The 144,179-nt window shown below is 45.1% G+C and overlaps 2 protein-coding genes across 2 annotated transcripts; both read right to left on the bottom strand.

Annotated features, from left to right (window-relative positions):
* Nucleotides 1–16,400: 16,400 nt before the first annotated feature.
* LOC116946043 (uncharacterized) lies at nt 16,401–86,097 on the bottom strand. Its single transcript, XM_076069910.1, has 44 exons — nt 85,903–86,097; nt 82,799–82,861; nt 82,636–82,658; nt 81,125–81,137; nt 80,936–80,969; nt 78,382–78,469; nt 75,688–75,834; nt 72,736–72,929; nt 71,500–71,588; nt 70,319–70,434; nt 66,461–66,607; nt 63,755–63,975; nt 62,363–62,567; nt 61,290–61,445; nt 60,187–60,395; nt 58,433–58,521; nt 57,605–57,714; nt 56,890–57,039; nt 50,478–50,686; nt 49,348–49,436; nt 49,091–49,215; nt 48,236–48,373; nt 46,008–46,216; nt 45,579–45,661; nt 44,227–44,351; nt 42,890–43,011; nt 42,360–42,492; nt 39,452–39,667; nt 37,979–38,146; nt 37,569–37,709; nt 36,739–36,800; nt 35,253–35,367; nt 34,227–34,303; nt 33,570–33,699; nt 32,498–32,682; nt 31,456–31,546; nt 30,032–30,188; nt 28,906–29,090; nt 24,276–24,425; nt 23,348–23,478; nt 22,932–23,074; nt 21,410–21,507; nt 20,793–20,985; nt 16,401–19,056 (listed from the first exon to the last, which is right to left on the bottom strand). Exons 2-44 carry the CDS (start codon nt 82,857–82,859, stop codon nt 18,977–18,979), a joined length of 5,607 nt encoding a protein of 1,868 aa, XP_075926025.1. The 5' UTR covers nt 82,860–82,861; nt 85,903–86,097; the 3' UTR covers nt 16,401–18,976.
* A 33,746-nt stretch (nt 86,098–119,843) lies between these two features.
* LOC116946062 (guanine nucleotide-binding protein G(I)/G(S)/G(O) subunit gamma-13-like) lies at nt 119,844–129,291 on the bottom strand. The gene is made up of 3 exons (XM_032960898.2): nt 128,615–129,291; nt 124,969–125,072; nt 119,844–124,146 (listed from the first exon to the last, which is right to left on the bottom strand). The coding sequence occupies exons 2-3, from the start codon at nt 125,064–125,066 to the stop codon at nt 124,041–124,043; spliced, it is 204 nt and encodes a 67-aa protein (XP_032816789.1). The 5' UTR covers nt 125,067–125,072; nt 128,615–129,291; the 3' UTR covers nt 119,844–124,040.
* Between the last annotated feature and the right edge of the window lie 14,888 nt (nt 129,292–144,179).

Consider the following 144,179-nt stretch of genomic DNA (forward strand, 5'->3'; position numbering starts at 1 on the left):
GCAGTGCAGGTTCGGCTGTATTTAAAAAAAAAACTCCCCACTGACGTTACCTATGGCCGGGAATTGAACTCAGATTGTCAGGTTCGTAGCACCGTGTGCTAACATCTGTGCTTATTACGGTGGGACAATCATGACGGACGGCAACTCTCATGGGTCGACTTGGCCTCGAATGCGGTAGTGCTTCTTACGTTAGCGCTGTGGGGATAAAGGAGGCAGGGCGTGGCCCTGGCCACATCGACTGCCGTGCCGTGAAGACGCAAACAGGTCCCACATTAACCGCTCGAGCACATCGATGCTTTTAGTTTCTCTCGATGCTTTAAGTTTCTCAACCAGCGCTGTTCCTTCTCTCCCTTTTTCCATTGGACAGCTACTCGCACAACGCGTTATGGGAACATCGTAAAATGACTTTGGGGAAGCGCTGATGATCACGACGATGGTGATTGTGACACACCGAGTCGTCTCTAATTTATATTCTTAGCTCTTTCGGATAAGTCATTTTATTATTTTATTGTTTCCCTTCAACGTGACTTTACCGAAAGAGCTAAGAATATGAATTACTGCAGTCACGAAAGCTTTAAATCAAAATTTCACCTCTAATTTGTCGAATGGATTTATTTTTTTATTGGGTCATCGTAACAACATGTGCACTAAAATGTTCACGAGTGAAATTTAACGCGCAACCTAACGACGATATACCATTTGTACCTGTAGAGACAATTTTGTCAATCCACTGCTGGATGAAAGACTTCCCCGAGACTGTGTCGGTCATGGGGTTTACCTTCGACCATACTGCATGTGGAATAACCGTAAAAAACGCAACGTGCCATCTGCTTCAGGGTGGCAGTTAAAGATCCAGTGATGTTATTCGCCAGAGTAAGCCATTGTGTGCCAGTGTCACGATCCAAATCTGCCCACATTTGACAAATATCACCCGAAAATTACTCGAGTTCAAATCTACACGGCAATCATTGCTCCGACTGTAAATACGTGGCGGGACCCTGCAAAAAATTAGTCAAGAGACTCCGTAAGGCTTTCCTGAATTAACAAGCGTAATACATGAATACACATGCCCATAAATAATCTCTACGTGCTTGAATTTTAAACAGCAAGTTAATTTGTTGCAATCGACACGCGTGAACAAGGCTATAGTAAATAAATCACCAAAGCTTCGATTTGCGTTTGAATGTGACTGTGAACCTGAAGCGGGGAGTGGTGGTGCAGCGGTTAGCGCGCTGCGCTGCGAACCCTGTCATCCAAGTTCGATTCCCGTTCTCGGCTACCACCAGTAACGATTATCTGAATCGGCTATGGGCCCCCCCCTAGTTCGACTCAGCCTCAAATAAGTACCTGTTGCGATGTGTAAACATCGCCACTCGGGAGAAAAAAGCGGCCGGGCGTTGTGCCGGCCATCCACCCCCTCGTGTGCAGTTCCGGGCCTTCATAAGTGCCCGCTAACAGCACTTCACTTCCCTCAACAGCCTGTTACGACTATACGGGGTGGGGGGCTTTGCCTTTGTTAGACAGAAAGAGAGACTATAACGTTCTCATATTACACTTGCACTGGTTTTGACTCGCGTGTGTTTCGTTCCAACATTGGACGTTTTTTTGTTTGTTGCTGCTGTGCTCACGCGCCACGGATCTCCCTTAACGGGATTATCCGTATACAAACATCTAAATAAACTTTACTAAACTAAACTGCAACCACTGCAACTGAATAATGTATCTGGAGGCCGCCATCCAGCAGTGGATTGACCATGGTTGCTGCTGCTGATGATGATGACGGACATGTATATTCAACCGTTTGTCAATGCATTCGACGATTAGGTCCTCTCTGAGCCATATTGGTGATGAAGAACGTTCGACCATACATCACCGCACTGGTTAGCGCGGGATGGCGCGGGTTGGTGAAGTAGGCGTGTGACCCAGGACCGGCTCAAATATCGATATGTCTGTGTGTTGAACTTCTTTCGCACCGTACGTAGCCAACCGTCATAATCAGAGGTGCTGGATATATCTCATGGCTGGTGTTAGCCGTGGCCGGGAATCGAACTCAGCTCGCCAGGCTCAATACAGGGCAGTTCGATCACCGCTAGCGGTGCTTCAAGTGAGAAGCGTCTGAATAAGTGTTTAGGCACAGCTCGTAAACAGGAAATACATGTCGGATCAAAAAGGTTCAAACCCTTCAGACATGAATCTAGATGCCGCTGGATATTTGCACTGCATGTACATCGCTCGAAGGTAAGACATAATTGTCCAATATGTTATTTAGATCTTACATGGATTTCTTATTTTAATTTAAATACAGCTATGATCGTACGCGTTTTATGTTGATGTTGGATCCAGTGAAATGCATACAGATATATGCATATAACTAAATCATCCTTAATGTGCCCGGATCTCTTCATGTCTCAGAAGCGAAGCTTGACCCAAGATAGTGCTTAAACCCATCACGTCTGGCAGAAAACGCTGGTTCCAAAAGGACTCATCGGCTGATGAACTAAAATGTTGCATTTCGAATTTGACGTGCTCAAAGAAATCCCTGTTACGTTACTTATTACACTAAGAATAATAATACAATAATATTGTACGGCTCTTTGTCATCCATTGCGGGATGAAAGGTCTCACCACTCCGTGTCGGCCATTGGTTTTTTTGTTACCATGCTTCAAAACGCTTTTCACTGATGTGAGCCGTGGATGGGTACCGGGATCACAGAGCAACGCGTGCTGACTGCCGTGCCACCACTCCACACCGAAACGCTATACAAACCCACCAAAGCAAGATACAAACAACATAAATCTCTCGCAAAGACACAACACAAATGTAATTCTTACCTGTCGGCGAGCAAGATTTGAAGGTCTGGAAATGCGCGATCCGAGAAAATTAAACACCTTTGGCGTGTATGTTCGGGCGGCGAATGAGACGATGGGTGATCTGGAAGGTACAAATAAAGGAGGGTGGGTGATGAGGTCGCCAAGCATGGGGGAGGAGCCCCGTCTGAACAAGTGTTTAGGCACAGCCCGTGGACAGGATAAACAAGTTTCATACAAAATGTTAAAAACTTTCCGACATTAATCTGGGTGGCAATGGATTTGCATACTGGATGCACATCGCTGGAGGGTCAGATCTTACATGGATTTCTTATTTTAAATAAAATGCAGCTATGATCGTACATGTTTTGGGTTTAAGTCAAGGTACATTGTATAGGACTTAATGGTACGTTTCTGTTGGACTTAGGGGCCGTCCATAAATGACGTCACGCGATTTAGGACGATTTTTGACCCCCCCCCCCCCCTCGGTCATCACACGACATCACAAAAAGTTAGACCCCCCTCAAATATTACGTCACAAAGCTCTGCCCCCCCCCCCAAAAAAAACATGCTTCAAATCGATTTAAAGCTTTCGTGACTGCAAGGATTCATCTTCGTTGGTTCTTTCTGTAAAGACACGTAGAATGAGAATAAAATAATACAATAAAATAAGACAATAAAATTATCACGACGTTTCGGCCACAACACAAGCGGCCTTCTTCAGGTGAAAGAACAGAACTGTCGGGACGACAGTGCTCCAATGAGTGTTGTCAAGATTCGTAGCGGTCTTTTTAAGCTCGGTGAGAGGCGTGAAACCTCTTGACAAAGGAGTTTAAGTATCAAAGCAGGAGAATATAGCATTGAAATAGCTGAGGGATTAGCTTGTGACATAAATAGCTATGTTAAAGTCAAAGTTTACCTATCAACAGAGGCATTTAGTATATGGACGCTAAAGGCCTCCAACTACCCAACTATCATACAGTAAACCGATGTGAAACAAACTAAGTCTATATTACATAATATAATAAATGTACTTAATATATTCTTCAATGAGCTGGGCTATTAATCACAAAGCAACTGGGTATACACTACACTATATAATGAGTGTCTTTTAAGCTCGGTGAGAGGCATGAAACGTCTTGACAAAGGAGTTAACGTATCAAAGCAGGATAATTTAGCATTAAAATAGTTGAGGGATTAGCTTGTGACAGAAATAGCTATGTTAGAGTCAAAGTTTACCTATCAACCGAGGCATTTAGTATATGGACTCTAAAGGCCTCCAACTACCCAACTATCATACAGCAAACCGATGTGAAAAAAACTGGGTCTGTATTAGATCAATATAATACATATACTTAATAAATTCTTCAATAAGCTGAGCTATTAATCACATGGCAACTGGGTAAGGTAATGCCAGCGAAACAGCTGCGGTCTGACGGTCGCCGTAAAATACAATTAATTAAGAACCGAAATGGTTTAAAACATCTTCTTAGTTTTTTTCGGTAAAGTCACGTTGAAGAGAAACAACAAAATAATAAAATATATATAAAACAATAAAAAAATTCTCACGACGTTTCAACCATAACTCAAACGGTCGTCTTCAGGTGTGTTGGTTCGCATAAATTTATTTTTAAACGGCGCATTTATTTATTGATAAAAAAACGTTAGCGCCACGCGCAACGATTTGGCAGTTTGCCCAGGACTAGTCCATCTATATTCTGAAAAGAGGAGGGGGGAGACGAAATTTTTTTAATAATATATGCTGTCTGAAAGCCACTGTAAGCGTGAACAATCAATTAAAACCTGAAATGGTTTATCAAATCTTTCCAATGATTGCTAAGATAGAATCCATCTTCTCGGTTGAAATTGTCTCTGTGCTTGTATATGTGGATAGCCTCATGAACGAATCTCTCATGGAAGCCAGATGGCTTACAAAGAACCTCTGTCTTGGAAAAGTCAATGGCATGTGAGCCTACTGAATTAGAACAATGCTCTGCCACGGCCGAGGTGTTGGTCCTACCGTGTTTAAGGTCTGCTTTGTGTTCACGAATGCGGTCCGAGACATGGCGTTTGGTTTCTCCAATGTAACTACTACCACAGAGGCAACTTAGTTTGTAGACACCAGGGTATTGTATGTCCGGAATCACATCTTTTACAGATGGAACCAGATCACGGATTTTATGTAATGTGTTGAAACGGACCTGGATCTTGTGTTTATTCAAGATTTTGGAGATCTTTTTAGTGACCCCTGCAATGTAGGGTAAAGTGATGGTTTTGAGTGGCTCCTCAAGAGGATCCTTCTTCATGACTGGAGTGATGGCTTTGCGGATTGTGTAGTCGGAGTAACCATTAGACCTGAGAGCCTGGTGTACGTGCTTGAGTTCACTGGCAATGTGTTCCTGGTCAGAAATGCATTGGGCTCTATGGTATAGAGTCTTGATGAGGGAGTTCTTCTGGAATGGATGGTGGTGGGAATCCGGTTTCAAGTAAGCATCTGTATATGTAGCTTTTCTGTAGACAGAGTGGCTCATTGAACCATCAGGTCTCCTTTTAATTAAGACATCCAAAAAGGGTAGCTTGCCATCTTTTTCGACCTCCATGGTAAATCTGATAGCTGGGTGTATGGAATTAATGTGGTCGAGAAATTGGTCTAGAGCAGGCTGGCCATGTGGCCAGATGACAAAAGTGTCATCCACGTACCTCTTCCATGAGGCGTAGAGTGGCAGTCTGGATGGCGTCAGTTTCAAATTTTTCCATGAACACGTTGGCTACAACCGGAGACAGGGGTGAGCCCATTGGGGTGCCCTCAGTCTGTTTGTAGAAAGTTCCATTCCAGGTGAAGTATGTGTTGTTCTTCTTTGGTTCTTTCGGTAAAGTCACGTAGAATGAGAATAAAATAATAAATTGATAAAATAAAATAACACAATAAAATTATCACGACATAACTCACGACATAACTTTACCGAAAGAACCAAAGAAGATAAATCCTTGCAGTCACGAAAGCTTTAAATCGAAATTTAACCGCCTCTACGGGGAAGGATTCCACACAACCTTAAGATCATTCAACAGACTCCGGGATAAGAAGGCTCAACTAATCGAGTCTCTCACCTTCCTGAAGAGATGCCGCGACTCTAAGCTTAAAGGTCGCGATCTGAGCGTGTTTTTTTCACTCCAGCGCTGTCCTCCAGACAGTCTCGTCCCTTCACCTGATGAAGGACGCTTGTGTTGTGGCCGAAACGTCGTGAGAATTTTATTGTGTTATTTTATTTTATCAATTTATTATTTTATTCTCATTCTACGTGACTTTACTGAAAGAACCAAAGAAGATGAATCCTTGCAGTCACGAAAGCTTTAAATCGAAGTATGTGTTGGTTAAGCAATGTCTCACCAGGGGGGGTACATCAGTATGTAGTTCTTGATGAACCAAGTCTTCATTGATTGCGATGGTGTCAGGTACCAGAACTTTGGTGAATAAGGAAACCACATCAAAACTGACAAGCAGGTCGTCTGGGGACAGGGAAATACCCTTGATTGTCGATACCAGGTGAGTAGAATTTAGTATCACAGAGGTGTTTTTTCCAGTGAAAGGTCGCAGTATATCAAACACAAGATCCAGGTCCGATTCAACACAGTACATAAAATCCGTGATCTGGTTCCATCTGTAAAAGATGCTGTTCCAGACATACAGTACCCGGGCGTTTACAAACTAAAGTGCCTCTGTGGTAGCAACTACATTGGAGAAACCAAACGACATATCTCGGACCGCATCCGCGAACATAAAGCAGACTTGAAACACGGTAGGACGAACGCTTCTGCCGTTGCAGATCACTGTTATAATTCAGTGGGCTCACATGACATTGACTTCTCCAAGACGGAGGTTCTTTGCAAGCCAACTGGCTACCATGAGAGATTCGTTCATGAAGCCATCCACATATACAAGCACAGAGACAATTTCAACCGAGAAGAAGGATTCTAGCTTAGTAACCATTGGAAAGATGTTTTAAACCATTTCGGTTCTTAATTAATTGTATTTTACGGCGACCGTCAGACCGCAGCTCTTTCGCTGGCATTACCTTACCCAGTTGCTATGTGATTAATAGCTCAGCTTATTGAAGACTATATTAAGTACATTTATAATATTGATGTAATACAGACCCAGTTTTTTTCACATCGGTTTACTGTATGATAGTTGGGTAGTTGGAGGCCTTTAGCGTCCATATACTAAATGCCTCGGTTGATAGGTAAACATTGACTCTAACATAGCTATTTCTGTCACAAGATAATCCCTCAACTATTTCAATGCTAAATTATCCTGCTTTGATACGTTAACTCCTTTGTCAAGACGTTTCACGCCTCTCACCGAGCTTAAAATACACTCATTATATAGTGTAGTGTATACACAAGTTGCTTTGTGATTAATAGCCCAGCTTATTGAAGAATATATTAAGTACATTTATTACATTGATGTAATATAGACTTAGTTTGTTTCACATCGGTTTACTGTATGATAGTTGGGTAGTTGGAGGCCTTTAGCGTCCATATACTAAATGCCTCGGTTGATAGGTAAACATTGACTCTAACATAGCTATTTCTGTCACAAGATAATCCCTCAACTATTTCAATGCTAAATTCTCCTGCTTTGATACTTAAACTCCTTTGTCAAGAGGTTTCACGCCTCTCATCGAGCTTAAAAAGACTGCTACGAATCTTAACAACACTCATTGGAGCACTGTCGTCCCGACAGTTCTGTTCTTTCACCTTATGAAGGCTGCTTGTGTTGTGGTCGAAACGTCATGATAATTTTATTGTCTTATTTTATTTCGATTTAAAGCTTTCGTGACTGCAAGGATTCATCTTCTTTGGTTCTTTCGGTAAAGTCACGTAGAATGAGAATAAAATAATAAATTAATAAAATAACACAATAAAATTCTCACGACGTTTCGGCCACAACACAAGTGGCCTTCTTCAGGTGAAAGGAACAGTCTGTTTCTTTCACCTGAAGTGAAGTGTGGCCGAAACGTCGTGAGAATTTTATTGTGTTATTTTATTTCATCAATTTATTAATTTATTCTCATTCAACGTGACTTTACCGAAAGACCCAAAGAAAGAAGATGCTTCAAATCGCTTTAAACTATTGTCATTGTAGTGCGTATTTAATGTGGCGCTGCACTCTGATGTTGTAGGAGAAAACATTTATCACAAAGTCTATTTTATTAAGTAGAACATGTTGCCTAAATTTATTTAAAGTTGCGCATTTTGATGTGACGTCAAATTTCTCAAACCCCCCCCACGTCACACATCGTCACAAATGTCTTACCCCCCCCCCCCCCAGGTGCGTGACGTCATTTATTGACGGCCCCTTAGTGAAGCGCATACAGATATATATATGCAAATAACTAAATCACCGTAATGTGCCCGGATTCCTTCACGTCTCGGGAACTAAATTTGATTAAACCCCTATCTTAAAGACGGGTAATTTGCCTAAAACGTCTGACAGTACACCGGTGTAGATTCTAGCAAACCTGACGCTGAGACGCTGTATGTTGAAACCGGTTCAAAGTTTGCATGGATAGTCCTGGTTAAATGCTGCAAAAATTACGCACTTTCAGAAAGCCGCGGGCCAATGAGTAATGGAAGAAATACCTTGTTATATGTAGGTACATTTTATGGGGAGGCAGATATTCGAAGGAGACATTTAAACACAAAGGCTTTCGCAACCAATATTATCCATAAGAGAGGTTTCTTTAGGGCTATATTGTGTAAATATAAATGCGTCATTAAACCCGCCACCACCCGACACAGCCAATTTGTAAGGCTTCTCACGTAAACAAAGCATGCAAATTCGTTACTGATTCAGCACACTGGTATGTTGGAGAGTAAGCCCATGTCATCTTGTGGGTTTACTCTACGGGTTTAACGACACATTTATATTTTGATTTAAAGCTTTCGTGACTGCAGGGATTCATATTATTGGTTCTTTCGGTTTTCACACCTGATGATGAATACTTGTGTTGCAGTCGAAACGTCGTGAGAATTTTATTGTTTTATATATTTTTTTTTTATTGTTTCCCTTCTACGTGACTTTACCGAAAGAACCAAGAATATGACACATTTATATTTACGCGATCTAACCCAAAAAAAAACCTCTTGTGAAGGTGACATGTTATCTGCATATCCATCTTGTTAGTTGTATTCTCCACAACTACCCAAATGATTATTTTGTGGACAGTACTTGGATTAGCGTGACAACCACAGAGTCGTAGGAAGCCACAGGCCTGCGCTACGTATGTGAATCGCAACGCAAATCCAATGTTGTATTACGCTTCGATGTTCTCCACTTTCACCAACCTGCACTGGTCACCAGTGTGGTGAAGTTTGGTCAAATAACAGCCCAATACCCGTACGGCATGGGGAGGCCCTTACCTAGCAGTGGATTGACTAAATTGTCTGTATACATCGAGTATTGTGTTAATTCCATAATAACTGTGGCGCTACCTTTATCATACCGCCTACAGCCATCATCGGTGTGCTACCACAGACAGCGTTTAAACACCATCACCACAGTAGCGGTGCAGTGGGTCACCCACTGCACTCTTAATCTGGAGACCAGAGATCGATTCATGGCCAGTGCTATCTGAACCCATCAGCGGCCAGTGATATCTCAGTCTGTCGTGGGCGGTCACTGTTCACCAACCCACACTGGTGAAGTATGGTCAAACAACCTACAAAACTTAAGGGCTTAGCTGGGCCTTTCACCCACCATTGTGCTGGGCTGTGCATCATTATTATCTTTATTGCTGCAATATTTAACAAGGTTGTGTTTTGACGACTCACACACACACAATGGACACTGCCTTATTATGTATTAATTTAAAAGTTATAAAACTCCCAGAACTATTGCCGTAAATGTTGAAAAGAACATGGCATTTATTTCAAACGTACTGAATGTGTTGTGTAACACATAAGTACACCCAGAAGTAGCTGTCTGCTATTTGAATACATTTAATAATGACATTTTCCAAAAGTGAGGACGTGATACCCCAATAATTGAGTCAACCCAGATTACGAATGTTACCGCGTCACAAGGTCGCACCTATTCCATGGTTTGCGAAACCCTTCACGCAGCCGCATGCACGCTGATTTCAAAACACACGCCACACACAATTTATGGGTGAAATAAAAAATAAAGCAGTGATACCGTATTTTTTCATTCATCCACTACACTGCTTTTAGACGGAAATACAAATGGGTATCATGTTGTATTTTAGGCATTGAACCTTCTGCTGTCTGCTATGAATGAAACGTAAACCAAACAAAAAATCGTTAAACAAATCAAAGTAAGGGCCCTACATATTCCCAGTACGTTTATATAACCTCCCAGCTCCTTCACCGACTCAGACGACACCGCAGGCTTGTGGACACAAGGCTGGTGGGGAATGGGGGCCGTGGCTTCGATATATACCGGTTGCCAACGGTAATTCACCACGCTCATGAGTGTGAGTTAGTGAAGGCAGAGCATGTTGGTTCTTCTCTCGATGAGTACTCGCACTGGTAAACTAGTACCTGACTGGCACCAGTTCTCCTACCCAATGCAGCCACTGAGGTGTAAAGGCTCACAAGCTTCTTTGCCACATCAAGGAAGTGCCCCGCGGAAGAAGATTAATGATAAAACATAATAATTAATATTTATTTTGCAATGATTCTTACCTGCCTAATTATTCTGAAATTAACACGATGGATTCAAGTTCTCTTCTGTATGCTCATAAAAGGCTCAAGGCCTCCTGTTTTGTCGGAATGCACATGCCACACATTTTAATCAGATGGGGCTCAAAATGCGTGAAGGAATGTTTGCGCATTTTATACGTATTTGTTATATTTCGAGTGTGCAAAATATATAGCACTCGTAATATATATATACTTATACGTTGCTTACCCTCCAGCAGCAAAATAAAAGTACAGCGTGATCCATTTATAGAAACTTCATTGATGTCGACTAACCTCTGACTTCTTTCTAAACACTTTTTTCCAGCTCAGACAGTTGCGTTTCACAAAGTGCGTCAGAGGAGTGTCAAAAGATCGAATGCGTACATCGAGATCGGGGGGTGACGCGTACGGCCTTTAGAAAATATGTTGCGTTTTCTATAATAAAAGCCCTATTATTTTAGTGGCGTGGTATCTATAAATAGCATTTGAAACAAAGGGGTAAGATTATTAAATCCCCCCCCCCCCCCCCGCTTGACTCTGTCCATCCAACAATGTCAATGGGCACAACCACAATTACTCAATCGCCAGGCCGCAGTTATTTCAGACTTCTGTTAACCAACCTTTGATTGAACTCACAAACTCTGGGGACCAGTTTCGCCCTCCTTTTGGCTCATCACCAGAGTCAAACGTGCTATACACATCATGCTGGTTTACTCGATATCACTGGTAAAGTGCCCTCTTTGCGCACCTTCAATAAAACGGCCGTTTCTCCAAACCGACGAACACGGCAGTAGTTAGCACACCGTGCCACAGACTTAGCAAGCCGAGTTCGATTCCCAGCCGTGGTGACCGCCAGGGGTGAGTGAAGTCTGACCCTTGTCCTGGCCACCGACTCCCTTGACCAACTCAAAACTCGAGTTAACCAGCGTGGCTGGGTATGCTCAAATTACTCCTGTGACCTGACATTACGAAGGGAGGTCCTTCATTCAGCTGTGGAATGACAAAGGGCCGTAAAGGTCAGCTGTGCCTTGTTTTTCAACATTTTTTGGGGTATGCTTCTTAGGCTACTCGGTTAGGTGTGTGGGGGAGCAACAGCTTCTCCGTTCCAGTTTTCGCACATTATTCTGTGGTGACGTGGTGTGTGAGCTTAGTTCGCAAGGGGCACAGAGGAGCGTGGCAATTTTCTTTTCTTTAAATCAGCGAGTTGAAAGCATTGTAAGCCGTCGGCCTCAGATGTACCACGCGAGGCGCAGGTCACGAACTATATCGCGGAGAAATGTGGCTCACGACAGCGTTAAAATTGGCGCATGTGGCCCTCTGATAAAACAAGAATTCAGCCTTGCACAACTCTCCGCCCGGCATAACCATTTTAACAACAAGTTGAGTGCCATACGTAGGCAGCAACCATTGCTCAAATTCTCAAGAAATATTGACATGGAGACCCCAATCCCCAACGGAGGCGGGGGGGGGGGTACAATGCAGCGAATAACCAAATCGAGAAATGTCGCCAAAACTCGGAAGCGGAGCAGGCACGACTCTGGATAGCGCTTAGACGGGACAACCACCGTGCATGGCCGGATTGTTAGAGGCAGCTGCGGGTGTGAAGCTACGTGGCAGTCGGCAGGGAGCATTGCAACAACATTTCAACGTAAAACGCTCCCCACTTCCACGAAGCCGAACTGGCTGGCGTGGTGAAGCATCATCAAATAACCGCCACGGCCCGCGAATTGTGAAAAGGGACTTCGCGTGCACACGCACAGGCGATCCAAGAAAGGATATGTCTGGGGCGTGGTGGGTTACTCAACACATTTGAAGTTCAGCACTGTGGAAACAGGCTTGGTGAATCATCCAGGAATTATTACTCGTGAAACTCTCAACCTCCGGGGGCTATGGGGGCGTGGTGGTGCATGTCACCCTGGGGAGTACCGCAAAGAGCTTCGCTTCGCCTCCGTAGAGAGCACAGTAGAACAAGGGATTTTACATCGTTATTTTACTCCCCTGCCACAACATAGCAGTGGTTACTCAGGAGCAGCAACAGCGTGCTGGGAGTTAAAACCCTTGTGCAGGTGTAGGCCGCGTTGACGTGCTCCTCACTGACGAAAGAGTGCTTTGAGAAATGCAACCGAACCTGTCTGAGCCGCACCTTTGAGGCGTAATGCGTCGTCAATGCGAACCCTCTCGAGTTTTGCCGACCTGCCCACCTCCCCTTGTGCGGTAACATATCTGGCATCTTCCAGGCAAACCGCCATTTTTTGTGTGTTATTCTTTTTTTGTCACAGGGGACACACAATGGGCGAGGCGGTCTTTGGTCCAACGTGCTTGTGGGTTTTAGCACTCTTAACGGTGGGCTTATGGTTGAAATCAGCGGGAGTGCACCTTATCTCGGAAGATGACTTTGGGAATGTGCCCGGAGATTACTGGGATGAGGTCAGCCACCACTAAAAGCTCACAGGTCAGGTGTGTAACAGGCATTGCGGGCAGCACAGGGCCCTGCAGAGAAAAAAAAATCCATTGTTGTCCTACATTCTATGTTCAGCAATGTGCGCTGGTGAAGTACGGTCATGGCGTGGGGGGGGGCACTCATCCATCAGTGGTTTGACAAAGAGGGTTCTACAGGTACATCTAGCATTGTCAGCATCCGGTTGTTATTATTAGCTGACTATTAATGAGGTAACTATTTTTTTTTTTAATGGCCGAATAACAATTCCATTCGACAAATGAGTGGCGACTGAGTGCATTATTATAATTGTCGTCATAATTATCATCGACATCCTCAATCGCTGACCGAATATATTTCAAGAGTCCGTCTAAAGCTTTGCGTGTGCGTGTCCTCTGGTAAGGTAAAAACAAGTTAAGGTGGGAAGGCCCTCATCCATGAGTGGATTAACAGCACGAAACTGTTAATGCATGAATACACTGCTGAAATGTGGTTGCTGTAACTTTATTGTAAGACAATTTACATATCTGTCAACCCCTTATCAGTGCCTATCTTATTACAGACCAATTCTGACCTTTACTGGTCGCCCCGTGCCCTTATAAATCTCAACGTTCATCCTACAAAGTCCCATCACAAGGGATAAACACAAATGGACAAACAAAAATATGTCCGTGTTGAAACGGCTGTACGCTGTATAGACCTGAAAACTCAATTTCCCTGTACAAGAATACGGATAAACTGTATGGGTTGACAGTTCTGATTTTATGTTATCAGACATTCCATCACTTTAATCCGAGCTATCATGGACATGGGAGTATAGTGGTGGCAAGGTGCCTCTATGAACACGGTCAAAGTCACAGCTGACATCAGTGGCAAGTGACGTCCAAACCAGTCCTGGGACTGTGTGGAAGAGTAACCGAGAATAATCAAGATGTAACAATATTTAGCAAATCGGCCAATATAATTATCTTGGAACGTACATCGTACAATATGTCAGAGTACCGATATCTCGTGGCAATCCGAGTCACAGCGGAATAATTCTCGTAACATCAGATATCCAAACTTGAGTTTTTTTGGCACAAAGGCAAGCTTGTGTGTGTTCTGGCGTTTGACTCACAGTTGTTGTCTTGATGTCATGTTACAACAGCGGCAATGCGTCCCTCAGCTTGGTGCATTGTGTGCCAGGTGCAGTGGGTCCACATTGTGCTGAAGGGGGACTATGAGAAGAGGAACTGTAACATATACCAGGAAACATTTTGGGCAATGGCCCTACTTTACAGCACATTTAAAGAGTTAATAATTGAAACAATGACAATTGCCCTTTTTCGTAGCACATGTATGCGGATTTCAGAAATGATTGTGCACCTTAATGGAAGTCCTAGAATACTAGCAGCATAAAGTGTGATAGTGTTGTTTCATGTGTGATAGTAAATATCCGTCTTTTCAGGTGTGAATACAGGGTTTTCACCTCTAATTGATAATGCTGATAAGTTAGCATCACGTGCATACAGTGAGGGAAAAAAAAGTATTTGATCCCCTGCTGATTTTGTACGTTTGCCCACTGACAAAGAAATGATCAGTCAATAATTTTAATGGTAGGTTTATTTGAACAGTGAGAGACAGAATAACAACAAAAATCCAGAAAAACGCATGTCAAAAATGTTATAAATAGATTTTCATTTTAATGAGGGAAATAAGTATTTGACCCCTCTGCAAAACATGACTTACTACTTGGTGGCAAAACCCTTGTTGGCAATCACAGAGGTCAAACGTTTCTTGTAGTTGGCCACCAGGTTTGCATACATCTCAGGAGGGATTTTGTCCCACTCCTCTTTGCTGATCTTCTCCAAGTCATTAAGGTTTCGTAGCAGACGTTTGGCAACTCGAACCTTCAGCTCCCTCCACAGATTTTCTATGGGATTAAGGTCTGGAGACTGGCTAGGCCACTCCTTTGTTGCCTTGGCCGTGTGTTTTGGGTCATTGTCATGCTGGAATTCCCATCCACGACCCATTTTCAATGTCCTGGCTGAGGGAAGGAGGTTCTCACCCAAGATTTGACGGTACATGGCCCCATCCATCGTCCTTTTGATGCGGTGAAGTTGTCCTGTCCCCGTAGCAGAAAACACCCCCAAAGCATAATGTTTCCACCTCCATGTTTGACGGTGGGGATGGTGTTCTTGGGAATCATTCAGATGTTCATTGGAAAACTCCAGACGGGCATGTATATGTGTTATCTTGAGCAGGGGGACCTTGCGGGCACTGCAGGATTTCAGTCCTTCAAGGCGTAGTGTGTTACCAATTGTTTTCTTGGTGACTTTGGTCCCAGCTACCTTGAGATCATTGACAAGATCCTCCCGTGTAGTTCTGAGCTGATTCCTCACCGTTCTCATGATCATTGCAACTCCACGAGGTGAGATCTTGCATGGAGCCCCAGGCCGAGGGAGATTGACAGTTCTTTTGTGTTTCTTCCATTTGCGAATAATTGCACCAAATGGTGTCACCTTCTCACCAAGCTGCTTGGCAATGGTCTTGTAGCCCATTCCAGCCTTGTATAGGTCTACAATCTTGTCCCTGACATCCCTGAAGAGCTCTTTGGTCTTGGCCATGGTGGAGTTTGGATTCTGATTGATTGCTTCTGTGGACAGGTGTCTTTTATACAGGTACTGTAACAAGCTGAGATTAGGAGCACTCCCTTTAAGAGTGTGCTCCTAATCTCAGCTCGTTACCTGTATGAAAGACACCTGGGAGCCAGAAATCTTTCAAATTAACCTACCATTAAAATTATAGACTGATCATTTATTTGTCAGTGGGCAAACGTACAAAATCAGCAGGGAATCAAATACTTATTTCCCTCACTGTGTATACATATATTAATATTAAAGGTGATTTATTGATTTTAACACGTACTTTCGACTACTTTTTACGTGTCCACAATACTGGAACCTTGCATGACATCTCCACATCATAAAAAAAGTGCTCTACTTACACAACATCACTGCGATAATAACAAACGTTTTAACATATCCTTAGCCAATGCATTCGCTCAGTCACATTCACATGTTTTTTTTCCCATAATGCGTAGTGAGCCTGCACATCATGCTAAGTTCCAACGTCATCTTTTCTAAAAGCAGCGTGCAGTTTGAGAACATCACCCGTATCTAAATCTTAACCTATTTAAAAGTACGCAATTTTCTTGGTCAACGGTTGTAAGAGCTGTGTGGTCCCTGGAGCACCGAAGTGGTCCGTGCAACCGTTCGAGACGAAGCTACGATTTCGAGATTTCATCTATACAAGTGCTAAAAAAAATGTGTGAGGATTGACAGAGGTCCGTGGGTCCAGAAAGTTGGAGAACCGGCGTTCTAGGTTAACTTGTTTAAGGTCAGTCCGCTATCTGTGTGACCCCAAATAACCCAGAGAATCAGTTGCACATAAAACAAAATAATTCATTGAATTGTGGGGGTAGCATACGAAATTTATTCATGAATTCATTGAACATAATCACCAATTCATGCAAGATATTTCAATATACACACACATCAGATTTGCTATACTTCATTATGTGCATCACGTAAAATGATCACCTATACAGACAGCATATATATAAATGTAGTTTAGAGTGTGGGTATACAATGGAGCATACGTTGGGGGGGGGTTCTTTTTTCAACATGACTAATGATCTGACAAAAGCACATTAGACTGACTCCCAATGACAATAGCTCTCTGGCACAAGAGCATCCAACTTCGAAGCGGGCAGTGTATTCAAGTGTTGGCATTAATGCGTTGCCAGGTGTTTACCGTTTTTAAAACGCGTCAAACGCACTGATCAACAACCGTTTCGTTACGGCCATTAAACATCGAAGTCACGAATGGACAGCGGGGCAAACAGCACGCGGTTGGTTGTGAAGGTCAACAGCGGTATCGCAGATGCTGAAGGGTCAAGGCGAGGTGAGGTTGCCTGCTCGAATGAAACTGGCAAAAGCGGTTGAACAATGCATATCCCCTTTCCCACTGGCACATCCGAGCCGAGGCAGTGCCAAATCCTCAAGGTACGGGTGGTTTCTGTTCCACTGGCTAATTATCGAGAAGGGGTCTGAGCGTAATTCCACGGACGAGTGACAGCTTTTAAAAGCACCAACGTTAGTGGATGATTTCATAGGTAACGACGTGGTGAGCACAAGGCAGATGAGGGCGATACGACCACGTACGTTTTCCGTTATTGCGCCGTACAGCTCTCTGATGATGTGTTTTTTTTTTTACGGTTGTACCGTGTGTCGTTTGGCAGAGATGCCTTGACGCTTCACTCCACGTGAAGTGAGGTATTTGTGAAGTTCCTGGAAGAAGCTCGCAATGCGTGCAGTGAAACACTTTAGGTATCGTGCCGAACTATACGCGGTTACCAGCCAGAAACACATCGGAGAGCTGTCGATAAGGGTTCACTTATTTATTACTTTTTACACTTTTTAACGTAACTCGATACGGTCCCATGCGTTTTACAGGAAGCTGTCAATGTAGGAGCTGTGCAAGTTTTGACCGCCGTGCTTTTGACAGCTCAGACGAGAGACCTGCTCCGAATTATATCCTTCTGGTTGGAAGCACGAGGGGATGCAGACGATGAGGTTCGTAACCATTTTAGGCACGGACACAGTGGCGGTTCGTCCACTCGGGGCGTTGGGGCGCCACCACATCAAGCAGCTGGAGATGAGAAATTATTTTTCTAATAAAAAAAATCTGCTTTTCTATCAAGTTTTGTCGTATTTAAAAAAAAGTAAAATATGATTCCTTCAACGTGAATTACCTAATGAAGATAACGTTTTAAGTTGTTCATATTAGAAACCGCTGCAACACCACAGTCCGATTTGTGCCTCGGGGAGGTCTCGGGGCAGCTGTGAAGGCGTTGCGAGTGAGAGATTTCCCTTCGTTCATTGCGATCGGCTTATGGCATTGTAGCCACGCCGTTTGAGACCCATTCAGGGCCGTTGAAACAGGCGCCCGTGGCTGTGGTGAGAGACGATGCCACAACGCGAGGAGGTTGCACTGTGCAAACAGAGCAGCTCACGGCCTACGAGCTCTAGGAGAGGCAGTGCCAAAGGGGTTGTGGAGTGTGGAACTTGAGGGGCATTGGGACAGCATTTGAGTGCTTTGTTGTTTAGTTTCGTATTGTTTATAAATGCCTACCGTTGGTAGATAAGACATTTCACTTTCACGGGAAGGTCAATAAGATGACGATATTTTGTTCATTAGAACACCATATTATCAGAGGCCACTCACAACAGTCCCAGCTGGTGCACGAGCAGACTTTTGCAATGTATGTAGAACTTATTTCGCACCGTACGTAGCCAACCATGCTATTCGGAGCTAATGAATATCCCCTATTGTAGTAGTTTACCCAAATACAGATTCATTTATAATCCCGAGTATGATTAAATAAGTATATTTTTACAACCAAAAACCTTTAAAACGTAAAAAAACGAGAGAAAATGTGTGAGGGTGGTTGAGCTTCCTGGGTATAGAACGGATGATGTTTGAATGTTTGGGGAAGCGTGGGTTATGAAATGGGAAGGTGTGATTTCCAAAAACAGGGGTTGGTGTTTCTGCAAAACCATAACGTACAGCAGGGGTCAGGTTTCATCAGCAGGTGATTATGCGCTCAATCGCGGGACGTTGTACCGATGTGTACTTACAGCCCTTGCGACAATATACTTCTGAAAGAGGCCCTTCCAATGGCGTGCTGGTCATAGGAGCTGTTTCGCCAGATGTCAGCACACTGGTCAGTGCAGGTTGGTGAAGGTGGGGGAACATAGAAGTACAGTACAGCTACGGATTTAGCTGCACTGTCATTTTGTTAGAAGACTTCAGTTATCATTGTATTTCAGAAGGGTTGTGTGTAATTTTAAAGGTTCACGGATTGAGATTGATGTGCAAAGAGTGTGTGAGTTCAGATCCAGATGATTAAGAGTGTCAGAGTTCGTGTGTGTGTGTTGCGGTGTATTTTGATTCACATGCGGGTTTTTTTTTTGCAAGGCTCTTTTATGCCAACAGCAGACACAGAGATGGCAACAGCATCGCAGCCACCAGCGTTTTTACGGCCATATGCAGACCTTGGGCAGCTGTACAAAACGGCACATAAAAAAACAGCAGGGCACGGATCAATATTAGAGCACATTCTGCAACGGCAGTGGTGCATAAGAATATTTAACCCAAAAAAACTCAAAACGTGAATAACACTGCCTTAAAAATAAGTATTTCGGGCAATGTTTTGGGCAACGCCCATTTGTTCTTCGCTACATGCTGTGCAAACGGGCCCGTTGCCTGAAACGTCGACCTATTATATACTTTTTTCCTTTGAAGCCGACAGTGTTATTAACCAATGTTTTTTTTACTCCCATACAGGGTTCTTAGTTCTTATACTGAATGAAAAGTAGCATACACCTCTCATTTACACAACCACAGTAAAACTTACTATATTCTAACCGTGAATGTCAACACTAGCAGGAACGTATAGTGCTAAATGTCGGACGAATATTTTTCAACCAAGGCCTGGAAAACCCCTAAATGTTTAGAAGGATGTTGTACAGAGTCTGTAAAGTGAGAAGGGAAAAGAATGCAGTCATATTAACTTTCGATGCTTTGTCAATTCATTGCTGGATGAAGGCCTCCCCACGCTGTGTCGATCACGGGGTTTGTTTGAACGTACTTCACCATTAGTGTAATTTGGTGAAGTAAGGGTCCCCAAGGACTACCACTGATGTTAGCCAAAGCCAGGAATTGTGGCTGGGAATCGAAGTCAGGCGGCTGGGTTCATAGACAGCACGGTGCGCTAAACACTGAGCTACCATATTCTTTGGATCTTTCGGTAAAGTCACGTAGTTAGAAATAAAATAAAATAAAACAATACCTCTTTGGTTCTATTCGGTAAAGTCACGTAGGTAAAAAATAAAACAACAAAAATCACGACGTTTCGGCCAAAACACAAGCGGCCTTCATCAGGTGAAGGGACCAAACTGTCCAGCGGACAGCGTTGGAGTGAAGAAAGCCAAGCGCTGGTCGCCTCCTTTCAAACTGTGAGGGGGTAAACAGTAAACGCCTTGACAAAGGAAATTTGCATAAAACGTACTACTGACAGAGCTTGGAATGAGCATAAGATGATAATACACCACCTTGGAAGTTTGGAGTGCCACTACTAGAATAAATATACTGTACCATTGAAAATTAGTTTAATGTTTGGTTCGATTGAGAACATCTTTCCAATGGTTGCTTAGTTTTAAACCATCTTCTCGGTTGAATAAACAAAAAACACACGCGGTCGTCATCGGGCCAAGGTGACGACCGCTTGTGTTGCGATCGAAACGTCGTGATTTGTTTTATTTTATTCTATACCCACGTGACGACTTTACCGAAAGAACCAAAGAGTATGGATTCCTGCAGTCACGAAAGCTTCAAATCAAGACTGCGCTGCCGCTCCACCAAATCTTTCCACCTCGTCTCATCCGTACATACAAACAAGATAAATCATGCAAACGCATAGTTTCTTTACCAATTTCCGACATGCATTTGTCCTTGGAAATATTTAATCAGTGCGTGACGTGCGGACCTTACCGTGTGACATCGCAACGTAATGACATCATCAGAAAGGGAGGCGAGAGCATGGCATTTTACATTTCCGTTTTGGTCAAAATAAAAGTTTACTTTAAGATTTAGTTTACATTGGATCAACTTCACGAGAGTTATGACTCCCACCCCCCCCCCCACCCCACCCCACCCCTCTACTGACAAAAAAGAGAGATGGACAGACAGAGCCAATGGATTATTAACACCTTAAACATCGACGATCGGCAGTACTGACCTGCGACCGCAGAGGGTGGCACGTTGAGGAGTCCAGGGCCGGCCGAGGGTGGGATGACGTACGTGAGGAACGTGTTCGGGAAGCGGGTGCTCAGGATGTCCTGAGAAGCCGGGTTCAGAGAGTTGTACTGCTGGGTGGTGATGGACATCAAGCTCGAGAATCCAAGTGCTCTTATTGTCTCCGGGCTGAGAGCCTGCACCAGTCAGAGGATTCGGGGAGGATCGAGACGCGCGGCAAATTATTTACCGCGTGAGGTATGAGGTGGAGTAGCCAGGTGTTAAGAGTGGTTTGAAAAGGTGGCACTTGCACACATTTTTACATGGAGTACTCTTGCCAATAACATCTGGCAATCGAGTAGCATTTGCTTGAGAGGCCTTCTGATGAAACCCAGTAACTTGTCTGAGAATTTGCTTGCTTAAACTCATGCCACTTGATAATATCAGTCTAGAAAGCCTATATAGAATTGTGGATTCGTTTTTTTATTATTTATAGGTGGAGAGAGAATGGAGTTATACTTTGATTTCATTTTATTCAGAGTTTAGGAGGGTATTCATCATTTTCGGATTATGCTCTTGCCCATATGCTGATGTAACGTTTTAAGCGGATGCATGCATTACCGAAAACACTTCTCGCGGGATGAGAGGGATGGCCGCTGGTTTAATCTCAGCTTTCTGCGCCAACGTTAAGTTGTTGATGTCGTCAGCGCTTGCTCCAGCTGTGAATAAACAGAGAAAATGTGAGTGGGTAGGTGGGGGGGGGGGAGGTTGAGGAACAACACAACCTAAAATGTGTAGCAATTTAGCAAAATGACGATTCCAATGTATTGTTATGCTCAAAATACACACGTCAAATCGAGCCTGCAACAATGGATGTTTACAATTTCTAACAACAAGCAAAGGCAATAGGTGTAACATTTGAATGTAATTTAACACATTAGACGACATTCAAAGTGTAATATTTAAATCTCAGAGTTGGTATTAGCCACATTAAGTGCAAAAACAAATGTGTTGTCACGTGTTATTTTTGTGGTGTCTTTAAAGTATTCTTCTCGAGAACGCAACTTAATCCTGGGTGGCTAACCATATTCAACCATTAGATATCAGCAGTGGCAGCTCAGCATTATGAGCTGAGCCGTCAACATAGATAACTGATTTAAACGATTCTTCAAAAAACAGTACACTATTCACATGCTTACTGGAAATTGAAGTGCTGAGTCAGATTGGTGCTACAGGTGTCATTCATCATGCAGCGTGAATGCTGAGCTAGAGCAACAGAAATCCTTTACACACTGCCTCTGGAGGGGAGCCTGGCAAATCACTGCCTCTGACAAAGATCCGAAGGAATGGCACTGTCTGACAGGATCGAAATTGATCGGGTTTTTTTAAATGTGACAATCCCTGTGCTCTATCTCAGGCCACTCTTTAGAGGCGATGAAGTTAAAAACCTGATCAGTATTGATGATGAGTTAGTATGTTATTACAATTTTAAGCTGCGGCCCTGCAATGAATTGCTCACGTCACTGCTGTTGGAAGGGCCTCCAAGAGAGGGAGCTCTATGGAGCCCTCGTGAGGAGTTTTGGCCTCCTCTTCCACCCTGATCAGACGTTTACCCCACCACACGCAACCTGCCAATCAACTAGCAGTGGCGTACCCATTTATACCACCCAACGTTTCGATTTAAAGCTTTCGTGACTGCAGGGATTCATCTTCTTGGTTCTTTCGGTAAAGTCACCACGTAGAAGGGAAATACACGACGTTTCGGCCACAACACATTCTACGTGACTTTACCGAAAGAACCAAGAAGATGACCACCTCAACGTTTCGACTGCCGCACCAGGAAATCGAATCGAACCGGCGGCCCCTGGATTGCAAGTCCCGCTTGATGGCCATCACTCCACAGCAGCATCCAGTATCCTTTGTCCGAACAGAATGCAATTTCTAAAACCTGCTGTGCGTACGAACCAGAGCGGTAATCATTTCAAAATCTTTCAAATATTGAAGACGAGGTCGTTTTCTAACCTGTGTGTGGCAATGTGAAAGTGCAAACGTGTAATATCTCGGTCACTCTCTACTGTCGGCGGAAAGGCCTCCACTAGGACTAGAGGGAGCTCTGGAGAGCCCCTCGAGAATTGAAACGCACCGACAATCGTTCCCAACTGTGAGATGGTCCCAGTTGGCCATTGTGAAGGGGTCTGTTGGAATGAGTCATTCGCTTTTTTCCAGAGTGTCCGGAGCTGAGAAAGGCTGTACTTGTCAACACTTCCCAGTGCCTCTGCTGCATCCCTACACGACGGGTATCCCACAGGATAGAAACACGTAATCATCATGATTGTTTTCAATACTGCCATAATTGTCATCAACACTTTCACCACCACCATCATCACAATTATCATCATCTTCACCACCACCACCACCACGCCAGCCATCATCATCAGGATCCTCATTCACCACTCTCACTGTAACGCCATTTTTTCTACTTGTGCTATGATTTAGAGTATATTAAAAAAAATGATACATGTAAAAGGTGTGCAGATGTTTTTAAGTGCAGGGATTCACTTGAAGGCTGCAGGATCCAAAATTGAAAGGTCGGAGAGACCGGTCACGAAAACGCCGAGAGACCTAAGGTCGGTTGACGTCAATCCAGCTATGGTTTTCCCATTCATGAAATTTTTCGTTACGGCCTGGATCTGCGAGGAGAAAAAAAAAGCAGCCAACAGATCTCTCTGCATTCAGAATGTGCATCACGATGTAATGCGCCTTATTTAAGGCAGGTTAGATTCAAGATACAAAATAGGTCTATGTTATAACGATTATATGGCATGATATGTATATATGTATACGTTATATATTTTAAAATGCAGCACAATGTTACAAATCTGACTCCCTGGGATCTGAGGTATAGGCGGATATGTGAAATGTTCAGATATGTAAACATCAATACAAAATGACAATTACACGTAAACAAATGGGTTAATGAACAAAAACAGGCCCGATCAACAATAGCAGCATCACCACCAGCAGCGCCAATGCCATCATCACAATCAACAGAAATACCACCACTAAAACCATTAGCAGCAGCACTACCAGCACTACCACCGCTAACAGCAGCAACATAAAAACAACCATCATCAACAACATTAGCAGCAACATCGTTACGATCACCACCACCAACAGCAGCAGCACCACTGCAACCACCACCAACAGTAGCAACGCAATCGTCTTGACCATAACTACAAACGGCAGCACCAACACCATCGCCATCCATGAGCAGCAACCATCCACAAGTCCAGTACAACTGCACCACCAACATCAGTGCCAATGCCATCAATGGCAGCAGCAGCAGCAGTAGCACCACCACCATAACAGCATTACCATCAATAGCAGAAGCAGCAAACAATTCACAGCTACCACCAATCGCAAGCACGACCATTAACAACATCGGCAGCTTACGCCACTACCCCTGGCAGCACCGCGATCACGGTACCTGGACAGTGCTCCAACCCTGCGTCTTGGAAAGTTTCCCCACCAAGTCGATGCTGCTGAGGTCAAGCTCCTGGATCTCGGCAGGAGTGAACGCCAATGCCAAGTTGCCGATGTTGGCCAACGTGTCCGTGGATGTCGGCCACTTGAACACCTGTTTGAAGAAAAGGCGAGAAGGTCACGGGTCTCTTCGTGCGCACGTATGATCCGTGAGGGTCGTGGGGGTCATCTGGCCGCGCTTCGAAACGCCCATCAGTGGCGAGTTGTGGAGCAATAGCACAATGGAATTTTCCATAATACGGGGTTTTTGTTGGGTTAGATCGTGTAAATATGAATGTGTCGTTAAACTCGCCACCACCCGACAAAGCCAATTAGTAAGGTTTGTCACGTAAACAAAACGTTTGTGTCAATTCGTTACGAGTACAGCACACCGGTGTATTGGAGAGCAAATCCACAACATTAACAATCTGAGTATGACATTTCTCCAGTAATTACAACCGGCATCATCAGGCGGCAGCCAATAAATCCCCCTGTTTCGTTCCTTATAGATGTGATGACGTAAATTGTGTGCCCATCTTGTGCGAAGTGGGGGGGGGGGGGTGGTGGTTAATGAATGCACATAAATTACAATGGGTAAGCATTACCGATTGGGTTATTCATATGGTAATCAACGAACATTATGCATGCAAATGTGTGCATGTGTAGTGACGTTCTACGGATCACTACGGCGCTTTGCGTTGTGTGTGTTGTGGAGATAACTGGCAGGGTACAGTACCATGCACGTGACGGGCAGGGATGAGGTATAGGGACACGTGAGGACAAGTCGGGTTAGGGGCCGTCCATAAATGACGTCACGCGATTTTGGACGATTTTTGCCCCCCCCTTCCCCCCCGGTCGTCACACGGCGTCACAAAAAGTCAGACCCCCCCCCCCCCAAATATGATGTCACAAAGCTCTGCCCTGCCCCTTTTCCCCCCCAAAACCATATTTCCATTTAAAAAATAAAACATGCTTCAAATCGCTTTAAACTATTGTCATTGTAGTGTGTATTTAATGTGGTGCTGCACTCTGATGTTGTAGGAGAAAACATGTATTAAAAAGGAGGCGTTTGAAAGCTTAAATTTAGCATACAATTCCCTTGAAAATATTCAACGTCTAACTAAAACTGCAGATGCTCAGAATATTATATTGAAATTATCTTATAATATAAAATATTAAAAGTAATTATAACTATTAAAAAAATGCTTGAAACTTTGTAGCAAAATGAAGCAAAATTGAGAGTACAATTATAACAATCACATATTCATTCCACAGAATGAAAAGCCCTGGTAGAATCATTCGAATCAAAATGTTGAATAAGAATCATTAAAAAAATGTTAAAAATGTATGCTTCTCCATTCTCCCATGGAGAAGCAAAATGCTCCTTCATGGAATAAATAAAAGGTGACCTTGGTAAATGTAAATAATCAAATAGTTAATATTGAAAATTAATCCAAATTAGTGTTGTTATAAAATTTATATTTTTATTTAAAGTTGCACATTTTGATGTGACGTCACATTTCTAAACCTCCCCCCCCCCCCTTGTCACACATCGTCACAAATGTCTGACCCCGACCCCCCCGCCCCCAGGTTCGTGACGTCATTTATGGACAGCCCCTTAAGCACGTGACAGAATGGGCGAACAGGTGCAAAGGAACTGGAAATGGCCGGACGGGGAGGGACGGCCGAGGGCGGAGCGGGGGCAGCGGAGGACAGAAGGCACGTCTCGAGCGAGGTTCGAGGCTGTTTCGGTGGATGGAAGAATCCTGCTCGTCGCCTGTGGCCGCGCTCTCGACACCGTGGGTCAACAGCACGAGGGCTGCTGTGACCAGAGATATAGTTACCCTGCGGAGAGGGTTGGCGTACGTAGCCCCGTCCCAAGTGAGCTAGGTGATGTAGTCCCGTGTGTAACGCTGTAGCTTTGTGTGAATTGAAAGTTGTTGCCTCCTAACAGTGTGCCTGCAAATGATAATGAACAATTGGAAAGATGTTCTAAATGGAACCAAACATTAAACTAATTTTCAATGGTACAGTATATTTTTCAAGTAGTGGTACCCCAAACTTTCGCAGCTCTTAAATTCCCCTTTCACACCATCAATAGGTAAACACCCCCTCCCCCCCCTGCGCCAAACGGCATGTGCACCCGCACGTACACCACCTCTATGCTAAGTCGGCCAATCAAATGCTAATTTTTTATGCTAATTCCTTTGTCAAGGCACCTTGTTTCCTTGCACACAGCTTAAAGGTCGCGGTCTAAGCGTGGCTGCGTTTCACTCCAGCGCTGTCCTCGAGACAGCCTGATCCCTTCACCTGATGAAGGCCGCTTGTGTTGTGGCCGAAACGTCGTGATTTTTGTTGTTTTAATTTTTTACCTACGTGACTTTACCGAATAGAACCAAAGAGTATGGATACTTGCAGTCACAAAAGCTTCAAATCTAGAAATGCACATTGTTCTTGTTGCTGCACTGCCCTCTGCTGCACACAATGTAGTCAAGCTGGGGCAGCAGCAGCCAATGATAACCTGTATTGTGCATGGGGTGATAACCAGTGCCGTGTTTTCCTAGTAGCGAAAGTAGCTACATATGCTACGGGCCCCGCACTTTCAAGGGCCCCGCGCTAAACGCTTTCAAGCTATCAATTCCGGTTCGGTGATTCTGCACTTGCTCTTACTATAGTACTATACTTCCTTCAAATGTTATGAATGACCGGTGTTTAAGGTTAGCGATTTGCCGTATTATTTGTCTGTATAGTAAATGAAAAAATACAATTCACTATGCAAGTAAAAAATTCGTGTTTTAACATTTACGTGGTTTTTATTATTTAGGGCCCCTTTATAACAAACATACTCCGGGTTAATTTCCCCCCCCCCCCCGCATCCCCAGCGTTTGGCATTGTTGCTGCATTGGCATTGCTGCTGCATTGGCATTGCTGCTACATTGGCTTTGCTGCTGCATTGACATTGCTGCTGCATTGGCACTCATACACCGCGTGTGCTCCTGGTGTTGTTGATACACGTGGGCTACGCCCATCCCCAAATCCTTATAAACAGTTTGCCTGTAGAGGCTGACTCCTTTGCCTGATGACGACCGCTTGTGTTGCGATCGAAACGTCGTGATTTGTTTTATTTTAATCTTGATTTGAAGCTTTCATGACTGCTGGAATCCATACTCTTTGGTTCTTTCGGTAAAGTCACGTAGTCAGAAATAAAATAAAACAAAACAAATCACGACGTTTCGTTTAATTTTATTTATATTATTTTATTTCTAACTACGTGACTTTACTGTAGTAGTACATTTGGTATTTATATATATTATGCCTCTCATTTCATCATCAGTTCCTTCGAACACAGGCATTGATGCGCTGCCAGGGCCATTATTTGCAAAGTCTGAACGTTAATGCTTTAAAGCGTAATAAAATCACTGGCACAGATACCGGTTCATTTAAGTTAATTGTACCGTTTGTAATCATTAAAAAAAATCATACATCTGCACCCTTTCTAGCCCCGCCCTGTTTTACATAACCACGCCCATTATGCTACTTTCCCAGTCCACACAGCAAGGGACCTCTTTCTAATGGGGAACCGTGGTGGCGAGATGTTAACTACCTCGCCTGGTATGCAGGAGGTCGTGGCTTCGATCTCGACCCTGATGCCTGTACATGTATTTGGAGTTTGCATGTTCTCCCTGTGGTCACGTGGATTTTTCTCCGGGTCCTCCGGTTTTTCCCTCCACATTTGGAAACATGCGTTTTTGAGTAATTTGCTGCTATAAAGTGCCACTTCACTGAGCTATCATTTGTGGCCAGGTCGTTTCTCAAAAAGAGCCATATATATATAGCTCAGTGGGCATTATCTGGTAAAATAAATCGTTTTGTTTTAGTTTTGTTTATGTTGGCTCCACCTGTTTCTTATAAGTCCCAACCACTCGCCTACCAACCACCACCTTTGTCCATATTAGGAGTCGAGCATAAAGCCATGTATTTTATTTTAAGCGGGAAAAAAACATCCAAAGTTTAACACAATCTTCGGCTCAGTGGGACAGTCATTTTAAAATCACCGGGACTCTCTCAACCAAACCGGGGCGCTACTCTTTGTTAAACTTCACAAGCCCTCGTTTGCATTGTTTTGCTTGCACACTAGGATTATCTGTTGTTTTTAATGAATCTATTAACACCCAAGTTTCTCTTGAAAAATATATTCTTCTTTGGTCTCATTGTGATCTTAATAACAAAAGCTATCTTCTTATACAATCATTGGGCTCCTATCTAGTTACAAACAAAGACCATCTATGATGTGGTACAAGTTTAAGTAAGGCAATTGTCAGCGTGTCAAAATAATTTTCAATGCACTGCCTCTTCATATCTGATCCTGTCTGACTACATTCCACTTTATACCAACTGCAAACATTAAGGGCCAAAGAGGAGAACAAATAACATCTCACTGAGAAAAATATTGAAAGCCCTAGTTGCTAGAAAAGAGATCACAGGGATGGGAATGAGTGAGATTAGAAGGGCGAGATAGGGGAATGTGTTGAAGGGAGTTGAGTGAAATGAATAGAGGCAAGGAGTCTGGAATTTGGGATCCTCCATCTCCTTACCGACTTGATCTTCGCCATGAAGACAGCCAGCTGATCGGAGGAGAAACTGAGCTTGCCGAGGTCGTCCACGCTCTCGATAAACACGGCGTCCGAGATACAGCCACCCAAGTCTGCTGCGCTCATCTGTGCCAGCGCCTGGCCTCGTGTGAGGATGTCCTGCCGGGTCAGCTGGGCACCGGAACAAGCTGCGGAATGGGTTCAGTAGTGTCAGCCCTTGAGTGTCCGGAGGGCTGGAGGGGCTGACTAGCCCCCTCCCCCCCCCAACTCCCCTACCCCCACCCCCTTAATTCTCAAAGTACTCTATTTAACACCAGTTCAATGGCATCAAGCCCAGACATTGCAGTGCGGGTAATGACACATTGTTAGTACACGCTGTGATTACTGCTCTAACAGACACCGAATGATCTGCTGTGATATGGTTAATTTAATTTGCAAGCTTCACTCAATATGTGAAGCTGTCTGCAGTAGTTGAAGGGCACTGGGCAAACGTACAAACATTGGTACAATGAAATGATGGCCATGGCAGCCTTTTCTTATGTGCATTGGAGGTGAGAGCTAGAGAAGAATGCACGAATAGATCAAAAAACAGATCCTACCCTTACTCATTCTGTTTAGATTTTAACATTTGTTCAAGGTTTGTTTAACACTGACTGTGCCTAATCCCTCTGAATATTGTCTGCCTCCCTTTGTAAAAGATTACGCTTCAAGTTTGGGCGATGTAAGCATGGGTACTTAAAAATTGTCAGATTAATTTATACGGGATTCATAATTGAACGTAAAGAAGACAAAGGGCTCGATTCACGCGCAAGCCGGGTCACGTGGTAGTTTTGCACTTCTTCTTCTTGTGTCCTGCCACCACAGTCAAATGTTTATCCAGCATTGGGCCTGGTCTGAAGCTCCAGCGAGGTCCTCTATGTACACGCATTCTCCAGGAGGCAAACAGACCAACAGATGTCCCATGGTCCATGTTTCACCACAGCCGCATGTGCCAGTGTCGTTAGAGTAGCCTCACTTCAGCATGTTGACTTTTGAACTCCTGGCTCCCGACCTGCTTTACGCGTTTGACCTAATTTTCGCTGGTGTGACGCAACACACACACACACACACACAAAGCGGGACGACTTACTGGCGCGCTTCCTCCGTCTGCCGCTGGTGCCGGACTGCGCTTTCAACCTCACTTGGATCAATTTCAGGTCGGGAGAGAAGCGGAGTCGATCTGGCCTCACGTCCATCACCTGTGTTTGTGCGGTCACGTATTCAATAAGAGCGCCCAGTGCCGTGGTCTACAGGGGCACGGGGAGTTGGGGAGTTGGGGAGATCGGGGGAGGGCGGGGGTTAGAGCTTAAAGTTGAAAGTACACGAGTTCGAATCCTGGGCAGCAGTTGAATCTGCTAATTAAGCATGTAACAATTAACACATTCAATATAGGAAAGAAGAGCCTTCCAGATGGCCACAGAAGCACATCCGAAAGAGAGCACTGACACATCTTTGTTCGAGTGGTTTATCACGTGGAAATGTATAGCAGCCAAATACTTTACGTTCGTTTCTAAAAAGTGAAGTCACTTAAGATTAAAAATTCTACCAAAGATGTGACCACAGTATTTCAACGTTGGTCAAACTTTAGCAAGTAGCTTCTCACAACCACTCATGATAAAAATGTAGTTTTCTGGGTTGAGCTGTGTGTTGAGCATTTCATCTCTCAAGCTTTCACCACAATGTACCACTGGCATCTCCAGGAATTGAAGCGAAGATGCCTGCGGCAGTGGATTTGGCCGAACATTTAACAGCAATCACAATTGATAGGAGGTGAAGAATACTTTGCGGCAAATAAACAATGTTCTTTGATATCCCTTCATGGCAGATGAATGGGATAACCTTTCCGTGACGAGTGCCAAAAACGGTACACACCAGGGATCTGATTCCAATTTACAGCAGCGGCTTTGGCTAACAAAGACGGTCACTGCATCACTCGCTTTCAGATGCGCTTCTGCGGCCATCTGGAAGGCTCTTCCTTCCGATATTAGAAAGCCACTGGAGCTATGCCCTTGTTTAAATCTAGATTGAAAACTAACTTCTTTAGATTTGCTTTTAGTTTGTTTTCCTTCCCCCCCCCTCACCTCCAATTACCAAGGTTGGCTACACACGGTGCAAAAGAGGCTGAACATTTTATTGGTTATTTCGGTAAAGTCACGTAGAAGGGAAATAATAAAAAATAAAACGTAATAAAATAAAATTCTCATGACGTTTCGGCCACAACACAAGTAGCCTTCCTGAGGAAGGCTACTTGTGTTGTGACTTTACCGAAAGAACCAAGAAGATGAATCCCTGCAGTCACGAAAGCTTTAAATCGAAATTTAGGCTGAACATTCTTACACACGTACCTGACACAGGGTGACTTTGCTTTTTAGTGAGCAGTTCGGTAAGTTATATAATTGAGCAACGTAAATTATCCAAAAATATGAACTGGCCATAAAAGTTGAAAAATCGGAAATTTTTAAGCCTGAAACTCAGAACAAAGAGACACGGGTATATTTCTTGGTCCATGCTTACTGATGTTATGCCAGTGAGCGTGTTGTTGGATAGAGTGGTGACCATGTCGCCCATGTCCCGGAGGTTCTGATACGTCCACGTGGATGATGCGCTGTGAAGAGAAAGACGATGCAAACGTTCGTATATTGTCTCGACATTTAAATAAAAAAAAATGTTCATCGGCCAATCGGCTTTCCAGACCAATATTATTCAGTGGCATTTGTTTAAGCAAAGAAAAAAAACACCTGCAACAGTTTCAGCCTTCTGGGTCTCATCAGCAGAACTATGGTTGATATACAAACGCTACTGGGGTACCAGATGTTATTGGCAAAAGTACTCCATCTCAACTATGGGTCTTGTTCAACAACAAAAAAAGCTATGTTGTATACATCTAATTATATGTTTCTGTGGAATATATATATATTTATTTTTAGCCAGTATTTCCTTTTCACCCCATTGTCAACCCATTGTTGGAAGAAGGCCTACCATTCCACGTTGGTCATGTCAGTTGTGTGACCATACTCCACCATTCTTGTCAGTGCAGGTTGGTGCACAATTAGAGGATATGCAGAGTAAATTACTCATTGACCGACATTCAGTTGGATGATAGGTTGCGCGATGCATGGACGCGCATTGACTGCGTACAATGGCTGATAAACCGAATTAATTAATTGATGGGGGACATATGCCTCAATGACCCAGCGGGTGGGCAGCTTACAAGACAACTGAATGAATGCTGTCGAGAGTAAAATATAAAAGTCCAGTTCTGCTATTGCTGGCTAACACTACTCCTGACAAAAGGGCCTAAACTGGAGGGAGTCCTAGATAGCCCCATCCACAAGGTTTTTGTGGGCCCAAGACATCCTAAATTACATGACCTTCCATTTAACTGCGGTATACCCATTTATACTACCGTTTGGGCAGACTTGGAGGATTTAAGAAACTTGTCAATTGCATCAACTGCTCTACCAGGACAATCGAATCAAACCAGCAACCTCTGCATTGCAAGTCCAGTGTGGTACAAATGACACCACTGCACACCAGAACTGTCGATAATACACACCCATATTTTGAGGTGAGCTTAGCCTCAATGCTGGTGGCCTGAGCAGCCGTGTAGACCTTGCACTGCTTGAGATTGTCCAGGATGCCGATGTCGGCGCTCTGGATCTGTTCACCGCTCAGCTCGCACGACAGATTCCCCAGGACTGCGACATCACTCGCCGTCAGACTCAACCCTGTCGGTTTATCCTGTGAAACGGAGGAGAGAGAGAGAGCACGGTGCAACCTTAAACACGGAAGAATGTGTGCATATATACGGCAGATCAGGGAGCACAGGTGGTGCATCTACCGCACCTCCGATTAGCACGGTTGATTACGTACAGTGCGAAAGAAGTTCAACATACATACCAGTCATCTTAGTTAACCCATAACACCTAGGTCTGTCCCATGACCTCTTTCCAGCAAGCACAGTGGGGAGCACAGGTGGTGCATCTGCTAGTCATCTTAGTCAACCCATGGCACTGGGGTCTGTACATGATGACATGTATTTATGTGGCTGACTAGGTGTGTCGAATCTGCCTCCCTTCCTGTGGGCACTGAAGTGCAATACCCCTGGTGTGTCAGTAGAATGCAGTAGAGCAAGGTGTGGACTAATATCATCTGTCCCTTGTGTATGGGATAGAGTGTTGCCCCCTCACATGCGTGGGTTTTCTCTGGGTGCTCCCGTTTCCTCCCACATGTTCAAACACGTATAACTGTATGAACACATCTTAACATATCGAGAACTGCAGAGCAACTGTTGGTGCCGGCTCATCACCTGGCAGCCTTCCAGCTTGTCTGTGCTTCCTTAGTGATTGTGAGATGCAATTTGTATGAACGACACGATATAAAAGCCATCATTAGATTTAAAATTAGTGATATATATATACAGCAAATGGGAACACAAAAGTCAACCGTTCGGCACCTTTCCCCAAGGCGCCTGGCCAGTGTGTAAGAATAGGCCAAATATATATCCCGAGAGGGGCTCTCTATGGACGCCTTCCGTGGAGGCCAGAATTAGCGTGAGCATGCACTTTCAGGGCTGCACCTTTGCCGCACACTCGTAAAACACCACGACACGACGCACAGCCACCTACCAGGCACGACAGGGCTCTGGTCAGCAGACTGGTCCTCGACTTGTCTTTGGGCAGCTTGTTGATGTCGGCCTTGCCCAGGCTCGTGAACAATGGGATGCACGCCGGTTGCTCAATGGTAAACTTTTTGGCGCTGCAAATCAAGGAGACAAAAATACAGCAGCAGTGTCCGTCGTGGATAGGGAAAGGGGACAAGAGTTTCTAAGAAAATAGGTTTTCCAATGGTTGGGGGTTTTTTTCCAATAATAATATTGATATGTGCAAGATGGCGCAATTTTAGCACGGCGGTTTGTGCACTGCCTAAGTGTTACTGTACATCAAGATGCTCTCGATAAAGAATGGACATATTCTAATTGTTTAATAACGATAGTTTTAGCTATTTATCAACCCTGTAGGCATCAGAATCAGAATCTTTATTTAGACTTCAGGAATCCAATGAGCTGTGAAGCTCTTTTTTACAGATTTCCAGTAGGGGTGGGTGGTCCGCAGTTACAACGACAAGCAACACAAAAATAATTATAGGAGTGCAAAATCGAGAAAAGGGAAAGCAGGTCACTAAATATGAATAAATAAAATATAAATGCATTATATAAGTCCTATTTTTCAACAACCTTCCAATTGTGAGCTGCTTGCTCTACTGCTGAGCCACTCAGTACTTACTCCACATAAATGAGCACTGAACTGGGGACATCTTGATCCAGATCCACGGATGACAGACCACTTGCCAAACAGCTCGCCTGCATTGTGAACAAACCACAGCAATCACAATAATTTGAGAGCCACTAGAAAAAAAATTATAGAACTTTCTGTAAATGAGGAAAAGTCCATTGGGCAGAAAAGTGCGTGTAGGCTTGAAACAATGAAGAGTAATAATAATTAATCATACAAAATTGTGAGCACAGGATCAGGCTCTCTCATCATGCGTTATTTGTCATGTAACACCAACACATTTTTGTGTATCCTGGACACAGCATTGTTTTAGACCGCCCGCTCAAAAGTCAACATTTCCAGCGAGATTATTTGAGAGAGCAGAGGCAGAATAGCCATCATTCATAGCCATAATTCAATATTTTCATGCTCAAATGTATCACTGGGCCTCTGGTGGTCCTAAGTTTGTGGTGAAAAGCCAACATTGCCACCTCAGTGGGCTTCCACTTGGTTTAAATCCACCTGGTTTTAAGTCCTTATGTTTATTTCCCATATATTATCCACCCCAATGAGATTATAGACTGAGTAAACCCATAATGAGGATTTGCAATATTACAATAAAATAGTAATTTGCAGAAAAGCTAAACGCTCGTGTGGCAGCTGCAACACTCGCTTTGTTTGTGTTTGTTAATTTTATCGTAAAAAAATAAAACAATTTGTAGTGTAATGTACTTATTTATCTTTTGCGATAACTTTATTGTTGTTTGCGCCTTTTGTTTTGGTGCCATTTCTTTATTTGTTCATTCATTTTTTATTTTGCTAGGCAGTAGGGTTTTCATTTGCTGTATATAGGTTTTCGTCATATATAATTCATGTACAGCGTGTGGGATGCAATTAGCATCAACAGCGCTATATAATATTTAAGTATTATTATCATTAATCCCAAGTACGAGCTGCACAAATATTTCATTTTCCATTGACAGAAGAATGGTGACGAATGTCAAGCTGCTGTGGGATCATCATGTCTTTAGACACCACCTGAGTTGGAGAGAGTGAGCCGCCATTTGCGGAAATTAGGGTCACGAAGGATTTCGCAGTTTCTTCACCCGTGAGGTCACTGCACTGAAATCCAGGCAGCAGGTTCGGGGCGGTGCTGGAATGTAAAATGCAGAGCATTGTCATCACATGCCACCTCACATGCCACCTTACGTGCCACCTCACATGCCACCTCACATGCCACCTCACATGCCACCTCACTTGCCACCTCACATGCCACCTCACATGCCACCACACATGCCACCTCACATGCCACCTCACACATGCCACCTCATGCCACCTCACATGCCACCTCACTTGTCACGTCACATGCCACCTCACACGCCACCTCACATATGCCACTTCACACACTTCACACACGCCACCTCACACACTTCACACGCCACCTCACACACTTCACACGCCACCTTACACGTGCCATTTCACACAACATCTGTGGAGTTCAGATTGTAGTTCTCAACCTTTCTGGTACACTGCCCCCAACGCGCCCCCCTCCACGCCCCCCAATCAATAATACTGATATGGATCAATAGTGATCCCTATGCCCCATCGCCTAGCCCAACTCATGGCTGTTTTTGGTGTACATGAGTTGCTGGAACATATCGAACAAAGTGATGTGGATATCATAACGGGTGTGTTCCCTCTGGATTCAAAACCCAGTTAGTCTCGACAACTGCCTATCATACTCTTTGGCCACGTTCGCTCCTCGAGCCCACTTACTTTTCTTATCCCTCTATATTAGACATCCCTTAATTACCACTATCGTGACATGAAGAAAGAAATATACAATTATACCACGAAGTACCCTCCTGCAGGCTAATGAAGCCCTTTGTTAGTAAAGTCACCAGCATGGTATCCCCCCACACCCCAGAAAGGAATAAGAACTGCTGAATTAAGGCTTTAGATACACTCCGCCAGGGTTCGTTAAGTGATGACCCGAGGGTAAGATGTAGTGGCCTGCTGAGCTGCGGCTCGCCGGGAGATGTGGCCATCGAAGACAAAAAAAGAGGTACAGATTTTATTGAGATGATAGGGACGGGAGAGTTGTTGGCAAGCGTTACAAGTTTTGGTGATTTGAATGTCACATCAACAAGGGTTGAGAGATGAAGACCACAGACGCACTTGCGTGAGATGGGACGTAAATAAGAGAGAGAGAGAGAGATGAGAGATGAGAGACATTAATGCAAGAGGTACACATCAGTTGTCACATGTGCGGATGCTTGGTGACATCAACACCTCTGCACATCCGACATGACGTGGCTCGTTCCATGAAAATGTATGAAGCTGCAATCATATCACCTGCGGATTTTTTATTATTATTCCCCTCCCTGCCAGACCGATATTTACAACTTTTCTTGTATATTCGAATGTGGAAGGCACACAGGAGTTGCGCGACTGACAACTTAAAACTATCATACCAATGGCCTCGTGAAAAATGTAAAAAAAAAACATTCAATAATGTACTTGCCGAATTATTTCGGTCCAGTTTGCGGTCTGAGTTTTCACCAGGTTGCCGACCAAAACCAGAGCCTGCAGAGATAATGAGGGCATACATGTGTCATCTTGATTAAGAGCAGTTGTGTTTACAAACACAGCTGCAAAAAATACGCTTCAAAAACAAACTACAGGTGACAGTGATGTCTAGCGGAGTCTGAGGCCGCCGTGTAAGTCAGGGCTTTTATTTCCCCAAGTTGAGGCCCTTCCGCCAGCGATAGTGTTACCAAGATATTGAAGGTCTGCACCTACATCATTAGACCTTCTTTGCCAGTACCAAAATATGATAGGGTTTTTCCCCTTTTTTCTGGCAACAAAATTGAAACATTTTTAAAAGGATTCATGTCTGCATTAACCACAATACCTGCAGTCACAATGCAAACAAAAAACATACTATGATAATATATGCATTGTCCTTGAAACTGATTGGTCCACACCAGAGACGGCTTTCTTTTGAGCCTCGTCTCGATTGGTGCTAGACCAGAGGACGCCAAAAGGCGTACAGCTCACAGACAATGCACTATCAAAGTAATGAGGGCTCGGGGTCAAGCATCTACATCATTAGACCTCCTTTGCCAGTACCAAAATATAACAGGGTTTTTCCCCTTTTTTCTGGCAACAAAACTGAAACCTTTTTAAAAGGATTCATGTCTGCATTAACCACAATACTGCACCTTTTTATCTTTACTGGAAACAATGTTAGTATCACACGGTCAGATTCCCCAGCCAAAAGATTGTGGGATTATTTCAGCTCAAAGATGTGCTGCAGGAGTCTGGGTTCACAGAGGCATGCCTAATCCTCACCTGTCCTTCTGACCACTGCCCTTTCGCAAGGTTCTTGGGCATCCAATTACCCGCATTCTGCAGTCTACCTGCGGGAATGTGGGCCAGCAACGATGGCGGAAGACTATCCATCAGTTGTGTTGTAGGGTTCTTCATCAACAGCTGCAAAGAGAATAATAAAAGTTGGTATGAAAAAATATCAAAAAAATAACTCTCCAATGTGTCACCAGGCTGTAACCGTGTGGTGTTCAGCATGATCACTGACGTTTCGCTCCACGTGCTGAGAGCTTCTTCAGCACGTGGAACGAAACGTCGGACAAGAGGTTGAGAGAGTCAAAGACCTGCCATTTGGCAGAGGACTAAATAAGAAAAAGAGAACCTGGCCCAATAATCTTCTGATAATACTTGACCGTAAATACGGTTGGACCCACCTTGTTGACAATAACCGACTGGACACCATCAGGAATAGTCGCAACGTTATCGGGGTTGCTTTTTGTCGCAAAGGCTAGGAGCTGATTCGAGTCCAGATTGGTGAACGTGCTGCTTGGTACTCCAGACACCAGTCCCCCCAGCTTGGTCAGGGCATCTGCATTGTTCACCTATGGACACACGTCGTGTGGAGACAAGCACAAGGCAAAGTCAGACCGGATATTAGCAATGTGGTGGTGCTCGTCACGTAGCACGGGCCGGTCTGTCGCCAAAGATAACTCCATCTGATCTCACTGCCCCTGCTTCACCTCGCCACGCTTCGCTCTGCACCAGGGTTCTTGAGACATGACTTGGGAAGGATGGTCGAGGTGGCCTCCCCTTACCTTACTCAACGGTGCTTGTTTTGTGTGTGTTCGCCAGTTCGATTCTCTCTATCTCTCTCCCTCTCCCGGAGTGGCAGTTGTGACATTTTGGAAAGTTTCTAAAATCTTCACGGCCTCTGTCCACCCACAGTATAAACGGGTACTGTATACTTACAGTTGATCGGCAGGTGGCACGGGGACTCCCCCCCCCCCCATTCCCAGATGTCTGGTCAGCATGGAAGAGTAGGACTAAACACCCTCTAGAGGGGCCTCTCCAGTGCCCCCTGTAATGGAGGCTCTTCTGCCAGCAGTTCCGTGAGCAAGAAATTGCAGCCCTACACCTTTAGCTTCCACATTTTTATCCCGATCAACAATCGGTATTTTGCTCCAATCTGGAAATTTTTCATGCCAGCAACATCTTTGCTGTCCTGGTTTTCCCGGGACATCCTGTTTTCGAAGTAACTCTACTTAGTAATCGTTAAGTCTTCCAAGAAGAATAAAAATCCCGGATTTGTATCAGTTGCATCACACATCCCTACTCTAAAGACAACGCATCAAAATGTAGTCCCTTTTTATTTTGACATATTCAGCTTCCCATGCAATGTCCCTCAGTGGTAGCAACCCCGAGTGTTGAAGTGGTGGTCGAAATTTACAGATCCTCTTCTTTGGTTCTTTAGGTAAAGTCACGTAGAATGAGAAAAAATAAAAAATTGATAAAATAAAATAACATAACACAATAATATTCTCACGACGTTTCGGCCACGAGACTGTCTGGTAGGACAGCGCTGTCCTACCAGACAGTCTCGTCCCTTCACCTGATGAAGGCCGCTTGTGTTGTTTTATTTTATCAATTTATTATTTTATTCTCATTCTACGTGACGTTACCGAAAGAACCAAAGAAGATGAATCATTGCAGTCACGAAAGCTTTAAATCGAAATTTACAGATCCTGTCTGTCATCTAACCGATAACCCCTAAAATTCCAATAAGGCGACATAATTGTCTCTGAAAGACACCCGCTGGCTAAAGCGACCTCATTCACTGCCTCGAACAAAAAGCATACCGGAGAGAGTTGTGCTGGCGGAATTCTCACGCTCACAAATTTCCAACTCACGGTGAAGTTCGCAGCCTTCAGTTTCCTCACGATATTTTGCGCTTGCCCCGGGTTCCATCCCGTTTGGTTGCTGAGAGTGTCCAGCGCCAGCAGAGCGGTGGTGCTGCTCAGATTCTTGTCGATGGCGTTTAATGGGGCGTAAACGACTGCTGATCCCAGGTTTTGTATCGAGGCCGGTTTCAAGTCTGTGTATGTGGTCAGAAGATTCAATGAAACCTGGAAGAGGCGTGAAAGGATTGAGAAATAACAGTTGGTAAGAGTCAGGGTTTCATTTCTCATGGAATATTTTCCCAACTACCCCCCCCCCCCCCACTGTATAAATATTTTCCAGAGCTCAGGCCCAATAAACTCCAGGTGAAATTAATCTGTCGAGAATGTGAAATCAGAAGTATAGAGGCCACTATTTAAAACCACACGAGAGCCCATTTGAAACTAAAAATATGCTTTTCAAGAGAGACCTGGGTCATGAGGAAATAAATACCAACAAATACAAAAAGCAATGAAATATATCACACCATATGCAAAATATGCTTCAAATCAAATTGGCTGATATTCACCCAATTTCATATATCTCGAAGCCAAGCTGGTTTGAGCCTGGATAGCGCTTTGGATGGGTGCCTACCATCACAAACAGATTGTTATAGGCTGCGGTAAAGCTATGTGGTGGGCAACAGATTGCAGTGATGCAAGAAAGTTGTACTATACTCTACGCTCCCCCTGTCTATATTCTCCACCTTCACCAACTCACACTGACCGGCGCAGTGAAGTATGGTCAAATAACCCCCATGACCAACGCAATATCAGGAATAATCTCATCCATCAGTGAATTGAAAACGGGGCTATACAGTATAACCCCTCTTAACGACGGTAATTGGTTCCACGAAACCGGTCGTTAAGTGATTTGGTTGTTAAGCGAGTATAGGAAATACATGTTAAAGGCGTAATTCGTTCCGATAGCATCAAATGTAAACAATGCCCCAACGCTCATGAATGGACGTCGCTGATTGGTCGGGGCCTGGTCAGACACTTGGAGCTCTCTGATTGGCCGAAATTGGCGGTCGCGTGCTCGTCGTAAGCCCGTTGTTAACAGGGGAATGATCGTTAAACGAACACATTGGCCTCTATTGGAGGCCCATCGTTAAGTGATTAGTCCTTAATAGGGGTGTTCGTTAAGAGGGTTCTACTATACATGTACATGAAACAAATAAAAACATCGTGAATGTATTAAGTGCATAGATTTTTTTTTTTAGATGCATTTTGCAATGACATGTAGTTCCAACTTTTTTTTTTAGTTTGGCGTGTTAAATTTAATTTCGATTTGATGACCGTGACACGTTAGTTGCACTGATGCAATGCCAAAAATGCAGTGATAAAAAACAGTGATTCCATGTAATTTGAATAAGTGATTTTTAAAAACATATTATTTTTCTCATCAACGTTTAAATTTTAGCTAGTTTCACAAAAAAAACGATAAAGCAGCAACATTGACAATTTTAGTTTACATAAACTATTTTTATTTTACCAGGTAAGGCCCACTGAGCTATATAGTTCTTTTTCAGAAGAAACCTGGCCACAAATGATAGCTCAACGAAGTGGCTTTTCACGTGGAAATTTATAGCAGCCAAATACTCTAAACTCGTGTTTCTAAATGTAGAGGGAAAAACCGGAGGGCCTGGAGAAAAATCCACGTGACCACAGGGAGAACTGCAAACTCCAAATATACACGCGTCAGGGTCCAGATCGAACCCACAACCTCGTGTATACCAGGTGAAGTAGTTAACATCTTGCCACCGCGGCCCCCTAAATGAAATCTCAAAGCACTCGCAGATCAGTATGCTTTACAAAGGGAATAAATTAAGGTCGCGTTGTGGGGGTGGCGGCGAAGGGGGTCAGGGCCAGGAAACATGGGAGCAGAAGAGAGAAAAAGAAGGCAGTAACTCCATGGCAAAGCCCAGAGGACTACGCAACCACAGTCCAGCGAGTCCATCATCGTCAACAACGATGACGACAACAGCAATACTTTGATTTAAAGCTTTCGTGACTGCAGGGATTCATATTCTTGGTTCTTTCGGTAAAAGTCACGTAGAAGGGAAACAATAAAATAATAATAAAACATTTTCTTGTTGTGGTTTTCACACCTGATGATGATTGCTTGTGTTGCAGTCGAAACGTCGTGACAATTTTATTGTTTTATATTTTTATTCTTTTATTGTTTCCCTTCTACGTGACTTTACCGAAAGAACCAAGAATATAACAGCAATTCTCTCTGGTTCTTTCGGTAAAGTCACATAGATAGGAAAATAGCTAATAGATCACGACGTTTCGATAGCAACGCAATCCATCGTCTTCAGGTGAAACAATACAGCAGGCGGACTGCTGAGGCAGGAGGAAATGTAGCGAGAGAGCTGCTGCAACCAGATTTGTGGTGGGTACAACCCAAGGGTAAGTGGGCGGGGCTAGGGATGGAATTTGCAAGTAAATGTAAGGTTAGCAAACGTAAGGCTTGTAAACGTCAGCTTAATGAAAGTTACAGAGCGAACAAGATGATAGAGAGTAAAAAGAAAATAATATCAAACTTAGCCAACTTAGAAATGTAATGCAACTCAGAGAGGGTTGTACCCACCATAAACGTATGTAACCTCTGGTTGCAGCAGCTCTCTCGCTACATTTCCTCCTGCCTCAGCAGTCCGCCTGCTGTATCGTTTCACCTGAAGACGATGGCTTGTGTTGCTATCGAAACGTCATGATCAATTAGCTAATTTTCTACCTACGTGACTTTACCAAAAGAACCAAAGAGTATTAATTCCTGCAGTCACGAAAGCTTCAAATCAAGACAACAACAATCCCAAATTAACTGAATGTCATACTTATGTAGTAGGCACTCCACTTATATGCAGGTGAAAAGTACCTTTTCCATATCTCTGGGAAGTGTGATGGATTTCAGACAGTTGCTGAGATAACTCTCCAAACCTACAAACAAAGCAACTGGAAGGCTGCTGCCATATTCTCCGACGTACGTGCACAGAAGTGGCTTCGGCACGCTGATCCGGCACACACGCATACACACGCACGCGTGCAAAAAGATGCACATTCAATACAATAACAAGCAGTGCACCTGTGATGAACATTATTGTCAGTAAATAATCCCCCAACAACCTTTATTATGAGTTATAAATAAACGCTCGTGGTGATTTGCTATGAGCAGACACTGCTGGCCTTTGGCGAATTTATTCAACGTTCAATTCACACGCACATTTCACAATCGTCAATTTCTTTACCGCCGAAGAAATTTACACGGAAGTGAGAATTAAGCCATCGCCACAGTTGCCACACACAGCCTTGCGGCAAAAGCACCTCCGATTCACACGGTTGGCTATGTATGGCGCGATATAAGTTCAACATGCGTACATACAGAGGCGAAGTTGTGAGGTGTCTCACCTGGAAAGCGGCAAACTGGCCTCGTTCATCATCTGCACCAAGTAGCGCCGCAACTCTATGTCCATGTTGTTCGGTGTCTCGAGGAGTTTCAGCGTGCTGGCGTCGAGAACAAACGTTTTCCGCTGCGCAAAATCCAATTTCACGTTAGTTTGCCGTGTGCAGGAATGGACGCCAAGTGTGACGATGAGCGTATCTGGCTTGCAATTTGCAGGTGACTACATGAGTTCGATTTGACCTCCTGGTTACGACTATTGAAACAAGGAGGACATTTGTCGCATCCGCCTTCCGCCCCCACCCGGCACCTCCGATGAGCACACTTGGCTACGTACGGTGTGAAAGAAGTTCAACATACGTACACAGCAGCAGTGTAAATGGATGCACCGGTGAGTGGAACGGCAGGTCGCGCGGTCGCCTAATGTGTGTGTATGCCCACCTCTTACACGACGCCTGATCAGCACGGGATATGTTAAATACCCTCTACAGGGTTCTCTCTCGACCTCCCTTTAGTGGAGGCCACGATGCACAGCAGTGAAGCAATTAAGCCAGTGCACAACTGAAACTTTGCTGGGTTTTTTTTTTATATTTACTGCAAGGGGCAGCGCGGTGTCACAGTTATTGAGTGCAGTATACTACGGCAAAGCCAAGTTAGATTCCTGGCCACAGTTAACATCAGCGGTAAATGATATCTCAACCAGTCCTGGGTTTCCTCCCTAACTACTAATGAGGTTAAGTATGGTCATGGGGAATTCCTCATCCAGCAGTAAATTAGCTAATGGGCAAACACTATTCCATTGCATCTCCTCATATCACGTGTGCGATATGTACGGGATAAAGCGGTTCCCCCTTCGCACGTGTTGTGGATTTTCTCCAGGTGCTCCTGTTTCGCTCACACGTGTAAACGCTCAACAATTGGCTAAAACATATTAATATATATAGAGCACCGCAGAACTTGGATAACTGTGCGTGCTGGCTCACCATCTCGCTGCTCCCCAGTTATCCTGTTGCTCCTCAGCAATTGTGAGATGCAATTTGCACGAATGACAACACTATATGTGAAACTTAAAACATCTGTAAATATTGTGCAACAAGATGAGGTGAGCTGTGTATCTGCTTTTACGTGGTTTTAATTGCAATGCTATATACATTTGTATCATTACATTATATTGATTGGGCTACATCGCTTTGTTTATATATTCAACTAAAGGTTTTGTATATTTACACGAGGATAAGTGTTGGGCATTCACTTCATTTTATCCCGTGTAAAGTTCTCTGAGAAGCCTTCAAATTGGTGTGAAGTGATTCTACGTAAAGATCCATTGGCATTCGTGGAAAGTTACCTGTGTGGTGTCTTGGACCAACCCGTTTAAGTCAGATAGCTTCGAGAGCAGGAAAGACTGCCCCATGTTGTCAACAATCCAGCTGTTCTTGCTTGCAAAGCATGGTGGCAGCGTTCCTGATTTGGCTGTGGAATCACAAGTTACGTATCATTTGAGATGGAATCGTGGATTAATTTCTCACTCCATATTATCTGGAGACGGTGGCAAGCTGGCCTGGAGTAGAGATTATCTGAGTAAGGTGCTTGCTTCTATGACAGTAAAAGGAACGCCGATCCATAACAATCAGGACTATTTTATATAATTCTGTATTCCTAGAATCATATAAAAACAATACGTGTCATATTAATGCATGAATATGTAAGCAAACAAAACATTTAAAAGCAAATACAAACTATTTTATTTTATTTTATTGCCAATGCAATTTCAAGCAATAACATTGCGGGACTGTTTTGGCTGAAATGAAGCACGAGACATTGTATTCAGTGGAGCACTTGGCAAGGTGAGCCACACTGATTCATTAATCCAAAGCATCAAACTGTTTGGCAGCCTCAGCTATAGAAACATGTCAAGTGTGTTACGGAATCTCTCAAATTTAAAGTTACCCAATCTATCTTTCCGATAAAATGTTAGCATCCTCCACATGCACCTATAATCAACAATGTCAAGTTTATTTTCTAGCCGCTGTGTTAGGGTCCAGCTCTAATCCATGCAGAGATTCCTCCCGCCGCAAACGCTTCTGTAATTCAATTAAAGATGACGTCTTTACGCTTCCAAAGCAGTTTATGTAATATGAAAAAAAAACTCCATCCTGTGAATGCAATACGGCTAAAGTATGGCTTAGTTAGTATTACAATTGAATGTATTTGGAAAATGTCAACAGCATAAATAATTTCGCCGAGTCTGAACTTTTAGTGGAGCGGTGGCACGGTGGTTTACACAATATCCTATGACCTGACTTCGATTCCCGGCCATGGATCATCCTATGACCTGACTTCGATTCCCGGCCATGGATCATCCTATGACCTGACTTCGATTCCCAGGTCATGGATCATCCTATGACCTGACTTCGATTCCCGGCCATGGATCATCTTAGTTGTGAGTGATATCGGAACTGGCCCTGGGCCTTCCCTAAGTCGACTCAGCTTTAAACGAGAACCCGGCGCAGATGTGTAAACATCATATTAATGCATGGACATGTAACCCACCGTGCCACCACTGCACTTCCCCAACACTCTATATGGGGTGGCCTTTGGTGGTGGTAGAATATTTGCCAGTAATGATAGTAAGTAGTAGTGTAGATCATTAATTGGTTGAATGCGTAATCGAGAATTGTTAACGTTCAAAATCCATACCTTTATTTAGATAACTCATTATCCACTGGTAGGTTGCCTGTTTGGTATCGTTACTGCTCAACCCAGCATCCAGTATTCCAACACTGAAAATAAGATGTGTTGCCGTTATCATGAGCAGCAACAGCAGCAGTAACAACAGCAACCACATCATCAACAAAACTATCAGTGGCAGCAGCAGTATTATTATCATCATCATCTTCTTCTTCATCAATGATGATCATTTCGCCCATCAGCAGCTGCAGTATCATCATCAATGGCAATCACTTGGTCAAGAATCACAAATAACAGTATTGTTTCATCATCAGCAGGAGCAACAGCAGCAGCAGACATTTTATATCAACGCCAAACAAAAGCATAGAAACGCAGCAGGCATCAGACACCAGTTCCACATATGTCAGCGTGCATATTCATTTTCTTTAAGTTACTCACAGGAAATCAAAGTTATTGCAGCTCATTACGGTCGGAAGAGCAGCTACGTTGGCTGCCGTGATGCCCGGCAGGATGAGTGGAGACAGCCGGTCCACAAACCACGTCTTCACGTCTGCATCGGTGAAAGAGTTCATGGTGGGGCTCATTTTTTCCCAGGCCCCTTGCATGAGGGCGGCTTGAGAGGCCTTGGGCACCGTCTTTCCTGTCGCCTGTGATAAAAAAATGATCGGCTTCAGGAACCGAACAAGGCTCCCACTAAATTTCGATTTAAAGCTTTCGTGACTGCAGGGATTCATCTTCTTGGTTCTTTCGGTAAAGTCACGTAGAATGGAAATAAAATAATAAAAATAAAACATAAGAAAAAAATTATCACGACGTTTCGGCCACAACACAAGTAGCCTTCTTCAGGCGAAGGAACAGAACTGTCGGGACGACAGCACTTCAATGAACACTGCTAAGCTTAGCAGTGTCTTTTAAGCTGGGTGGGAGGAGCAGAGCGCCTTGACAAAGGAGTTTACACATCAACAGAAGAATTTAGCATTGAAGTAGCTGTGTAAATGTGTTGGATTAGCATGGTGTTGAAGTCAGAAATTAGCATGTAACTGGGAGATTAGCATGATGTTAGTGTGAGGGATTAGCATGTAACTGGTCACGGAAGTAGCTATGTTAAAGTCAGAGTTTACATATGAACAGATTCCATCTATGCTCGGAACGGAGGAGGGGGGAGAGAGCATAGATGGACTCGTCCGTCTGAACAAAGCTCGTCGCTTTCCGTGGTGCTAACGTTGAAAAGAAAAAAGAAACCACCACTTTTTTCGTCAAAGAAATTAGAATTGTAATGTATAACGACTTATTGTTAGTAGCTCAGCTGATTGGAGAGTATATAGAGTTTATTGATAACATTGATGTAGTTTATATTTTAGTTTTTTTATCAGTTTACTATATGGTATTCATTATATAGTGTAGTGTATGCCCTGTTACTTTATGTTAATAGCCCAACTTATTGAAGAATATACTGAGTACATTTATTATATTTATGTAGTTTATACTTAGTTCTTTCACATCGGTTTATTGTATGATAGTTGGGTAGTTGCAGTTCTTTAGCGTCAATATACTAAATGCCTCTGTTGATATGTAAACTCTGACTTTAACATAGCAACTTCCATGCCCAGTTACATGCTAATCCCTCACACTAACATCATGCTGATCTCCCAGTTACATGCTAATTTCTGACTTTAACACCCTGCTAATCCAACACATTAACACAGCTATTTCAATGCTAAATTCTCCTGTTGATATGTAAACTATTTTGTCAAGGCGCTCTGCTCCTCCCACCCAGCTTAAAAGACGCTGCCAAGCTTAGCAGTGTTCATTGAAGCGCTGTCTTCCTGACAGTTCTGTTCCTTCACCTGAAGAAGGCTACTTGTGTTGTGGCCGAAACGTCGTGAGAATTTTATTTTATTACGTTTAATTTTCATTATTTTATTTCCATTCTACGTGACTTTACCGAAAGAACCAAGAAGAAGGCTCCCACTACGTGGAGCGAAACGTTGGACATCATGCCGGTGGATCAATACAATGGTGGGGTGCCGAAACCCTCAGGGGGTGGGGGAATGGGGGAGTGGGGGGGGGGGGTAAAGGGGGAGTAGTAGAAGAAGAAGAGGGACCGAGCGATATATGTGTAGTTTATCAATATTTATAATGAACAGGAAAGATTATTCAGGGTTTGTTTGTTTTTTCATTCACAAGTGGAGCCCGGCCTTACCAGACCCAAATCTCGAGCTGCCACTGGCCAGATGGATCGGTGTAAGAGTGAGCGGCTCACAATTGGAAGGTTCTGAGTTCAAATCCAGGTTGGGGTTTGACTCAGCCCATTATCCTATTTCATCTGGAGTAAATAAAATAGGTACTACATTCTTTGTGTCTTTCCGTAAAGTCACGTGGATGGGTTCAAAGAAAATAACAAAAAATAACTACGACAATCGCTTGCGTTGTGATAGCACCGTCGCAGTTTTTTTGTTATTTTCTTTGAACCTATCCACGTGACTTTACCGAACAACCCAAAGAATATGTGTAAGTCAGCTGTGGTTGTCCTGTGGATAGACTCGCGCCCGCCATAGGCATGTGGAATCCACTTCTGAGGGCTGTAAGCAGGTGATGCGTGCTGCCTCAATGCTCACTTAACCAATACATTCCTTTTGAATGTTTGACTGGTGGAGGCAATTCACCTTTTGGTTGAACTCGTCAAGAAACTGTCCGAGAGCGCCAAGGCCACCGAGTTTGGGGAAGATCGCTGCCAGGCTGGGGGCGTCGTTCAGCACGGTGTCCGTCGCAGCGTAGTCTCCCAGCTCGATCGGAGAAGCGATCTGACTCAGGCGTTGGATGGTGGACAGAAAAAAAAAAGAACGGGCATCGCGTGAATCAAAACGTAAAATATCTCTAAATTCAGATCGAGTGGTTCTGATTATATTCAACTCATCGAGATGACAATGGATGGATAATTCCAGTCCCAAGTGGGATTTGGAATGGGTGATTTAACCATACTGGTGTGCTACCCAGTCAGTTATAATTTTAAAGGGTGCATTGAAATGTGTGGATATGATTATCATGAATACACTATTACCATTTTGCATAGTTATCAACATCAAAGGAAAAGCACATGCACAGGTAAGACAATACTTAAAACTGAAAATGAAAGTTATTATTCCGGACCATCGTCCATCCTCTCTTCTTGCAACATGCCCTGTCCAAGTATCCCCACGTTGCCTCCACATAATTAAGCCCACTTGCTTTTAAGAATAGTTTGGATGATGTCATTAATCTGCGTATGTTTTCTACTTTCACGTTCCTCTGTCTCTCGATGTAATTCCACATGCTTTGTTGCATACTTTTCAGTTGTGCTCTTTATTTTTCATATATGACCATTTCCGTGCAGTTGAAAATCAGATAATAAGCTACAATTGTACTTATGCAATAAGCTAAATTTATTAAAACATGTAACGAACTTTTAACAGTGGTAGATTGTACAAAGGCTGAGCGTATCCGTTGTTTGAAACTGCAATGCTGAAGTTAGGATTTTTTACCGCAGCATATGAAGGGAAGACTTCCTTGAAATCAGCTTCCGTGGCATTGTCTCTGAATTTCCCAAAATAATCAGTGAGCAGATTGCTGCTCGTTATGGAAGGTGTGCACTTAGAACTGGCGACAGCTGTTGAATAAATGAATCATTTAGTTATTTAACAAATCAGTCAGAAAACACAAACGCTCTTCGCAAAAAAAATCGTGTGCGCTCGCAGAGTTTGCTTCTCGAAAGGAGCGGATATTTAAAGAGTTCTCCCACCTGGCTTCACAAAGTTCTTGATTTTTTTGACCATTTGTGGTTTAACGTTCTCGTTGAGTTGAGAATAGACCGCACTCAAGCTCCCAACTCTGCAAGGGTAAAACAAAAGTCTCGTTACAAAAATCCGAAACATATTTTTTTTGTTCGCGATTGCTTGTAAGCCAATTTGGGGTTGTCCCGATTGACCTGGGAATGTATTCTTTCAAGCCCACACCAAGCACGACTGCAGGCATCTGCAGGAAATGACATGAGGATCCCCGCGGTCGTGCGTGGCATGTCCATTGGTTAGCGTTTCTCTTTCGGCTGGGAGGGTCATTTTAATTTTGAAGATTGAAAGCTGCGAAGCTGTGTTGCCCAATGTCCCATACCGCACTGGAAGGACTATGATATATGGTCTGACGTTCAAAGCTCTCATCAAGTTGAGAATAAAACGGTAACTCACAGATCTGCAGGAGTTAAATATTTGGCTCTTAACAAAATAATTAGTGATACGAATACATTCCATCCTTAATAACTGGTCTACGTTATTCTTGGTTCTTTCGAAAGAACCAAGAATATGAATCCCGGCAAATCACGAAAGCTTTAAATCGAAATTTAATTGGTCTATGATTGGTGCAAGTTAAGATTGGCCCTGCTCAAACCAAGGAAAGCCTTTTGCTGGCATGTAAATAAAGGATTACATATTTAAGGGTAATAAAATAAATAAAAATTCAGCGCCCCCCTATGTAACATGAGATTAATTGAATAATCAGGAGGTTGGTTCAGTGTGTAACGACTTGCATTTACACTGATAACACAATTTGTCTGAATGTAAATTATTGTGTTTGTGTCTTTTGCCGGTTGTGACCTTGTAGTGTGCTGTACATTTACAAGTTTAATATTGAACAAAAAAAAATCTAAGTCCTGCCCTTAGCTCGTGACTTGGATGTCAGTGTGAATGCCATCGTTTGCACTGTGACGCTGACATGACATAAACGTGACGCTCACGTAACGCTCACGTGATGTGAACGTGACGCTCACGTAACGCTCACGTGATGCTCGTGTCACGCTCACGTGACGCTCACGTGATGTGAACGTGACGCTCACGTGACGCTCACGCGATGTGAACGTGACGCTTATGTGACGCTCACATGGTAGTAAAAGCCGGGCAGGAAAGTGTCACGGGGATGGTGTCCGCGTCTACGTTGGTGATGCCGGGCAGGACGTGTGGCGACAGCCTGGCCACAAACCACTTCCTCACGTCCTCGTCTGACAGTGTGGCCAGGGTGGGTCCCAAAATGGGCCAGGCATTTTGCATCAGAACACCTTGGGAAGCCTTGGGCACCGTCTTTCCATTTGCCTGTGATAGAAAGGGGCACAGGTTACATTATTTGTGGTAATCTGTGGTGATATCCATGGCCTCGTGGGACAAAACGGTAATTCAGGGGCAAGTATTCCGAAATATCTGGAACTCCCTTCCCTCTGGTCTTCACGCTGATACAGTGAGGGAAAAAAGTATTTGATCCCCTGCTGATTTTGTACGTTTGCCTACTGACAAAGAAATGATCAGTCTATAATTTTAATGGTAGGTTTATTTGAACAGTGAGAGACAGAATAACAACAAAAAAATCCAGAAAAACGCATGTCAAAAACGTTATAAATTGATTTGCATTTTAATGAGGGAAATAAGTATTTGACCCCTCTGCAAAACATGACTTAGTACTTGGTGGCAAAACCCTTGTTGGCAATCACAGAGGTAAGACGTTTCTTGTAGTTGGCCACCAGGTTTGCACACATCTCAGGAGGGATTTTGTCCCACTCCTCTTTGCAGATCTTCTCCAAGTCATTAAGGTTTTGAGGCTGACGTTTGACAACTCGAACCTTCAGCTCCCTCCACAGATTTTCTATGGGATTAAGGTCTGGAGACTGGCTAGGCCACTCCAGGACCTTAATGTGCTTCTTCTTGAGCCACTCCTTTGTTGCCTTGGCCGTGTGTTTTGGGTAATTGTCATGCTGGAATACCCATCCACGACCTATTTTAATGCCCTGGCTAGGAAAGGAGGTTCTCACCTGTTGTATATGGCCCTTTTCCACAATTAATATCAATAATATTTGCCGATATTTTTTTATATAATTACCGAAATAATGAATGACGACACACAAACCAGATTCTCAGCAAACACAGAGGGAGGTCGTAAAAAGGCCATTAAAAAAATAATAAATCCGTGGTCCTCCCCACACACACAACGGGGCACCAGGAGATGGATCATGAAAGGTAATAAACCAAATTAAAGGAGACGGGGGGGGGGAAACACTCCAAGAAATTCCAGGGCTCCATCTTGGAAACCCGAGACATAGTGACGCCAAGCGAGTGAAACAACTTCCCTCTTATTTGCTACTAAAACGACGGTTAAAGTTCTAAATTCCACAACAAGGATAAGCTAACATTATCGATCCTCACACCCACTCCAATTAAAAACCAGGCCATAATCTACATCAGTGAATCATTACCCATTTATTAATTTGATATCAAATGATTTTCACCTTTAATACTCTTACTGTTAAATCACAAATCTTGGGGACAGTAAATACAGAGTTACATCAAGGGTTATCGAGAAGGAATGAGGCAAACGAGACCCCGACCGCCTTTATCTTCCCGCAGCGTGGGGGAGCAGGAATTACACCTTATCGCGAGGGCCATCTGTGCAGCGAACCGCGGGACTTAATGAGAAAACCCACCAACCCCATAACACCCTTCGAGATCAATGGGGTAAGGGGCGGGAAGGAATCTCTCTCGTTGAGCGGCGTCCAGGATGGCGAAAAACCAGACAGACAGCATTAATTAACGGAAAGTCCAAAGAAAACTTGGCAACAAGAATAAGCTGACATTATAGGAATAAGCTCGGTAAACATGAACCAAAAATGATGATAATGAGGGTTAAACCGAGAGCAGCCAGAGAGAGAGGGAGCCTCCCGGCCGTCTTTGTCTTCCCGCAGCACGTGATAAGAATATGCATACACTCAAGAGAGCATTATCTCCTCGTGGAAATAAAATCAAATACCTTGAGTCACAGACAGAATCATAGCTGCAAGTGGTACGATACCAAACCGTGATGGAATAAATGTTAACTTTAAAAGCCTTAACGCCCTTTGTGCGTAGAGAAAAGGTCACACCGGGAGGGCCGACCGGTCGGGGAGGGTCGCCCCCTCCCCCCCCCAGGATTGTATAACGCAGATGGCTCGAGGGGATGACATACACACACGAACGCACACACACACACATGGCCACGCCCCTCCACTGCGCAGAGCGGATAATTTCTTTTCGAATATAACGGCTCAACCATCATCTAAAAAAGTTCAGTTCAACAAGAAGCAGCGAGTTCAACAAGTAATCAGCCCGGCGAGCTGCAGAAGAGGGCACGAGCGGCTGGCTCCAACGAGCCCCGCGAATAACTAAGGATGGCGAGACTCGCAGGGTAGCGAGGTGCCACCGAGTGTGAGTTCAGAGCTGAAAGAAGAAGAGTGTGTGCCAACTTGACTCATCCAGCAGCGGAAAGAGCCTGCATCTGCCAGCACGAGCAGCCAAGCCGACGCCTCGAACGAGAACAAAGCCCAGTGGAAGGAGCCTGCTGCTGCCAGCAAACCAGCGGCCAAGCGCAGCTATTACAGCAATGGAGAAAACCTGCTGTCAGAGAATCAGCGAAGAGCGCGTTCGGGCACCTCCACAGGGAGAGCGCGGGCGACACAGCTCATCACCCAGCAGCGGAAAGAGCCTGACCAGCCGCCCGTAAGCAAACGTGTCGGCGAACCAGCGAAGAGCGCGTGCGACTTGAGTCATCCAGCAGTGGGGAGAACCTGCTGTCAGCGAACCAGAGAGAGCGCGTTCGGACGCCCCCACAGAGAGAGCGAGCGTGATCGCGCAGCTCATCCAGCAGCGGAGAGAGCCTGCCGCTGCGGGCCAGCACTGAGCTCGTTCGAGCAGGAGAGGGCAGCGGTGCCGGCACAGCACATCACCCGCCGGCGTGAGACGCAGAGCGAGAGTTCAACCAACCATCGGTCGTATACCCTCCCCCCACCACACGACAAACCTGACGTCTGCTTGACGCAAATAATTAATTAAGTGGCAAAGAAGCCACACAACACGCCTATCGGGATAAATACGGTTGTTCCAAAAAGTTATCTTTGGTTTCAAGAAGGGTTGCCATTCCAAGGTGGTGCATTAAATATCAACTGATCCGTGAAGAGTATTGCTGCCATTGAGTTACGTGGATAAGGTCATTTAGAAGCAACTCAGTCGTACGTTTTTCTTTTCAATGGCATAATCTTGCCAACGAATCTACTAACGCATATTTGTGCCTTTAGGAATAGTAGCTGTTTGATTGCTTTTCGTATGAATGCCGTTGCATAATTTTAAGGACTTTATTCATAATTTCCATATGCTCGTGTTACACTGCATAATAATTAATTGCTCTGATATCCAAAGTGAAACAACGTGATAAGAATTGCCTAGAAGGTCTATGAATGGATGCGGTACTGTGTGGGCAATTTTCAAGTATACAAATTTGCATATTATAAAGTTAAGGTTTTTGTTTAGAATAGCGAATGCATGTCTTTAGCTTCTCTCTCTCTCTCTCACCAACTGAGCTCGCGTTACGCGGGGGAAGGAATCACATGTGCTGTTATCAAAGTGAAACAACGCAGTCGTGATGATACTGTGTTGATACTGTGTTGGAATTCCAAGCCGAGAGTTGCATCTTTTAGAGTTAAGGTCTAGTTAGAAATAAATTGGTTAATGCAGAAGTTGTTGTGTGTTCTTTCCTGAAATCTATGCATAAGAACTGTATTCTGCGTTGAGATATGAATCTGGAGACCTAATATAAACACACTAATACATACTCTGTAAATGTTAAAGCGAGAATAATTGTATTATACTGATCGATAATACAAAGTTAAACAGCAAAGCCGAGTTTAATCTGGCATGCTCACAGTACCTGCATAACTGCATACGATTAATTGTCTCATCCTGATTGGATATGACCTCGTCAGCGAGGCGGGGCCTAATTATCATAACGACTTGCATTAGCATAATCACGCACACTCGCATAAATTAATACGATTATCTCTCAAATTAGCATAAATAACATAAATTAACATAATTTTGGATAATAAAGAATTACATCTTTCGTGACTGCATAAAATTACTCATTGGTTTTTTTCGGTAAAGTCACGTATGTAGAAATACAATTAAATTATATTAAAACAAAACAATCACGACGTTTCGATCACAACACAAGCGATCTTCATCAGGTGTCAAGAACAAATCATGGAGGTAAATACAACAAGAAGATGAGAGACGAGAATTCAACAAACCTAAGAAACATTATGTGAAGCACAACGAGTCAGGCCAACAACACAGTTAGACACTTCCTGGCGGACCACGAATTTTATTTCCTATTTAAGGCTTCGGTTCATCCCTCCGACCCCCTCTCTCTCTCTCTCCTTTCTTCTCTGTCCATCTTTCCTCCCTCCTTGCCTCTTGGTGGGCCTGTATATGTATTTCTGCTGACTTTGTACCTCGTATTTGTTCACTCTATGCTGGTATGTGCAATCCAGAGGTTGAACACGAAATTTAACACTCTTCTGAAATTCGTGGTCCGCGAGGAAGTGTCTAACTGTGTTGTTGGCCTGACTGGTTGTGCTTCACATAATGTTTCTTAGGTTTGTTGAATTCTCGTCTCTCATCTTCTTGTTGTATTTACCTCCATGATTTGTTCTTGACACCTGATGAAGATCGCTTGTGTTGTGATCGAAACGTCGTGATTGTTTTGTTTTAATATAATTTTATTGTATATCTACATACGTGACTTTACCGAAAAAACCAATGAATAATTTTGGATACTTATGCAAATTTCAAATTTCATTTAATTTTTATTATTTTTCATCAAATTTTCATAACCCACATATACAACACACCCAAGATTTGACAGTACATGGCTGCATCCATCGTCCCTTTGATGCGGTGAAGTTGTCCTGTTCCATTAGCAGAAAAACAACCCAAAGCATGTTTCCACCTCCATGTTTGACGGTGGGGATGGTGTTCTTGGGGTCATAGGCAGCATTCCTCCTCCTCCTCCAAACACGGCGAGTTGAGTTGATGCCAAAGAGCTCCATTTTGGTCTCATCTGACCACAACACTTTCACCCAGTTGTCCTCTGAATCATTCAGATGTTCCTTGGCAAACTTCAGATGGGCATGTATATCTGCTTTCTTGAGCACATATACATGCCCGTCTGAAGTAGTGTGTTACTAATTGTTTTCTTGGTGACTATGGTCCTAGCTGCCTTGAGATCATTGACAAGATCCTCCCGTGTAGCTCTGGGCTGATTTCTCACCATTCTCATGATCATTGCAACTCCACGAGGTGAGATCTTGCATGGAGCCCCAGGCCGAGGGAGATTGACAGTTCTTTTGTGTTTCTTCCATTTGCGAATAATCGCACCAACTGTTGTCACCTTAAATTTTGATTTAAAGCTTTCGTGACTGCAGTAATTCATATTCTCTTCAACGTGACTTTACCGAAAAAACTAAGAATATGTTGTCACCTTCTCACCAAGCTGCTTGGCAATGGTTTTGTAGCCCATTCCAGCCTTGTGTAGGTCTACAATATTGTCCCTGACATCCTTGGAGAGCTCTTTGGTCTTGGCCATGGTGGAGAGTTTGGAATCTGATTGATTGCTTCTGTGAACAGGTGTCTTTTATACAGGTAACAAGCTGAGATTAGGAGCACTCCCTTTAAGAGTGTGCTCCTAATCTTAGCTCGTTACCTGTATAAAAGACACCTGGGAGCCAGAAATCGGATTGAGAGGGGTCAAATACTTATTTCCCTCATTAAAATGCAAATCAATCCATAACATTTTTGACATGTGTTTTTCTAGATTTTTGTTGTTGTTATTCTGTCTCTCACTGTTCAAATAAACCTACCATTAAAATTAAAGACTGCTCATTTGTTTGTCAGTGGGCAAACGTACAAATCAGCAGTTGATCAAATACTTTTTTCCCCTCACTGTAGCTTTCTTCTCCTATCCAAGTCCAGGTTGCAATCAAGACCTTCCAATTCTCCTCCGCCTATTGAGTTTCATCATTATCCAGGGAGGTTCCTTCATCATCTGTTGTTGCAAGTTTTTTTTCCTCTCTTCTGACCCCAAACATGGGGAAGCAGTGGAGCAGCGGTTAGCGCACTGCGCTATGAACCCATTGGCTAACAACGGAGGCGGATGACATCGAACCAATCCTGGACCACCCCATGCCTTCACTAACCCACACTGCCCATCGTGGTGATGCCTGGCCAATCAACTGCCATGACTGACAAGGCTTCCAGAAGCCTTCATCCAGCAGTGTATTGACACTGGGCTGTAATCTTTATATATTTAAATTAGCATTTGCTCGCAGAAAAAAAATACCTCCTCTTTCCTCCAGTTAAAAAAAAACTCTCCTTTCCTAACCCCCGAACAATGTGCATGCTTCCCATCTTTGTGCAATGCAGCGGTGCGATTGCATTCATACCTTCAGGTTGAACTCGTCCAAAAATGGCCCAAGGGTATTGTAGTTAATTGTGGAAAAGACAGGACTCAGGATGGCTGTGTTATTCAGCACATTATCTGTGGCAGCGTAATCGGCCAATTGCACGACAGTGAGAGACGCCAGAACTTGTCCCTAAAAAAAACGTAATACACGTACACACACAACGACAAATGCGCATAAACCATTGTCACGTACAAAACCTGCGTAGGAGTTGACGCCTGTGTCGTATCGCGTCCCGTAGTGTTTTCGGGTTGCACCGCGTGTTTGTTCGGCAAGGTGCCCGTCGTTTTTCTCCACATTCTGGAAGCTTCATAGGGAAGCTCATTTCTTGAGGAAGCTTCCAGAATGTAGAGCAAAACGTTGGACACCATGCCCAACAACGTGCAGTACTAGCTGAGAACAATGTCGGAGAGGACGTGTGAACGTAACGTGTTCGATTGTAATGTATTTTATGTTATAACTTTCTTTGGTCGTACTGTTTTGGCCTTTGTTTAGTTGTCACCTGCTTTGCTTGTTCCACGATGTTGCTGACAAACTGACATTACATTATTCACATTATCGGCAGTTCACCAGCATTGATTCAAGCGAGCCTGACTGCTTAAGAGACACCTACGATAAGCACGGTTGGCTAAAGCATGTAAATGGTCGTGTTGAGCAGATTCTTATGCTGATTCAATGTGGGGATTACAATACTTACAGCGTCAAATGATGGTAAAACATCAACGATTTCGGCGTAGGTGATATTTTTCATGAATTTCATAAAGTACATTGTTATCAGTTGGGTGCTGCTAATTGAGCAACTAGCAGCTGTTAAAGCAAAAAATAAAACACATGTTAAGGCATACATGATTAACAGTGCCTTATAATACAAAAAATATACAGCCGGATAATGCCTTTATTTATAAATGTCCTCTCTTCATAGGGATGAGGGCAGAGAGATTTGGCTGACTACAAGTTGAAGATCGTACTTTAGCCAATGGTTCCCAAGAATACTGGGAAAAGTTAAGAATGTGTACAAATTAACAACCTATCAATGCATCACAGCCCCAGAACAGCTCACGTGAACAGTGGAAAATACATTTTGATTTAAAGCTTTCGTGACTGCAGTAATTCATATTCTTAGCTCTTTCGGTAAAGTCACATTGAAGGGAACGAGCTAAGAATATAGTGGAAAATAAGTTTCAGTAATCCACCGGTTTGCATCGGGGGGGGGGGGGGGGGGTATTCCTGAAAGTTGCGGCGACGAATATCAAAACGACGTCAACCGAAGCGATTTACAGAGCAGTAAGTGGAGGCGAAGGGTCAGAGGTGACGAACAACGAAACAGGACGGACGATGCCGTCAGCGACGCAAGCGTGGTGTTTAGGCGACCAAAATTGGGTAGTGGTATTCATAAAGTGACGACGTATTTGCAAAACGACGTGACAGCGGGGAGACGTGAATCGGGGTATTACTGTAATAGGCAGAATGTTACTTATCGCACATGCACAGTTTTGTGCTGGAAATTAAAACATGACTTCCTTACGTGATTTCACAAATTCCTTGATTTTGGTCACCACCGCTGTTTTGATGGTGTCGTTAAGTTTGGCATAGACGCTGTTTAAACCACTGATTCTGAGAAAGGGAAGAACAAAAAGTTGTTTAAAAATTCAATCAATAAATTACATCAAATCATTAGCAATTACTGTAGACACAATATCATGTCAATAAACAAATACTTGGTTACTAAATTAAAGCTCAGCCTGGTATTTACTGACAAATGACTCAGTAACTGATTAATTACCTTCTGGAAGGGATATAACGATGAAATGTGTTGCCAATATATTGGATTTATAACAAAACAATTGGAAAATCATGCGTCTTTGATTTTTTGTCCATCAGCATATGAAAATTCCCATAAGAATCGGAATCTGTATTTTTGTTTATATATACTGGAGGAATCTGATGAGCTATGAAGCTCTTTTTCACATATGTCCAGTAGGGGTGGGTCAGCAAGTTTCACACACAAACAATAAAACAAACGATAGGAGTGCAAAGTGTCGGAATATTCTTTGGTTCTTTCGGTAAAGTCACGTAGAAATTAAATAAATTAAATAAAATACGACGTTTCGATTGGAACACAAGCAATCGACGTCAGGTAGAACGCAAACCGAGTGAACTTAGAAATACAATGCAATACAACAGAGAGTCGGCTAACATAACAGCCAGCACTTTACCTGCTTGATTACATTCTATTTAAAGCCTCGACATGGGTCTCTCTCTCTGTGTGTCTATGTTGTGTGTCTCTCTCTCTCTGTGTCTCTGTGTTGTCTCTCTCTCTGCTTGTGTGTCTGTCTGTGTGTCTCCGTGTCTGTGTTTTGTCTCTCAAATTTAGCAGTCTTTGGAAGAATGTAATTAACCAGGTAAGGTGCTGACTGTTGTGTTAGCCGACTCTCTGTGTTGGATTGCATTGTATTCCTAAGTTCACTAGGTTTGTATTCTACCGGATGACGATTGCTTGTGTTGCAATCAAAACGTCGTATTCTATTATTTATTTCATTTCTACGTGACATTACCGAAAAAACCAGAGTAATTCCTGCAGTCACGAAAGCTTCAAGTCATATAGGAATATTGCATATTCAGATTGCATATTAAAAAGCTAAATGGTCAATTCATACCACACCTGCCCCTACTCCCCACAATTAGGAGTGGTAAAAATATAACCTTTGCTGGTCTCCAAGGACGCACACTCCAATATATTTGGCTTTAAAATGCGAAAGCCAAAATTTTGGATTTCTGAATCCCCAACTTTTATGGGATATAATTGTGAACTGTTTCATTTTGCAACATGTGCCTATAAATCTTGACTTAAAGCATTCGTGACTGCAGGAATTCATATTCTTTGGGTCTTTCGGTAAAGTCACGTAGATAGGTTATTTTCTTTGAACCTATGAACGTGACTTTACTGAAAGACCCAAAGAATGTGCCTATAAAATGTGTACCTTGGGTTTCTGACATCCTATCCTGGGATTCTGATGTCATATTCTGGGATTTCAACATCATATTGTGGGATTCTGACATCGTATGCTGGGATTCTTATAATGTATGCTGGGATTCTGCAAGTTATATGTTGGCATTGAATACAAATACATTTGAAATAATGCCATACTCCTGTAGTTTTCTTATTTTAGAGTGAATAATTGTAATTGTTTTTTCATCAGTTTCATGAATCGAGGTGCGCCTACCTTTGTTATCATTATTATGAGTATATTGTGTGAATGTCACTGTTATATTGCTCACATGCTCGAGAAAGCCGGACAGCTTATTGATACAGGAATGGAGGCGACATCTGCAGCTGTGATGCCCGGCAAGATGTTTGGAGACAGCTGTGTCCCAAACCACCATGACACTTCAGAACTTTCCATTGTTGGCAGATTAAGGATTAACTTGTCCCAGACTCCTTGAAACAGGACAACTCGAGATGCCTCAGGCAATTCCTTAGCCTCTGTCTGTGAAACACATGCAAGTAAATTACTTTACACACATTTGCAGATATGTTTGAAATCATGTTTAAAATCAATCATTTGAGGCTCTGTGGCGGGCTGGAACTTCTTCAGCAAGTGGCTGGAGTGGTCAGAGCTCTGAGCTGTCACTGTTGATGTCCTGGCTTCGAATCCAGACAGCCGTCCGTGATTAAACTGGCTTCTGAAGTGTATGTAGCGAGCTGATCATCTCAAGCTCGGTCACCAATGACTTCCCAACAACAACAATTCTGATTCATGCTCAGATAAATAATACAACAGTTTGACTGTCATCATGCCATGAACAACTATTTTTCACGTGCAGAGCGGCCGGGAAAGTGCTGCCCTCTATTTTGTGGACCAGGGGCTACTTAAAGGGATCACAGACGTATCTCTGTGATATCCACTGCTGTGGACCATTCTCCAACACAAACGATTGGCACTGCATTGTGATAGATCTGAATAGATGATCATTAGCATGCCATGATGCTGATGGCACAATCATGATGACATTTCTTAATAACAAAAAGTGTTCAAACTTCAAGTTGTACTAAAAAATAATGTGCTTAGCCACTAACAGATATCCGTCCTTAAACACCTGCTGCTGGGATCACTATTGGTATGTGTGTGTGATAGTCACAACGATATTATCAGAGTTGGAATTTACGGAATTAGGTGCAGAAGCTAATTTCAGTGTCTTTTTTTTATTTGCAGTCATTCGTGACTGGCCTGAGACCACCAACTTCTCGACACCCGAGAAATAGATTTAATCACAGGCAGCTAAAATCTGTATTCTAAATTAGGATTTAAGCATTGCTGGCATGAGTGTTCTGATCTCTGAGCCACACGGCTACCTCTTAAATGATTGATAGTTGTGCTCACCTGAAAGTTGAACTCAATCATAAACGTCTTGATGGCGTTGATGTCGTTGAGGTAATTGGCAAAGATTGGCGTCAGCTTAGTCACATTATTTAGTACTTTGTTTGTAGCACTATAGCCGGCGAGCTGAACAGGAGTGAGCATTTTCAGAACCGTTTCCTACACACGCGCACATGCAAGCAATGAGTTTCGGTAAAAAGTATATATATAATTTCGAATTTTAAGAATTTCCGTCTTCTTCTGATTTTCAGATCGTTTACATTTTGTACGAATAAAAAAATGTCTTCGTGCTCACAAGTGTCATCAAACGATGCCACGCGGCATTTACTCTTGGTGGGAAAATCAAGGAAGTGATGTCAATGTAAGGATATCACTTCCTGTGCTAGCTTGTTTTCGTACCATCCGAAACTTCTTATCTAGGCCTAAATTTCAGATTTTTTTGATAATCTGAAAATTTAGAATACATCACAAATTCATACCGTGGAATAATTCAACAATATATACTGTTATACAATAGTTTAAAGTGGTTTTTTTTTGCACATATTCCATAGTTGGTACAGACTACTTTCATTTGGTGTATTGCAGAAATAAGCAACTAATTTTTGGGACAGAAACAAATGGTTTAAATTTATCTCCAAGTAATTTTGCCATGGAATGGTACTGATTTAAGATACATATATTTATTTGATGCCACCAATGCTTTTGATGGGTTAAAGACAGTGGTCCAGTTAATGGTAATCTGACACTCAGCGACTCGAGTTTGATTCCAGGCCATGGCTATTAACATAAATCAGTTTCAAGTAATATCAGGACCAGTCTTATCCGCCCCATCAACCCCCATTTCACCAATTTGCACTGCTGGTGAATTATGGTTTAAAAAACTCCGATGAACGACTTGTCATGGGGAAGCCTTCAAACCATTGGTGGACTGAGAATGTCTAGAATTTATGTCATTTTACAACATAGAAAAAACACATTTCACCAATGTATTATATTATGGCATCAAATGCACTCATGTGCAAAAAAATTTGCATGGTAATGGTTTGTTTACGTGTGGTGTGAGATATATTACTTACAGCGTTAAATGGTGGAAATATTTTACAGAAATCTGTATATATGATATGTTCACTGAAGTTTCCAAAGTAATCGGGAAAGAGGGTTATGCTGGTCATGGCAGTCGAGCAATTTGAATTTGAAGTAAGAAAGTTTGTGATGAGTGAGGTCATAGATTTTTTAAAGTTTAAATCCAATGTATTGTTTAACTTGCTCAAACTCCCAGATCTGGAATGAAACAGAAAAAAAACTCTTCAATTCAACTTCATTAGTTTGCCAGAAAATTCACAAACATAAATAGACCTGCATTGACGGTAGAAAACGTTGAGTAATATATGGATACAGTGTTCAATCAACATTGTCTACGTCACGTGATTCAAAATAAATCCATACTTTTTTACATCAAACTAAACTTGATAAAACATTTCAAAGTCAGTGATTATTTGCTCAAATTAAAATTTAGGCAGTGCTCATCTCCTGTTTATAGTTCTAAATAAGTGGTGGAAAATCCACATTGCCATGGTGGGGACAGCTCTACCTATAGAATAACCACTGTTGACTAACTCATAAAGAGGTATTTTTTAATGGGCTCCGGGGAAACGATGAGCTGAGTCAACCCCCAATCAGGAGTTGAATTTGCACTCTTCCTATTGCGAGCCACGTGCTCTGCTGCTGAGCCACCTGGCCAGATGTTGAACATTTAATAATCAAAACATTTCAAAGACATAAAATGCAGAATTTAATATTACTTATAATAAATTATGACCTAGCAAATTACACAAACATTAGAAACAGAAGCTTTTTAGAACTCTTTAGTTCCAATTCACATCTATTACGCACACACAATATTTACACACACTCAATATGAAATTTACAAAACCATTTTAAGGAAGCCGAAACGTTGGAACATAGTGCAGTACAAGAGTATTTTTTTCACCCTGCTGTTCTGACAACGTAGCAGCATTCGTGTAAATATTTTTTAGCTGATTAGAATATTTATTTTTCAACCATTGAAGATTATGCAAAGAAGGATGCTTACTCTTGCATGAAGTGGAACACATGGGTTACAGAATATACACAGGTGATTGACTGCAACAAAAAGCAAGTGGCCTTGATGTGATGATGGCCGAGACTAACAATGGATCGGCAGCAAAAGGAGGGAACAGGTCCTAGAGAACAATCTCTGGGGAGATGGAGCGGTTAAATCAGCTTGCATACAGAAGCTAGTTAGTTTGTTGCATCGCCTGACCCTGAGATAAGGAAATGCTTTGGGGAGACCTTCATCCAGCAGTGGATTGATCGTGGCTGATGATGATAATAAGGTGAAACACCTTAGTAAACACACTTTGTCCAACACCGAGAGCAGAGCATGTGGAAGCTAGTGGGAGTACCACCGCTCGTGCTGCGATACTCACATTGTAGACATAGTCGCGCAGGGAATTTTGAGCAGAATATTGTAATAAGCGGGGTTCAGGCAGTCGGTCGTTATGCCCGGTAAGAATAGTGGCGGTAGCTTGGTTACAAACCACTTGCTCACATTCGCATCGGTCATCGTGTCCAGGTTTTGAATCAGCACCGGACAGGCTAAGCCCATCAGGAACTGTTGATAATACTGAGGCATCAACTTTCCCGCTGCCTGTGATACAAATAATCATCAATTACATGAGAGATACAGACATCCGAGTTGGGCTATTTCATCATGAGATAGTCGAGTGTAGTTGTAATAAACCATCGTATTCCATGTACGCCATATTGATTTCTAATCCTCCTCTTTAATTGTTCCCATCCCTGAATAATTCAAGTTTAATTTGCTTAAAGAGACCAGGACAGTTAACCTACTCCCAAAGTCCCTCTGTTTCTGTACAGGAGGCTTGTCCTCTGCACCTCATTAATGCATGTTAACTCACAGCCATAGCTGCTCCAAGCTTCTAAATCAATATCACACAATGGGTTCTGCAAACCCTACGTCTGACTCCATTACATTCTACTCTGTAGCCTCTGATTGTTCGTTACAAAGTTACTGATTGCAGGATGTTACAAAGACAAGGTATATTGTCTTTAATGCCACCAAGGGAAATATCACTACCCCCACCTCAATAGATATCCTAAAGTCGCCTACCCCATTTTGGATATCTGGATAAGATAGTTAGAGCATAGTAATAGGTTTTTTACCCTTTTATCTGGCACCAAAACTGACACCTTTATACAAGGGATCATGTTTGCAATAACCACAACACAAGCGGTCAAAATGCAAACAAAAAGAGACAACCCTGATAATGATATTGGCACTGTCCTTGAATTTGATTGGTCCACACCCGAGACGGCTTTTCTTAGAGCCTAATCTCCACTGGTGTTGGACCAGATGACGCCAAAAGGCGTACAACTCAAAAAACAGCGCACTATCAGAGTATTGAGGGCTCGGGTTAAGCATTTACATTATGAGACCTCCTTTGCCAGTAGCAAAGGAGGTCTTGTATAAAGGTGTCAGTTTTGGTGCCAGATTAAAAGGGTAAAAACCTATTACTATATCTTGCTACTGGCAAAGGAGGTCTCATAATGTAATAGTCAGAGCATGTTCTGCTTTAGCTTTTGCTGTAGAGACAGATCCAGTTTGATGGAGGCCTGGGTCTGTTATAGGTTTTTTTGTTGTTGTGGGAGACCCTCTGTATTTATTCAAATCCTTCGCTTGACTGTTTTACCATCACCATTGACCGATGGAAACACTTCCTTGTTCCTTGCCATGGACACTCAGTTCTAGTGTTTTTTTTAATGTAATGTACGAATTGCAAATTTATATCAATGTACAGATATAATTTCGGCCGAAACTTTGTTAGAAATGCATGTCTTGGGGGCCGTCCATAAGTGACGTCACGCGATTTTGGACGATTTTTTACCCCCCCCCTCGTCACACGGCGTCACAAAAAGTCAGACCCCCCTCAAATATGACGTCACAAAGCTCTGCCCCCCCCCCCAAAAAAAAATGCGTAAAATATTTTATGTGGCGCTGTACTCTGATGTTGTAGGAGAAAGCATTTATTAAAAAGTCTATTTAATTAAGTAGAACGTGTTGTCTATATTTAAGGTTGCGTATTTTGATGTGACGTCACATTTCTCAAACCCACCCCCCTCGTTACACATCGTCACAAATGTCTGCCCCCCCCCCCCCCCTAGGTGCATGACGTCATTTATGGACAGCCCCTTGATGCTATGACTTTGAATCCCAAATTAGGATGTATCATAGTGTTGCAATGTTAAAGCATTACACATATATAACATATAATTGGGGGGGGGAGGGGGGGTTCCTTCAATTCCAAGGCCGAGGCCCCAAAGCCCCGGCATTATGCCTGCCCTGGCTGTAGGAAGCCTGTCATCTTGAATGTGCATTGATTATGCTGTTGATTGTTGAGAAGGACCGTGTTGTTTAAGTTGTATTCTTGGCTCTTTCGGTAAAGTCATGTAGATAGGTTAAAATAAAATAACAACAAAAAACTACGACGTTTCGATCGCAACACAATCGTCATTAGGAGCTCTCCGATCTTACATTGACATGCAAATTTCTCACTTTAACATCACCAGCCCCGCCCACTTCGCTTATGACCCTTGGGCTACACCCATTTCAAACCTTTAATACATCCTGCCTCAGCAGCTTCCCCGCTATTTTTTCTCCTGATGACGATTGCTTGTGTTGCGATCGAAAGACCCAAGAATATGAATTCCTGCAGTCACGAAAGCTTTAAGCCTAAATTGTTTAAGTTGCTTACAGATTTGCATTATAGGAATTTGAACTGGCTTCCCTCCAACAGGGTGGCGAGATGTTAACTACTTTGCCTGGTATACAGGAGGTCTTGGGTTCAATCTTGACCCTTACACCTGTATATATAAAGTTTGCATGTTCACCTCGTGGTCGCGTGGATTATTTTCCGGGTAATCCACATTTAGAAACATGGGTTTAGAGTATTTCACTGCAATACATTTCCAAATGATAAGCCACTAAGTTTAGCTATCATTTGTGGCCAGGTCGCTTCTGATAAAGAGCAATATAGCTCAGTGAGCCTTACCTGGTAAAATAAAAAAAATTGTTTAGTTTCACTCTGAAAAAAATGTAGAGATACCCTGCTCACCTTAATGTTGAATTCATCCACAAATATCTCGAGGTCTGTGATGTTGTCAAAAGGGTTGATTTTCAGTTTGGTATTTAATTGTATAACTTTGTCCGTGGCAGCAAAGTCAGCCTTTTGTACAGTCGTAAGAAGATCCTCTACACCAAACTGAAAAGAGAAACACGAACCATGGACAATATCAGAGACACTTCAGAATATTGTTGTAAAAATAAGTTCGCTCTCTGATGTATTTCGCACTTGATACAAGTTGTGTTCAACATGATGTCCTTTTTTCGCTACATGTTCTGCGAGCTTCATCAATGCGTTAAGAGGCTTCACAAATGCTTCTTAAACATTCCGTTCCTGAGGAAACTCTCAGTATGTGGGACGAAACGTCGAACGTCATGCCGGACTACACTCGGTACAATGCCAGCACTGAGAAATATAAACAGCATAACAGCACAACTGTGAAATCCCACTCAATAAAAAAATATAATGCTATTATAGGAAAAACGGTATGCTATACCTCACCAAAGGATCGTAACCGTATCGTGATGATGGGGTTTGTGTGTTCCAATGACCCTCAGAGCTATGTGGCCTGGTGTCTTATACTCCTAGTAGGATCTCCCATGGCGACCAGGTCTGGGGGGAGGTTTCCAGACAAATAACGGTCCAAAATAAAGCCCCTCATGAATGGTTACATAGTACCAAAATCAGAGAACCTCGCCCGGACAAGGGATACTGGAACACACCCCTGGAGCCAGGCTTGGGGGTGGTGTTCGAAGGCAAGTGTCTGGTGGCCGGGTCACCCAGGTAACCTGGCCGGGCAGAGCCTGAAATGGCAATGTGACACCGTCCTGTGGGCCCCCCCATCCGTAGGACGAAGGGTGAGGGGCGGTTGCTAGTATGGCACGGAGAGGGATGCTCTCAGATGGACTGAACCTTGGCGATGGACACTAGCTATTCGGACGTGGAATGTCACGTCAATGGGGGGGAAGGAGCCAGAGCTGGTGGAGGAGGTGGAAAGGTACCAACTACATATAGTTGGTCTCACCTCCACACAGCATTGGCACTGGAACCAAACTTCTCGATCGGGGGTGGTTTCTCTCTTTTTCCGGAGTAAGCCCTCGTGAGGGACACCGGCTGGGTGTGGAGATACTCACAAGCCCCTGGCTGAGTGCTGTTCAGCTGTAGTTTGTCCCAGTGGAGGAGAGGGTCACCTCAATAAGACTTGCCTCTTAAAGGAAAACTCTCACTGTTGGCTGTACTTATGCACCAAACAGCAATTCCGAGTATTCGGCCTTCTTGGAGATGGTGGATGCAGTGTTCAGCAGAGTGCAGCCGACCAACTCCATAGTCTTACTGGGCGACATCTATGCTCATGTGGCAACCGATGGAGATTCCTGGAGAGGCTTGATTGAGAGAAATGGCCCCCCTGATCTGAACCCAAATGGTGAAATCTGATTGGAATTCTGTGCTAGTCACGGCATGTCAATAACTAACACCAAGTTCAAACACAAGAATGCTTTTATAAGTGTACTTGATACCAGAGCACCTTGGCCCGAAGGTCAATGATTGACTTTATAGTTGTATCATCGGACCTAAGGCCATATGTTCTGGAAACTCGGGTGATGAGAGGGGCAGACCTGTCAACTGATCATTACCTGGTGGTATGTTGGATCCGACATGTGGGGACACAATCAGATAGACTTGGAAGGCCCAAACGAATAGTGCGGGTTTTCTGGGAACGGCTGGTGGAAAACCCAGTGCAGAAAGATTTCACCTTCCACCTCTGGGAAAATTATCCTGCACTCCAAGGGAGGTCGTGGACATTGAATCCAAGTGGATGATGTTCAGGACATCAATTGTGGATGCAGCTGCGAAAAGCTGTGGCCTGAAGACAGTTGGTGCCTGTCATGGCGGCAACCCTAGGACTCACTGGTGGATACCAACGGTGAGGGAAGCTGTCAAGTTGAAGAAGGAGGCTTTCCGAGCTATGCTCGGAAAAAGTTATCTCGACTCGATTGAGAGGTACCGACTTGCCAAGAGGGCGGCAGCTGCAGCAGTTGCTGAAGCGAAAGCCAAGGCGTGGGAAGAGTTTGGAGAGGTCATGGAGAGGGATTACTGGGCAGCCTCAAATATGTTCTGGCAAACCATCAGACGCCTTAGGAGGAGTTGACGGGACATGGCCCAGGCAGTTTTCAGTAAGGGTGGTGTAACATTGACCTCAACTAGGGAGATAGTCGAGAGGTGGAAGGAACATTATAGAGGAGCTCCTCAACCCGGTGGACATGCCGTCCTTTCAGGAGGCAGCCCTGGATCGATCACAACTGATTAATTCACTGGAGCGGTCGAGGGCCTTCGTAGGGGCAATGCTGCTGGGGTGGACGAGAGTCGCCCAGAGTTGTTGAAAGCGCTGGACAGTGTAGGAGTGTCGTGGTTAACACGCCTCTTCAATGTTGCATGGTAGGCGCATACAGTACCTCTGGACTGGCAAACTGGTGTCATGGTTCCCATGTTTTTTTTTAAAAGGGACCAGAGGGCGTGTTCCAACTATAGAGGAATCACACTCCTCAGCGTCCCAGGTTAAGCCTATGCCAGAGCGGTGGAGAGGAGGCTCCACCTGGGGGTCGAGCCTGAGATTCAGGAGGAACAATGCGGATTCCGTCATGGTCGTGGAACAATGGACCACCTCTTTTCCCTCTCACAGATATTTGAGCGGTCATGGGAGTATGCCTCTCTGGTCTACCTCTGTTTTGTAGACTTGGAGAAAGCATATGACCCCACAATGTCTTGTGGGGGGTGCTGCAGGAGTATGATGTACCGGTGCCACTTTTGTGCGCTATCCGGTCCCTCTACTCCCCGAGTAAGAGCTATGTTGGACTCCGCCAAGGGTGCGTCTTGTCTCCACTCCTGTTTGTGATTTTAATGGACAGGATATCAAGGTGCAGCCGAGCTATGGAGAGTATTCAGCACGGGGGCATGGAGGTGACGTCGCTGCTTTTTGCAGATGATGTTGTCTTCTTTGCCTCGTCAGTCTGTGATCTCCAGCATGCACTTGAACGGTTTGATGCCAAGTGTGAAGCGGCTGGGATGAAGATCAGCACCTCCGAATCTGAGGTGATGGTTTACTCCCGGGAGATGGTGGATTGTTCTCTTCAGGTGAGGGGGGAACAGCTGCCCTGATGGTAAGTGGGAGTGGGAGATCGGCCGGCAGATCGGTGCGGCATCCGCAGTCTTGCGGGCACTGTACCATTCCGTGGTAGTGAAGTGGGAGCTGAGTTCTCAAACAAAACTCTCGGTTTACAGGTCGATCTACATTCCCACCCTCACCTATGGTTATGAGCTTTCAGTAATGACCGAAAGGATGATATCACGGGTACAAGGGGCCGAAATGAGGTTTCTCCACAGGGTTCCCGGGCTCACTCTCTGTGATCGGGTGAGGAGCTTAGTAATCCAAGAGAGCCTCAGAGTCGTGCCGCTGCTCCTCCGGGCCGAGAGGAGCCAGTTGAGTTGGTTCAGGCACAAGGTAAGGATGCCCTCTGATAGACTCCCCCTGGAACTCTATTGGGCAGCCCGTCCCACTGGGCGACGACCCCGGAGCCTGTCCAGGACACGCTGGTGGGACTATGTCGCTCAGCTGGCCTGGGAACACCTGCCAATTCCCCAGGAAGAGCTGGAGTCCGTCACCAGGGAAAGGGAGGTATGGACCTCCCTACTCAACATGCTGCCGCCGCGACCAGAACAAGCGGATTGAGAAACGAACAAACGAACAGTATGCTATATTCTCGGTTGTGTTTGGCTTAGAGACTCATTACATGGAACAAAAATATATTGTGTGAATGTGTTTATTGATAGAATATGGGACAAATTACTTACACCATTAAACTGTAGAAACACCTCAGCGAACTCTGCATATGTGGCACTTTTTCTGTAATTCCCAAAGTAGGACAAAAGCAAAGTTCTGCTGTTCAAGGCAGAATTGCAACAAGAATCTGAAACAGAAGTAAAAAAAAACAAGCCCACATTGTTATAATTGCATCGGCATCGGAGATATAATTCTACATGATTATATGCACTATTCACTGCAGGGGAGGGAAACATTCCTTACTGGGAGCCGAATATGACTCTCAAATACCTTTGGCGGACCACACTTTATCATACAGCACGGGTGGGTACATACGGGATCATCCGGGTCAAATATTTAAATAAAATGAAATACAATTATAAATATCACGCCTTCCGTCCAGCACATTTACATGGACTCATTGCAAGAAGACCTTGCAGTGACAGGAATGACTGAGCGTGATACAATTTTAAACCGAGTATTGCCCGGTCGTATACAATATATATTGCCCTCTAATTTAGCTCAGCTCTGTAGCATCGAGGGTGGACTGATGGAGGCAGAGCCACTCCAGGTGAGGGCCTTCTGATGCTGTGTGGAATCATTGGGGTTAGTTGGTCATACGTCATCACTTTTTTTTTTAAACACGTTGGCCCAATATTTACATAGGGAGTGAGGGCTAGAGCAGAATGTATGGGAGACAAAATCAGATCACATAGCTATGCATTATGTGTAGCGTTCAATGCTTCATCTTCTTTGGTTATTTCGGTAAAGTCACGTAGAATGAGAATAAAATAATAAATTGATAAAATAAAATAACACAATAATATTCTCTTTATCAATTTATTATTTTATTCTCATTCTACGTGACTTTACCGAAAGAACCAAAGAAGATGAATCATTGCAGTCACGAAAGCTTTAAATCGTTCAATGCTTGTTTAAAGTTTGTTTAACACTACATTATGTCCCCCCTTGATGCTTTTGTCGTATCTCTCTCTCTCTTAAATAATATTGCACTATGTGGTTGCTATGACTACGGTGCCTGCAGTGATGGATAAATAGTATTCAAAATGTGGTAGGCCTCGCATGGCTTTGTATGGCTCTTCGCATGAATAACGCTGTGAGCCACTTCTTACACGGGGAGAAGTGGGGGATGGTTCCGGTCCTGCTGTATCGGAATACATTCCAAAAAATATATACGAGCGACTCATTTTACCTTGCTTCACGAAGACTTTGACCTTCTCAACCACAGCTCGTCTCACAGAGTCGGACACATTGTCGTAGACTGAGCTCAAAGTCCCAGATCTAGACATACACAACAATTCCAGTGAATTCGTAACGGGAAAAAAATGAATTTAGATTAAATGCACATCCGGCAACATGAATGTATGGAATAAAACACCTACTTCAATTCACCCTCAGAAGAATATTAACTTGTAAATGATTATGCGTGGATTAGCGAGGCAATCATGTACATGTACAGCCCTTTTGTCAATCCACTGCTAGATGAGGGCCTCAACATGCCATGTGGGTCACAGGGGTTATGTGACCAGATTTCACCACACTAGTCAATGGTGACAGCCGAGAGCATATAAATATAGTACAATAATTTATTTTGCTACACTGCCCTCTTCTGCCCACCACGTGATTTAACAATGTGACTAATATAAAATGGATAATTTGAGTTTAACATGCAGGCTTTCGCGACCAATATCATCCATAATACAAGTTTTTTTTAGCTTAGTTCGCGTAAATATGAATGTCATTAAACCCGCCACCACCCGACACAGCCGATGAGTAAGGTGTGTCACGTAAACAGAACATGCCAATTCCTTACTAGTACAGCACGTTTCGCCAGTAATTACAACTAGCACCATCAGGCGATAGCCAGATTCTCGGAGAAATCCTCCTGTTTCGTTCCTTAAATAGAGGGATAGATGTGATGGTATCATGTGACGCCTTCACATCGAGCGGAGAAATACACGCACATGCATTGGCTTGAGCGATGTATTACGAGACGTTTCATGTACAGCGACAAGTTGCCTAATAAGGAGGACGATCCTGGGAAAACCAGGACAGGTGACAACCCCAGTGGTACGAGGGGGGACGTGGGGATTGGACGTGGAATTAAAAGTGTCGAGACTAACAGTATCTCGCAAAACACTCGAAGTTTCTCACGAACACATCCACATCGACGTGTTCATTCGAAACAGACGACGTTCAAAGCTTCCGATCTTTGAACGATTTACAGCAGAGGAGCAATGCGTCTTTTTTTTTAAAAAAAAAGCAATGTTTATTATCCAAGAAAATAACCGATAAAGAAATAACAACTCTAACAATTAAAAAGAGGCCCGTTGTTGCTGTTGTTGTTCTAGGGTTAACACATTCACCGAGGATGCCGTGGCGAATGGTAGCAGTGGTGTGGGCGCGGGGCATATTTGTGAACGCGCACATGACTGTGAAGTTTGCGCAGGACACGTTGATGGGGATGTCCGCAATCTGCGCAACGGTCACGGCTGGCAGGAGACGCTTGAGTCGCAATGTGAACCAGTCCGTCACGTTGGCCTCGGGCATCGTCGCGAGAGACACGTTCAGAACGGGCCACACCACGGCCATCATGGCTGCCGTCACGTTCGCATCCAACGGCTGCGTGTAAATGTACACACACAGGAATAACACACAGAGAGAGAGAGAGAATAACACATACACACGCCGAATAAAACATACACACAAACACAGAAACACATACACAGAGAATAAAACATACACGGAGAATAAAGCATACACACTGACTAAAAAAATGCACACACAGAATCAAACGTACACACACGCAGAATAAAACATACACACAGAATTAAACATACACACACAGAATAAATCATACACACACAGAATGAAACATACACACACAGAATCAAACACACACAGAATCAAACATAGACAGAATAAAAAACACGCACACAGAACAAAACATACACACAGAATAAAACATACACACAGAATAAAAAATACACACACAGAATGAAACATACACACACAGAATAAAACATACACAATGAAACATACACACACAGAGAATGAAACATGCACACACAGAATAAAACATACATATACAGAATAAAACATACATACACAGAATAAAAATACACACACGTAAATAATCATACACACACAAAGAATGAAACATACACACAGAATAAAACATACACACAGAATAAAACATACACAATGAAACATACACACACAGAGAATGAAACACGCACACACAGAATAAAACATACACACAGAATAAAACATACACACACAAAGAATGAAACATACACACGCACAGAATAAAACATACACACAGAATAAAAAAAACATACACACAGAAGTCTAGATTTGAAGCTTTCGTGACTGCAAGGATCCATACTCTTTGGTTCTATTCGGTAAAGTCACGTAGGTAAAAGTAAAATAACAAACCCACGGGTTTTTATCAGAGATTTGTCCACGAGGCAATTCAGATTTACAAACACAGACACAATTTCAACCGAGAGGATGGTTTCAAATTAAGCAATCATTGGAAAGATGTTCTAAATCAAACCAAACATTAAACTAATTTTCAATGGTACAGTATATTTATTCAAGTAGTGGTATTCCAAACTTTCACAGCAGCTTATTTCCCTTCACACCAACATTATGTAAACTCCCCCCCCCCCACACACACAGTGCCGGTCCAGTACATCATGTTATGCTAATTCCTTTGTCAAGGCGTTTTTTGTTTACTCCCACACAGCTTAAAGGACGCGACCTGGGCTTGCTGTCTTCACTCCAACGCTGTCCTCTGGACAGTCCAGTCCCTTCACCTGATGAAGGCCACTTGTGTTGTGACCGAAACGTCGTGATTTTTTGTTATTTTATTTTTACCTACGTGACTTTACCGAATAGAACCAACGAGTATACACACAGAATAAAATCATACACACAGAATAAAACATACACACACAGAATAAAAAAATACACACAGAGAATGAAACATGCACACACACAGAATAAAACATGCATACACAGAATAAAAATGCACACACGTAAATAAACATACACACACAAAGAATGAAACATACACACGCACAGAATTAAACACACACACAGAATAAAAAGCATACACACACAGAATAAAGCATACAAACACAGAATAAAAAATACACACAGAGAATGAAACATGCACACACACAGAATAAAACATACATACACAGAATAAAAATACACACACGTAAATAAACATACACACAGAGAATGAAACATACACACGAACAGAATAAAACATACACACACAGAATGAAATATAAACACACAGAATAAAGCATACAAACACAGAATAAAAAATACACACAGAGAATGAAACATGCACACACACAGAATAAAACATACATACACAATAAAAATACACACACGTAAATAAACATACACACACAGAGAATAAAACATACACACAGAGAATGAAACATACACATACGTAATAAGACATACACACAGAATAAAACATACACACATAGATTAAAACATACACACAGAATAAAACAAATACACACACAATAAAAAAAAACACACAGAATGAAACATACACACGTAATAAAACAAGATAGACTTCATCCTGGTCTCTTGGGTTCGCACGTGGGCTAGATGAAATATAATAGAAACAAGTTGGCCAACGTGGCCAACGGTCAAAATCGGTGACGATTTTCTGAACAGGACCCTACCCTGGGTTTACAGCCTCACATGAGCACCTGGTGTGATATCACACATCGTCACTCGGGAGACAAAGGCGGTCGGGCGTGGTGCTAGTAGCCCCTCGTGTGTCATACCGACCTGCATAGGTGCTCACTAAGAGCACCTTACCCCAAAAGTCTGTTCAAGGCTATGGGGGGGGGGGGGGGATCGTTGTCTTTATTTGTCTCTTACTTTCCAGAATGTCTTGTAATCTGGAGAATAAGTTGATCCCAGAGTTTGCAGGAATTCACTCATTGGCATGTGCAATAGTTATGAAGCAGATATTATGTATTTGGGTGCAACTCACTGGATATTTTCGGGAAAAATTCATGAATATGGACTGCATGAGGGTGTAATGATACGTAGATTAATACAGGATAACGTAGCATATCCAACTGTGGGAGACTGACGTTTAGGTGCATATGTGACATCAACAGAAAATATGCAGTTGCACCAACGAACCGCATGCAATGCTTTTTTATATATTTCATGTTGCTCCTCCAGCCACTAGAGGAAGATATACTCACCACAACACTTAAAAATATATATATATAGTCTTGAGCCACAACTAGAAATTGTAGCAAGTCATGGAATCTTAACAGGGGTGGTGGCGCGGACTGTAATGTTCCTCGTGCTGTGGAAAGGGAATCCGTACCTCTTTGATCGCAGCCAGCAGATCCCCAAGTTTTTGAAGATCAGTCACTTTGAGCGTCACTGCCTGTGCGACCGATGCATTGTTTCGGAATTGGCTATCAAACAGTAAGGCCAGCTGGACAGCACTAATCTTGTTCAGCGCGTCTGCCTGTGAAAAGAACATTATAACAAGGGTGAATTCTAGATTTAAAGCTTTCGTGACTGCTAGGATCCATACTCTTTGGTTCTATTGTATAACAAGGGTGGTTTTACTTCAAGATCCTCCATGGCCTCACCACTCTCACCTGTCTCTCCACTACCATCTCACACTTCTCACCACAAATTGCATTCCCCCTATCTCTCCCCTCTCATCGCACCTCACTCTCCTCGCCTTCACGCACTCTCCTACCTCTCCCCTCCCATCTCACTCTCCTCCCAACAAACACGGTCTCCTACCTTGTCCCTCTCATCTCACTCTCCTCCACGGACTCCCCTACACCTCCCCCACTCATCTCACTCCACTCCCCTCCACGCTCTCTTACTTCTCCCACTCATCTCACTCCACTCCCCTCCACGCTCTCTCTTACCTCTCCCACTCATCTCACTCCACTCCCCTCCACGGCCTCCCCTACCTCTCCCACTCATTTCACTCCACTCCCCTCCACGGCCTCTCCTACCTCTCCCACTCATCTCACTCCACTCCCCTCCACGCTCTCTCTTACCTCTCCCACTCATCTCACTCCATTCCCCTCCACGGCCTCCCCTACCTCTCCCACTCATCTCACTCCACTCCCCTCCACGGCCTCTCCTACCTCTCGCCCAGCGGCACACATGGCAACAGATAATTTTTTTGTGTTATCCAATTAGTTGCGTAGTCAAACCGCTAATTGATAGAGTGATTAATTAATCACTTCATCAAATAGCCGCACGCAAGCATAACGAAATCACTTTTGTCGATATTCGAAAAATAGCATTTGTGCAAATGAGGTATTTTCTTTAGAGAGTGTAACATGTGTTCACGGTTGTTTGGCAGAGTACAAACAGGAAGTGATTTTCCACTGACTATTCGCCTTGAAGAGCTGGAACCAAAACCACACCAGCCTCACAGCTTCTAAATAGGAGGGGGACATGTGTGGGCGTCTAATGACAGCCTATTGCATGCGATGTCAAACAAAGACTGGACAACTCACATGGCTGAAAGATGAGGATGTAGGTATACATTTGAAGTGTTTCTTATTTTTTGAAAAGTTTATTTTTTAAACGTCCTCTTTTTTGGGCTCCTCCCTAATCTTATATCCTGGCAGAACAATCGTTTTTTTTTTCACCACAATAATAACAAGATTGAGCAAATAATGTGTAAACACATTGTTCCCATTCAGGTGTCTATGAATTTTAAAATGCCAGTCAGTATGATCAATGATAAAACATTGTTCGCCTCACATTTCCTGGAGCAGAGTGGTGGTACAGTGGTGAGTGCACAGCACAATGAACCTGGCTACCTGAGTTTGATTCCTGATACCTGAACGGGTTCTGGTTCCTCATTACACCAATCCACACTGACTAGCATGGTGAAGTATGGTGACCCCCCCTCCCTCTATGACCAAATTGGTTGTAATTTAAATTACAGTTCTTCATAAATACATTGCGCGGTGAAAGCCTCCTCATGCCTTTCAGTGACGGGGGTTATATTTTTTTCCGGATTTCAACTTGCAAGCTAATGCACTTCTTATTTAACTATTATCCCTTCAAAACGATATCCAGGCATGCCTGGCTTCACAACAAAACTGCCTGTCCTTATTTTTTTGTCGAGCCTATTGGCTGAAGGAAAAAAAAACACAAAAAAAATAATTGTATAGTTTCCCCTGCGATTGACCTATACGTTGTGCCAGATATATAGTAACACAATTATACTGCTTTCTTTATATAAAAAAGCCTCAATGTATCCCATAACGCCATCTCAAGAAGGGTCCTCCATTGGAGCTGAGACATATAATAAATCTTCTCATAAGCCAAACGTTGCATCGAACACTTTACCAACAGCATGTATCCATACATGTGTAGTGACAGATAATTGGTCACTTAGCAGCATAGCGCTGGCTACTGGCTGGGAAGGGGATCTGGAGCTTACAGCAGCCCTGACTGACAGCAGGCCACGTGATAGACCAGAGAGGGAACTAGGGGAAAGGTTACGGAAGGGGCACATCGAGAACCCGCGGGTAGGTTCCAGAAGGGGGGCGTGGCCGGGGGCGGAGCCAGCAGGCCACGCTGGCAGTAAAAGAGGGGCCCCGGGAGGGGACCTCGGGGCTGTCGTGTGTAGTGGGATCCCCGTCGCGCGGCTGCTGCCGGAGTCTTCACCGTCTCGGCGTCGCCAGTCAGGCGGTCTATCGACTGTCCTGACTGGGAGCCGTAGTTACCAAGTGTTTACTGTCAGGCCGTGTTAATAAACAGAGTGCCTCCTTCTCTGAGTGTCTCTGAGACTGTCACTACACATGTCTGGTAAATAGAGCTAAAGGCGAGTGATTGGTGTGCATTTAAACGATGTTTTATGAGAGCGATCAAATTGAAAATTGGCAAATAAATATAGAGTTGAGTCTATGCTCGTAGCAAACCAATAAAAAAAGTACCCGCCATATTCAACTCCACTTTGCTTCTGATGCCTGACGAGATCAGGCACCTTCGGAGAATTGCAAGAATAAATAAAATATAGCTTTCTTACATTCAGGCAGGCAAACTGCCCTTTGGTGTATGCCGTCAAAGCATTTGCCGTGATGAGGCCTCCAGTGATGGCAGTTTCCAGAGTGACCCTTGAGGAAAAAGTCATACGTGTCAGCACAATACTTGAGCAGTGTCTCCCATTTGCATAGACCAACCTACAGTAAACACACAGACATTTTTTTAGGGGGTTTTTCCCCCCCAAATGTATTCATATTCTGCCACTGATCTTACCCATTAGGACAATGAATCAATTTAGGATCTTTCGATTTAAAGCTTTCGTGACTGTAGGGATTCATCTTCTTGGTTCTTTCGGTAAAGTCACGTAGAATGGAAATAAAATAATAAAAATAAAACATACGAGACTTTACCGAAAGAACCAAGAAGATGAATTTAGGATCTCTCGCACATCAGTGAAACCCCTAACGTGAGAGAATGGTGGACAGAAGGAGCTATCACAGAGCTACCTCAGAGATCCCTTCAAGCGACATCTGATCTACACAGAGGGAAGGAAGCACTGTCCCACAGTCTGTACATATGAGAGCAATAATGTTCATGTCCCTGACATGTTTTGATTTAAAGCTTTCATGACTGCAGGGATTCATACTATTGGTTCTTTCGGTAAAGTCACGTAGAAGGGAAACAATACAATAATAAAGATATAAAACAATAAAATTCTCACGACGTTTCGACTGCAACACAAGCAATCATCATCAGGTGTGAAAACCACAACAAGAAAATGTGAAAAAAGTGGCGGTTATTTTTAACGTTAGCACCACGGAGAGAGATTTGACAGTTTGTTCAGATGGACAAGTCCATCTATGTTCGGAAAAGAGGAGGGGGGAGACGAAAAATAATGGATGCGGTCTGAAAGCCATCTTAAGCGTGATCAATCAATTAAGACCCGAAATGGTTTATCAAATCCTTCCAATGATTGCTAAGCCAGAATCCATCTTCTCGGTTGAAATTGTCTCTCTGTTTGTATATGTGGATAACCTCATGAACGAATCTCTCATGGTAGCCAGATGGCTTGTAAAGAACCTCTGTCTTGAAGAAGTCAATGTCATGTGAACCTACTGAATTATAACAGTGATCTGCCACGGCCGAGGTGTTGGTCCTACCGTGTTTCAGGTCTGCTTTGTGTTCACGATAGGACCAACACCTCGGCCGTGACAGATCACTGTTATAATTCAGTAGGTTCACATGACGTTGACTTCTCCCAGACAGAGGTTCTTTGCAAGCCATCTGGCTACCATGAGAGATTCGTTCATGAGGCTATCCACATATACAAACAGAGACAATTTCAACCGAGAAGATGGATTCTGGCTTAGCAATCATTGGAAGGATTTGATAAACCATTTCGGGTCTTAATTGATTGATCACGCTTAAGGTGGCTTTCAGACCGCATCCATTATTTTTCGTCTCCCCCCTCCTCTTTTCCGAACATAGATGGACTTGTCCATCTGAACAAACTGTCAAATCTCTCTCCGTGGTGCTAACGTTAAAAATAACCGCCACTTTTTTCACATTTTCTTGTTGTGGTTTTCACACCTGATGATGATTGCTTGTGTTGCAGTCGAAACGTCGTGAGAATTTTATTGTTTTATATTTTTATTATTTTATTGTTTCCCTTCTACGTGACTTTACTGAAAGAACCAAGAAGATACGTGTTTATTTACTTGTAATCATCTTCAGGGTTGGAATGTATCCACATTAAGTCATTGTTGACTGGGCTGAGACCATCAGATGAGAATACGGTTTTAACTACAAGTGGCTGTTTGGATTCGAACCCGGGTTTTCAAAGGTGCCAGCTCAGCACTCTAGCCACTGAGCTACCCTACCACCTATGTACGTTTTTTAATTCCTGTGATTTCGTTTTTTAATGTACACTATTTTAATCATACAAACATAATAACTACATTCTTCAAACTGATGGTGAAATAATGAAATAAATGTGCTTCTGACCTGTAATGTCACGTAATACATTTCAATATATTCAAGTCGCAGCAGCTCATTTTTCCTTCCAAGCGTATGTTAACCGCAAATTTGATTTCAAACAAACAAAAAAACTCAATTCCAGTTTCACCCATTTTGGAGCTCATCAACAGTCGGAAGCAGTAAATGAGTACTGCTGGTTTTACTTGATGTTATTGGTGAGAGCACTCCCTTTACACCAAGGGTAGTCACACGTATCATGGCTCTTGAGAGGCTCCCTCTGAAGAGTGTTTGGCGGACTCTATCACGCTGGCCAGACTTCTTGGAAGAGGCGTCAGAAACCACACTACACCCAACCACACCCGAACAGCCTGCCATTCGACTCATCTTCACGCATGTGCCCATTTAAAAGAAGCTCGTTGCTTCAAACTGGTCCAGTGTGCTAACGATTTACACCGAGGCAGCATCCCCAAAACAATGTGAACCACACGAAGTAGCTTTTGATGACGCTTCGCCACGGCGTGTCAAACCGTCGTGGCACGCCGCTCCGGCGCCTATTTCACGCGCTCGATATGGCAGTGTGCACGCGTGTCCTGGCACGAGGCACTTTAGGGTTTACTCACGGGTTGTTTTCAGGGAGTTTGCAGTCGACTTGTTCTTGTGAGCGTGGCAAAACAAATTAAACGAAGCAAGTAACATCCCAGTGTTAATACGCGGTCTCCAAAATGCCATGCAATGACACAGTGTGTGTTTTTTTGTTTGTTTAATGTCCATCGTAAAAAAACATGCGACTGCAACATGTGTTCTCTTACCAATGGGAGGAGTCTGTGAACAATAAAAAAAAAGAATATCAGGTATGTTTGTGCGATTATAAAACACTACACTCCATGGAATACAAAGCAAGTCACTGCACGCGTTCTAGTTCAGGAGTAGTAAACCTGCAGCACCAGAGCCGCGTGCAGCGCTTTAAGGACTGTTGCTTCGTCACGTTATTAATTCAGGACCACCGTCTCGTATTCACGTGGAATTGCGGCTTGTAAAATATTGAGGGTTTTTTTTTTTACCGGGATTCGAAACAATGGTACTCAGCCCAGAGGACGCCTAAAGGTGTAACACCGTTTGAGACGAGGCTCGAAAGAAAGCTGTCTCTGGTGTGGACCAATCAGTTTCAAAGACAATGCCACGTATATTATCAGAGTGTGTTTTTGTTTGCATTCTGACCACAAGTATTGTGGTTAATGGAGACATGATTCCTTGTAAGAGGTTTCAGTTTGGTGTTTTAACATCTTAACACCTGTTTTGTTGCCAGAAAAAATGGGGGGAACCTATCTCACAAGAGGATGCGGTTTCCATTCTAAAATATATTTTAAAACATTTGCGATCTGCAGCTTGCGATCCTCTCAACCAGTTTTTTTTTTACTTGGGGTGCAGCACCCCCTGGGAGTGCGAGATGCCCTTTCTGAGAACCAAAGAGGTTGCAAGCTGCAGTAAAGGTTAATAACCACTTCTCTAAACCAATGATGCCACAGGGCACTCGATGAAACGTCTTATATACTGAGCCACACGATTCCGCACCGACTTGCTGAGACATGACCATACTCGAGTATCACAGAAAAACACAGAAATGTGCAGAGCCAGACATAGTCAACACAATGGTTGTGAGTGAGAGGGTCAAGACACACAATGGCCACATAGATACACACACGGTAATAAATAGAGGAATAGGTGCGAAAATTTGAGATATTTAACAGTAAATTTCATTGTGAAGGGGGGTTAACTGTGAGGTTAACTAAAGGATATTACACAACACGTTAAAATAGTCCTGAAATTATATCTGAGAAATGCTGACCAATGTGTTATTGCGATGTGTTATTGCTGATCGTATTTGTATTATTGTACGTGCTGTAGTTTCGTGAGTGCCATAACAGACATGATGAACCATAAAACATAGCACTAAACATTGCACAGCATACCTCAAATATACTCTAACACTATAACCACAATTGAATAAATGAATATGTAGGAAACACTGCAGTTCGGCCCTTAGAGGCAATTCTACTGTTGTACTTAAACGTTTGTCTGTGCATCTCCCTCTGTTTTCGCATCTCAATTTCACCATATCTTGCAAGAAATGGGGCGGGCGGGGGGGGGAATGCTTAACATATACCTCCCGTAGTATTTTGCAACTATTTATATGACATACAACTGCTCATTAAGTAATACGTTTCATTTTTAACGCATCAAAACATGCGTTGACATTCCAACTCAAAACACAGATCGTTAAAAATAAATTTTGCAAAATTCTTAAAAGAGTGTGGATTACCTGCCCAGTGATGCCGGCGGGACCTGTTGAAGGAAGAAAACAAAGCACAACACGGTTCACAATTAGTACGCGCGAAAGCCATAAACAATTCCATTCAGGAATTGTACATTTCGTAACTATTATCATTGTTGCCATTGTTGTTGTTTTTCCGAGTCAGCTTTACCTTGCAGCAGCAAGACGGCGACCAGAAGCCGAGCGATCATCCAAGCGCAGCTTCGCTCCATACCTGCGTGGCCCATGAAATAGAGAGAAGAGAGATATACAGCAAATCGTTCTGTGTTTTTTTTTGCTTAATTTATTTATTATTTTTACAATACAGATTTAAAAAAGCATAACCAGGATAACAAAGGCTCGAGTGACTCTCGACGGGGAACCTTGTTGCGATTAAGATAAGCAAGAGACGCAGGAGGCAATGGAATGAAACATTTTAAGGAGATGAAAAATAGAAGAAGAGGGGAAAGGTGCACAGAGTTTCGGAAGCCAGCGACGGGTGAACAGAAGGGGCCCAAATATTCCCGTAGACATTCAGCAGTCCCTGCGAGACAGCTTTAAGATGTTTGAGTATGAACGCCCTCGTGACAATGTGAGGGAAATGTCATAATTGCCAAATCTTTTGAGCACTGAAGCAAAAATAAATCGTGCACATGGGACATGTTTTTGTACTCTCTTGCTTCGATCACGGAATGTCTCAGGCCAGCAAGAGGGTCACGTTCACCACTGCATTTATGTTTGAAACATTTCTTTTTTGCAACCATATTCAGTGGGTTCTGCTTCATAACTTTGTTATTTGGCAGCAAAGTCGCGGAACAGTGCACTCATAAATATGATGAATGCACTAACATTTGATCAATTTAAGACTGAATTAAATATTATATTTAGATAACTACAGAGTGGATTAATGACTCAAATGAAGTTGACAAACTAGAGTAATCTCAAACCAGAATTTAGCAATGAAATTTTGTTTGTTGTGTACGTTGTCTATCACGTATCGTGTCTGAACAATTCGTCTGCAAGCGATTTCTAACTGAATACTTATCTGAATTAGTGCATGGAAGGCATGATATTGGTGATGACAGGTAAAAATGTTGGAACTCCAGTAGGTGCAGTACTTGAAATCGGGTGCCAGTGTTTAACAAATACCAGGTTTCCAATTAACTTGTTTAATTATTGTAACTACTGTATCAGTTTTAATGGTTCTCCTGTATAGCTCGCCGGTTTGTTTTCAGGTGGTACCGTTTGTTTTTTAGATGACATTACAACATCAGAGCTATTGAGTTTTGTTTCTGTTTATTCGATTAATGTTTTTTTGTAGAATTAAATGACTTTTTAAAAATGTATACGACCTCCCAAAAAAATCCAACTCGCAAACAGGATAACATGATCCACCATATTTGTGAGAAAAAAAAACACTTTCACCACATTACACAATGCGAGTGGTGGCCATGAAAGAAAAACAATTCCATTTTGTAAAACATTGATTGGTATGTTAGTATGTTGAGCGTTTTTCGCACCGTATGTAACCAACCGTGCTAATCGGAGGTGCGGGGGAAGGACAACAAACTAAACACATTGAGCCGAGACGTGTCTCCTGCTTCCGAATAAAAGGCAAGTTATATTTTGAGTAAATAGACGGCTGATTATACTTGAGCGACATTTCGTTTTTTGAGCGTTTCTGCAGCAGGAGCAAAATATGTAGTTACGGATAGGGCAGTAACTGCAGGAGAAGGTGCAAACTCAGCATTTCAGGGAAAGCGAAAATAGGATCACGTTGGTTAGAGAGAAAGAGAAAGTTCAAATAACGTGATGTTGCATCTTAATGAAAGTAAGTCGAGCTTGCACAGAACACATTACCAGAAGAGATTACGGCCACTGGTTAAGACTCGCGACAGAGTGCAGCCATAGGAGGAAAGCACGTTTGAAAGTACGGCCAACGGAGAGATGCAGCAATGGAGATAAGGTCGTGCGTGGGAGTGAGATGGACCGTGGCATCAACGAGACAGTGAGGGATGGTGATAACTTGAAGGGAGCTTTTTTCTAGCAGTGGCTAGAGCATGTATGATGATAAAAACAAGTTATCCCAGTTAGAAAAAAAAACATATCTATTACTTTCACATCTCGGTTTTCCCCATCTTGCTGGCATTGTTCCTGTTCTGTCTTGTTCATCCACTTTCATCCCCTCAATTAGCCTAAACGTACGTTCCCATTAGTATAACAATTGCATTGAATTTCCATCACTCGTAAATCATCGATCCTTGCACGAAAAATTCGCTGCATGTTTCGAGAGCAGAAAAAGTTTATTTTAATTAGTTAATTGATGCATCATTACATATTTAATTAGTACCCGTGCTTTTGTATATGAAATATTATTTTAAATACTCAAAAATACATTTTATAAAGTTAAATAGCATCGGCATTTTGTTGTAATGCATGTTTTAAAAGCATCTTGTTTATTTTGTATTTGAAAATATAATGTATTTTTTCCTTTTTGTTTTTGAAATCCATAGAACAAGTTTGAATTTTTAAAAAATCATGAAAAGACTTGGCAATATCTCATTGTATAGTTTTTTTTACTAGATCCGTTTTTGAATGCTTTCCAGCCACACTAAGCCAATGTTTACATTTCATCGCATGTTGCGTTTCTCCATAATTGCCTCCGCCTGCCTAAGCACTTTCAATTGTAGAAATTACATCATCTTCCCTGTGTTTTTTTCACGTGAAATTGACTTTCCTTACTTAGCCTTTTTTTAATTTAAATAGTTGTTTAATGTTGTCTACATATGTTCACTTTCAACTGTTGTCAAATATTCTGTGCATGTAAAAATGTGTTAATGTAACCCAGGTCGCCCCAGCCAAAGAAAAACTGTGCAATGCACATTGCTGGGTTTATTGTCTTGGTTCTTTCGGTAAAGTCACGTTAAAGGGAAACAATAAAATAATTATATATTTCATTATTTAATTGTTTCTCTATATTTTATTATTTTATTGTTTCCCTTCAACGTGAATTTACCGAAAGAAACCAAGAATATGAATCACTGCAGTCACGAAAGCTTTAAATAAAAATTGCTGGGTTTGTTCATTAGGATGGTTAAACAAAGTATACTGGCGTCATGGATCATGTCAAATCTACAAAATACACAACCAACATATAAATACAAACCATTTGAAATGCCCTGCAATTAAGCAAAAGATGCTTACACATTTCCCTTGTCGCAAAATAAAATAAGACGTGAATCTATCATGAGCATTCCATGTCCAGCGACGTCTTACCTGCAGTTCACACCTGCCCAGCATGTCCAGGGCCACTAATCTGACTTGCTATTTATGTGCTCGGAATAGGAATATGCGCGAGGTTGAGGTGTGGCTTGTTCCTTCCCGCTGATGTAATATCTTGCAGCTTCACGGATAAATACCTGCCGTGCCCTGAAAGTGCCAATCCCCTTTACACAGCTGCCAGGGGGGAACGAATAATGGCCATTGTGCGACAATAATAGGCTTTAAACTTTAATTATACTGAAAGATGGCCACAGCCACCAACTATTTTCAATGCGTGTTGGTACAGGGAAAGCGCTATTATTGATGCAATGCTGAAAGATGGTATCTCCACGCAGTGTAGGTCATGGTGGCGATGCATTTATACCGCACAACACACTGGTTCGTGTTGATTATTGAAGATAGGCAGCAGAGACACGGGAACATATACGTCCAGGAAATTGTGTGTTTCTGTTTACGTTTCTCCACTGCGGTATCCTGGTATGCATGTCTCAAACCCTGCTCACGATGCAAGCTCTTACGATATTGGATACAGCGTGGGTGCTTTGGTTCTCGTGACTGAAAATCACGGTTTGGTGAGTTTGTTCAGCACCTGCTTGCTGTGCTATTTTTAAATCACTTGTGTGAGTATTGAGATTTTACCTAAGAGATGACCTGCTGCAATGAGGCCGCATTGACATAAAAATGTGTCCTTCACCTCTGAAAGCTGAGCTGGCCAGAAATGCCAAAGATATCATGAGGCAAATCTGTGGTGATATGATCACAAAACGGCGCATGGGCGCATATGCTAATGCCATCACATTAACACGTAAAATCGACAAGTAAAACAAATCCAATTGGACCTGATTGTACCTGATATAATTACTGAGTTTTTGGTCATGCCTGTGAGAAACGAAATTGGTTGCATATGTTGACATTCGTGAGCTACTCCGCACAACAACTTAAACTTGTGCAGTGATTTTCTCAGGTACAATCGGTGATTTGTTTTTTTTTACTTTGCTGTCAGCGGTGTCATTGAAGTGAAATAGGGAGGAATTAATATCTTATTTTTGCTCTTCTTTGCTCTTAGACCTCAATGACACCACCGACAGCGTGGTGGAATTAAAGTGTGGGTATTCTCAGCTGCTGCGAGATACAGAACATCGTCAAGGGAGCATAAACCATCGCACAAACTCCGGTCATCCTCGCAGCGGCTTTCGGCGAGCCATCGAACAAAGACGGTCACTGCATTGCGAGCTTCAAAGATGCGCGCTTCTACGGCCGTCTGGAATGCTCCTTCTTTGATATTAGGAAGCCACTGGAGCTATGCACTTTTAAAACTACGTTGAAAACGAATTTATTGAGATGCGCTTTTTGATGTTTCATTTGTCGTCCTTAGCACGGTTGGCTACGTATGGTGCGAAAAAAAGTTCAAAATACGTACGACGTGTGGAAGTAATTGCCGGGCTGCACCTTAACCTTTCACCCTGACCACAAACAACTGATTCACACACGCACAGTTTCATGCAATGTGCCACGAGCCTAAGAATTGGCTCAGACTATCACCGATGAATCGTCGAACGTGCACCGGACCACGCATAGATAACCAGATGTGTGAAACACGCAGAGCGCGACGTTTCCTGTGGTGAATGTGCCATGGTAGGCGGTGGTAGCGTTATGACTCTCTCTCTCTCACCGCACCACGAACCGATTCGGTTCCTGGCCACCGCTAACCCCAACGCGGCTGAAAGCGTCACACCGCATACAACCCCACACTTCTTGAATAGTATCGGACGGAAGTCTCATGGCAAAAAGGGGAATGCGCTAAAAACAGTACCTTGCAGTACTCAACATCGATGCTTCCCACGACCCTTCGCTAACGCGCATTGATCGGTGTGGTGGTGAAGTTTGTTCAAACAAACTCCACGGCAGACACGACGTTCGAGGCTTTCTACCAACGGTGGATTTGGTTGAGTGCAATTTGTTACGTGCAAAAAAAAAACAACCCACAAGCGTGTGGCCGGTAAATTGACGTGACCTATTGAGTGAACAAAGCACTCGAGCGCCTATCCTCCGATTAGCACGGTTGGCTACAGTACCTTGCGGTGCGAAAGAAGTTCAGCATGCATACATACATACATCCCAGAGTGTGATTGTGTTTTACAGAGACGAAATAATGCTCGGGGGAGTGCAACACAAAGGGCTCGCCATGAGTCACTGCCAATCCAAACAAACATTGTGTTCGCGCGTGTTTTACAGGGGGTGGTGCAGCGGTTAGCGCACTTCGCGATGATGGTGGGGGGGGAGGGGGGTGAGCCCCCACCCCCTCCCATCTTCATTTCTAGAGTCAAGTCCGGGATGAGCCACCATTTAAGAAAGGTCACACTCTACTGGGATCGCGCACCTGAGTATAATCCCCGTTCACGGCCAAATATCGGTGACGAGTGTCTAAACCGGTCTCAGCTTGTCTAAACCGGTCTCAGCCTTAAGTGAGTACCGGGAGCAGTGTGTAATACATCAGCATTGAGGAGGCAAAGGCGGCCCGGCGTGGTGCTGGCCACCCACTCCCGTCGTCTGCCGTGGCGGCCTTCATAGGTGCTCGCAGCACTTGCCCCCAACAGTCTGTTCAAGGCCATACGGGAGATATTTGTTTCAAACGGTGTCCATACTTGCATAAAAAAGAACCCTGGGTTCCATTTCCCCCAGCCAAGGCTAGCGACATTAGTTGTGCGTGATATCTGGACCAATCCTGGGCCCTCCCCACCTTCACCAACCTGCAGTGACCAGTGTTTCTGAATTACGATCACACTTCACCATCCCAGGAGAGTGTGACCGTTCTTCAAGGTTGGTATCATCCCGGACTTGACTCTAGAAATAAAGCTGGGAGGCGGTGGGGGCCCACCCCTATCGTGCAACACGACGGTCAAAGACCACCGCGACCCACACAGCAGCGTGATTGGATTCAGAGCCGTGCATCGTCACCGTCACATATTACATACGCAAATACTCTAAATGAAGTGCCTTAGTGCTAAAATACAATTACATTATTACGACCAGTGCTCCAGTTAAACCGTTGGTTTGGTTAGCACAAACTATTGCCCACTGTTTAAACACAGTATCTCTAGATATATATTTATATATCTTTTTTTTTACAAATATTTTTTAATCCACTGCTGGACGGAAGCGTCCACACGCCATGCCAGTGATGGGAGCCGTTTGACTACATTTCACTATGGTGGAGTGTAGTCAAACGTCAGTGCTGGTTGGTTATGGTTTAGAGGGGGTTAAGGCCAGTACAGATGTTTGTACACTATGTTTGTTGAACTTCTTGAGCTCCGTACGTAGCGAACCACGCTAATCGGAAGCCCAGACGTCACCTGCCACTGATGTTGGCCGTGGCTAGGAATCAAATTCAGGTCGCAGACTTCAAAGATAGGGTTGCTACGTCTGAGGTATAAAACACAGGGACATATGATGTGAAGAGAGAATAACTCACAATGCAAGAAGGCAGAGAGCTACATGTTCAAGCATTATCATCAGCGGGATGTTATTATTAAACTGACAAAACCGGGGCTTTTAATGTCCCTGGGTGCCTTAGAGATTTACGAGGACAAGTTCCCTCAAAAATAGGACATGTTTGGACATCCAGGACAGATGGCAGCTCTTTTCCTAATACAGCGTGCATCCTACTGTGCTACTGCTGCACCCCAGTGTCAGGTGCAAATGTCATACAAATTGACGGCCACGCACGACTGGCCAGAAGGCAAATGACTAAATTCAAATGTAAGAGATTGCTGCAGGAATTGCTCATGGCATGACTATCGATCAATCGAATACGAACGAGACGATGGAACTGAATGCACCTGGGGAATGTAGTGAGACAGAAGCCTGCGATGTGAATCAATGCGTCGTATCTATCAACATGCCATACGATCATCAATTGTTAGATATTCTCACGGAACGTTCTACGTGATAGGGGCGTTGAGTGGTGATGGTGTTGGTGGTGCAGGGAATTGAGCGCACTGCACTTTGAATCTGGAGACGTGTGAGTTTCGTTCTGGGCCATGGCTAACGTCGGTGTTGAGCGATATCTGCACAACTCCTCGGCCCCCACGCCATTCGCCAACCCGCACTGTAACCCACAAGACTGACTCATCATCCAGCAGTGGAACTAACAAATGACTGGAAGATGAAGTTGTATTATGTGTAATCAATACAGTGCAAAGGTGAAAGACTGGTTTAGAATGGATGGTCCTCTCAGCCTATTTATACCCCCCCCCCCCCCCCATTAGACGAGATTGACACATAATCCCATTACAAACTCCCTTTCAGGGTGTGCTCGCTCTCTAATCTCCCTGCTTTGGCGTCGGATGCAGGATCGGGTGAAGCTCCACCACTTGCTAGGAAGTCAAGGGTGGTTATGCGATCTGGATATTAGAAAACTGCCACGGGAATGTGGACATTATATCACTGACTCTGGATGTGCACACAAAGATTCAAGGATTAACTGCTGGCCACACTCCCGAGAACAGCTGGCAGAAGCCGATATTGCAGAACTACTTCTGAGATCCCCTCAAGTTACCTCTTCCAACCACATTACGAAGGGGTGCACCTTCTTCCATACCCTTCGACAGAGAAATATTCATCAAAAGGAAGTCAAACAATGTATTACAAAAGCCCGGCGTCAAGTAAATTATAAGAGCCTTCAGAAGGCCTGAATCAAAAAGTTATAGAAAATGGACTCCCCCACCCCCCAGATGTGGGAGTACAAAGTTGATCCAACAGGTTTACAGAAATTGTCGACCCCCAAAAAATGTTCACTCCCCTCCCCAAAAAGAAATGTGTTGTGTTGACATATATGCCGACACACTTTCTATAACTTTTTGATTCACGGAGAGACGTTGGCATATATGCCAACGTCTCTCCCCCCCCCTCCCCCCCCCACACTGTTTAGATATGTCTCAGTCTGTCTGGTCGGTTTGGTTTGGTCAGGGCTGCTGGTAGAAATGGCGTTGCTCATTTTGAAGAGTACTGCGAGTAATATACCTTCACAGAATGTTGTTTACATTTCTCCTTGCATCTAATGAACTTTGACGAACAACCCAGTAGTATCTGCACACATTGGGGGGGGGGGGGGGGGGGGAGGGCTTCAGTCGGGGCACCGAGCGCCAAGAAGCCCTCCTGAGGAGTTAGAATAAGGTGGCCGTTGGCCTCCGAAATTCTAGCTATTTCAAACTTTTCAGAGCTGGAATGAAATAGACAAAACAAAATGAATTGTTTGCACAGAGATTGGCGTCCGGGCTGAGATCATAAACTCACGACGCACTTGTCACCTCATGGCCGAGTATTTGCAAGTTCGCAACTTGTTGCAGTTGCAGGGGTTCACGGTTCGAATTTACAGCGGCCCCCCTAATTAATACTGCCGGTGTATAAACAGTAAACATACGCGCCCGTCCGCTTCACAGTGAAACCGTTAACAATCCCGTGAAGTCATACACAACGGTAGGCTATTGTGTGATGGCGTCATGTTCCAAATTTGCCAAATAAAAATAAAATACCCGAAAATTACTCAATTGGGATTACACATATCAAAAGTCACCCCCCCTCCCCCCCGCTACTACGAAAACCTGGCAGGATCCTCCTGAAAAGAGTAACGAGAATCACGACGGCTTTCCTGGGCGAACAAGCAGAATAAAACAATATCAATCACAGGTGGCTGAATCTCAGTAGTATTGACCTGGTAATCGGCTCCATGAGGCACGGGACTGCCATCTGAAACATATGAAAGATAATTGGTTGTTAAGCATTGGCTGCTGTTTATTTTACGAGAATTTCGTCGGCTAACGGACGCCTTATTCTAATTCCTGCAGAGAGATTTTTAGCGCTTCGTGCCTCGCCCGTCGGCTCCACTGATGCCCCCCCCCCCCCATATGTGCAGATACTACTGACTCGATGGCATATAGGGTGTGTAGGCATATATGCCTAAAAAATAAATGTATTTTGAGGGGGGGTAAGAGTGACATTTTTGGGGGGGGGTCAATAATTGTTGTAAACCTGCTGGATAAACTTTCTACCCCCACATCTGGGGGGGAATCCACTTTACGTATTTTTTTATTCAGGCCTTCTGAAAGGCTCTTATAATTTAGTTTACAGTCAAACGGAATGTCGGGCTTTCATAATAGATTTTAAAAAATGCAGACCATCGTTGAGGCAATTTTAATACTTGAGAAATGAACTCACGTTATGGCATACCATTGTGAAAGCTTAATTTTTACCGTGTTGACGTTGAACACGTTTTATACCTGTGGAATGTCATCTAAATCCATTGAAGGTCAGTGGCCATGGAGCAAACATTCTAAAGCATTTACTTATTGATCTCAAACTAATTACTGAACTTACTCGAAATTACTTGAATGAATAACACATTAATGAATTAATACACCGTTTAAGCTGCATAAAGTTCAAGGCTTTTTATGTTTCACGAGTGAAGTTTAGAATGAAACAAATATTGCGACTTATGGCCTGGCAATTGCCTGCTCACGCCTCTGCTGGTGGAAAGGCCTCCAGCCCGCATTACCCAGACATGTTGCAATCGGAGGGCGTACCCCACCACACGTTGTGCTACCCACTGTGGTGTACCCATTTCTACTGCTGCGTGGACAAAGGCGAAAGCATTTGAGAAATCTTCACCATTGTTTCAACTGACATGCCAGAAGATAGAATACCGAAACGGCGACAGCTGGAATGCAAGTTCACCAATGTTCTCAGTTACCCTAGATTATCTGGCTACTTATCATTGTAATCCCAAAAATATAATGTTCTGATTTTTTTATGAATTTCAGCCCAACTTAGAAATGCCAGATTTATTATATGTCTCAAGTTGCATATATAATACAACTTAAAATTATATAGCATCTAAATACAACTGCATCTTCGTAGCAGTGATGATGATGATGATAATGATGATGGGATAATGTGTTACATATTCTTCTTCGTCATGTCTCCTGTCCAACCTATATGGTCCAACCTATATACAAAGTAGGTACCCTGCTCCGTCCTATCGTCCCCAAGATTAACTCACCCACCTACAAACTGGCCCGATTTCTGTCTGAGACTCTGCTTCCTTTCACTGGCAAGTCCACTTCAGCTTTATTTAACTCAGCTCACTTGGTTTCTCTAATCAAGGACATCTCACTGTCTCCGGATGATTTGCTTGTCAGTTTCGATGTAGTCTCTCTGTTCACCAATGTACCTGTACTTGACACCATTACAATCATTGAAAACTTAATCCAACAAGGACTGAATCCAGATGTACCAACTTTGGTAAGGCACTGTCTTACAACACATACTTCACCTGGAATGGTACATTTTACAGACAAAATGAGAGTACCCCAATGGGTTCTCCCTTATAACCAGTGGTAGCGAATGTTTTCATAGAAAATTTTGAGACAGATGCCATCCAGACATCCACCCTACGTCCTTCCTTGTGGAAGAGATATGTGGATGATACGTTTGTCATCTGTCCACATGGCCTGCCAGCACTGAATCAATTTCTCAACCACATCAATTCCATTCACCCGTCTATCAAATTCACCATGGAAGTGGAAAAGGATGGTAAGCTACCATTCCTGGATGTTTTGATCGAGAAGAGACCTGATGGCTCGTTGGGACATTCGGTCTACAGCAAAGCCACCCACACGGATGCCTATCTAAAGCCTGACTCCCACCACCATCCAGCCCAGAAGAATTCCCTCATCAAAACACTACACCATAGGGCCCGTTGCATCTCCGACCAGCATCACCTAGCCAGTGAGTTGGAGCACGTACACCAAGCCCTCAGGATGAACGGATACTCGGACCATACAATCCGCAAAGCTGTCTCCCCAGCCATGCGGAGACAACCTTCTGAGGATCTAACCAAAACCATAACTTTACCGTACATAGCAGGGGTTACCAAAAAGATTTCCAAAATCTTAGACAAACACAAGATCCAGGTTCGTTTCAATACAGCACACAAAATCCTTGGTTTAATCCCATCTGTAAAAGATGTGATTCCTGACATGCAATACCCTGGTGTCTACAAACTGAGCTGTGGTTGTGGCAGCAGTTACATTGGGGAAACGAAACGACGTGTCGGACCGCGTCCGTGAACACAAGGCGGATCTGAAACACGGTAGAACCAATACCTCTGCCGTTGCCGATCATTGTTTTAACGCTGTGGGCTCACACGAAATAGATTTTTCCCAGACGGAGGTACTCTGCAAACCTACTGGCTACCTTCAGAGATTTGTTCATGAAGCCATCCAGATATATAAACACGGACACAACTTCAACCGAGAGGATAGGTACAAACTGAGCAATCATTGGAAGGACGCTATTAACCAGGTAAAGTCTTAACTGACTGTGATGTTTCCATCCAACCTGCATATGTCAGCTGTTACTTCGACTCTCTGTGTGTCTCTCTCTATGCCTATCTCTTAGATCTCTCATGCTCACATGTCCATTGCATTGCACTCTCATGCCTTTGGATTGCACTCTCATGTTCACATGTCTTTTGGATTGCACTCTCATACTCACAGGCCCTTTGGATTACACCCGTTGGGTTGCACTCCCTCGTCGAGGAGGCCACTCTTCTTCTCCTTATTTTCTACAGTTACATGCTAATTTCTCACATTAACATCATGCTAATCTCTCACATTAACATAGCCACTTCCGTGCCCTCTAATTTCTCACATTAACATCATGCTAATCCCTCACATTAACATAGCCACTTCCGTGCCCTCGTTTAGGAGGCCGCTCTCCTATCTTACAGTTACATGCTAATTTCTCACATTAACATCGCTAGCCCCGGCCACTTCTTTATAACCCTTGAGATACACCCATTTCAAACCTGTTAAAAGAGTCTGCCTCAGCAGCAGACCATGCTTTCCCACCTGATGACGGACGCTTGTGTTGCGCCCGAAACGTCTTGATTTATTTGATTTTATACCTACGTGACTTTACCGAGAATTTGCAAGAATACCACATGAAATGTGCCTCCAGGCTCTGGAGACCACCTGAAGAAGATTCCAGGCACGCGTTGACAATGATGGCGAACAAATGGAGACTCTTTGACTTTCAAAGCTATTAGCATACACTTGTTATCATGTTGGAGTGTATTATCCGTTATTTTCCCATTAAAAACGATAGTCCCATATAAGTGTTCACTTTTTTTTAAGGAACGAAACAGGAGAACTTCTTCACAAATATGGCTGTCGCCTGATGAAGCTAGTTGTAATTACTGGCGAAACGTCGTACTCATATTGTAAATGTTGTGGCTTGGCTGTCCAACACACCAGTGTGCTGTACTAGTGTAGTGACATTGAATGAGTCACTGTAGCACGTGGCGCTGGGAGATTTGTACACAATGGAATTAGGGGTAGTGTTGGGGAGGCTGCCCCCCGCCTCCCCATTCTCCTGTGACCCACCGTTCTCCGACTCTCCCCCCCTCGCTGCTGCCCCTCGTGGCATGATTTAAATGGCTGTACTAACCACCTTGCGAATACGCCGCTGTGCCCCTCTCGCACACGCCAACCACGAGCTGCGCAGTGGCGAGAGTACCCACGAGGGCAGAATACACGCTCGTGCGAAAACACCGGACACCACAATGTGCAGGCTCACCACACCACGCACCCCTCTCCGTATCCGCAGAGACAACACGACAAGGTTTAATGTCTACCGGCGATTTATTCTCCGCTTAATGAAGTTAATCTACTCGTGTCAGTGTGGGTCAGCAGGGCAGGTCTAACCGATCTCCCAGCGGTCTAGGACCCAATTTGCCTGGTCTCTCCCTACTCACTCTCCTTAACGGATATTCCCTCCTGGCCTTACCTCTCTCCTCCATACTTACGATCCGCTCTCGAGGTGTAGGTAGTCGCGGAGAGGCGAGGCTGCACGTGGCTTTGGCTGGGAACTGGACCTGGCTGCTCTGCGACCCGTCTCACGGACGTTCCAGAAGACCCCGAACACAAAGAGACCTTGCTTCTGATTTTCGTCCCTTTTATCCCCCTTCTTCAAAGCCAACGCACCGTGAACCTGCTGGCCCCTCGTCCAATCCGGAGCCTTGGATTTCCCGCCCCTGGCCAATCGGATCAGCCCCCCTCTCCGACGCCCGCTACACCACACGCTGTGCAAGGGCGAGGGCCCCTACCCTCCATTGTTTAACCAAGTGCACGGCATCCTCTTGTACCGCCCCGCCCCCCTGCTGCCTGCCGATCCGCGTGTGCCTTGGGTGTTTCCTCATTGCGGTTCTCAGTGAGTTCGCCGTGGCCATACAATTTTAAGTTAATCCATGGCGCCGCAGTGTCATTCGGCCTGAGGGGGGGGTCTGCCAATTCCCTGGCCCTGAGAAACCGTGGAGCACCCCCACGAGGGGGGCCCTCGGGTAAAAACTCAGGGGCAGGTGACCCCCCCCCACGAGGCCCTACGTGAGTGCGTGTGTGTGTTCATGTGGGGGTGGTGGGGGAAGCGCTGTGACAGAAGCCGGGTGGCTTCTTTGCCGCAGCACCCCCGCCGCAGGCCCGGTTCCCACGGAGCGGCTTCGCTGTAGTGGCACCACAGTAGCAGCTCGTTCTCCCAGTTGGACCCGTGGGCCAAGCCCGGAGCCTTCTGGGGGATCCAGAGGGGTGTGTGGCCGAGGGTGGAGCCTGGTTACGCTGGGGAGAATAAGGCGAGCTCCAACTCACAGTCCGGGCAGCTGCCATCGGGAATGGATCTTGTCATGCTGCCGTCGGCATGGTCTCTTCAAACTATGGGTCTGGAAGCATGTTGGCTTTCCCGACCCAGTATGGAGTTATCCCCTATGGCTGTGAGAGCCGGAATAGACAAGAGGGATAACGCCTCCTACTAGTGTCTCTGAATTAGTACACTCCACTAGTAACGAATTGGCATGCTCTGTTTACGTGACAACGCTTACTAATTGGCTGTGTCGAGTGGTAGCGGGTTTAACGACACATTTACATATCTACGTGATGTAACCCAAAAAATCCTGCATTATCGACTATATGGTCTTTTCCCAATATTCTGCACAGGCCACTGCCTCTGGTATTGGCATTGCCAAATCGTGCATTGCGATGCTACAGGGCATCTCAGGAGATGGTCCATGGTTTGCTTCTCCTGACAAGCACATTGGTCGGTTGTGTGTCTCTTCACCTGAAGAAGGCTACTTGTGTTGTGCATTCCTCTCTACCTGTGTTCCCACCCCCCTCTCCCCCCCCCCCCCCTCCGGAGGTGATGCCTGTAACGTACAGACTCATGTTTTAACTCCGCCCACACAGCTTAATAAACGCTGTCCATACATGAAGGCGTCCATTCGAGCTCTGTTTTCCGTACAGACCTGTCTCTTCACCTGAAGAAGGCTACTTGTGTTGTGGCCGAAACGTCGTGAGAATTTGTATTGCCTCATTTTTTTTATTGTTTTATTCTCATTCTACGTGACTTTACCGAAAGAACCAAGAAGATGGGCTCTCAAGTTTCGCGAATTGTTTGTCTGAATCCACTACGGTGAGAATATGAATCCAGCTCTCAGGATTATAAAATACAGCATCGGATTAACTTCCACGCAAGCAGAGAGTGTGGAAATATGCGCACCGTGGTGCGCGCAAGAATAAAAATGTCACTTTAAGGGGGTCGATCCACTTACGTAGACCATTCTGTAGCACCGTCCTGCGAGAGTACCGACAGCACGATTAGAACAAACCTGGGTAAACAAACCAAAGCAATGCAAACACCTTTTTAAACGCGTGTGAACATAATCACCCACGTTATTGCCTTGTATGGCCACATAGCTCAGCCCGTTTGCATGTTTTCACCGCACGATTTAGTGACAGAGTTGTAAGAGGCAAGCTCATGGCCAACAACCTATGCCGGCTACGATAATACAGATGCTTAATAAAACAAAACATGAAATTCCAGGGCTCACCCAATGTTTGGGGCCAGTGCTACATAATTTCAGCAAGCACTAATGAAAGCTGTACGCAGGGCAGAATGGACGGGAAGAAGAGCTGACTGGTTTTTGCCAGCCACCCGCACCCAGCCACGTTCGTCTCCACTATTCCATCAGTGCTTATGTTTATACACGACAGCAAGTAGGTGCTTTTATGCGGAGTAGAGCAATTCGCGAAGGAGCTAAGCAGGTATGAACCTGCATGGTGCTTCTATGGGTGACCACGTGCCCATAAACGAGTGGTAATCGCCATCGTTGGTAGCCAAATCCATTGCTCGCATTCTCTCCGCATTCACCAGACCGACACTGGTAACATAACCCACATAACTCGCATGCTGTGGTGGGGAGACCCATAAAATCCAGCAGTGGATTTGACAGATGGGCTGTACGTATACACCTCATCCGCAAACCACGTAATTACGTAATGCACGGTTGCACACTGCAGCACAAGCCACAGCGTCTGTGTTCACGTAAGCCCCAACTGCTCGTCTGGAAAGCACACAACATTGCAGAGATAAGAGGGGATTGTAATATATGCAGGGGATCGCTTGCAGATAAGGTGCGATTAAATCCCCTCAATTCAACCACAGGCCGGATATTAAATGCTCAAGTAGGATAATGCCTATTTCGCGGTACATTTGTGCATAGGAAACCAACACTGAGTCCGAAGAAGTCACTTTCAGAAGGTTTCTCCTCGGTTATTTTTTATTTTGGTGATTGATGTACAGTTTTATCACGATTCTGCTATCGGCATTATCGCGTCGTGACCCGAAGAAGGCATTCGGATCTCTCACAGAGCAATGCAACCCTTCATGTTATCTAAAACAGTCCGTGGAAGTGAATATCACGGAGCTAGCTTTCAGAGCCCTTCAGGTGATGTCGAGTCCACAATTTCCACCTCCTTTCTGCCGCGAAGAGTAATGATCGTTGCACGAATTAAGCCGATTTTTTTTTATTTTTCACAGATCTCGAATGTGGCCAAATGAAGTGGAGAAACAAACGTTAAGTGCTTTTTTTATTGCAGTCTTTTGTGAATAAGTTGAGTTTATTATCACTCTTTAATTGTCTACATCTTGTTTAAATATACATAGGGGACCACAGAGCTTGAGCAATTATCGGCATTGGCTCACTGACTGGCTACCTTTCCGCTTGTTTGTGGTTCCCTGTGCCACTGTGCGTAAAAAAAAATGTTAAACGTTGAGATATGCAATTTGCATGAATGATGCTTATTATAGACTAAACACTATTGTTACGTATTCTTAGTTTTTTCGGTAAAGTCACGTTGAAGAGAAACAACAAAATAATAAAATATATATAAAACAATAAAAAAATTCTCACGACGTTTCGACCATAACCAACACACCTGAAGATGACCGTTTGAGTTATGGTCGAAACGTCGTGAGAATTTTTTATTGTTTTATATATATTTTATTATTTTGTTGTTTCTCTTCAACGTGACTTTACCGAAAAAACTAAGAATATGAATTACTGCAGTCACGAAAGCTTTAAATCAAAATTTAAAACTATTGTTACGTCTTGATTTGAAGCTTTCGTGACTGCAGGAATCCATACTCTTTGGCTCTTTCGGTAAAGTAACGTAGGCATAAAATAAAATAAATCACGAAGTTATTTAAAACAGTCTGCCTCAGCAGCAGACCATGCTTTCCCACCTGATGACAGATGCTTGTGTTGCGCCCGAAACGTCGTGATTTATTTTATTTTATACCTACGTGACTTTACTGAAAGAACCAAAGAGTACTATTGTTATGATTAATACCAACTGACTTTAAGCATGAATGGCTGTATGGATTTGAACCCAGCATCTCAGCGGCGCCAGTTCAGACCTCTGACCAACCTTGGCACATAATGCTTGAGGTGACTCCATCTCTTCATGATCCACCAACCCCCCCTCTCCAAATAACTGAGTTACAGACACACACCATTACACCCAGACGATAAGAAAAAGTAACATTCAAAGATGTGCTTCAAGTTTCAAATTTATTTTGGTGAACCAGTTGAGAACCGAGGAGGACCAAGAACAGTCAAATTTGTAAGAGTGATGTGGGTCACTTAAATTACAAAAATGAAGGAAATAGATCAGAATAAAAAACAAATCATTGCTTACATACCACAGATCTCACTTGCAAAATACTTTAAGGATTTTGACAAGACAATAAAGACACAAAAACAACGAGCTATGGTGTCATATGTTAAATTATAAAACGAAAATATGTATATATTCAACGCATATTATCCAAGATCATTTGAATAAGCCATTGACAACCGATTGAAAACTCACTTGGGGATGAAGGCCTCTCCACACTGGTTCGGTCTTTGGGATTGCTTGGTCATACTTCACCATGCTGGTCAGTGCGGGATTATGATAATGAAGGGGAAAGATCAGGATCAATTCAGATATCACTCGCTACTATGTACATGTGTACATTGAACTTTCACACCGTAAGTACTCAACCGTGCTAATCGGAGGTACTGATATTAGCCATGGCTATGAATATAATTTTACTCTCCGGGTTCGAATGGCACCTGCTTAAAATAACATTGCCGATTTCTAAAACAGCCATGTATTGAAAGGGGGTTCACTTGATAAAGTTAAGTTTCACAAAGGCAAGTGCTGGCAACAGGACTTAAGCACCTCAACGAAGTGCCTGGGCGTTATCCACTTTTGTCAGGTGGTGGTAATTCCACATTCCTCGCTCGGACCGCACTCAGCTACCCCGATGCCACTGGAATGCCTCATACAATTTAATATAAACAATTTTAGCCTGTTGCTATTTTAAAAACAATATACGAAAGATGTAGAGTCCACATTCCTATAGTGCTGATCAGGTTACCTGCAGGATAAGCAGATGGTTTTTAGGTGCTGGTTTGGCCTGCCCCCCCCCCTCCCCCAATAGAGAGGAAATAACATATTTTCTTGCTCATTTTAAACGTAGCAAACTGCTAATTGTAGTACGTGTAAAACTAGATGACGTTGCCGTCTTCACAAAGGCGGCTGCTCGTAACTGGAAGCGAACAGCAACGCAGAGTGTGAGCGTCACTTAGCCCCGAGAGAAGGAGCGATTGCGATTGCACGACCTTCATGCTAAAGGAGTCAGCACCTTTAACCCCTGCAGTGAAGCAATTACACCAACGGGCTCTCAATGTGACAAATTATTTCCCGATGCTGCTGCTGCGTTGGCAGAGCTGCACAAGCACAATTAAAAAAAACAAAGAGACCAAACTCTTTGGTTCTTTCGGTAAAGTCACGTAGATAGAAAAAAATAGGTCACGACGTTTCGATCGCAACACAAGCAATCTGATTCGTCAAGTTACACTGTGGGCATACAAGGGAGCAACAACAAAATACATCGTGGGCGGACTTTCGAGAAATGGGCCACACACATTCCACATCAACCGCGATCTCACCCAAAAAAAAAACCTTTATTATGGGTGATATTGGTCGCGAAAGCGTACACGTTAAACTTAAATGAATCGGTCAGAGAGGGACATTGCTGCTTTGTGCTTTGTTAGTTTGGGGAATGCAGGGGCCCGATGTCATCTCCCCTTGCCTGCTGCACCATCGCTGCACGTGGACAGGCCGACCACTGTCTACTTTCACCCACGTGGTTCCTCTTTGTTTTCGCCGAAGAAAAAGTCACTGTTATTTATTAGCTCAAAGGAGCATTGGAGGCAGTCATCATCTCCCGTTTACAGACTCGAACCAGTAGTGAAAATCCCACGTACTGTAGTTATTGGCGGGCTGTGTATATCATCACACGACCACTGCTCACTTCCTCAAAAGAGAAGGCGCCTAATATATCGACGGCAGCGAGAAGATGGGCTGAGTCGACCCCCAACCAGGATTTTGATTTCATGGAGAAAATTATAATCGAAAGGATGCCCTTTTGATCCCCAAGTAAGCCGCACTGAGTTTCAAGACTTATTTTCAGGAGGGTCCTGCATTGGAATGTTTGGAGAGGAGACCACGACAACCCGAGAGTAAGCATGATGCGTCTTTTTTCATTGTCGGGCCAACTGAACCTGTTAGTCCACTACTCGCCTCACCACACGAGAATGCAGAAGTGACAAGAATCACCATCTAACAAAATATGTCAACGGTGCAGCAGCAAAACGCACATGATTGACAATACCATTTCAATAACATCCAGGTTCAGGCCACACTTGAAAAAAAATGTCAGTGGAAGGCTATTGAATCACCAAGGTTACTGAAAAAATACTGATAAGTAAACAACAGTATAAACCAACGACCAGAAATAATATGCCTAGGTGGCGAGATATAACCCCTGTTGCTTGCCTGCTATGCAGGAGGGCATGGTTTTGATCCTGACCCTGACGCTTATGTATCTCTAGTTCGCATGATCTCTCTCTCCCCATGGTCGCATGGATTTTTCTCCAGGTCCTTCGGTTTTGCCCTCCACATTTAGAAAAGCGCATTTAGATTATTTGGCGACTGTAATTTTGAACATATGATATAAGCCACTTTCATGAGCTATCATGTATGACCAGGTCACCTCTGAAAAACAGCACCTAGTTCAATGGTCTTTACCTGGTAAATCCAATAGTTTCGTTTAATATCACAATGTGGCAACGCATTGTAATAAAGCATAAACAAATATAACTACTATGTTGAGATATATATTAAACTGCTCAATGATCGCAATAAGTAAATCTGGATTCAAGAAATAAAGTATTGTGTTGTTGAGCTCTCGGATGTATTTTCAGGTTGTACCGCGTGTTGTCCAACACCATGTCCGACGTTTCTCTCCCACACTCTGGGAGCTTCTCCAGCAACTGAACCATGCAGAAAAACACCACATGGTACAATCTGAAAAGACATCGAAAGGCTATACAAGTAAAGGTAGTCGGAAACAGCTTAGTTTACACGATCTTGCGCTGAAAAAATTTCAGACCATTTGTCAACAAGTGTCTCGATGCATTTTTCCCCCCTTTTAATGCCACAGTATTATTGACAAGTGTGTTACATTTTTGTGGTACCCAGCGAATGTGCAGATACAGCCGTCTCGTCAATCCGCCGCTTTATGAGGAGGGCCTCCAATCGTGCTGTGTGTGGGCCGTGAAGACCATACTTCACCAGCGCCGATCGGTGCGGGTTGGTGCATATATACGTGGGATCATAGAGTGACAACACACGAATGGAACGCCCTGCATTCCCTAGGCCGACCACCACCAACGCCGCCGTTCATCATCGCAGCCACCTCCGACAACCGGGCATGCGTTGTCCAGTGACCAGATTCCGGGTACGCGTCAAGACATTTCCTTCGAGGTTTACTTCAAAGATACGACAGTGTCAGTGTACGTCGAAGGTGGCAGCGGAGAAAAATAAAAAGGGAAACTCTTTCATCGAGAAGACGGAGCTATGATATCAGCTCGCGTGCTGCTGGTTGCCAAGTGGACAGCTGTGACATCGCAGCATCACGAGAGGTGGCGACGGCTTGGGGAGACATTCATCCAGCAGTGGATTGACCATGGCGGATGATGATGAAAAAAACCAACAGCACATTCACTGATTTGTATATGCCATCAAGAAGGGCCATTGCCCGAAACGTCACCTATTATATATTTTACTTGTAAGGCAATGTTATTGACGAATGTGTTGAGATTTGTTTTTTGTTACTTGTACTCGTGAACCAGTGCCAACAAAGCATCACCAAATAATTTGTTTAATGATGATGATCAGTTTACTACACTCAACACACTTAGTAAAATATGTCCAATACAATTAATCCACAATAGATGGTTTTTTGGGTTATCTCGCGTAAATATAAAAATGTTTCGTTAAAACCCGCCACCACCCGACACAACCAACTAGAACACGTCCTGTTTACGTGACAACCCTTACTAGTCGGCTGTGTCGGATGGTGGCGGGTTTTAACGACACATTTATATATTTACGCGATCTAACCCAAAAAAAAAAACCTCTTATGGATGATATTGGTCGCGAAAGCCTACGTGTTAAACCGACGATTAATCCAGGTGTGCTATTATGGGTGCTGTATACATTTACTCTGCGTTATGCTTGGTAAATTATCTACATGTACTACAGTGACGACGTTGGGTCTATATCGCGACAAGCCGCGTGCGTGGCAGAAATCTTGACGAGATCGGCTCACATGGCAGGCGATATTGGCCACTGGTGCTGTGGTGCGATGAAACGAGTCCGTGAAATATAAAAAAAGAACAAATTAAGCAATTGGCGGGACCCCGGGGTCCCATCACTGCCCCGGGGTGGGAAAAACCGCGTAGCGACACGAGTCTCGCCTTACCGACAACAAAGCTAGTTGTCAATCTATTGGCCTCGTCGAGGGAAATAAGTTTCGTTAAAAGTTGACAAATTACACAAACACGTTAAATTCACCGCCTGGGGGGCGGTGGGGCTCGCCTTGGCAAAGAAGCTGAGGATCGACGGCTGACCGGAGGGCGTCGTCGCCGCGCGCGACTGCGGCCGACGCCCCCCGGGGCTTGCGTTTGGCCGGTGGGGTGGTGCCCATCGTGTTGATTGCCGCCTGCTGCTGCTGCTGCTGCTGGCGCTTGTTGGCGCGAGTCTGGGCGGGCGGCGCGTTGCTGTCGGGATCACGAGTGGGCGGACTGAAAAATAATAATTATTATTGACCTGATTTTTGCGGGACTCCGGGGTCCCGCCAAATGATTCACATGAAGACGGTGTGCATGGTGCGAGCCAAACGTGACCAATGGCAAGCAATGGGATCGAGACTGTCACGAGTCCGAGCGTGGATGGATGGTGACGTGGCTGAGTGGCAGCGCGTTCGCCACTGATTGTTGCAGAGGTTCCATGGTTCGAATCCAGCGGCCGCTTCTGGTTATAACTGCGTTAAGCTTCATACGTAGGGCCCTAAACATTCGATGTTTATTTCATGGGACCTCCGTTGCCAGTACCAAAATATGAGAATAGGTTTTCCCCTTTTTTTCTGGCAACAAAACAGGTTGTTGAGATGTTAAAACACCAAACTGAAAACTTTTACAAGGAATCATGCCTGAATTAACCACAATACTTGTGGTCAAAAATGCAAAAAAACCGTACTCTGATAATATATGCATTGTCTGTGAAACTGATTGGTCCACACCAGTGACAGCTTTCTTTTGAGCCTCGTCTCAAAACGGTGTTAGACCAGAGGACGCCAAAATGCAGACATGATTCTTTGTGAAAGGTTTCAGTTTGGTGTTTTAACATCTCAATAGCTGTTTTGTTGCCAGAAAAAAGGGGAAACCCTATTGTCATTCGATGTTTGTTGTTTGGTAAAGATCAATAAAATACCAACGTTTCGGTTTTCAAGGGGTATTCGCTACTGCTGGGAGTTTTCGGACACCCACGATACCCTCAGTGGCTGCACCCTTGTTAACTATTCACCCGCACGGCCATACAAAAGAATTGTCGCGATGTTTTTTTTTCTGTTCGAAATTCCAGTATTCAAACATTTTTGGGGGGTGTTCTCCCATAGCGCCTGCTTGTGGCTGGCGGGTGGGTCACATCGCATGACATCGTACTGCTGGATAGTGCAGTTTGTTGCTGGCCGATCGGTTTATTGGGCCTTTGGGCCTGTGTCCAGCAAACTGTTATGTAATGTATTAAATATATAGGAATGAAAAAGCATTACTTCTAAAAACACACCATGTATGCCCATAGATGTGATTCGATGACTCTACTGGTGCATTAGATCACACACTATTACAATAAGAAGCCAATAACGAAACATGTCTATGGCTTAATTCTATATGTTGGCTTACGTGTCCTACATTACGATGATGAAAATGTATGTAGAACTTCGCTAGCACCGTACGTAGTCAACCGTGCTCATCGGAGGTGCAAGAAATTAAATTTCAGCTACAGGATCGAAACAAAAAGGAACCAACTATGAAGCACCTAAAGTGTTTATCAGGTCATGTCGGTCCAGTGCGCATACATATATTTCTCTTCTACTTGACTTCACCAAAAGAACCAAGAATATACATTGCCGTGTTTGCCTGCAATGCCCCGACCACGCCACACTGGTTCTTTCATTCCAGTGACATTCCTCGCGTAGCCCGAAAAGCAGAAGTATACATTTGTTTCGTTTCGCAATCAACTTAGGCGAGTGGGGGGAGTGGCTGGGTGGGGTGGTGGATCTGTCCACCGACCCCAGCCAACTTGAGCAGCAGGTCGAAGTGGGACAAGGCAGCCTGCGTGTGCGCCGATGGAAGACTCATCTGTTGCCCCTGGCTCTTGCGCTGTTTGTCGATGGCATGCTGATGAGCCGGCGGCTGGGGGGGGGGGGCGGCGAGAACGCTGATTCATAGCCCCCCTTCCTACTCTGCCCGTGGATCCTTTAAATGATGACGTCAGCATCGAGAGCGCATCACTGACGAGAAATGTCAACGAGATGCATCTGTGGTGAACGAGGACAGATCTGACTTGTTTTGGCCCTTATCTTCCCGAACCCATTAATAACGCTGGCAATGCTCGTCGGCAGTCGTTGTCTATCCACTGCTGGATGAAGGCCCCCCCCCCCGCCACTCCATCGCCATTCCTCGCGGTTCGCTACTGCTACCATCCGTCTCGCTCCTCCACGCTCCATCTCCACGGTGGTTCATCCTCTTGGACGCGTTCACTCCTTCAACTACCACTCCGTCACCAGTCTCCTTCATTGGTCATCATCTCGTGCAGTCCTGCCCACGTCCATATTCTTTTATTGATCGGCAATAATTAATAATGCTTGTGACTATTCATTTGTTTTAACCATGAAACATAATATTTTTTGGGGGGGTTAGATCGCGTAAATATATAAATGTGTCGTCAACCTGGTTCGGTGTTTATCTTCTTTTGTTTATGCTACTGGAAAACATACGTGTGGACAAAATAACAGAAGGGGAATGAACAGAGAAATGATTTCACTACAGGCGTACAGGCGTTACTATGTGTTCATCACTGGTTTGTGAACATTAACACAGTGATTCATTCTCGTTTTGTGAGTCTCAATGCTCACTGGTCGTTAACGCACTGCAACGCTATGAACCCGGCCACTTAAAATACGATTCCCGGCCTAATGTGATTGGCGAAGCGAGTGCTGAACCAGCCATATCGCCCCATCGTCGACCAAGACAACGACAAAGACGCCCCATATAGCCTTCACAGACTTTCGGGGCAAGTGCTGTTCGCGAGCACCTATGAAGGACGGAACGGCACACGAGTGACTGGGTGGCTGGGACCAAGCATGGCCGCCTTTGTCTTCCTGGTGGCGATGATACGCACAGCACCAGGTACTAATTTGAGGCTGAGTCGACCTAGGGGAGGCCCAGCACCGGTTCAGATAATCGTCATTGGTGTTGGCCGTGAGCGCAGCGCGCTAACCGCTGTTCCACCGCTCCCCCGTTCTCCAACCAAATCACCCCCACGACCGACAATGCCGAGCGGAGTAACTCTCATCCAGCAGTGGACTGACAATGAGTGCTGTAGTTGAACATCACAAATGTGAATACTTTCCAGCCATTCGCGATCCATCCACCGGCGAACACTGCGTGCCCTGACACTTAACTCAGGATCGCCCGGGTTTACAGCGCTAAACCCAACTTGCACCACCGCTAAACTCGTGGTGTACACGTCAACACACATATATATAGAAAATCGTGTGCAAACTGTATATGTATTACACAAGTCCATAAGATGGGGAATTACGGGCAATTTAACGGGGTTGGTGGCGAGGTTATTTTTGTGTGTGCTCGGAACATGTGCTGATAATCTGTGATTGGAAATTGGTTTCGTGTGCTTCAGTTAAATCCGAAGCCGTGGGATAAAAGAACGATATTTCTGCCGGTGGAGTTCACTCAAAACTCTGCCCATCTTCAGCGGACTTCTACTCTGTGCTAGAGAGAGAGCTCACGTCTGATTTGGCTGAGCACGTTAATATTATTGTGTTGATATGTCTACAGGATTGGATATAATTGTATAATATGAACCGTTAAGTATAATGTAGGTAAGATACCTAGGTAAGATACCTACATTATACTCGCCTTTATAAATGCGTAAAGGAAGAACGCCGTTAACTAAAAGACGGCTTATTGCCAACTAAATTTAGAAAGCTAAGTCGTTACTTGTGTTTCCTGAATCTGTATCGAAGTAATTCGCAGTGAGACACAGCTGAAATAGCCTAGTTATCGTGTTGTAATCGAAGACACCTGCTTAACCACGTTTCAGAATTCCGTCGTTCCGTCTCTAGGAGTGAATAATAGATCCATAGCTCCAACTGGGCTGACAACACCACCAAGTAAGTTCCACGGTCCATCCCGAAGTGTCTTCAGCCTACAGCGACCCGTGCCTTCGCGTTGTTGTTGTGAGCGTTGCTGTTGAGTGTTATCGTATGTAGTTGTTGCTGATTGTTGTTGTTTGTGATTAATGTGGTGGTGGTGATTGTTGTGGGGTGCGTTAGCGCAAGTGGTTAGCACGCTGTGCTACAAACTCGGCGACCCGATTTCGATTACCGCTCAAGACCAACAATATCAGTGGCGAATATCTGAAACGCCACTGGGGAGGCAAAGGCGGTCGGGCGTGGTGCTGGCCACCCACCACCTCGTGTGCCGTGCCGGCTTTCATAGGTGCTCGCTAAAAGCACTTGCCCCTACAGTCTGTTTAGGCTACATGGGGCGTCTTTGTTTTTGTGGGTGGCAGTGATTAGCTTGCTGGGCTACAAACCCCAGCGACCCGTGTTCAATTCCCGCTCAGGGCCAACACCAGTGACTAATATTTGAACCGGCCCTGCGCCTCCCCTGCCTGGGTTAACTCAGCCTCAAACGAGTACCTGGCGCGGGGTGTGTAAACATCGCCACTAGGAAGACAAAGGCGGCCGGGCGTGATGCTGGCCACCCACCCCCTCGTGCTCGCTAACAGCACTTGTCCCAACAGTCCGTTAAGACAATACGGGGGCGGGGGGGGGGCATTATTTCGTTGTTGTGGTTCAAAAAAATGTTATCTTTATTGACGTCTTTGGTTCGTGTTGGTTGTTGTGCTCATGGCGATGCTTCACGTGAACGTGAAGCATCTCGAGGAGGCTGGAACGGACGAGCGATCCTGGCGCGCGCCCTGCTGGCGCTGAGCGGTAGCGGGATCGGGGACAACAGCAGCTTTAACAGCAGCACCCACGCTATATCCTGGAGCAACAGCAGGACCACGAAGAGCAGTGTCAGCAGCAGGATCAACAGCAACAACGGGTCAGGCAGAGCAGCAGCAGGATCAACAGCAACAACGGGTCAGGCAGAGCAGCAGCAGTACCAACAGCAGGAACAGCATTAATAACAAGATCAGGGAGAGAAACAGCAGCAATATCATTACCAGCAGCAGGAGTAATAACAGAAACGGAAGTAGCAATATCATCAACAACAGCAGGTACGGCGGCAGTAGCAGCAATTGGATCAGCAGCAGCAATAGCATCATCATCAGCAGCAGCAATAACACGAGCGACGGGGGTATCGGCAGCAACAGTCGCATCAGCAGCCAGTAACAGCAGCAACAATAACGGCATCAGCAGCATCATCATCATCGTCGTCTTCATCGGAAGAAACAATAACAGCAGCAATATCAGCAGCAGATTCAGTAGCGATATCAACGGCGACAGATGAATCATCATCATCATCATCAGGAGGAGGAGTCGCAACAGCGGCAACAGCAGCAGCAGCGACACCAGAAAGGAGAAAAATAACAGCATGAGCAGCAGCAGCAATAGGTGACGCAACCGTAGTACGACAAGTAACACAAGAAGCGGCAGCAACAGCAAAACGACCACGAGGCACAGGAGACAGCAGACAGAGGCCGGAACAGCAGCAACAGCGGCGCAGCCAGCCAGTCATCCCACGGCAAACATAGGCAGAGGCTGCGAGCGAGCCCAGCGAGAACGGGAGGGCGAACAGCAGCAGCAGCCGCAACAGCCGCAACAGCAACAACAACAGCAACAGTAGCATGAGCAACAGCAGCAGTTAACACTTCGTCAACATCAAGAGCAAAAGGGGCGTCAGCAGCAGCAGTAAACGTAAAAGTAGCAGCAGCAAAAACATCAGCAGCTACAGCCGCTACATCAGCAGCAACTTCAATAACTACAACAGCAGCAGCTACAGCCGCTACATCAGAAGCTACAGCCGCTACATCAACAGCAGCTGCATCAGCAGCAGCTGCAGCAGCTACATCAGCAGCTACAGCAGCAACAGCTACATCAGCAGCAGCTACAGCAGCAGCTGCTACATCAGCAGCAGCTACATCAGCAGCCTCAGCCGCTACATCAGCAGCTACAGCCGCTACACCAACAGCAGCTACATCAGCAGCAGCTACAGCAGCTATACCATCAGCAGCTACATCAGCAACAGCAGCTACATCATCAGCAGCAGCTACATCAGCAGCAGCTACATCAGCAACAGCAGCTACATCATCCGCAGCAGCTACATCAGCAGCAGCTACATCAGCAACAGCAGCAACATCATCAGCAGCAGCTGCATCAGCAGCAGCTACACCAGCAGCTACATCAGCAGCTACATCAGCAGCAGCTACACCAGCAGCTACAGCAACTACATCAGCAGCAACAGAAAGAACAGTTGCAACAGTACAAACCGCATCTTCAGGAAAGTATCAACAGCAGCAGCAACTAAGCAGTGTCAGCTCCAGCAGCAAACCCGCCAGCATCATCGTCAGCTGAGAGACAGCAACAGGAAGCGTAGCAGCATTACCATCGTCTCAATATTGCCATTGGCAGCATCAGTAGCAATTAAAGCAGCATCAGCAGCATTAGTTTCGAATGCTGAGATACAGCAAAATCAACATCGGGAGCAGCAGAAGCACAATCAGAATCAGCAGAAGGTACAACTGAAACAGCAAAAGCAGCAACAACCATCATCAGCAGCATTAACATCAACAGCAGGAAAGGCTGCAAGACAGTAAAGCAGTATCATCATCCGTATCAACACCTGCACCACACCACCACCTTTAATCATCACCCTAACTTCATCATCACTCTACCATCACCACACCACTACCATCATCAAAACTAGCACCACAATCACTGCACAAAAGTGTTGTCATCATCGCCTCGCCATCATCACCATCAACATCACTACCATAATCCTCATCAGCAGCTGGGTAGGTGAGTGGGTAGGTGAGCGAGTGGTTTGAGTGAGGGAGTGGGTGAGTGATTTGATAAAAGAGTGATTTGGTGAGTGGGTGGGTGAGTGGTTGGGTGTCTGGGTGAGTGGATGGGTTTGTGATTGAGTGTCTATGTGAGTGTGTGAGTGAGTGGCTTGAGTACGTGTGAGTGAGTGGTCGGGTGGTTGAGGGGACTGAGTGGCTGGGTGTCTGGGTAAGTGGGTGAGTGGGTGTCTGGGTGAGTGGGTGTCTGGGTGAGTGGGTGGGTGAGTGGGTGTCTTGGTGGGTGAGTGGTTGAGTGGGTGTCTGCGTGAGTGGGTGTCTGGGTGGGTGAGTGGTTGAGTGGGTGTCTGCGTGAGTGGGTGTCTGGGTGGGTGAGTGGTTGAGTGGGTGTCTGGGTGAGTGGGTGTCTGGGTGAGTGGGTGCCTGGGTGAGTGGGTGCCTGGGTGAGTGGGTGTCTGGGTGAGTGGGTGGGTGAGTGAGTGTCTGGGTGAGTGGGTGAGTGAGTGGGTGTCTGGGTGAGTGGGTGAGTGGTTGAGTGGGTGTCTGGGTGAGTGGTTGAGTGGATGTCTGGGTGAGTGGGTGAGTGGTTGAGTGGGTGTCTGAGTGAGTGGTTGAGTGAGTGTCTGGGTGAGTGGGTGTTTGGGTGAGTGGGTGAGTGGTTGAGTGGGTGTCTGGGTGAGTGGGTGGGTGAGTGGTTGAGTGGGTGTCTGGTTGAGTGGGTGTCTGGGTGGGTGGGTGAGTGGTTGAGTGGGTGTCTGGGTGGGTGGGTGAGTGGTTGAGTGGGTCTCTGGTTGAGTGGGTGTCTGGTTGAGTGGGTGTCTGGGTGGGTGGGTGTCTGGGTGAGTGGGTGGGTGGGTGTCTGGGTGAGTGGGTGGGTGTCTGGGTGAGTGGGTGGGTGAGTGGTTGAGTGGGTGTCTGGGTGGGTGGGTGTCTGGGTGAGTGGGTGAGTGGGTGTCTGGGTGAGTGGGTGGGTGAGTGGTTGAGTGGGTGTCTGGGTGAGTGAGTGTCTGGGTGGGTGGGTGAGTGGTTGAGTGGGTGTCTGGGTGAGTGAGTGTCTGGGTGGGTGGGTGAGTGGTTGAGTGGGTGCCTGGGTGAGTGGGTGTCTGGGTGGGTGGGTGAGTGGTTGAGTGGGTGCCTGGGTGAGTGGGTGTCTGGGTGTCTGGGTGAGTGGGTGTCTGGGTGAGTGAGTGAGTGGGTGTCTGGGTGAGTGGGTGGGTGAGTGGTTGAGTGGGTGTCTGGGTGAGTGAGTGTCTGGGTGGGTGGGTGAGTGGTTGAGTGGGTGCCTGGGTGAGTGGGTGTCTGGGTGTCTGGGTGAGTGGGTGTCTGGGTGAGTGAGTGAGTGGGTGTCTGGGTGAGTGGGTGGGTGAGTGGTTGAGTGGGTGTCTGGGTGAGTGAGTGTCTGGGTGGGTGGGTGAGTGGTTCAGTGGGTGTCTGGGTGTCTGGGTGAGTGGGTGTCTGGGTGAGTGGTTGAGCGCCGGGGCCGGTTATGCTGCAGCCGCGCTGCCAGGAGCCGCTGACGGTGCAGCTGTGCGGCCTGCCGCTCGTGCTGGCCCTTGCCTTGCTGTGGCTGCTCTACTCCGTGGTGTACGCGCCCGCGCGCACGGCCCAACACGCGCGCAACTCCTCCAGCGGCACCCCCTCCACGGGATGACGTCCCCCCGGTTCAGTTTGGGGGGCGCGCCACGCTGCTGTGTGTGGGAACCCACAGAAACGAGGGCCCTGCCTGTGACTTTTGTCGCTCGTGGATTGAGAGGCCCCTCCACGGAGCCTCCCGATTACGTTTGATGGGGGGGGCCAGGGGCTGTTGTATTGTTTTAGCAGAGCCCTATTTGTAAATGTATTCATTAATCGTTTCACCACGACCCATGGATTTGTAAATACTACGTACGACTCGTAATGCTAAATTCAAGTTGAAACGAACACAACCTTTAATTTGTTACTAATCTGTCTTTGTTCCTGTGAGCGTGCGCTAAAAGCGTTGCGATGTGGTGGAGAACCTAGCTGCTCTGGTGAGGCGGAGAGTTTCGGTAGGGAGGGTGTACCGGGAAGATGATGATTCCCATTTATCATCATTAGTCATTGTCTATCCACTGTTGGTTTAATGCCTCCACACGCCCTCCCCATCCATCACGGTTCAGCATATGACGAACGATTTAATGCCAGATGATGTTTCATTTCAAGTGTAAATCGATATCCACATATATAATGAAAATTCGTGATATAAAGACGAGACGAGTAATTTACTTGACATAGCGGCAAGTGTGATGGGAGAGTGGTGGCGGGCGGGGGGGAGAACCCCTTTTGCAAAATGCTAATTTCGATTGTGTTCAAGGGTGCGTGACCTGACCTCGGGAGCAGACAAACGCGCTCAATATTGAGACATTATCTGACACGTTTATTGAAATATTTCATGAATTTGATCCTTCTATTGATTGACTGAAATGCGTTTTCACCATTTTACTATTTACTAATTGAAACATGTTTGCTTTCGACATATTCAACATCGTCTTACTACGACAAATGTATTGAAATATTATTATCATCTTCAGCATTATAATCAACATTGGACGACTGAGTTATTGAAAGATTTATGTTTTTAACATCACCATCATCGCATGATTGTTGATGTATTGCTCATTAAGCTTTTAACCGGAGGAGCGAATGCAGAATGATGAGTCCCTATGTGCACAAAACCCCAGGACGTGTCCGCTTGTTCATGCGGTACAGATTCACGTAATCCAACCCTGGATTCGTTGATAGACCTGACAAGGTCCCTTTGACCGTTCACTTTCTTGAATCACTAAAGCCACCTGACTCTCAACAGGCTCGCCCTCATTCTGTCTGGACAATGAAACGTTTGGCCGGGGTGCCACGTCGTCTCGTCACGGCTACCCTGCTCGCCGAACAACAATCATCGGCGTTGTCACTCAGAGTTGGTCTTGGTTTCGGGGCACGTGACTCGCGGCGACGGTCGTTTTGTTGGGCGTGACGTAGCGATCGTCAGCCACGCTCAATCCGCTGCTGGATGAAGGGACCGCTCTCTTAGAAACGCCACCGTCTCTCGCGATCTTGTGGTGTAGTATTTGCACCAAGCACCCGCACGTGAGCTGATGTCGTCGCTACATGTTCGCCGTGGATGTCCTTATACGGTGGCGAGATGTTAACTACCTCGCCTGGTGTACAGGAGGTCGTGGGTTCGATCCCGACCCTGACGCATGTATACTATATTTGGAGTTTGCGTGTTCTCCCAGTGGTCGCGTGGATTTTTCTCCAGATCCTCTGGATTTTACCTCCACATTTAGAAACATGCATTTAGAGTATTTGTCTCATGCTTTACATTTCCACATGATAAGCCACTTCGTTGAGCTTTGTGGCCAAGTTGCTTCTGAAAAAGAACTGTATCGCTCAGTGGACCTTACCAGGTAAAAAAAAAAGTATCTTTCCAGTCGAAGTGATGAATATAAATTGCTAATGTATGGATTGCCTCTCTGTCTCTAATGTGTGCGTTGCTCTTGCTAATTCCAAGCAAGCATTTTCCCCATTGCTTTTCAGCATGGGACGCATGACGTTGTGGTTAGGCCATAATAAAGGTTGTTGGGTTAGATCGCGTAAATATGAATGCATCGTTAAACCCTCCACCACCCGACACAGTCAATTAGTAAGGTTTGTCACGTAACCAAAACATAGCAATTCGTTACTAGTTCAACACACCGGTGTGTTAGAGAGTAAACCCACAACATTTACAATTCGAGTACGACGTTTCGCCAGTAATTACAACTAGCATTATCAGGCGACAGCTGTGTCGGGTGGTGGCGGGTTTAACGACACATTTATATTTATCTAACCCAAAACCCTATATTTTGGATTATATTGGTCGCGAAAGCCTACGTGTTGTGGTTAGGATTAGAGATACCCATGGGTTGTAGCATCCTTTCAGAGCAGCGCTATTTCTCACCACGCATATAGAGAGAACCCGACACATATTGTTGCACATTAATTTACGCGCGAAGTATTTCCTTCCCATTGTCTGCTTGCCCCCCTAGCGTCAGGCGTCTCGCCTACACGAGAGTTCTCTATTCTCAGTCTGTTCTTGCGTGTGATGCCACTGCGTGCAATGAACTGAATAGCAATGCCCGAGGTCTGCTGGCCACGAGAGGTCTAGTTTTGCTAATCCTCCATTGAAGGAACGCAGACCACAGCGGTCTACTATATCATCCGTAGCTTGGGTTGCATGGCCACAATCGCACCGCTGTGGCTTGTGTCTTGAATTTCCAATTCATTAAGGAGATGGGCGCGCATCGATCTGTTGATGCTCCGATGCTGTTTATGGTTACACCACCCGGTGTCTTCGATGAATGTAAAATCCAGGAGGTGCGATGTTTGGGTCTCGACCGAGGTGTTGGTTCTATTCACTCGACACAAGGCAGCTTCGTTCTTGAATGTGTTGCGCTGTACCCTGCAGTGTTCTGTGCGCTGCCTGTTAGTCACAAGGCCTTGTGACAGTGAATAATTCCACTTGAAAGTGGTTCAATACAAGCAGAGTCTCGACCCGTTCCGACCCACAGCGTCTCATCAACTCAGGCTTGCTTGAACCAATAGCCAATGAACTGCCGGATTTTATAAGCAAGGATCCTCTTCTCTCTCTTTCTTAGAGATATGGGTCCCAGTTCGACACAAAATCCTACATTCAACAAAGTGATTGTTGACGTCGTTGTGGAGAACATTCTTGATACAGACCCAGAGTCTGCTTGTATTGAATCAATGCTGCTGAATGTGTCCACTTCCAGGGCACCGTGATTCGACAGGAAGTGTAACTTTTTAAAACATATACTTGTAGCCGTGACGTGCTCATTCATGTAGACTGTAGGCAGGGTTTCATTTCCCTCGGAATATTCTACGGGACCAACCACCCGAAACCCTCCACAATCCGCTTACCAAATTTGTCCCAAAGCCACCGCCGAGTCTCAGCATTTGTTTGCAGCAGAGTCCTGCGTCACACTGCTCGAACAGTTGCGGTTAATCACGTGATTATTTTATTTCTGAATTTCCGCAAGCTCTACTCAGCCTCGAATGAGTCACCTGGTGCGGTGTGTAGACCTCGCCACTGAGGAGACAAAGGCGGCCGTGCGTGGTGCTGGCCACCCACCCCCATCGTCGTGCCATGCCGACCTTCATAGGCGTTCGTTAAACATCACTTGCCCCAAAAGGCTGTTAAAGTTACAGTACCCAGGGGGGACCTTTTGTCTTTGTCGTCTGCAAGACGGACCTCCAACACGACACGTGATAACCATAGTGCACTGTTAAAGTATTCCGTACACCCTTGCACGCAGCAGTTTCCGCAATGCACAGGCTGCACGTACATCGTCGCGTTCTATCCACCGCTGAATGAATGTGCCTGCCCACCGCTGTCGCAAAAGCCTCACGGAGCCTGCAGTGCCCGTCCATGCGCCATCACCACCGCGGCCGCCACCAGCTGATCCGATCGTTTCCCTCTTGTCCATCGGCCACCGCACACTTGGGAGTCGCGCGTGTCCTCCTTGAGCCCGCTTAGCCTTGCGGACTCAAGACGCAGTTGCTTCGCTCACACGAACCGGTGAAATGTAACGTGCGATCGTATTGCTGTTTGCCGAGTAAATTGGTCCAACACAAAAAAAAGAAACGGCTCTATTGTATTCCATTAACCGATGAACGCTTTCAGATGCTCTACACTATTCAGGTAAATCATTGTTGAAGGGACTCAACTGTTAAACGTATGTATGTTGAACTTCTTTCTCACCGTACGGAGCCAACCGTGCTAATCGTAGGTGCCAAGATGCAAGAACGTGCATACCGAGTGCAATTATTGAAGCCGTATCTGGATCAAAGTGAACAAATACAGTAACGAGGAGAACGGGAGCCAGGATGGTTCGAACGGTTTGGGAAAACCGAATTTGAGGATAAACTTCACGTTGCAAAAATAATACGTGACTTTACCAAAAGAACCAAAGAGTATGGATTCCTGCAGTCACGAAAGGTTCCAATCAAGATTTTCACGTAGCACTCGTGCCTGAAGGGGAACGTTTTCAATCGGCGCCTATTCTCCACTATGATGTGTGGATAAAAAAAAAACACGTGGACATTGGCAAAGGTGTAAGCAAAGCCGAAGAGTGTGCAAATTAGCATAGAGAGGAGCGAAATTTCAATGAACACTGCGAGACAGAAAACGAAAAACGCGGATACATTGTTTTCCAAAAGTTTGGCTGCCTGGGGGCCTGGCTGGCAGGCTACGCATCGCGCGGCACACATTCTGATTGGCTGGAGGGCCATGCGCTGCTCAGCGCGCAGAGAGAAGGGGGCACGCGGGTGGGGGCGCGTAGTGGAGGCTGGGGGGAGGGGCGACTTGGGGGGGGGGGGTTGCGGGTGGGGGGGGGTCTGGGTGTTGTTACGCGTGAGAGGGGGGCACCCGGGGGTGGGGAGCTGGGGACGTTGGTAGTGAGGCAGCGAGGTCGTCCCACCACGCGTGCTTTTCGTGCTTCATACGAGTAAAACAAAAGATTGGCTGGCTGGAGGGAGGGAGGGGAGGAACGGCAGTACCGGATTATCCTGGTAGCACAATTAGCGACACATGATACAGGTCCCGCACTTTCAAGGGCCCCGCGCTAAACGCTTTCAAGCTATGAATTCCGGTTCAGTGACTCTGCACTTGCTCGATTACTATAGTACTATACCGCCTTTAACTTTTATGAACGATTGGGTGTTTAAGGTTTGCGATTGGTCGTAAATGAAAACACACAATTACTTTACTATGCAAGCCAAAAATTTAGTGTTTTAATATTTACGTCTTTTTTTTAATGTATGGCCCCTTTATAACAAACATATGCTACAGGCCCGTAACGAGCTTAATCCGGCACTGATCAACGGCCGGGTCCAAGGGACGTGCGGACTGCACGCATTTCCTCTACCGCAGGAAGGTGAGTTGGCTTTGAGCAGGACGCATTTGTTCGATGTGACGATGGCGAGTGGTCAAGGAAAATAAATGAAGGATGAAGGAGTGGCAGCCAAGCGAGAGAAGGGAGCGACGGGGTCGGCTCGTGGGCAGCGTCGAGATGGCTCTCAGCATCGCAAGACCGTGTGGACAGGCCTTGATCCAGCGGTGGATTGGTCATGGCGTGTTACAAGCATATTGGGCACGGCGATGAAATGTATGACTTAATTAGACGTGTCGCATCAGCCTGCTGTGTAGCAGCATGCAGCAACTATACAATAAAATTTTACGCTCATGTGAGTTACGTTTTGTTGAGTCCGGTTTACCGGCGACTGTGAAGCGTCTTTCAATGCGATTGCATCTCTCAAGACTATGTCAGTATTCGCTGTAATTCCGTACATATTGCATACACCTATACCAATTGTTAGTAACACCGAGACAGAGAGACAACGAGAGACAGACGTACAGAAATGCATATGTGCACGGAGAGAGATATCGCGAGAGACGCAGCAAAACACGGAAAGGCACAAAGACATGGATTAACAGACAGAGAGACTGAAACACACCGCACACACACACACGGACAACATTCACATAAACACTGGTACCGTCTCCACCATCACCACCACCACTCTCCCCTCAATCTCTCACCTCTCACAGCCGCCTCCGCACCCCCCCCCCCCCCCCCCGAGTATTACCCCCCGCGGAGCTCGTTAGCGGGAGACAATTCCGCTCGGTGTTAATTACTGGCGAGTAGCAGAGGGGGGTTGGTGTGACGTCCCCCCCCCACCCCCCACCCCCCAGTGTTCCCAATTAGCGACGTCTCCCCCACGCCGCTGATGCACGCGCGCGCGGCCGCTCGGTCACGCGCACAGGCGCGGTTCATCCCCAGCTGTGTAGCAAGCAAGCCGCTGAGACCCATGCACTAAGGGAGCCTGCCTCCGTTTTGTTTGGTGGTGCCTTGAAGTGTACAAGCACACGAATTATTCGGTGATAGGCCTCCATGCGCAAATAACAAACAAAAAACACAAACTCAGCAGAAAACGCTGCCTTAAAAAAGACAAATGTATGATCGGCGACGTTTCGGTCATGGCCCTTCGTCATATCAAATATATAAAGAGGTCAGATAGTGTGTCTATGATAGTTGGAGACCGCAGAATACACCATAGAGTCTGATACGAATTCACGTTGAGTTTGTTGTGTGTGCAAATAACCGTGCATATGGAGGAGGGCAGAGCGCTGCCATCGCCGAGACACCTGGGTTCGAATCCAGCCCTGTGAATTTAAACCGGATTCTCAAGCGTAACGAGTTGATGGTCTCAGCCCGGTCACCAATAACTACGCAATAATACGTTGCATTAAATGTGTCTCTGCAGTTAATTTGGCAAAAAAAAATGTTACTGCTCGGATAATTAAATAACGGATTTGACAGGAATCGCAACGAGAAATGCTCTCATATGGCAGAGCGGGTTGGGAAACTGCTGCTCCCTGTTTGAAGGCATCTCAGCGATAGCTCTGTGGCATCCACTTCTGCGAGCCAGCCTTGACACAATAGGATGCACTGTTCTGAGAGAGATCCCAATGGGTTATTCAACTGATAATGTAGAACTTGGAAGGTGCACAGTGTTCTTTCACGCTTAGAGAAATAGAGAGAATGATTCAGAGGCATGAAACACCACAGACAACGCGGGAAAGCAGCCAAGAGCCGGCGCCAACAATTTCCCAAGCTCTGTGGCCCTATATGTGGACGTTTGGCCATCTCCAAACTCACGACGTGATAACGACAATGGCACAATCGGGATACAATTGGTTAAGGATGAAACAGAAAATAGAGAGAGCGCTATCAAACGTACCGCTGTGATTTAGTCTTAATTTATTATACATACGTTAAGCAATGAAACGCGCCTACAATAGTGCATTTCGATTGTCTGTCGCTTCATCAGTGTACACCTGAATGGACCGCTATCGGTCGGCGCATACTCTGTTGTATAGTTCACGCACGCAGCCCATTCATATTGCATTACACAGGCAGGCCAACAGTGGGAAATTTACAATAATTATATTAAATTAATAATAATTTACTGTTCTTTTGTCTATCCACTGCCGGGTGAAGGCATTCCTATGCTGCATTGTTCATTGACCATACTTCACCACCCTCGTCAAGTGGAGGGTGAGTAAGGTGGTGGTAAGGTCGGGTGGGACAGAACAGGGTAAGGTTCCTATATAATTGGCCACTGATGTTATCCATTGCCGGGAATTAAACTCAGGTGGATGGGGTCATGGCGCAGTCTTATAACCACTGCACCACTGCTTCATCCACGTTCAGACTGAGTCTCAGAACGTATTGCAGCTGGTGAGGCCCACTGAGCCTAGTGCAGCTCTGTTGCAAAGACGACCACAGCCCAAGGCCGTCGCCAGTGGCGGCAGTTAAAGGACATTGCAGGGTGGTGATGTGCATACTGACAAGAGCAAAAACAAGCTATTTACACGAAATAGTTTAAACATTGTTCTTAAGGCTGTGTAATGCACCAAGTCGGAGTGTAACTGTTCCAGTCCGAATGGCAGCCAAAGGAGTGCAGAACGCGCCCGAGAGTGCAACCCGTGTAGAGATGTAGCTACGGGATCGCTTGATAGACCACGGCTGAGATTGATGACGGACTGGATGAGGGTTACGGCGTTCCTCTGAGGCTAAATGAATCAGCCTCGCCCCCCTTCCACTGCGCTCGGTGCTCTCAAATAATTAACAGAACAACGATCGGCGGTGCATTCCTACAGACTGTGTACAGAATAAGGTCTATTGATGCAATATCGAATTGAACATCTCTGAATATGGATTCAATTATCACCGGTTCAAACGTGCAAGCCTAATCTCCCCTCTTCCACCGGGCACCGCCTTCGTGCGCTCTGCGCTACAGCAGCCGAAGCTTTCTGATCGAAGCAGCGAGTTGACCTTCTCCTTGCGCAGAGGTCAATCCTCGATTCGTCCTTTGCTTCGCCTTCTCTTCTTGCTGCCTCCAAGATCTGGAACTTACTTCCCTCAACCGTCTGTCCACGTCCAAGCTAAATGCATGTCCTCCTCCTCCTCCTCTCTGCCTATGACCATCTCTCTCTTAAAATATAGGACATACAACACGCCTCATTGTTACCGGTTAGGTGCACGCGTCTGTTTTTGTACAGCGTCGTGAGATTCGGTTGCATGTAGATGCTCTCTAAATTCAAAATCGTATTAACTTATTCTGTACAAGCTGCACCATTGCCGTCATGGAAAATCATCACACACACACACACCACTCGCGCTATGCGCCACCGCAGAGGTAATTGTGTAGGCAATGTCACAACAGTTGCACACCTACCGACCTATTCACCTGCAAAGAGTGCAATATAGCTAGAGCTGATATGATTAGTCGATTAAGTTTATTGACTAAACTTATAACTTTGTGTGCATGTATGTTGTTGAACTTCTTTCACACTGTACGTCGTCAACCGTGCTAATCAGAGGTGTGGGGAAAGGACAACAAACTAAGCACAAAAAACAGTTCTAAAGAAATGTGTTTTAAATCTAGATTTTAAAGTGCATAGCTCCAGTGGCCTCCTAATATCGGAAGGAAGAGGATTCCAGGCGGCTGCAGAAACACATCTGAAAGCGCGCGATGAAGTGGCCGTCTTTGTTCGATGGCTAGCCAAAGGCCACTGCGAGGATGACCGCAGTTTGTGTGAAGGTTCATTAACCAGAGGAACATGTGGTCAGTAACTCGGGTGGATTAAAAAACAGCGACCATTTCAGCATCACGCTTCCCGAAGGCAGGAAACCCCCTACAAGCCACGCCCAGCATAATACAATTGATGATGCCGCGCCCATAACCTCCCATCCAGTGGCACATATGTTCACAAATGTCAGAGTTAAAAAAATAAACGAATTGTTATCCAATTAGTCGAGTAATGAAACCGATATATTTGGTTGAGTGATCGACGATTTGAGAAATAGGATGATATCCCAGCTCTAATTATAACTGAGGTTATTTAAGAGATGGTGAAAGCAAAATTCATCACCCTAATTAATGACACAAATTTATACATTCTGATGTATATAAAAAATTGTATATACTTAAAACCATGTGATATTATTTATTTCGTTATTGAGCTGCGTGAATTGTAAAACATGCACTCCATTGAATTTTAAATATCCGTTTCTAAATTGTATCCTTTTAGCAACTTGATGAAAACCTATTTGCGATTTATCATCTTCATGAGATCAAAGATCAATCGGCCCACTCTGAAACACAAGCGAAATGAATATCTGAATATGAATGGCATGACCAAATAAAACATATCCTGGATCGTTTTGGTTAACGCTACAACAACAATGCTCATTTCTATACAAGGTCTGGCTCGCGTGATTACTCTGTGTGGTTCATAAGGTGCTGCTTTGATGATGGAAATTAAACCCCCGACCCACCACCCTCCCCAACAACTCGCTCCAACCATTCTGCCGTCATGATTTGGGACTGTGATTCCATTTACAAGTAAACTCACATTTCATCTTTCTTCTAAACGTACGAACCAATGAGGGTTGAAAGCATTAAGCATTAGATCTGTCTGCATGTCTGCCCTGTTGTAAAGATGATCCAATATGAACATAATTGTAGTACAACAGCTATGTTGCTATTGGGGACCTCACAATGATTAAACGGTTGCACAAAACTTGTCACGAGATCAAAGATCAATCGGCCCACTCATGGTCCAGAGCAGAACTCGGTACCACCTAAGGTAGCAAAGCTTTAGTCGTACCCTTTTATTTTGATGTAAAATGAAAGTAAATTACTTGATAGTCTCACTCGTTCCAAGTGTTTATCATTGGCCACGTCGAGAAATTGAAACTGATAAAGGTAGGCCACCTCACTCACGCTGTACCGACAAAGGAGACATCTCATGGACTATGAAGAAATAAGGATAGGTTGTATCCTTTCTGGCAATAAAACAGGTCTTAAGATTCATCGAAGAAGGTTTCTGTTTGGTGTTTGAACATCTTGACACCCGTTTTATTGACAAAAAAATTTGAAAATCTATTCTTAATTTTCCATACTTTGATACCGGCAAAACAGTCTCATTTTGAAGCGTCTCATGGACTATTGGATGGGGGAGAAAAAAACCCAGCGCTAAAAGTCAGCGGCGACCTCTCCTGTCGTGCCCAGTGTTGTCATCACGGGCGACGTTCGCCTCGCGAAGTCAAACGCCGCCTCGTGAGCGCCGCTCGAAACGCAAAATCATCGCTCGGTGAACATTTCCGAGGACAAACAAACGCATGCCGAAAAACCGTGTGAGTTTGTGTTTCTTGTTTCCTCTGCGCAATGAGGGGGAGGGCTTCATCCAGCAGTGGATTGACAAAAGCGCTGCATGCGTACTGCACAGGCTACGCTAACGTCACATTTAGGCCCAATGGTATCGAACAAAACTCTACGGACGTGACAGAAAACGATCGCGGAACAATACAAACGAGACGGTAAAAAATGAATCAAGGGTATCGATACTTGATTCAAATCGCGGCCCTGAATCTCAATAATTCAGCTGGTCACCCAGTTTGGGAGGTGGCCACAGATGCATCGTGCATTCACGTGTGCATTCCCTCCTCCGGTGAAGACTCTTATCGCAGACTGTTCCATAAATCACCCCCCCCCCCCAACTGGACCCCCACACTTTTCCCTTTGCTCAGGCTGACAGCAAGAGAGGCATTCACCATCACATTTCCTTAGCCCGAGCCTCCCTCTCGTCTTCTTATCCTCCTCCCCTCCTCAAACTCATCTCTACTCCTACTCTTATACTCCTCCTCATCTCATCATTACTCTTTCCTCCTCTTATTTCCCTCATCATCTTCTCACTTCCACTCCTTTTCTCATCTCCACTGATCTCTTCCGCCCCTCTCCTCCCTCCCATCTTCATCTCCTCACCTCCACTCTCCTCCTCTCTTCACCTCAAGGCCTCCGCTCCTCCTGCTCTCCTCGCCTCCTGTCCCTCTCCCCTCCCCTGCCCCTCCTCCTCGCGTCCCCCGGGGGTGGCTACAGGATGGTGCACTTGCTCCTCTCCACCCAGGGGTTGTTCTTGGTGAGCTCGGGGTTGAGGAAGGGGTCCGTGCGCCGCCCGTCCTCGATCCACTTGACAAGCCTGCGGACAGGGCACACACGTCGCCGCTGTAATTTTATCGCCGTAAAAAAAAGCAGTCTCTGCTGGCCTGATTCGCAAACCCAGTAATAATATTAGCCCTCTTCCACTGCCACATCTGAGCTGAACCAACGTCAGTCAGTGCCTCACGGTATGGATGCTTTCTTTCTTCGCCGGTTATTTGCCATGCCCAGGCAAAACCGAACAGTGATACACTGGTCTCATAAGACATCTGAATCTGGTATAAATGCATTGCGTTCCTTGCTCGTGACATCAGTCACCTATCGCACGCCACATCTCTACTCGTTACTTGCACGTGACGAGAACGGCACGGCTCGGCTTCTGCAGTGGAAAAACAACCTGGCGCCTCCTGAACCATGCCGGGCTGGTTTGGCACGGTCCATGCGCAGCTCTCAGTGGAACGGTGGAAGAGAGGAATAAGTGGGCCTGTCTCCAGGCCGTCTATAGTTTGGTGTCTTTCTCGCACAACTCCGATTAGCACAGTTGACTACGTACGTTGCGAAAGAAGTTCACCATACATACGTACAGTTTTATTCGCCCCAAGCCAGCATCATCTGAGCTATGGAGCTTTCTTTGCAAAATGAGGATCCTGCATTGGGATTCCTTGGCCAATTACACTTAAGAGGTCTTTTTGCCCTCAAGTATTGTGCATCTTTTATTTAATGCAATAATTTTTATCGTGTATTGCGCGTGATTTTCGTGTACCGTAGACCGTTCAATTGCTCGTTCCTTCCATTGAAGTCGACCAGGCAGAGGGGAGGGAACGATGCACATACGATCGGGAGCGCGCGTGTGCTCACTCACTCGGGGATCGTCTGGGAGGCCAACTCGCGCTTGACGGTCAGTTGGTACTTGAGGCTGTCCACCTCGCGCCGGAACTGCTCCTCGTCCCATTCTTCCATTGCGAACTGAAAAACAAAGACAACCCGTGTAGCCTCTTACAGACTGCTGCGGCAAGCGCTTTTAGCGAGCACCTGTGAAGGAAGGCCAACGCGGCACAGAGAGGGAGTGGGTGGCCAGCAACCACGCCCAGCCACCTTTGTTGCGAACCAAAGACACGAACACAGACAAAGATCCCCCCGTGTAGCCTTAACAGACTGTTGGGGCAAGTGCTGTTCGCGAACACCTATTTAGTCCGGCACAGTGTGGAAAGGTGAGCACGAGGGGGTGGAGTAGGCAGTACCACGCGCGGCCCCCTTTGTCTCCCCAGAGCTGATGTTTACACAACGCCACTAGGTTACAAGATGAAATAGAAGTGCCCAAAACAAAGCTCTCATACCACTGGTTACTGACGATAGCCATGGCTGGGAACAAAAGTGAGATGGCTAGCACCTGTATCACTACATACACACAGATTGGGGCAAGTGTTGTTAGCAAGCATCTATGAAGGTTATCACAGCACGCGAGATGGGTGGTGTAGAGAGCACCATGCCCAACAGCTTTTGTTTCCCGAGTGCTAATGTTTACACGCTGAAACAGGTTACCCATTTGAGGCCGAGTCTACCTAGAAGATGTACTTGACCGGGTCAGATAATCACGTTCAGTCATGACCAGGAATCAAACTCACGTGGTCCAGGTTCGTAGCGCAGTACAATAACCGCCGTAACAACATCAAGCGCCATTTACCATAACGTGGCGGTAACATCACCACAGCCTTTGTGCCAGGCTAGGTACACCATCGCATATACATATACACACACACATGCTGAGAAATCCCCCCGTGTTGTCATCACTGTCACTGCAGTCCTGTAGGCTCGCCTGCCACTTGATGTGATGGGCGTCCTGGAAAAAAAAACTAGAACTACCCACAAAGCTCATTGCCAAACAGAGTTTGGCAAATGTTCATAATTTATTTTCCTTGGCTTCCACTCCATCGTAAATCTCGACCCTCAGCCATGAGCAATGCTTCCTGCTGAACCCAATTGACGTGTGTTGACAGGCAAGGTGAACAACACCGCATTGCAGAAGCAGGTTATATAGGATAGGTACAGTCTTTTAGGGAAGCGGCTGGCATGTTTGGAAACAGTTGAAACGCATTTCTAAAACGCATTATAGAGCACGACATAGAAAATTACACGGCATTGCGCATTGCATTTCAAATAGGTTGCATCAGAAATTGCACGTAACATTAGGACATTACATGACATGACACAAGAGATTGCAAATAGAATGTTCAAGTTGATTTGGTTGAACCAGGTAACAGCTCAAGACACCGGGATGAGTGACCCCCACGTCACCAACAGTGACAGAAGCAAAACCAGTGTAAAATAAAGCACGGCAAATGAAGCAGACAGAAATCCACGTTAAACATTACATCACCATTGACATTACGAATACGATTACACATTACATGACACGTTTACAGGTCCTCACCGGGACCACATGGCACAAATAACTGAAATTACCCGGCGAAACGATTTCGTCGAATGTAAAAGTAATTTGCACGCAGTCACCACCGATGTTTCAAACATTCATCGTCAGCCATGGATCAATCACCCGCTGGACGCGCGACTCCCCAAGCCTCCGCGTCTCTCAAAGTCCTGCGATGTAGCGATCCATACAGCTCCTGTGAAGGAGCTAATTTCATTGCTCCATCTCCACAGCCAGTGGAATCTCCACTCCATCTCCATCGTGAATATTAATTTAACCAACGGGTTATTTGTAATTAACGAATCATTTTGTCCGCTTTCTATTGAAATTGGAGTCGCACTTTACCCAAAAAGTAAGCTTAATAATCGAGTTATCAAAGATGTCATAGTTGGATTCGGAATCCTTCAAAAACTGCAGATGCTCGCTCTTGCGTGCCCGGGTTTTTAAAAGAGAACATTTATATTTTTGCCTCCCGACTTTTTCAGCAGCGTTATAAAACTCGCGATACAAAATTTCAGGGGACCTAAAAAAAAGTAAAACCCCCACACCCCCAATTGGGAGGCTCAAGCTTAAAAATGGGTGCTTTGGCCAACTTTCAACTTTCTATTTATTCAAACGTTAATCAGTCACTGGTGACCGGCAACATGGTGGACAACTCTTGCTGAAGATTGCGACTGAGTGACAGCATTTCTAGTGAATGGCTAGAAATTTGAGTTTATTTTTTAGCAAACGTAGCTGAGTATATAACTAAAAACATGTGAGAGAGAGAAACAAGACATTTTCTATTTTGGGGGCCCAAATATGACAGCCTGGAGGTTGACTGGTTTCACTCGGAGAGCCGAGCCAGCATAAGCTGGCACATTTAGTCTCTTAAATGTACGATCCGCGCCATCAGTAACCCTAGTCATTCATCCTCCCGTGGTGCACGTGGTGAGTTTCAGCTCCCTTTAACCCAGTCGAGTATTTAATATAGAATATAAATAATGTGCTGTGTAAGCAAAGCTGTCTTGCTTTTTTTCTATAAGGTCGTGAATTTCACAATACACGCATTCAAATTTGTAATAACAAAGACGGTCACTGGATTAGACGTTTTCAGATGCGCTTGTGCGGCCGTCTGGAACGCTCTTCGTTCCAATATGAGGAAGCCACGAGAGCTATGCACTTTTAAATCTAGATTGAAAACTAATTTCTTTAGAACTGTTTTTTTTGTGTTTAGTTTGTTGTCTTTTCCCCGCACCTCCGATTAGCACGGTTGGCTACGTACGGCGCGAAAGAAGCTCAACATACATCCATGCTGGATGAATGCCTCCCCACACCGTGCGGTCCGCGGGGGTTATTTGACCATACTTCACCATGCTGGTCAGCGCAGATTGGTGAATGTGTTGTCCACAACCCGTTTCAGATGTCGCTGCTCGCCGCTGACATTATCCTGGTCAGCAAACGAATTTAAATCGCCGTGTTCACCACGAACAGTGTGAACGTGGAAGCAGAGTGCAGCAATGTATATTGTATATTGCTGCACGGCTGCCCCACCACGTAACCCTACAGCCGATAACACCTGCTTCACTCATGAGTCGTCGCCCGTCCAAGCACTAACCAGGCTCACCCCGGCTTAGCTTACACGATCCCCTTAAACCTGAGCCTCACCAAAAAAAAAACATTTACTGTGAGTTTGACTCTTGGGAGGAAAGCGAGAATTTACGGAGAACAACAGCAGCAGCAATATTTAGAGGGGTCAACATTTCAAGCCATGGAAAGGCAGAGTGAACTCTGTTAGAGTTGACACTTACGCACGACAGAGAGGGTGGTGTCGTAAGACTGCGAGATATCGACAATACACACCGTGTAGTTCACAGGTGAATGTTAACGATGCCGATATTCTAAACGCAGAAGTTATCGGCCATGTGTTGCAGGCGTCACAATTCAAATTTGCTTTTGGGAAAATTACTCGCAAAATTCACCCTCCCAACCTCCTTCTGAAGAAAAAAAAACTCATCAGGATGTTTCCGAAAGTGTCTTGAGACTCGCGAAAAAATAACACGGGGCGCCGATACGTGGTGGGGGAGCGCAGTGAACTCACCCGAAGGTCGATCGCAGCTGCCTCTCGTCCGCTCGCCCCCCACTCGACTGTGCTTGAGCCGCAAAGTAAACCTGTGCGGCGGACAGACGCTTCCTCTCCCAATCCTTGGGTCGCCCCCTGCACCCTGCTTCACCCCACTGCACGCCTACTGCAGCCTGTTTCACCCTGCTGCACCCCACCGCACCCAGCTGAACTCCAATGCACACTCCAGCACCCCACTGCGCACACTTGCGCTTGCTTGACACCGCTGCACGCCACTGCACACAGCTGCAACCTCCTGCACGCTGCTCCACCCTGCTGCGCGATGCTTCACCTTGCTGCACTCAGCTCCACCCTGCTGCACTCAGCTTCACCCTGCTGCACTCAGCTCCACCCTGCTGCACGCTGCTTCACCCTGCTGCACTCAGCTCCACCCTGCTGCACTCAGCTCCACCCTGCTGCACTCAGCTCCACCCTGCTGCACGCTGCTTCACTCCGCTGCACTCAGCTGCACCGCGCTACACGTGCGGTAGCGTCCCCGGCCGGATGATATTATGAGTGCTCAGATCGTCCAGTTCTCGGCCCCTATTTGTAGAATCGCCTTCGACTCTTCTGATTGGTGGACGGAGCGAGGTGGATGGATGGTGGGTGGGTGGATGCTGGGTTGGTGGGCTCAGCTAATGTGCAAAGCAAACTCGCACCAGAACGCACGCGTCTGCTAATACACACGCACACGTTCACAAAAAGGCGCACGCACGCAACTCACGCATACGCAAAGACAAAGGTTCCCCGTGTAGCTCTACGAAAGATCTCGGTGCAAGTGCACCTATGAAAGCCGGCGCGGCACGCGAGGGGGCGGGTGGCTCGCACCACGCCCGCCAGGTTGCCGAACTCGTAGCGCAGTGTGCTAACCACTGCGCCACCAATCCCCACACTCAAAGGTCGCCCGTTAAACCTCAACAGGCTGTGGGTCAGCACCACGCCCGGCCGCCTTTGTTTCCCTTGGTTTCCCGACTGTCGTTTACGCGTTGCACCAGGTACTCATGTGAGGCCGAGTCGACCTAGGGGAAGGGGCCCAGGACTGGTTCACATTATCGTCACTGGTGTCCGTGAGCCGGAATCGAACTGGGGTCACAATTACAAAGAGACCCCCCGTGTAGCTTTAACAGACTGTAGGGGCAAGTGCTGTTAGCGAGCACCTATAAAGGCCGGCACGGCACACGAGGGGGTGGGTGGCCAGCACCACGCCCGGCCGCCTTTGTCTCCCCAGTGGCGATGTTTACACATCGCACCAGGTACTCGTTTTAGGCTGAGTCGACCTAGGGGAGGCCCGGGACCGGTTCAGATAATCGTCCCTGGGTCGCCAGGTTCGTAGCGCAGCGCGCTAACCGCTACACTACCGCTCCCCACATGCACACGCACAGACACACAGACACGCACGTGTCCATAGCCGCATTCAATCATCAAGCGGCGACCGTGGTCTGTAGGGGGATTTGAGTACCGCAGGGATGAGGTGAATGACGTCACCGAGGCGAGGGCAGATCAAACACGAGGCTGAGTGTCTCTTGGGCGAGAAGCCGCCTCTCATGTTCACACAACACCAAAGACAAAGACCACCCGTGTAGCCCATAAACAGAATGTCGGGGCAAGTGCTGTTTGCGAGCACCTATGAAAGCCGGCACGGCACACGAGGGGGTGGGTGGCCAGCACCACCCCACCGCATCACGACATCACGACCCGCACACACGCCACTATCTTTGAGGTTGAATCGACATAGGGTTACTGGGTTCGTGGGGCAGCGCGCTCACCGCTACACCACTGCTCCCCGAAAAACACACTCACCACGACCCGCACTCACTAACAACACACCACAACCGCGCGCACACAAAGACAAACACCCCCCGTATAGCCTTAACAGACTTTGTCTACCTAGTGGCGATGTTGACACATGGCACCAGGTATTCATTTGCGATTGAATCGACCTAGGGGAGGCCCAGAACCGGTTAATATAATTGTCACTGGTGTTGGCCGTGAGCGGGAATCGAACCCTGGTCGCCGAGATTCGTAGCGCAGCGTAGCGCTAACCGCTACACTACCGCTCGCCATACACAGACAAAGAGAATGACCCGCGCTCACACGCAAACACAGCACACGACGCAACAACACACACGCCACGACAGATATACACACACACACCACACATTCAAACACAATGACCCACACACAAACAAACACACCACTGAGACACACACAGCACGAGCAGCGCTCGCACACACCGTGACAAGACACGAACTGGCGTTTCGCCTGGACACGTGCAGACACACAGGCCCAAGTTCACTGTGTGCATCAAAGGACGATGTTTGATTGAGAGTGCCGAGTGACGTGTTGTAGCCCATCTAACCCAGTTGAGTGGAGTGTCGAAACAAAGCAGATGGCTCCACGTGGTCAGAACCCTCCCGAGGAGGAGTCTTGAGACTCAGCCATGGTCAATACACCAATTGTTTAAGCCCTCCAGGCACTACATGCGCTGTCATGGGGATTATTTTACTAAACTATATTTTTTTTATTTTACCAGGTAAAGCCCGCAAATAATAGCTCAGCGAAGTGGCTCGTCACGTGGCAATCGGCATCAGCCAAATACTCTAAATGCATGTTTCTAAATCTGGAGGGTAAAACCGGAGAAAATTTCACGCGACCACGGAGAGAACATGGAGAGAACATGAAAACTCCAAATATGCAAGACGTCAGGGTCGGGATCAAACTCACGACCTCGTGTTTACCAGGCGAGGTAGTTCACTTCTCGGCACCGTGGCGCCCATACTTCAGTCACCCCGTCGGTCAGTGCGGGTTGGCGAAGTCGGTGCGCACAGATGCAAGGGCATAGAAGTAAAGCAATCGATGTTTCTGCACTGCCCTCTGCCGCCCGCCACGTCACCCCCCCACCCCCACCCCTATGGTAACCTGTTCGTGCGTGGTGGTCACCTATCAAGGCACTATCCAGCCTCAATCCTACCAAGGCAGAGCCGTCCCTAGGGTACGGCGAAACAAGGCGATCGCCCAGGGCCCCGCGCTTTGGGGGGCCACGCTTGTCGACGTCACAGTGTCTGATGTAATACTTCCGATGTAGTTTGAAGGCGTCGGCGGGGCGTGGGGGGGGGGCTCCCCCCCGAGGCACGGCCCTGCCGCTTAGACCTCGAGATCGGGGAGACCTCCCCGTGATTTGGTCATGACACATGCAGACCAATGTAATATATTCAGCCGGAACACATTTTCGTGACATCGTAATTACTGATTTAAAGCTTTCGTGACTGCATGAATTCATATTCTTGGTTCTTTCTACGTGACTTTACCGAAAGAACCAAGAATATCGTAATTACTGTAACTGGTTAATTAAAAATGTAAACATTTGTAAACATTTTTACAGCGTATTCTCTGAGTTATAAGACGCGCGTTATTTGCCTATGTGGAAGCAATGGTCTTATTATCGGATTCGTATACAGTACCTTTATTCACGCAGGAGACAAGTGCTGATGCATGTCTTGTTTTCCGGAGCGTCTTCTAATCCGGAGAATACGGTAAATGCAATCATTACACATTTTTGGAAACGTTCCTTATTTTAGTAAAGTCTTCTTTAAGGACACGCATCTTCCGACTTTACATCACATTTGAATGTAGGCCTATTTTGCATTTTGGCAAATATAAAACCGGTCTATGTGTGTTATAAACATTCACACGAGGTACTGCACCTCCGATAAGCACGGTTGGCTATGTACGATGCAAAGGAAGTTCAACATACGTCGGAGATATCATTTGCATGCATAAAAACAAAACAATGTCCTCAAGTCCGTGGGAGTTCATCCAGACAACCGCATCATAATTTGCAGATATATGTATCAGACAGTTTCACGCAACGAAAGCACCGTACCTGTGGCATGGCTCACCCATGCATATTCTATCATTCATGTACAATTCAAGACCAAATTAAATAAACATTATTTCGCGATTGTCGCAGCGCCAGCCACGGGACTGAATGCGTCCGAGAGGATTTGCGCGACGAGGAGATGGAGCGACGAAATTAATTCGTACGCGGGCGAGAATGGAATTGTTGCGACGGGGATCGTGGGTAGCGACGGAAGCTTGGGGAGGAGAGTCTTCATCCAGCGGTGGATTGACCATGGCCGATGGCGATTACTGTTTCATTTCAGATAGCTTATCAATAATTTAAACGAAGTTGAGCACAGACAATCGTCGAGCACAGTTTAGCTTTTCAATGTTTGTGCATTCCCGTTTGCTAAGTATATTGTCTCTGCCGCATTGTTTGTTATTGAACGTGGTCTCCGAACACTTGCTGAGCAATTATCTCAAATGCCCCCTTTTGTTCTCACCCCTGGATATGCACTTCATGGGAAATGCGGTAGACACTATATATGTAAATTACGACGACGATGATGATGATGAAACCAACACGTGAAGATTATAAATGTTCTACCATGGTCAAAGTTTAACTATATCTCGCCAATAAAGATTGGCACAGCATTTTAAATCAAAATCTAATTGTGATTTTGAAGACGATAAGTTAATTGGATGAGAAGTGTATGACATTATTTCCCAGTCTATTCAAGCCACGCAGAAATCTACCACGATCACCTCCCTGCATGTCCGCAGTCACTCCCCCCCCCCGCCCCTCTTCTAGCTCATTTGACACTGATCAAAAGGTGCAGCCCTGCAATTCTTTGCTCACGCCACTGCTGGCAGAAGAGCTGGAGCTCAGCTCCAGAGAGGCCCTCGAGACGGTCTTTGTGGCCTACTCTTCCACGTTGGGAAGACGTTTTGGAAGGACAGAGACACAGTGATAAAGGAACAGTGTGACACACACACAAAGAGATAAAAAGACAGGCTAAGAGATAAAGACAGACGCAGAGAAACAAACACACAAAGCTACATGGAGAAAAGCTGGCAGAGAGAATTGATAAAGTCGATCATTCTCACTTGATTTGAAGCTTTCGTGACTGCAGGAATTACTCTTTGGTTCTATCGGTAAAGTTACATGGAAAGAAAAGAAAATAAATAATAGAATATGACGTTTCGATTGCAACACAAGCAGCCGTTATCAGGTGTGAATTAATGCAAGCTCGGAGAGAGACACATATACAGACGTATTTGACTTTTAAACAACTATTATTGCCGCCAGCAGCAACAGCACTGGAGTGAAATCCGATATGAAATACACAAAGTCACCAGCAACACAAATAGAACAAACGCTACAAATCCACGCGCTGTGACACGTATACAGAGAGAGACAACACAGACACGAAGAGACACGCATACACAGAGAGATTGTGTGACTCTCTCTGTGTATGTGTCTCTCTATGTGTCTCTCCCCCATGTGTGTCTCTCTCTATCTGTGTGTCTCTCTCTCTCTATCTGTGTGTCTCTCTCTGTGTATGCGTCTCTCTCCGTGTCTCTGTTGTCTCTCTCTCTCTCGCTCTCTGTATGTGTCTCTCTCCGAGATTGCATTCATTCACACCTCATGACAGGTTGCTTGTGTTTGCAATCGAAACGTCGTATTCTATTATTTATTTTATTTTAATTCTACGCGACTTTACCGAAAGAACCAAAGAGTCGATCATTCTAATTGGACCACGTTATTTAGTGCCTGGAACTTCACCAACGAACGCGCCATCAATGCATATCCTGTCGGTGTCGCTGCGATCCATAAAGTGTCTGTTGCCTCCTCGGATTGGTTGAAACTACAAGGTTGTCCACATGTCTTGTGACCCCAAATTAATTGACCCCGAACGTCCTTTTTTTTCGTTTGCATATCAATTTCAGTTTTAAAATAAACGGCGCTTAAGCAATATAAAGTTTTAGAGAATTAACTGGGGGTTGGGGGGGGGGGTCACAAGACATCTGGACCACCCCGTACTTGTGTTATTCCGCCAAACGCGGTTTCAAAATTTGCTTTTCCGATCCTGGGTGGGTTTTTTTTTTTACCCCACTACTTTATTACTCGTCTTTTCCCGATTCTATTCAAATCGTGCTGTCGGCACGCTGATAATTATGAGAGGAAGTCATCCCTGTGCCAGGCCTCGCAGAAAGCACCCCATCGTCTCGCGTTAAAGAAACCATCCGAATGTGTGAGGCCAATGGTTCTCAATCTTTAGTGTTTTACTACTGCACTACCCCTTGCTGAATTTTGTTTCAACCAAGTAAACCCCCTTTGCCTGACCCAACATGGAATAATAGGTTTTTTTTTCCTTTTTTTTATGGCATCAAAACTGGCACCCATTTTACGAGGAATCATGTTTGCATTAACCACAAGACCTGCGGTCAGAATGCAAACAAAAAACAACACTGATAATGTATGCAATTTTTTACAAAATTCTGACCGCAGGTATTGTGGTTAACGCAAACATGATTCCTCGTAAAAAGGGTGCCAGTTTTGTTGCCAGAAAAAAGGGTTAAAAAAAAACCTATTATTATATTTTGCTACTGGAAAAGGAGGCCTCATGATGACCCAACATGGTTCTGAGAAATACTAGTAATGCACATCTATATATCTTCAACAATTGTCAATTTTGTGAGGTATCCTCACTAGCGAGTAACTGCTAGGGAATAAAAACAATGCACGAACACTCTTCATGGGTCACGTTACTTGTTTGGTTATTCTTAGAAACCAACATTGCTGACGATCATCGAGTTAAGAAAGTTATCTTAACGCCTTCTAGGTTACCTTAGGGATTTCAATTATAGCGTTAGTGATATTCTTTGGGTCTTTCGGTAAAGTAACGTAGATAGGTTAAATTTAAAATAAATCACGACGTTTCAGGCGCAACACAAGCGTCCGTCATCTGCTTGCTCACCCGGACGCTTGTGTTGCGCCCGAAACGTCGTGATTTATTTTCTACCCACGTGACTTTACCGAAAGAACCAAAGAGTATGTATGGATTCCTGCAGTCGCGAAGGCTTCAAATCAAGAGAGGTCCAAATAAATAAAAATTAATGAACAAAAATAAGCGATCGTCATCAGGAGTAAATTAATTCCCTGCAGTCACGAAAGCTTCAAATCAAGATAGGTTCAAAAAAATGTTTTTAAACTTAATGAACAAAAAACAAGCGATCGCCATCAGGAGTAAAGGAATTTCCTGCAGTCACGATAGCTTCAAGTCAATATTTATATCGCAGTCATTTTACATTGCCAGAGTCATACGCGATTAATCACCCATGGCTCTCACGACGTATGATGTCATTTCACGCATTTCTAAATCACCTTAACGTACCCCCTTGGGACGTTGCCACGCACCCCGTAGGGGTCCGCGAGTCGTCCGGTTCAGAGCCACCGCCTTGGGCGATTCCCTCGAGGGACAGTTTTTAAATCCACACACCAGGGGGCGCATGCTTTCACTTGTGTGCATGTGTGTGTGTTTTTTTGTCGTTTACACCTCCCAACAGGTTGAAAGCGAGTATGCGTTTTGTTTTGGTGTGCTGTGGAGGTTTCGTGTGCCGTGAAGGAGCAATTGCCCGAAACGTCGCCGATTTGATATTTATTCATTATGCAATTGCTGTGTCTGTAAGTCCGTCTGCGGTCTGCTGGCTGGGCTCCTCACCACCCCCAAACAGGAGTAGCGGCTGCGGGAATTTGCCACCGAAACGAGCTGGGGGTGACTGGCTACATGGGATTTTCCGCGTAACAAATAAACATTGAAATGAAACTGCGGAAAAAGACGTTCAGCAGACGTGTAACAGCGTTACCGAAGAGGTGATAATGATTAATGCAGAATACTGACGCGGTTCATTTAAAATATATCTAACTTTTCAATTTGAGCTCCCATTAACGTCATTATTTCGCCAAAATATTATTTCAATCCTACAGCAAAAACGAACAATCTCGCAATACATATCATCTCGGCATTTTATTTCATAAAATAAAATTACGTTTAGTGCTCAGAGTCGAGGTGGTTTGTGAGCAACGTGTTTTACGCTAAAATTATAAACCACCCTCAACTGCCCTAATTAAACGATGGTAACCCAGTGTCCATGGGTTTGCCGGTGGGGCCCGTGCAGTGGAAAATATTAACGTTGTAAGGTCATTTTTTTGTCGAGACGATACACGTCATGCTGCTAAAGGATTGTTGTTTTGCATTAACCACAAAGACAAAGATCCCCCCGTACAGCATGAACAATGTTGGGACAAGTACTGTTAGCGAGCACCTATAAAGGCCGGGAGGGCACACGAGGAGGATGAGTAGCCAACACAACGCCTGGCCGCCTTTGTCTCCATAGTAGCGATATTTACAAATCGCGCCAGGTACTCATTTGAGGCCGAGTCGACCTAGGGGAGGCCCAGAACCAGTTCAAAAAAATCGTCACTGATATTGGCCGTGAGCGGGAATCGAATTCGCGTAGCCAGGTCCAGAGGGCAGCGCGCTAACCGCTGCACTCCCGTTGCATTAACCACAGACACCCCCACAGCACACAGCCAAACAACCCGCGCTTACGCCCGGCTTGTCCTGACAACGCAGCCCAATTTAGCGATAAGCTCCCCAATGAGAGCCTGTGTACAACACCTCTGCCAAGCCCCAACTGCCAGCCACCACCACCACTCTGCAGCTGCAGAAATCCGTTATGTCACCACGCAAGCACATGAGTCTAGTATAGGCCTATTCAAGCGGCATGTGTTTGAGCAAGCAAAACTATGGAACGATCTCAGCATCCTTATGCCCCATCAGCAGAGCCAGACCTTGTTGAACCAATGCTGCTGCTGGTTTCCTAGATTGTGCAGGACTCGTGTAGGTCTGTTTATGTATAAATGTACATGTTGAGCATGGGGTAGAGCATTTGCGCACTGTTAACGCATTGCTGTATGAAGGTGTGTTCGATTAATGGCAAAAGGCTAACATCATTAGCGAGCGATGCCTGCATTCGTCCTGACCGACTAGGAGTGGGGAGGAAGCCTTCATCTCAGCAGCAGATTGATAGAGGAGCTGCACTCCTCACTCTTTGGTTCTTTCGGTAAAGTCACGTGGGTAGAAAAATAATCCATCACGACGTTTCGATCGCAACACAAGCAACCGTCATCAGGTGGGACAACCAGAGCAAGAAAAACTGCCGAAGTAGACTTGCTGTGGTTGTCCCACCTGATGACGATTGCTTGTGTTGCGATCGTAAAGTCGTGATCGATGATTTTTATATGCTCTTTGGTTCTTTCGGTAAAGTCACGTAGGTTAAAAAATTAAATAAAAAATAAAAACAACTAAAACAAATCACGACGTTTCGGAGGCAACACAAGCTTCCGTGACTTTGCCGAAATAATCAAAGAGTGTGGATTCCTGCAGTCACGAAAGCTTCAAATCAAGACTGAGCTGCACATGATTTCTGTAAATTACCTTCAGCGCGTTCCTGCACGACATCGCACAATGGATCTGTGTGCATCTGATGTGTTGATGATGGCTTAAATGGAGTATTCTTGCCGATATCATTTAAGCAGCACAATAGCCACACCTGCGCTGATGAGACCCTGAGAGTCGAAGCTCTCGTCCAGCGTTTGCTTGCGTTCAGTGTTGATGTAGAACACTTAATTCGGACGGCTAATGATCCCATGGACGAAAACATATAACCACACAAAATATATACACACAATAGCGTGGAGACTACCTGCGGTCTTTATTTATTTATTCACTACCTTCATCGGGTTCAGCCATAGGCGTCATCTCACTACCGCTGCCCTCTTCGCAATTGCTCGTTCATGGCTACGGTGGATGAGTGTCGTGCGATCCCCACTCTCACCACCCTCTTCACCTCGTCCAGACACGCATTGTTGCGCAATGTCTCGCATTCGCTCAATATGTATTGCTGTACGATTCGCAGATGGCAGTGAGGCGGCGATCCTCAAGTTAAAATCGAACTGACAGATATCTTTCAACATATCGATAGCAATCGTATGATGGATGAGTACTGTATATACAACACTACAGCTCAGGTTTTAGCAAATTTTTCGAAGAAGGCCCGTCGGCCGAAACGTCGAGATCGTCCTTACCTATGTGGCATGACTATATAACAAATATATACGACCCGGGTGTGAACTAAGTCGTAACTCAAACTTGTGTTCGGTCGGTGTCAGTAAAAGTGTACATACAATACCTGGTGACGCACATATATACATGTAAACAAATACAAAGATCACCTGTGTAGCCTTAACAGACTGTTGGGGCAAGTGCTGTTAGTGAGCACCTATAAAGGCCGGCACGCTACAGGATGGGCTGGGTGGCCAGCACAACGCCCGGCCGCCTTTATCTCCCCAGTGGCGATGTTTACGCAACGCACCAGGTACTCATTTAAGGTTGAGTCGACCTAGAAGAGGCCCAGGACCGGTTCAGAAAATCATCAATGGTTTTGATCGCGCTAACCACCGCGCCACCGCTCCCCACACACGTGGACGCCCGCTCTCACTCCCACTCACCCTGCACCCTCCCACCACCACCCCCTCCCGTGCGCTCATTAGCGCCTGCAGTCGGGCCATGCGCGTCACGGAGGGATAAGGGGGGGGATGTGAACCCCAACCCCCTCGGGGTTGAGCCCCTGGCCTCCCCGCTCAACGCCCGCCCCTCTATACCCCCTGCATCGCCGTTGTCAGGGCGACTTGTGAACGTGCCCTGCATGATGCACCATGAGCCGGTCTCCATCTCATCTTCCCCCCACCCCTCCCTCCCTCCGTCTCTGTGTTCATCTCCCGTCCCAATGATAACGATGATATCATGTAACATGTGCAGCGCTTTTGTAAATCCACTGCTGGATGAGGGCCTCACCCCATGCCGAGGCGGGTCGTGGGCCGTTATGTTTGACCGTTCATCACCCCGCAGGTTCACAGTGGGCTGGTTGAAAACGTTGAGCGTAGACACCACGTGGGTGCTTAGCAAGTACGGCGATTGATGTTGCTGCACATGCCGACACGCAGCCCGTAGCCACCCATGAGAACCTAGGGTACGCAGTGGTCACCCATCATCCAAGCGCTGCCCAGTAAACATGCCATCGTTGGGCCAACATTGGGTCAGCTTTGGCATGTGGATTGAACCCATGTTTATTGGATAATCCAGGCTCAAAACCTGCGTAGCTTCCGAAATCTGACGAGTTCGGACGCATTCCGAGTTATTAAGCCATTGGCGATAATAGGAATAACATTGCCTTTTTTATCGACTACGCATACGAGAGCGATATCACTTACCATCAAATCCTCCGCACAGATTGATTCAACAACCCATTTCTTGCTCTATTGAACTGGCCACCTATAAGCCCATGCATCAGGCGAGTATAACCCAGGCAGTGATGCACGCGCATACTGTACTGCACTCACCAAGGTTAAGAACTGCTTAGCTTGTGAGATCTAACGAGGCTGGGAGGCTACTAAAGCAAAATCAACTCGCTCAACGCCGGCGTACGGTGGGGTATGGGCGGGGAGAATGGGATGGCTGGGAGAGCGGGTGAGTGACATTTTTAAAGACGATGTCTGTCACGAGAAAACAACATCAGGCAAGCAGTGTATACAAATCCAACATTAACCCAACGCGGGCAAGTGGCGTTTCATCATATCTCGTTACTGCTGCTGTCTCCCCAGATCCGTGGCAATAGAAGCAGTCTCGGCTACCGCTGTCCCCTAATTATAATGCCAGCCCGAACCCTGAATCGTAAACCATTAACCATAAACGCTGATGCTCTAAGCTCTAAACCATAATCCTTAAACCCTACCCATAATCCCGACAGTCTAACGTTGAAACTTGACACCTTAATCCAAACCTTATGAACTTAACCCCGACACATACAAAAAACACATTTAGAAGAAGCGGTAAACCCTTACAATGTCAACTACTGTACCGAAATCAAGCGGTCATGATGGGGTTAAAATCCGCTCTACGGATAAGCATCTGCGGGGACAATCGTGACTTCAACGTGGTCACGCGTTTGCGGTGTTCATCTCAACATGTCCCGTCCCTCACTTGGGTTAGCCGAGCCTGAAAGGAGGAAGGGAGAGGCGGACGGGCGTGGTGCTGGGTGGCGACACCATCAGAACCGCCTCTGCCGCAGGAGACATTTCGATGCCATGGAGTCCTTTGGCCCCTTTGCGCCGTCACAGCGCAAAGGGAAGACGGCATGATGGTGAGGCTTAGGGGACGGGGATTATCAGCACGTGAGACGCACGATAAGGATAAATTCGCCTCGTTGTAGGGAATTATAATAAATAAACAGATAAGCGGACAATGTGTATCGTTCATGTTTATGTCTCGCGACGTAAAGAAATTGCGTGTGTTGTACGCATTGCATCGGCCCCACAGCCTTTTGGGAGTGTATAATTTCGACAGCACCGGTACGATACAAGCAACATCTGAATCGGTTTGGACATGCACCGACTCATCAGCAGAGCAAGGCTTCCTTAAAGCAATGATGGTTAACTTCCATAAGTTATAAGCTGGGACACTCTCTGGAAGATATGGGTCCTATTTCGACGCAAAGATAAATAATAATGTACATAACACAATATAATCAGCGTCGTAATCATAATAATGATACATACTTCAATACACAGCTTATACATATTTTTGGTTCTTTCGGTAAAGTCACGTAGAAGGGAAATAATACAAATAAAACAATACAATTCTCACGACGTTTCGATTGCAACACAAGCAAACACATTTTTTGACACCTGATGATGATGATTGCTTGTGTTGCAATCGAAACGTCGTGAGAATTCTATTGTTTTATTTTTATTATTTTATTATTTTCCTTCTACCTGACTTTACCGAAATAACCAAGAATACGAATCCCTGCAGTCACGAAAGCTTTAAAACGGAACAGTTTATAGAATTCATCGGCTCCACACCCTGCTGGGAGTGCGTAACATCAACCGCATTGATTCGATTACAGGTGTGCAAGCAAACTCTGGAATGGTCTAGATGCTTCGTGCCTCATCTTTGGACACACGATGAGCGGATTGAAATGAAATACAAACATTAAATTTTGATCTAAAGCTTTCGTGACTGCATTGATTCATATTCTTGGTTCTTTCGGTAAAGTCACGTTGAAGGGAAACAATAAAATAATAATATATATATATAAAACAATAAAATGCTCACGACGTTTCGACTGTAACACACTGTTTGTGTTACAGTCGAAACGTCGTGAGCATTTTATTGTTTTATATATTGCATTATTTATTGTTTCCCTTTAACGTGACTTTACCGAAAGAGCTAAGGATATGAATATAAACATGTTTAGCCACGAGGGGGCGCATTCTTCACTGTTCAGTGTGCTCGCCCCTGAATGCCGGCATCTTCAGCGATGGTTCAACCAACCGCTGGATAAAGGCCTCTCCACACCGTCGCAATTTCTCGCGATGTAACAATCCACCTGAGCACGTGCACTGAATTCATCACTCCATCTCCTCGGTGGACGTGGTCTCTGGGGGGAGGGGGGGGGGGCGCGTTCATGATGAATCATGAAATGTGCATATTTCCCTGGAATTACAGTACGTTCTTGAAGCAGCAGCATACATACCAAAAATATACACATGATTATATGCCTATGACCAAACCACCCAACGTGTACCCGGTTCAATTAGAGCTCAGAGTCTCAGCAGAGTTGAGCTTGGACGGTGTTGGGATGGTTGACACACGGTGCGCAAACAGGTTGTCATCGTTCTTCCTGGGCTGCGTCGGTGGCAGTGGAGAGCAGTGAAGCAAAAACATCCATTGTTGTACTGTGCTTATATGCTTCCACGTTTATGCTCCCAGCCTCTACCAAACCGCAATGGACATTGTTGTAAAGTGTGGTCAAATGACCTCAGTGACCAACACGGCGTGGGGAAGCCCTCATTCAGAAGTGGATTGACACGAGGGCTGGCCATGCAACATGTAAATGCGTGCGCGTGCAAATGCACGCACGTGTAAATACATGCATAGCCAAACGCAAACAAACCGGTAAAATATATATAAAGGTGTAGCCATGCAACGACTTGCTCGTGCCACTGCTGGCGGACGTGCCTCCACTCGAAGGGGCCCTTGACAGCCCCTCTAGAAGATCGTTCGCCTGGCTCTTCCACGCTGGACAAACATCTTGGAATAAATCCACACTCACCTTCCGATTGACTGTGGCGCTACAAATGTAATTACGAATGAATGCGGTTCCTGTTCACACTGTTGGGTGGACAGACGTATGGGATGGGGGGTAAGAAACTTGCACCATTGTTTCCCATATTATTATTTCAACTGTCGCGCCAGAAGCTGGAATCCAACCGGCGCGCTCGGGATTGCAGTACGAACTATTACACCACGGCAACATCTCCCCCCCCCCGCCCCACTCACAGTATATACACATTACACTTGTGCCACGGTGGCGAGATGGTAACTACTTTGCCTGGTTTACAGGAGGTCGTGGGTTTCGATCACGACCCTGACGCTTGTATATTTGGAGTTTGCGTGTACTCCCCGTGGTACCGTGGATTTTCCCCTCCACATTTAGAAATCTCCGTTCATAGCATTTGGCTGCTGTAAATTTCCACATGATAAGCCACTTCGTTGAGCTCTCATTTGTGGCCAGGTCGCTTATGAAAAAGGGATATATAGCTCAGTGGGGACTTACCTGGTAAAATGAATATATATAATACGTATAAACAATTCTCCCCACGGCTAAATCCAGAATTATGGTACAGGAAAGAGTGATGACGATAAAACAACGCTTACGCATGACTGCAAAAGCGGGGGCCTTCATTCATCTTCGGTTTAACTGTAGTTTAATGGGGCATTACACGCTGACGCAGCACGCGGTAATATCAATTTGGTGTCACATAACGGCATCGTACAGCCCAATTTCCCTCCAATTAAATTGGAGCGAGAGGAGTTGTGAATCCAGGCGCCCCCATTGCACGCACAGCAGTCGCCTCTCTCGCGAGTGCGTGTTTGGCATTGAGGCTGCCTCTTGCTCACTCTACTTACTTAGCATCGATCGAATAGAATGTAAACTTCCATCGAGCACAGAACATTGTGGTTGGAGGTGGGGGGGGGAACGGCGGCTTGCAAAATTTGCATCCCGGATGGTGTCAGCAAACCAATGGCAACAGCGGACGCAGCTCCAACTACACTTTGTAAGTCCGGGTGTCCGACTAGCGAATTAACGATTTCCGGTTGTAATTTCTTTAGATTACGGATGCACAATCACCCGCTGTTTGCCAATGCTATAATGAATGACGGTTGCCATGCTATGCGTAGGTCTGACAAACCCCTATTGAACGCGCGTGTCACTAAACTGAACGACTATGATATCATTATTAGAATTGTATTATGATTATTCGGTGAAGCTGCAGCTTTGTGGCAGTGGCGCAGACATACAACACAAAAAACGTCGCATTCGTCAATAACACTGTGGCCTTAAAACAACACACATACAATAGGGGGCGTTTTTGGACAATTTCCCTTGGTCATATTTCGACGTATTTGCCAGGAAGATGGGCTATTGTCCAAAACGGTGACAAACGTGTTCGTTTTTCCTTTTAAGACCGCTGTGTGTCATTGATGAAAGTGTCGAGTTTTCTGTAATAATT

The sequence above is a fragment of the Petromyzon marinus genome, chromosome 26 (genome assembly GCF_048934315.1).
Source record: "Petromyzon marinus isolate PM22_M1 ecotype Great Lakes invasive population chromosome 26, UKy_Petmar_22M1.pri1.0, whole genome shotgun sequence".
Lineage (NCBI taxonomy): Eukaryota > Metazoa > Chordata > Hyperoartia > Petromyzontiformes > Petromyzontidae > Petromyzon > Petromyzon marinus.

Excerpts from the sequence above, each read along its gene's own strand:
- LOC116946043 (XM_076069910.1), bottom strand. The coding sequence starts at position 82,859 with ATGGAGCGAAGCTGCGCTTGGATGATCGCTCGGCTTCTGGTCGCCGTC. Across the intron at positions 61,446-62,362 it reads TATTTCCACCATTTAACGCT|GAAACGGTTCTGAAAATGCT; the intron begins GTAAGTAATATA and ends GCGCGTGTGTAG. Across the intron at positions 29,091-30,031 it reads CAGACGGAGGAAGCGCGCCA|CTTGTTCCGGTGCCCAGCTG; the intron begins GTAAGTCGTCCC and ends CCCATTCCGCAG.
- LOC116946062 (XM_032960898.2), bottom strand. The coding sequence starts at position 125,066 with ATGGAAGAATGGGACGAGGAGCAGTTCCGGCGCGAGGTGGACAGCCTC. Across the intron at positions 124,147-124,968 it reads GCCTCCCAGACGATCCCCGA|GCTTGTCAAGTGGATCGAGG; the intron begins GTGAGTGAGCAC and ends CCCTGTCCGCAG.